The sequence below is a fragment of the Chenopodium album genome, chromosome 12, assembly GCF_948465745.1.
Source record: "Chenopodium album chromosome 12, dcCheAlbu1.1, whole genome shotgun sequence".
NCBI lineage: Eukaryota > Viridiplantae > Streptophyta > Magnoliopsida > Caryophyllales > Amaranthaceae > Chenopodium > Chenopodium album.
The window spans coordinates 12,909,349-13,053,527 of NC_137845.1; the positions used below are offsets into that span (position 1 = coordinate 12,909,349).

General features: G+C 34.4%; 6 protein-coding genes and 1 long non-coding RNA gene across 12 annotated transcripts in view; 3 read left to right on the top strand and 4 right to left on the bottom strand.

Annotated features, from left to right (window-relative positions):
* LOC145572038 (uncharacterized) overlaps nt 1-2,295 on the top strand; it is a 7,529-nt gene extending 5,234 nt beyond the window's left edge. Inside the window, exons 4-6 of one of the 4 annotated variants that reach the window (XR_014096674.1) lie at nt 478-521; nt 1,318-1,350; nt 1,554-2,295. This is a non-coding gene — a long non-coding RNA (uncharacterized LOC145572038). The remainder of the gene's footprint in view (nt 1-477; nt 522-1,317; nt 1,351-1,553) is intronic. The other 3 variants (XR_014096675.1, XR_014096676.1, XR_014096673.1) reach the window with 3 other exon arrangements.
* A 14,660-nt stretch (nt 2,296-16,955) lies between these two features.
* Nucleotides 16,956-18,179, bottom strand: LOC145570893 (putative nucleoredoxin 1-1). Its single transcript, XM_081630016.1, has one exon. It carries the CDS (start codon nt 18,177-18,179, stop codon nt 16,956-16,958), a length of 1,224 nt encoding a protein of 407 aa, XP_081486142.1.
* Nucleotides 18,180-24,252: 6,073 nt separating this feature from the next.
* On the bottom strand, nt 24,253-28,479 carry LOC145570360 (uncharacterized). 2 transcript variants are annotated; one of them, XM_081629411.1, is made up of 4 exons: nt 27,859-27,973; nt 26,224-26,294; nt 25,782-25,868; nt 24,253-25,691 (listed from the first exon to the last, which is right to left on the bottom strand). In XM_081629411.1, exons 2-4 carry the CDS (start codon nt 26,275-26,277, stop codon nt 24,426-24,428), a joined length of 1,407 nt encoding a protein of 468 aa, XP_081485537.1. In that variant the 5' UTR covers nt 26,278-26,294; nt 27,859-27,973; the 3' UTR covers nt 24,253-24,425. The 2 variants fall into 2 exon arrangements, with proteins under 2 accessions (XP_081485537.1, XP_081485536.1); XM_081629410.1 differs by lacking the exon at nt 26,224-26,294 and having other exon boundaries at nt 27,859-28,479.
* Nucleotides 28,480-74,802: 46,323 nt separating this feature from the next.
* LOC145570361 (uncharacterized) lies at nt 74,803-97,811 on the top strand. 2 transcript variants are annotated; one of them, XM_081629412.1, is made up of 19 exons: nt 74,803-74,989; nt 75,338-76,001; nt 79,474-79,674; nt 79,874-79,957; nt 84,662-84,721; nt 86,820-86,864; nt 87,742-87,941; nt 88,073-88,561; nt 88,742-88,829; nt 88,936-89,130; nt 89,213-89,302; nt 89,899-89,961; nt 92,136-92,210; nt 92,963-93,013; nt 94,911-94,988; nt 95,540-95,674; nt 96,884-96,991; nt 97,098-97,163; nt 97,345-97,811. In XM_081629412.1, exons 2-19 carry the CDS (start codon nt 75,675-75,677, stop codon nt 97,417-97,419), a joined length of 2,430 nt encoding a protein of 809 aa, XP_081485538.1. In that variant the 5' UTR covers nt 74,803-74,989; nt 75,338-75,674; the 3' UTR covers nt 97,420-97,811. The 2 variants fall into 2 exon arrangements, with proteins under 2 accessions (XP_081485538.1, XP_081485539.1); XM_081629413.1 differs by having other exon boundaries at nt 75,653-76,001.
* A 623-nt stretch (nt 97,812-98,434) lies between these two features.
* On the bottom strand, nt 98,435-104,373 carry LOC145572039 (uncharacterized). The gene is made up of 8 exons (XM_081631058.1): nt 103,747-104,373; nt 102,746-102,958; nt 102,456-102,656; nt 100,123-100,230; nt 99,833-99,970; nt 99,480-99,731; nt 98,975-99,295; nt 98,435-98,893 (listed from the first exon to the last, which is right to left on the bottom strand). Exons 1-8 carry the CDS (start codon nt 104,251-104,253, stop codon nt 98,729-98,731), a joined length of 1,905 nt encoding a protein of 634 aa, XP_081487184.1. The 5' UTR covers nt 104,254-104,373; the 3' UTR covers nt 98,435-98,728.
* A 9,285-nt stretch (nt 104,374-113,658) lies between these two features.
* On the top strand, nt 113,659-114,108 carry LOC145570895 (uncharacterized). The gene has a single exon (XM_081630017.1). The coding sequence runs from the start codon at nt 113,659-113,661 to the stop codon at nt 114,106-114,108; it is 450 nt and encodes a 149-aa protein (XP_081486143.1).
* A 4,309-nt stretch (nt 114,109-118,417) lies between these two features.
* Nucleotides 118,418-120,114, bottom strand: LOC145570896 (protein ACCELERATED CELL DEATH 6-like). Its single transcript, XM_081630018.1, has 2 exons — nt 119,620-120,114; nt 118,418-119,047 (listed from the first exon to the last, which is right to left on the bottom strand). Exons 1-2 carry the CDS (start codon nt 120,112-120,114, stop codon nt 118,418-118,420), a joined length of 1,125 nt encoding a protein of 374 aa, XP_081486144.1.
* Between the last annotated feature and the right edge of the window lie 24,065 nt (nt 120,115-144,179).

Genomic DNA, 144,179 nt, shown 5'->3' on the forward strand with positions numbered 1-144,179 from the left:
AGTTCTAGATGCAACCTCAACTGAGATTGCCTTAGAATAGATAAATGTCAGTCCTGCATGCTTTGGTGCAAACTAGCTCCATACAGGCATACAGTGTTAATGACCACAAAACCTTTTAAAAAAAATCATTAGTCTATTCTATCATTAATCTCTAAGTCATTAGTTAAAAAAGTGGGGATAGTGCTAGAAACGTAAAGCAATTTAAATTTCAAGCAGGATGTTACTATGAGATATAGCCAATTTTAGCAGCAATGATAATGATGGCAAAGCTGAGGGTAAGACCTTTACCTTTTAAAAATGGCCTTGGACTTTAATTCTTATTTTATGCCCTTTTCATTCCAAGCAGTAATACTAAGATAATGAGATGTTACAATATATATGCGGAGATTAGGTTTTTAATAATATGGTGAAACTTGTAAGTTTAAGCCAATTATAAAGGGACATAATTTCTGAAATGTTGTTTGGTGATCTGAACAGTGCATAAAGGCTAGAAAAGGAAATACAAAGAGGAAAAAGAACAGGTATACGTATTTCCTGTTTTGGTGACTTGGTCTAATTACATGAATTTAAACAAAGATGGAAGGATTGTTTGTGATTTTTAAAATTTCTTTTTATTGGAATTCCACCAATATGGTGAAACATGTGATTGGACTTCTTTCGGAGAGAATTTTTTTCTTTTTGATTGTTTTGCGTAAGGGTATAATCTAATTAATAGCAAGTCTGGGATTTTTTTTCCGTGTCAAATCTTTGGCTGTTTACTTTATAGAAGTTTTTTCTTATCATCCAAACTCCAAAGTGTACATCCTAGGGGAGGTAAAGAGCTTTACTTTTGGAGATAGTAATAAGTAATGCGTGACAGAAGAAATGCCATGAAGCTGCTGTCTCAGAAATCATTCAATAATAGGAAGAGGAATTGTGGTAGCCCCCCACATTCTTAAAGGAGCAAATAGTAAGCTGATTGCATAGGTTGCTTCTGTGCAAATCTGACAGAATTAAATTGCAATTTACTATGCTTTGTAGTTTGTACAAACGTTATTTCTACTCCATCTCTCTTGGCCCTAGAACTTTTTAGAACACTTAGTTCAGGATATGTGTTTCATGAATTTACTTATTCCATCTTATAGTAGTAGAGACTGCCTTGGGTACTTGGTTACATGTGTATTAAGATGGGTTGTAACTTGTAAGATATGCAATGTTAACCATTTACATAATACAAAGGTTTAATGGTAATGATTGATTGATGGGTTTAAGATGACTACACTACAAGCCTGCTTATTAATGTATGGATTGGTGGATCATATATTTTTTCTCTTACAGGTTGATGTGTGTGCATGGGTGTGTGTAGAGATGGTAAGTCTAAATGATTTAGTCTTTCACATATTTTTTGTATCATCGTGGTGGTCTTATAAAGTCATTGTTTACTCCATCTAGAGAAAATGAGAGTGAGAAAATTGAGAGGTGCAAATTCATCCTGGTGAATCATGTTTACATAGCTACAGTATCAACAATGAATGTTTATCTTGCTAATTTGTCTGTTGATATTTTGTTCATAGGGTATGCGCTATGCAGCTGGCCGGCCACTCTGTTCCCTTCCTATTAGGCCGAGGAGTTCTAGAATTGTATTGTTTGAAGGAAAATTTGCGAGAAAAGACTTTTTAAAATGACTTGTTTGGGACAATGGACTTTATATAAAGAAAAGTGGCATATTGGGATCTTCCTTCAAGAAAAAGTTGTGAGATGGGACCTTATTTGAAAAAGGGGGTTTGTGTAGGATTTCGGCGAGGTGGAGGTGGTTTTCGAGGGTCGGGGTGAGATTTCGGCCTTGTGGAGATGGTTTTTGGGGGGTTCGGTGTGGGATTTGAGTGAGGTGGAGGTGATTTTCGGGGGTCGGTGTGGGATTTAGGCAAGGTGGAGGCGGTTTTCGAGGGTCTGGGGTGAGGTGGTGGTGGTTTTCAAGGATCAATGGCCGGAGTTTGTCAAAAGGTCGCATCTCACAATTTTTTTTTTTGAAATAAGGTCCCAAGCTACCACCCCTTTTTTTATTTTTGTGTGTATAAGGTCCTTTCTTCCAAACAACTCGCTATAAATGGTCCTTTAATTATTTCTGCAGTGTCCTTTACACATTTAAAAGCTTTGTAAAGTTGAATTCTGCCAAAAGAATGCATGTATATTCTAACGCAAAGTTATCAGAATCGGGATTCTACTTTGAATCGGTGAGTGGGGTAGAATCAAATCGTACCAAAATGTAAAATTTGGCTTCAAAATGTAACGAATGACTACATACATAATTTTATAGCAATGAGAATGATAATAATATATATTGTTAATAACATAATATTGACATACAAACATAAAATAGTTTTTCAAGTAATTTCGCAAGCACATAACTCAAACAATACACTATAAATCATAAAGTCGGATTATTGGTACACATTCTTAACCATGAGAAAACCAAGTGTCAAGTTATTCATTTAACGAGATAGCTAAAGAATGACAACTACAACAAACTCATGTTATAAAAGTGTTTTTTATATGCCCAAAGTTGAGTGCATGAGACTCATGAATACATTCTTATGCCCACAAAATTTAAATGGTTGTATAAAATATTAAAAGTTTTTTAAATTGATGTTTCATAAGCTTTATTATGATTTAGATTGACTAATATGTAAGTCATTGGCTAAAGTTAGGTTCAACTATGACACCCTTACACTCTTTAGTTTATAACATAAAATATATAAATGATATAGGTACAAAACCAATTCTATTAGAAAGTAGACTTCAAGAGCTTTCCAATGACATATTATAAGCCTAATTCCGACTTTGGAATAAAAAGTTATGGGTTTTGAAAAATTAGGTTTCTTGCAGGAGTAGAATCTGTATAGAATCATTGAATCGGTACCGATTCCACCGATTCTATGAGCGATTCTACAGCATAACGATTCTACCAGCGATTTACATCGTTTAGGTGGATTAGTACGATTCTACGATACGAATCGCGATTTTAATAACATCGTTGTAACGTGAGCCATGACACTGAACAAATGTGGAGTAGGAATATTAATGTAACAGGTTCAGATTAAACTTGCCCGAGAGATTTACACACTTTCTATCTTTGTGTTAAACCAATTAGGTTACACGTTATTGGTTAGTTTGTACATAACTAAAGATAGGCTTAAGCCCTTTGATATAAAATGTTGGATTTTCATTTGAAGGCTCATTCTATATAGTATTGAATAGTTAAAGGTTTTTGTGGTGAAAGCCATGTACATTTAAACTGGTCTGACAAATTAGATTACTGTTGTCATTTAATTTGCTAAACAATTGATTATGAGAGTGATTTATTTGTAGTAATAGTTTTGCTATGATTTGGGAAAACAAAAAAAGATTTGCGATGAAAGGGGAGAAATTAAAGGTGAGGAAGAATTAAAGAACGAGGAAAAGAAACTAGAAGTAGGCAAGTAGCAATCTCTAAGTATGGAGTATTCTAAGAACATTCCCTCATATTTTCCTTTAATGGTTTGTTTGGTTTGATGAAAACATTTGTTCAATAAAAATTGGCTCTTTTAAGAAAATGTAAGGGGGAAAAATGTGGGAGTGAAAGGGTGAAGACGAGTGGGAGAAAGAAAGGGGTGTAACCGTGTAAGGGAAGAGAGAGGAAAATATGGCTTCCATTTCTTACAAAAGAAACATGTTTTTCACGGTTGAGAGAGCTATTTCCATCTTTGTAAAATTTGTTAACAGAAATACAAGCTAAAAGAAATTGTGGTAATTGTATTCACGGAAAACATTTTATTCCCAACCAAATGCTCCATTAATATCGTTGCTAATTTTCTTCTCTCAATTTCTATCAAATCTATATCAAAATATTCAAATTTCTTCAATATATATGAGATCAGGTTACAAGTAATTAAACAGCTTTCACTTTGACAATATTGCTAGTAAAGAAGCATTGTTATTGATAGGTTGTAGTCACATACTTTCGGCATATCATCTTCATGCAATGTGCAGGGGCCTTTTGATTTGCTGAAAATACATAAAAACAAATTCAGTTCAATACATAAAAACACTAACAACATTAATGAAGATTTATTCTTTGCACATAATTATGGAACGCATTTATATACTACTTTCGTTTAAACACAATTACACCATCTTAACAAAAAAATCACATCTAATTAAAAACATAACATTGAGAGTTTGAGACCCATTCCGATAACTTTTTACCAACTTTTTAATGGAAATAAAACGTTTTGGATAAGGTTACTTGATAAATACATAGCTAGTGTAAAATGTCTACATGCTGTATGCAACTAATTTGACACTGAAGTAGTATAAAGGAAAGAAACGCAATTCAGATCACAAGATATACCTGTTGTGGCTGGCAGATGAATCAAGTACAGCTTCCGCATATGTCTTATGATTATGTAACTGACCTGCAATGTGTTAAACAAAGTGGCATATTGCGATTTAGCTAATAGAAATAGGTTGATTTAGATGAAAAACGAGTAGAAGTAGCAAGTGATGGAGGCAAATGATTATGTTGTTGATCAAGGATGTTCCACCTAATTTTATTCATTTTAAAGCCTTCCCTACCTCTTTCCTCTTGTTGTAGTGTTCCTTGGCAAGGATTCTTCTCTGTGGCATACGACTTGACATCTAACAAGGGAGTCTCAAAACTCTGCTCAACTGGGAGTGTCTCCAATGGTGAACTACGTGGTAATTTATTGAGTTTACTGCCTTCAAAGCTGTAAATAAGGAATTTAATTGAACCATTAACAGTTATCATTGATTGATTGGGATCCTCTTACCATAAGTTGCATAAATTACATTGGTCTAACAATGTAATAGAAGAAACATGGGTATAATGGAAGTAGAGTACAAAGGAAATAATGCAATTTAAATCACAAGATATACCTGCTTCGGCTGGCAGATGAATCAAGTAGAACTTCCTTATATGTCCTACAAGTATATAACTGACCTGCAATGTGTTAAACAAAGTGGCATATTGCGATTTAGCTAATAGAAATAGGTTGATTTAGATGAAAAACAAGTTAATGTAGGAAGTGATCAAGGCAAATGATAGTGTTGTTGATCAAGGATGTTACACCTAGTTTTATTATTGATTTTAAAGCCTTCCCTACCTCTTTCCTTTTGTTGTAGCGTTCCTTGGAAAGAATTCTTCGCTGTGGCATTCGACTTGACATCTAACAAGGGAGTCTCAAAACTCTGCTGATCAACTGGGAGTGTCTCCAAAGGTGAAGTGCATGATAGGGATCCTCTTACCACATGTGATCCTTCCAACCTGTAAATTAGGAACTTAATTAAACCATTAGAAATTTCAATTGTGGAACCGGTTATCATTGATTGATTGGGATCCTCTTACCATAAGTTGCATAAATTACATTGGTTTAACAATGTAATAGAAGAAACATGGGTATGATGGAAGTAGAGTACAAAGGAAAGAAATGCAATTTAAATAAAGATATACCTGCGGCTGGCAGATGAATCAAGTAGAACTTCCTTATATGTCCTACAAGTATGTAATTGACCTGAAATGTGTTAAACAAAGTGGCATATTGCAATTTAGCTAATAGAAATAGGTTGATTTTGATGGAAAAACAAGTAAAAGTAGCAAGTGATCGAGGCAAATGATAGCTAGTGTTGTTGATCAAGGATGTTCCACCTAGCCTTCCCTACCTCTTTCCTTTTGTTGTAGTGTTCCTTGGCAAGGATTCTTTTCTGTGGCATTCGACTTGACATCTAACAATGGAGTCTCAAAACTCTGCTTTGCTGGCAGTGTCTCCAAAGGTGAAGTGCATGATAGGGATCCTCTTACCATATGTGATCCTTCCAACCTGTAAATAAGGAACTCAATTAAACCATTAGAAATGTCAAGTGTGGAAACTGTTATCGTTGTTTGATAGGGATCCTCTTACCATATGTTTGTGTAAATTACATTAGTCTAACAATGTGACAGTAGAAATATGGGTAAATATTGCAGCTAATAAATTATCAAATCCTCTTACCATAAGCTTGCATAATAGTACAATGTATTTGATAAAAAAAAATTCTTATTAAATCAATAGGAGGCCAATTGCAACAATTTCACAATCGATTCTATGTGAGCTAATAATATTATCTGCAGCTCTGCAATGAGAATTAAGAGAAGAGTGCATCCTTTTATTACAATAGAGATTTGTCTTGTGCAACTATTTAGAATCAAAAATACTATAAACGGAAGAAGGACCACATTTCATATATATCACAAGATAGTAAATTCATTCCCAGGGTAGTGCAATTTGGAGGTCCAAGGTTAGAGGCACGAAAGTGTGCAAGTGTAATGTGAATCTTATCATGTATATATGTTGCTAGGCTATCAACAAAATACAGTGTATACCTGCTGCTGGTGGCGGAAACATGTGGAACTTCTTCATCTCTTACAGACGAACACTGGCCTGGTATGAGTTAAACAAAGAGAAAATGCAATTTAGAGGATAGCAACAATAAATAGGTATACACGAACATAATAATCTGTTGAAGTAGTTGAGCTAGAGGGAAAACAAGAAAAAAAAAATTGCAACTATAGTAAATGATGGAGTTGATCAAGTATGTTCGACTTTCACCTTGTTCGACTTGGTCGAGATTATTGCCTTCAATCCTGGTAAATTAAGAAATTGTCAAATAGTATGTGATGTGAAGTAGATAATTGTTCAATAGGGATGACTCTTATCATAAATTTGCACAAGTATGAAAATGTACTAGAAGAAACATGGGTATCATATAGTAATTTATCACAAATGGAGTACAAATTTGTTAGATTTTATTTGTTAGATCGATAACAGGCCAAATGCAACAAGTTCACCATCAATATCATATACCATATGATCTAATGCATTCTTATATATATTTTCGAGTTTTGGCTTATGAACAAGAAGAGCCTTCTCACAAGCTAATCAAGCTATGTTTTTTTCGTTGTAGTGAATGAGGGAGATAAACATTTGTACATAATTCTTAACATTTGTAGTGGAAGAGAAAACTTTCGACTCATTTACAAAAATAAAAATAAATAAATAAAAATAAAGAAGAAAACTTGAGACTCAAGTAGACTTACTTCCGAGGTTCTTGCTTCTCTTGGGCATCCTTCTTGTCTTCTTCAGCTTTATATAGCACTTAGGGAAATTCAATTCACACCAAATTAATGACATTATAACATTTACATTCTAAAAATAGCAACTGGAGTACATCAATTTGCTTCATATCTTCAAACGACATGACAAGATAAGTTTGTCAAACAAAACTACTATATATATCTTCAATAGATAATCAGAAGTGCATGTTAAGATCATAATCTAACACAAAAAAACAAACATAAGAAATAGAATTATGAGCTTTTTTTTTTTTTACTAATCACACAGTACAATGAACTCATTTTCATCATATAAAAATGTAGAGAAAGAGAGAACACCATTGGAAGAGTTCATTTTTCTTGGGTTGCTGCAAACAGTCTTGGGTTTGCCACGAGAATGAATCACGATACCGCCGCAAATGATAAGAATAAGCTTAGTAGAAGCCTTGATGGAGGTTGGACAATGCAATCTATGGTGTCTTTATAAGAGAAACAAAACCTAATCTTATATTTTATTATTATAGACTTATAGGTTATAGTACCAAAACATATAAACTCTTTAAAACTCATTTTGGTTCGAGGTACAGGTTCAAATCCCCCTATCAACTCTAGTTATACCTTTTATTTGTTTACTAAAGAAAATTAGATGGTAGAGGACCCTTAATTAATGGGTTATAATTTAAGAAGTATCCAAATAATGCAATTATAGAAGAGGAGATTTCACTTACAAGAGAAATCGGGCAATAGAGTCCACTAACAAGCCCATATAGAAGTTTTGATCTGAAAACAAGTTAATGATAAAGTAGTCATTTATCTCCCCTTCCTTAATCCTTAATATGGGACAACTCACGCGTGGATAATAACATGGTTTCACCCCTCCTCCATCGAACCTCCCCAAATTCATTTATAAGTCAATGAATTGTAGGAGTTGGAGCCACTGCTGACTCTGCCGGAACAGATCAGACCATATCCGCCTATCTGGCGACCTCACATCTTCTTCCAGCGCAGTGTAGGCGGTGGTGGATGATGTCAACGGCCGAGCTGGCTTCATCGATAAAAGCTGCAGCAAAGCGATGAGCTTCCCGTTGAGTAAGGTATCATGATCAGCAAGGAACTTTAACTCCATATTTTATCTGAAATACTGACTGCACTTCGATTTTTGCTCTGAAACCATATGATCGCCTATGTTTAATTTTGTAACTAGTATGTGCACTTTTGATCTTATTCTACCTTAATTTTCTTGTGTCTTCTTTCTTGCTCTCATCTCAAAATGTAATGAATGTTAAATTTCAACGACTTTTGTTCAAAGTTATAAGCTATTCCATAATATATGATTTTTAAAGGTTGGACGTTAGTTAGGACTTGTTAAAATCATATTTTAGCTCTTGATTACGATGCTATACAAATTTTCATAATTCATTTGCTCTCTAACTACTTGTTGAGTTGTTGGTGAATTGGTCAATTGGATGTTGATAGAAATACAAATTACAAATACAAACAAAATATTACAAAAAATAAAAAATAAAAAAAAAATTGTTAGGCTGATTTTTTTTTTTTTTTTTTTTTTGATAATTATGATCAACTGTCAAGTATAGAAACTTAAGGTCTAATTAAGGTAGGGTGTGCTAAATCAGTACCATTAGAACTGAATAATAACTGATATAGCAGAGCACAAAACCCCTGTTAGATTTTTTCAATAAATTCGCCTAGTTTATCAAGCAGCAATATTCTGAATTTGCAAACATTGTTTCTATTAAACTGTAAATTTGACAATGTCCATTTAATCACTGTTGTAGAAATTGAACTGTTTCTTAATTGATCAGCACCATTTGAAATATTACACATCTCTTGGAACAAAAAAAAATACAGAACCAGATTACTTTTAACTTGCTAGAATGGCTGGAAATGTGACTGATGGTTCAGGCATCCTTTGATCGAGATGGGATTGAGTTCGTGTTTTTATAATAATGTGGAAAAATCAGATAGTTGAAGCAGCAACAAACATCTACAGATTAAATTCTGGTGATTTTGCTGCATCTCCCGTTTGCAATGCTTGGATAGTTGATGCAGGAACTGTTAGTAGATAAGCAAATTAAACGAAAGTACTTATCTCAATGTTGTGTAGACCAATTGACAATTGTCGCGTCGTGGTAAACCACTGACCTAAAAGACGATTCCGTGCTACCCCGGTGCAGTAGACATCAAGCGGTCGCCCTCCAGGATAAGCACGGCGCCGGAATTTGTGTGCACTCACAAACCCGACTGGAATTCAGAATACTTGCCCAAAAACCGAAGGGATATATTTTAAGAGAAGGTAAGAAGTTAAAGATGGATGGTTTTATTGTCATATCTTTCGGAGGTGAATAATGTTGATTTATAAGGCAATTGAGGGAGTAAAAACAACCAGCAATTAAGGGGAAATGGTCATCAATCAAGTGGTGTAACATCCACCCATTAATCCCCAATAAGAGCTAGCTTTAATCAACATTAAAAGGGTAACGGCTAGTCTTTAAGTAACAACATTAATCAGCAATAATGCCCATTAAATTAGCAATAAGAGGAAGCTAAAATTAAGGGATTCCAATAGCCATTAAATCCCAACAGTCAAAAGAATAAACACCGTAACTTTCTTGGTTTTACTTCAAGAACTTCCAACAGGAACTACTTATCATACGGCATCTGATATTGCTTTATTTGCACATTCAATTAGAATTGGATAACCTATGAAACTTATACATTAAAACTGGTACAACACATTTAACCCCACAAATAACCTTAAAATTTCTTGTTGACATCAAAATAAAAAAATAAAAAACAGCCCTTTTATCAGTAGGAAGGTTTACTAGATCAAAATAAATTGATTGCGAAATTTGAGAGGGATCACATTCTTTTTCAAGACCTGATGAATTGATCTATTTTCTCAACAAAAACTGAAACGAATAAATACAATATAATGGTACAAGGCTACAAGCAGGTGAAGATTATAACATTCTCAAGAAAACGGAACTAAACAGAACAAGACTTGTAACTAGCTACTTACTCCATAAAATACATACAGTCATACAAGTATACAACCCAATATGTATGAAATCAGTAAAGACTTCCCAGCTTAGATAACCAGATAGATCACCAAAAGGAAATTTACTAGGCCCTCGATCTGTTAAAGCAATTCAGCTTCAGTTGAACAAATCCGCCCATCTTCTACAAACAGAATAAGGGTATCGTGTGTGTATTTTCTTTCGTGAATATTTTCTTAGCCAGTCACAAAATATTGTGGTTTATTCAGATACTGATGTTTATACAAATAATCCATACTTCCATAGTATAATGCTGTACTTAAAATCAGCGATCAGGACCATGGTAAAATTATTGTCTACTTTGGCGGTCCAAATCCTGTCAATCGTTAGTGTGATATACTTTGTAATAGCATAAATAAAATCGATTTACTAAGTTGTTGCTAAGACTCTTAAGAGGTCACTCTCTCTCAAACCTCGGCTTCTGTTGGTGTTTTTGTAGAAACTTTCATCAGTTGCTCATAGTAAATCCCATTATTTGATCATATTTTCGTCAGAATTGCTTTAACTTACCACGAGTGTAGTGAAGGTGTGCTAAATCAGTAACATGAATACGAAATAGCAGCACAAAACTCAGTTTAGCAAACAGATGCTTAACAGCGGGTATTAGAAGCTTAGGAAAAATCTTAAACGACAAACATACACCAAAATATGCAGCAACTTTATGAGCGTGTTAGGACAATATTAAGGTAAGCTTGTGCTAGTGCAGATTTATAATAAGGTCAGTAAGACAGACTTTTTTTTATCAGTAATGTATTTTCTAATAAAAAAAATAGATGAATAACTTAAAAGCAATTATACAGAAGCATAGTATATATGATAAAAGATCAACTCTAACAAAGGATAGGCTCATTAAAAGGACTACACATCTTGTGGAACAAAATTAAAAAAACACTGAAACTATTAAAAATAAATGTTCATATCATAACTACAAGCAGGGGAAGATTATTACATCCTCAAGAACATGGAACTAAAGAGAAGAAGACTAACTAGCTACATCATATCGATAAATGTGTAGATAAAACTCTTAAGCTCACAAATGACATCCTGGCGTAGATTATCACCAAAAGGAAAATCATCAGGTCCTTGATTTCTCAGAAGGTCTTGAACTCGAGTTGAGCAAATCCTCCCATCTTCTCCAAACTGAATGAGGGTACCGCGAGTATGTTCTTTAAAGAATATTTTCTTCGCCAGGGAAGTTGAATGATCAGGGTCAAAGGGGCATATTAACCAAGGCATTACTGCAGATAGTTCAGATTCATCTTCCACTTCAATTGTACTAGTATGCATACTCTGAAGGCGAACAAAGACCACTTCGAATGTAGGATGCTTTGCCTTAATCTCATTATACCAAATCAATAATTCATGATAAAGTGTAAGGTTATCCACAAGGTAATAATCAACGTACAGAAGTATGTTTCTGCCTTCGAGTTCAGACACATCAATCTTATTATTTCCTCGAATAACATAATTTCGTGAACCATAAACCAACAAAGAGTCCAAGGTGAGTTCCCTAAGCCTCATCAATCCACTTTCGACAAGGCCTTCTCTAGTGAATGGAAATCCTTCTATCCCGAACTGGTTTATGATCTCCGCGCCATACAGTTCCACATATCTATCATGTGGTCCTACTATGATTAGCTGATTTTTTTGCCATGGTCCATCGGTGAGCCTCTTGAGCCTGTGGCTTACTGAGTTATTGAAGGGCAATCTCCACCAAGATATGTTCTGCTTTTGCAACACACTATCCACTTTTGCGTTGTATACCTCAGGATCAAGACAGTCATCAAAGGGCATGTAAACAATCACAATCTCAAATGCCAGATTCTGAGCCCTGCAATGCTCATAGACCTTGTGCAGAGTTGGGATGAATGTATCAAAACCGGTCAAGTATAAGGCCACTACCTTCTCACTGAGTTCCGAAATAGTCACCTGCTCAAGAACACCAGCTGAATTATTCTTATAAACAAAATCAGAAGGACTGCAACCTAGTAGCCCCTTGAGTGTGGATGTAGAGGGAGTTTCCCATATTGGCCAGTCATTCGCTCTAAGTTCTTGCAGCTTCTCAAAAGTAAAAGGAAAGGCATCGGCTCCATGATCCCACAAGAAGATAGGATATCCACACATTAAGTTTCTCCTAAAATCTACTTCATCCTTATCCAAAATGAGACATCGAATAGTCATACAGACATCCGGGCCAAGGCCAAGGTCAGGGCCGCCTATGCCAATGCCAAGGTACTTACATATAAAGTCACGACGCTTTGAGTCCTTGAACGGTACTACAAGGCACGAAGAGGGAAAACCCGTCAAAAAGTGATTGAAAACCAACTCATGATTCGCCAATTCATTCATCTTCACAACCACTACCATCTCAAAATCGTTTCTTGTGGAATACAAATCGTAACATGTAGTCGCTAGACTTTGTATATACATCGAACCCTCGTCTTCACGAAAGGCAGGCACATAAAAACAACAAACCATAACGTATTTTCCACTAAACACCTTCCCTTCAACCTCAACTCGCTCACCATCATTTCGTACAAGGTAATTCAAATCACCCACATCAACCAACAACGATACAACGTTAATAAACTTTACTAACTCAATAGGACATAAACTTCGTAATTCTAAACCCATTTGATTAATATCATCAGGAAATTCCGGTACCTCAACTTTTAATTTCCTTGCTATAGGACATACATTCCTCACACGGGGTATATTCTGCTCTTCGTTTATCACAGGCCACATCGATTTTACTAGCCTTCCATAACACCGTGGCAAATCAAATGAACTCTCTCGATACAGTTCCTCCAGATACTCAATAAAATCCGGCATGGAATCATGCTGTCCTTGACACACAATCTGTTTCTCATTATTCACTAGGACACATTTTAAACCAAGATCACCCAAATCAAGGTACTTACATATAAAGTCACGACGCTTTGATTCCTCGAATGGTACTACAAGACACAAAGCGGGTAGATGTCTCCAGAACCCATTAAAATTAGATATGTGAAAAGCATCTGTTTCATTCGGTTTTATCACCACTACCATCTCAAAATCGTCTCGTACGAAAAACAAATCGTGACAAGCAGCTATCAAATCTTGTGGACAGATTGTATTAAATTCGTCATCGTATAAGTTGTAATAGTCTTTAACAGGCAAGTTAAAACAACACAAAAGAACGTATTTGCCACTAAGCATCTTCTCATCAACTTCAACTTGTTCATTGTGGTGTACGAAATCAAATAATTGATACTTTCGTCGAAGGTTATTCATCTCACTAATGCAAGAAAACAAGGGCATAACATTGAAGTTCTCCCTACTTTCGAACCGTGTTTTATCATCCATACCTAAATTAAACAAAGTTGCTTTATCGTTAAACACGATTTAAAGTACAATTTAAAGATGTCTAATGTATTATAATCAAGTCAAAAAAATATATTGAATTCAAACGAAATTACTTAAATAGTAAATATTACTCCCTCCGTCTCTTTTTTATTTTCATTACTTGTCTTTGATAATTCAAAACAGGAAGAACAAATAGAAACGAAGGAGTGATAACAACAACAACAACAACAATAAAACTGGATTGAAGAAAATCCTAACCTTTTCTCCAAAGATACGATCAGAGTATCGGATTATTCAACCATCGTAATTTCGAGGTAATTAACCCCTAATTGAGCTCTAATTAAACTTTTATTTTTTTTTTTTGAAAGAAATAAAAAATTGAGCTTATAAACCTCTAATTTTCAGAACAAAAGTGAGAAAAGAGAGAGTTAAAAAGTTTTTAATTTTTTTTATTTATTTAAAGTTTACCTTCCTAGGAATCCTAAAAATCAAATTCATATTGTGATATAATTTCCTATAGATATTTTAAGATAGAATTTGTTAAGTATTTTTTTTTGAAAGAAAGAATTTGTTAAGTATTGATTTTAGAATATTATTTTAATTTGTTTTTTAGAAGTTAATGTCAAAAAATAAGGCTATGAATTTTCATTCCCAAACAAATAACCTCATCCGGCTCAATTTGTGTTTTTTCACATTTGATTTTCTAATACATAATTATGTTGACAGTTGAGTATTAATATTTATTAGAGAGTCAAATGTAAATAAATAATGAAATAAATAAATAAAAAAGATAATAAATTTTCATTCGCAAATATCCTCACATAGCTCAATCTGTTTGGAGGATTTTAATGTGTTTTACTCCGTATATTTTTCTAGAAACTTCTATATTTTAGTAGTCAACAATTTAAAAAACTGAGCATGGTTCGGAAATACTTCCTTCGTTCTTTTATTATTGCACCATAAGAGTTTGACACAATATTTTTGGTAGTGGAAAAAAGGAGAGAGAAAGGTAGGAATACAAAGTTGCCCATGTGATTGTACACAAAATAAAATGTAAGTGTTGAAAAGTAAGGGTATATTAGGTAATTATAGTGTGAACACAACTATTTCTTTTCCTAAAATGGATATGGTGCAGTATTTGTGAAAATTCCTTAAAAAGCAAGTGGGGTAATATCAAAAAAACGGAGGAAGTAATCAAGTTTGATACAAGCAAATTTAGGCAAAAATTTGTAGCCTAGAATTTCTGCTAAACTATGGGCACATAAGCAAATTAATTATCTAAGTACTTAATAATGTATTAAGGATTTTATTCAGATAACCTACAAATGAAAAGAGGTTTTTAAATTATACCAAAAGATTCAAAATCGCAATTAATTCCCAATAAAATCAAATATTACAATTTTCAATCAAATTTATAAAAAACAAACACTCAAACTCAAATAAACAAGTATGAAGGTCAAATAAACAAGTATGAATGTCGAATTTGGCCTTACCTTTCGTTTTTATTTGTCATCTTGAACAATTTTGGACTCAAAATTTCGAATTTCTTGAAATTTTGCTTGAGGTTTGAGGAATTTAAATGGGTTTGAAGTTTTGTTTGGAGAGAGAAAGTGAACTTTTGGTAAAAAAAATTGAAATGATTTGTAATTAATGTATGGTAAAAAAAATAATTATAGCACTACTTATTTATTTCATTATACAAAAAAAATAATTATATTATTATACAAAAATAATATACAAAATTGTTGCACAAAAATCTGATGTACATTATAAATGAACACTATGTTCTTTTATGTATATGTCCATGTACATTATAAATGAACATTATGTTCTTTTATATGCCCATGTACATTAGTATATACCTGCATGTTCACTCCGCCTTTTTGTACTTTGAAGCGGATGCACCATGCGGATCGTGCATCCGCCTCCACGAACCAAGCTTTGTCAAAAGATAAATACAAGTATTATCCTTAATTATTAAGGCAAAAGCTAATGAGCGCCTCACGGTATTAGATAAGAGAATTAAAAGTGGAAATATTAGAGTAAAACTAACATTAATTACACCGAACGACGCGTGATTTTATCATGCATTCCGAACTTAATACAACTTCAACCAATATAATTATTGTTTATCTAACGCCCTGGGGCGCTCGTTAGCAAGATCCTATTATTAATGGCAATTTTATCAAAACATTCCACGACTTTTTATCCGATCCGAAGCTAATGAATGCTTGATCAAATAATTAAAAACCTTAGAATCTAAGAAAAAAAATTCTCTTTTCCTGATAAATATTATTATAAAAAAAAAAAAAATTGTTGCTGATTAAGAGTGAGGCCACTTTTTTCAAACCTCAGCTTCAATTGGTGTTTTCTTAGAAACTTTCATCAGTTGCTAATGGTAAGTCCCATTATTTGAGCATATATTCATTGAAAATTTGGAATTGCATTAACTTAATTAATTACGTACCATGGGTCTAATTAAGGTACGCCGTGCTAATTCAGAAGCATTATTGCCTAGTTAATCAGTCAGATTTTATCAGTAGAATCGCGCGCCTATTAATCAAGCAGCATATTCTGAATTTGTATACATTGCCTCTAGTAAACTGTATTGGTTGAGCATTGTTTCAATATTGAACTGTCTCTTAATTAATAACCATCATTAGAAAGAAATATTTCTTGTAACAAAAAATAAATAGAATAGTCTGATTTTAATGAGTTATCTAAGTTCTGAGTTGTACATATGATCATATCTCTTCTATATCTGATTCTGCATTTTTTTTTTGTCCATTTGATGATTGGAGGCGGCAAATATCATACCAAATTTTCGACTTCAATTTCACTTTGATACTTATTCCTGTTTTTCTAAAAGTTCAATTTGGCCTAAAATGGGTGAGAATGAAAAGGGATAATATATAAAGATCCATAATTTCTCTGTTTTGGTGATAATCCCATACAACATCAGTTGGGAACTATGCTTGGTCTGCATACTAGTCTAACTACGACAGAACAAGAAACAGAACCAGATTACTTTTAAACTGCTAGAATGGCTGCAAATGTGACTCATGGTTCAGGCATTCTTCGAGATGGGATCGAGTTCGATACAGGAACTAGTGATCATATGGCAATTGATAATGCTTTACATTTAACCCCACAAAACACAGCTCTTTTATCAGTAGGAAGGTATAGTAGATTAAACTAAATTGATTGCAAAATTTGAAACGGATCAGTAAATTGACAAAGCAGCTAATGCAGAACAACACAAATTGTGAAATTGATCGATTTCCCGAAAAATAAAGTACTGAAACTATTACAGTAAATAAAATTCTACAAAGCTACAAGAAGCTCAAGATTATTATATATGTTCTCAGGAAAACGGAAGTAAAAAGACCAAGAATTGTAACTAGCTACACCATAAGATGCATATTGTCGTCGAAATACTCGTAACTATTATTTAGTTTATCAATGACTTCCTTGCGTAGATTATCACCGAAAGGAAAATCACCAGGTCCTTGCTCTCTTAGAAGGTGTTGAGCTTCAGTTGACAAAATCCGGCCTTCTTCTCCAAACTGAATAAGGGTATCCATATAGTATGTATCTTCTACGGCGAATATTTTCTTTGCCACAAAAGCTGAATGATCAGGGTCAAATGGGCATATGAACCAAGGCATTATTGCAGATAGTACAGATTCATCTTCCATTTCAATACTACTGATAATACTACTCTCAACAGAGTCAAGACGAACAAAGACCACTTCAAAACTAGGATGCTTTGCCTTAATCTCATCATACCAATTTAATAATCCATCGTAAAGGCTAAGGTCTTCCCCAAGGTAATCAAGGTACAGAATTATGTTCCTGCCTTGGAATTCAGACACAGCAATCCTATCATCTCCTCGAATTACATAATCCCGTGAACCATACACCAACAATGACTCTAAGGTGAGTTCCCTAAGCTTCTTCATTCTACTTTGAACAAAGCCTTCTCTAGTGAATGGATATCCATCCATCCGAAACCTGTACATTATCTCCCTTCCATACGGATCCACATATTCATCATGGGGTCCTACAATGATGAGTTGTGCAGTGTTAAATCTATTATAGGTGAGTTTTTGAAGCCTCCGGCTTACTGAATTATTAAAGGGCAATCGCCACCAATCAGATATGCCCTGCTTCTGCAACATACTATCTACATTCGCCTTGTAGGCCTCAGGGTCAAGACAGTCATCAAAGGGCATGTAAACGAGCACAATCTCAAATGCCAGATTTTGAGTCCTGCATTGCTCATACACCTCATGGAGTCTCGGAGTAAATTCTTCCCAACCGTTCAATAAGTATAAGCCAACTACCTTCTCCCTGAGTTCCGAGACAGTAATCTCCTGCTCACGGACACCTGCTGAATTAATCTTATACACAACATCAGAGGGACTGCACCCTAAGAGCCCTTCAAGTGTTGACATAGAGGGAGTTTCCCATCTTGGCAAATCGTTTGCACTAATTTCCTGCAGTTTCTTATCAGTAAACGGAAAGGCATCGGCTCCATAATTGCACCACTCTTCAAGAAATCCACACAGTATAATGTTTCTCTTAATATTTACATCATTATCCAAAATGAGACATCGACCTCTCATACAATACCAACTGTAGGGGTTAAAACCAAGGCCAAGGCCAAGGTACTTACATATAAACTCACGACGCTTTGAGTCTTTGAACGGTACTACAAGACTGTTAGTGTGTGATTCAAAAAATTAATTAATTATCTCAGGGTTCATTTGGCATCACTGTGGTTTTCTGTTTTTTGGTTTTTTGTTTTTTAAAAGTATATTATATATGTCCCATAATGAACCAAAAATTATTTAAGCTTATTAAACTCATAATAATTTTGAAAACTGACAACAGAAAAGTGGAAACACCTTTTCCTTGTTTCCAATTTTTGGTTTTTAGTTTTCAAAAAAACAGAAAACTCAAAACCAAAAATGATGCCAAACAAGCCCTTAGTTGCTATTTTCTAGCTTAATGATGTTAGTGGGTTAATAGGGTCATAGTTTATTATCATGTTTTCATGTAAGTAGGAGTTTGTTAAGTTGTGGGTTATTGATCAAAGTCACGTTGTTAGTGGCATATTTAGTGGGGCCTAGTTGTCCTTGAAGATAGGAATTATGGTTAAATTCCTTAGCCTATTTAAGAAGTCTTTGTATTTTCAAGTTATGATTAAGTGAGTAATATTATCAGATTATTTTGCTTTTATGTTCTTTTATCTCTTTCTTAATACTTCAACTGACAAGAAGAGGGAAAACCCGTCAAAAAGTGATTGAAAACCATTGAAAACCAACTCATGATTCGCCAATTTGTTCATCTTCACAACCACTTCCATCTCAACATCAGTTCTTGTGGAATACAACTCGTAACACACATTTGCTAGACTTTGTGAATCCAGTGAAGATTCTTCTTCATGAAAGACAGGCACATAAAAACAACAAACCATAACGTATTTTCCATTAAACACATTCCCTTCAACTTTAACTCGCTCACCATTATTTCGAACAAGGTAATTCAAATCTCCCTCACCAGACAACAACGATACAACATCAATAAACTTACCAATCTCAATAGCACACGACTTCTGTGATTCCAACACCATGCTATTAATTTCATCAGTATATTCTGGTCCCTGAACTTTAAATTTCCTAGCAATAGGACATACGTTCCTCTTACGAGGTCTATTATGCTCTTTGCTTACCATAGGCCACATGGACTTCACAAGCCTTCCATAACACCGCGGCAAATCAAAAGAGCATTCTTGATAGAGTTCCTGCAGACACTCAATCAAATTCGGCATGGAATCAAATTGTCCTTGGCATACAATTTTTTTTCTCAACATCCAACAAGACACATTTTAAACCAGGATCATCTATATCCACATTAAGGCACTCACATATAAAGTCGCGACTCTTTGAGTCCTTAAATGGTACTATAAGACTCAAAGCGGGTAGATGCCCCGAGAAATCACTAAAATAAAAATTATCTCGGTGATAGTCTTGTTCATTTGGTTTGATCATGACTACCATCTCGAAATCTTCTCGTACGAAGAACAAATCAATACATGCAGTTAACAGATCTTGTGGACAGAGTGTAACAAAGTCGTCGTCAGTTACGTGGGGGTCGTGGGCGTGAGTAGCAGGCAAGTGAAAATAACAGAAAAGTATGTATTTGCCAGTAAGAGTATTCTCATCAACTAGTTCGATTTCATTGCCATGGAGTTGGTACCTTCGTCGAAGGCAATTCGACTCACCAATGTGAGACAACAAGGGCATAACATCCATATCCTCAAACCCTGTTTTTGAAATATTTAATCAACATATTATGATCAAGTCAAAATTAAAAATAACCAAAAGATAGTAATAAACTATTAGCAAATTAATTAAAAAGAAAAAAACAAAAGATGAAATTAAAAATGAAATAAAAACTCTAACCTTTGCTCCAAAGCTATGATCAGAGAAATAGAGGATTATTCAGCCAAGACCTCCAAAGCTCTGACTTTTGTTACAGAACAGAAACTGAGAAAGGAAGAGAGAGTCAATTTATTTTTATTTTATTTTTTTTTTAGGGTTTTTATAAAAGAAAAAAAAAAATTGTTTAAAAAAAAAAAAGGGGGGGAAACTTAGGGCTAACCTCTCACAAGTGAAGGTAGAAAAATAGAATTGGGAAAAATTCTGAGCTCCAAACCGCTGCTGTGGTGGTCGTACTAACGTCGCCGCGCCACTGCTGTGGTGGCCGTCGCTGGTGGTCGCTGCTATGGAGTATGGTGTTCGCTACTTTGGTTTTGGGTGATCATCAATTGCTGCCCTTTCCTTCCTTTCTTTTATTTTACAAAAAAAGAATAATATTAGTGTGAGTGTGTGACATTATTTATATATTAAAATCGCAAATGCCATTTACGATTCGTGTCTAAAAACCGCTACTGCCATTCGTAGAACCGCTACTGCTGAACCAGAAAAAAAAAAAAAAAAAAAAAAAAAAAAAAAAAAAAAACCCTAACCTTGTACCAATCTCACGTGCAAAGTATCGTGAGAATAAGCTTTTAAACCGACATAATTAGGAAATTAATTTAGAATTAAGCAAATTTTACAAAAATCGTTCCCGAAATATCTTAAGGAAGTATAAATCAAGGGTTGTGAGACAAATGGAAGTGTCTCACAACTATTATAATAACATAAAAGTATAAGGAAGAGAGAGAAAGGGGGAGAGAGATAGGAAGAGTGAAAAAGGTAGTGTGGGCCCCACTAAAATTTTTCAAACATGTATCACGTGTAATAACGGACAAAAAATTTTAGGGACCACTACCACTAAGTTTATATTTTGTTCCACTAAAACTCCAGTGGAGCCTTTTGAAGTACCACTGAGACTATATTTTGTACTACTGAGAGTGTATTTTGTACCACTGAAACTCCAGTGATATTATTTGATAATTCAATAAGACAACTTTAAACTATAGCGTGAAATGCCTATATTCCCTATATCTTCACTCGAATCTAAATTAATCATGAACCAGGAAAAAAAAGAAAAAAAAACCATTAAAAATGACCCGGCTGGCCGGCTCAATTTGATGTAAACAGATCTGGACTTAAAATTCCAGCCTAGAACTTCGGTCCAATCACTTGGCCCAAAATAGGTCATTTCTTTGGGCAAAACCTGAGAACAGCCCGACCATTAAACTTAACATTTTAAATTAATAAAATAATAATAATAATAATACTTCCTCCGTTTTTTTTATTATTGCATCATAGGGGTTGGGTTCAAATATTTTGGTAGTGGAAAAAAGTAAGAGAGAGAAAGGTAAAAATACAAAATTGCCCATGTGACATATTGATAAACTAAAAAGTAAGTGTAAAAAAGTAAGGGTATGTTGGGTATTTGTTTTGTAGTGTGAACACAAATAATTTTTTTCCTAAAGAAGAAATGATGCAATATTTGTGAAACTTTCTAAAAAAACAGAGTTAAGTATACAACAAGGGACTCAATTCTTGCAAAATGTGGGGAAAGGGGACTCTATTTATTTTACAGAGGAAAAAGGGACTGGGCTAGAATGGGTTTGGGTTTTCGGTGGGTTTTAATTAAATAAGGGAAAGAATTGAGTCCCCTTGGTTAAACAATTGAGTCCCTTTGGTTTAATTGTGTTTTTTTATTAAGAAAAAAAATATTTTAAATTAAGACCAATAAAAAATAGAGTCCCTTCCTCTTTTTGAAACAAAAATAAGGCATAGAATTACAAAACTTTCTGAATGTTTGTTTTCTTCACATCTTCATTACATCTTCATTACATCCTCGACCTTCCAACTCCACATTTCTCTTTAAAATCACAACCATCTCATAAGATAATCTTGACTCACGTGGATTGTCAACCACCTACCACCTAGAGGTGATCAATATCAGTCTGATCCGAGTTTGGATCGATCCGGCTCGAAAATAGGGCGCGTTTGGGCAAGCCTTAAAACATATTTTTGGTTACAAACCCGATCCCAGCCGGAAAAACTCGATAAGTCTGCTACTTTTTTGCGGGTTTGGCCTGGGCACGAGAAATTTTGTCAAGATCCGGTCCGATTTTGACCACCTCTACTACCAACTTTATAATCACGCAATCAAACAAATGCAAGACAAATAAGCTACAATAAACCAGAGATGAAGAGCATGCTTTGGCTTTTTTTTTTTGTTCTTATTATTATTATTATTATTATTATTATTATTATTATTATTATTATTGAAAGAATTATTTTTTTTTTTTGGACAACAAACATTAAAAAAAATTCAAGAACAAAACTTTTGCATTGCTATTGCACTTTCTTAATTTCGAACAATTTTATTTTTAAACCAATCAGCAGTAATGATTAATGAAGGAATTGAATTTGTCTGGTTTAATCAAGGTAATAATGAGGGGACTCAATTCTTTACAAGGGAATTAATTCTTCTTGGGTTAAAAGTGAGTTAAGTCACCTGAAAATACCCCCTACCACCAAAGATTTAACCCCAATCCCCTTTTCCTCTGTAAAATAAATAGAGTCCCCTTTCTCTACATTTTGCAAGAGTTGAGTCCCCTGTTTTATACTTAACTCAAAAAAACAAGTGGTGCAATAATAAAAGAACGAAGGAAGTAATAACTAATATTAGTGACTGAACCTCCTTCCTTAGTCCTTCCTTAAGACCTTAAACCTGATAGTCAAACGAAGTCTTCCTTAAAACTTTGAACTTTCAACGTTTTCAAATTATTAATGAGATTTTTTTTTTTTTTTAAAAAAAAAAAAAATATATAGCTTCTGGACCAAAGAATCATCAGTTGCAGAAATAGTTGGTATATCATGCATTCAATCATTCATGCTGCTGGCCTTAAGCACGCAAGATCAAGTTAGTTCAGCTTCAACGTCTAGTTTGGTACAAACTCTTAAATAGACCTGGTTCACGCAAATTTATTAGGGACTATGTCCACGCAAGTTTTTTCCCTAACTTAATTGTTGATGATTTTGCCGGATTAGAACCCGACAATAAAGAAGAGAGCTGCTACCTAAGAGAGGTAAATTTAAGGGTATTTCGACCATTATAAACTGCCGGCTAAATTCTACTACTCAAAATTCTGAAAATATTTCAGATAATGAGACAGTGAATTTACCATGCTATTTTAATCAATACGAATAGTATCAATATATATACCATATTGAACTATTTCTTGAAAAAAAAAATAATAATAAATAAAATAAAAATAAAATAAAAATAAAAACTATCTTGATCCTAACTTTATATGAAAAAAAGAAACTCAGTAATTAAACTTAAGACGTAAACTTTTTTTTTTTTTTTTTTGGTGTTTAGAGAGCCACAAGGACGGGGGTGAGAATCAATCTCAGGATCTCCAGGAATCGGGAGGAAAGCTCTAACCACTTGACCTATCCCTCACTCTCACTAAGATGTAAACAAAATAAGAATTAAGAAATATAATCTTGCCTCTGAGTTATGCGCTTCAACCACATGAACCTTCTGGTTGCGTATATAAACATAAAACAAGAGACCCATAAATAAAAGACTCTAAAGTGACTTTCTCAATCTTGTTCTCCCTTTGGACAAGGCCCTCTCTAGTAGTGAACAAATATGCATCAATTCCGTAATTGCATAGGACCTATACTCCATGAGGCTCAACATATGCCGCATAGGCTCCCAAAATAATATCATAAATGGGTTAAATGAGCCTGCGGCTTACAGAGAAGGTAACATGCCACCAAGAGATATTATGATTCTGCAAAAAACTAATAATAACTCTCACACAAGCCTTGGGTCAAGAAAGACAATAACGGGTAAGTAGACAGTCAATTTGTAATCTGTTGCACAAACGACCAATAGGTAAATTTTAGCCCTTGATGATCTTAGAAAGAGTTTTTATGCACATATCTTGATGACCAAACACCAAGGTAGCCTCAAACATCAAAAAAGAGATCACTCGTTCCGTGATCAACACAAAATTACTATGGATCATGTAACCACAACGGTTCTTCAATTGTTTTCTACTTATATAACATTTCAATTGGGTGAAATTGAACAATGCCACTTGGCCAGACCCTTGAGCCTCTTACAATAGCTCATGAACTCAGCCTTCAAAAGATAGATATCAAGATAAAAGCAGAGGTAACAACTAACACACACATATGGCAGGTTAATCCACCATTTTAAACTTCTGTACAGTGGTTTAAAAGGCTTCAGGAGACGAGTTCATCACCTCTGTGTTCAACTATACAAAAACAGCTGCAGTTGACTTCTAATAATCCCTAGATACAAACTAGGTATATTTTTTCAGCTCTACTTATATAAAGTAATGTTGCGGACATGGAAGCTTACAGTCATGAATGAGCCAACCCTTTCCATGATGTCTCAAAATCAAAATAGAGCATACCTGCATCAACTGGAGTAGGCACTGAAGCTTGGTTGTTCATATCCAACAAGAAAGAGTCCTGTGAACCAAGAATGTCACTGCCATCATGGTCCCAGTTCTCAAAATCAAATTCTGGAAATTCTGTATTATCCAGTACATTCCGCTCTATTGTTGGTAAATATTCATGCACAGGCACTCCACCTTGAACTACGAAATTCTCTGCTGCAGGCAGTTGGCAGCTCTTTGAAACAGTGTTCAGTGCATTAGAAGCACTACATGATAACATTGGCCCAGAATAACTTTGTTCTGCAGAAGGATGGCTCCTCTGAGTTATACTGCTTAAAACGTCAGGGGTACTGCAGGACAAGTTTGGGCCAGAAATAGTCTGAGTAACTGCTGATTGTATTTCACTGCATAGTGTAATGTTGCTTTGTGCATCAGTATTACAAGGAAGAACCAGACCAGAAACATTTTGGGTTTGGTTCATGGATGTATAAGCAAAGGGGCCATTACTTGCAATAGCAACAGAATGACCTCCATGGAAATGTGAAGTCGGTGTATGAGGACTAGGCTGACTATATCCTTGCAAATGCAAAGGTGATGTACCAGGAGATATACTGCGTGGCAGGCAAAAACTGGGATTTACATCCAACTGAAGTGATGACACCGTTGAGTTAGTGGAATTGTTTTCACCAAGGTTTTCAGTTAACTGCTGATTTGGCAGATGCTGTAGGTACGCTACACTAACATTTTTTGGTGCACGATAAGCAGACCGATTAGTAACCACAGGTCTTGTTAATCCAGACCTCTTGAACATAGCACGGGAAGCAACCACTCTATTGCCCTGGACTTGGGTATTACTGTTACAGTTCCGGAGAAGTGTCCCAGAAATCAGATGTGGCTGGAATCTATTTGATGCTACAGCGATACTAGATCGCTGACTCCTAATAATATTAGGGAGGCCAAATGTTGAAGGCACCCCACAGGCAGATGTCGGATTCACAAGTGAATTAGTTCCTGATGGAATTTGTTGCAATTGCGGAAGCTGGTTCAAAGAACCAAAACCAGGCTTGGTAATTGGAATGGGAGGTGAAGGGTTCTTCAATTGCCTGAATTTCTTCCTTGCAAGCTTCCAGAATTCTTCCTTATCAGTAGCATGACAATGATCACTACTTGAAGCTCCACAGCCCCAAAGGGAACATGGAGCAAGTGAGTCACAAACATAGCAATGGCACTGCATTCCATCAAGGCGAAATCAATCTCCGCAAAATTACAATGAAGAGCATACAAATGTAAAAGAAACAAAGCATAAGGGTAATCTAACCATTTCGCAACGGCTTTCATGTGAAGAAGAACTGAAAGGAAATTTGGCACAGAGATGTCGTGGATGAGGATAATCTCTGCATGCAACCTGCAATAGAGTGCAAGCATGAGAATTCTATTCATTGGGAATGAGATCGGAAGACGCTTATGCTTCATGGAGAACGCCACAAAAAGATTGTCATTCATTTAGATCCTTCCCTACAACCACACTTTTGTGTCTATTCACTAGAATACATTTCATGGCCCAGCTTCAATAAAAGCAATGTTTTGTGAATGATTCGTTAAAAGTTTACAACACCAAAGCACATACTACGGAGAATAATAGTTGCCAAACATCATAAGCATTGGGAGCTGCGAGTGTAAAAGCAATAACAATACTGCCAATTAAACCCCACAAAAGACAATGCTTTACATATAATCAGATGGAACTGCGCAAGGCATACCAATGCACTATTATGTGGTACCCAAATGCAACAACTCTCCGAAAAGAACTGCATGAGCCTGAAAACTGGATCTGCAAGAGCCAGCACACCATAAAGCATTGGTAGTCTGGCAAAAATTTACGACTAGCAACTGGACTGAGAAATTCTGTCAGCAATATAAGCAGAAAAAACAATCAAAGGGAGGGAGGGACAAAGCGGTACGCTATCTCCAAAAAAGCACAATATTTACCACATGAACTATTAAAAAATATATATATATATACTCCAAAAAACAAATCGAGTATAACCACATAGAATTCATGAATGTTTAGAGCTTCATGATTCTCACTCAAAAGGGCCCACCAAATTCTCAAAAATGCCAACAAAATAACAGCAAAGGCTAGTGTTGGTAACTAGTCTATGAAAATTCTTCATATACAGTCAGCCGAAAGCTGAGGAAGATATGGGCCACTATGCATATGCAAACAGCATAACATGGTAATACTTACATAACACCCAATACAGCACAGAAAAACCATATGACATTTATCAATTGAGACATAGCTACAAAAACAAACTCCCAAGAACCCAGTTTCATAACACCCTGTACCTAACATTACAATAACATCAGCAACTTGACCAAATAATTCATAAGACCACTAAAATCACATAGGGAAAACAATTTATCAACATAAGATAAGCAAGCTGATTACACTTCACAAACACTGTCAGAACAGTTATAAAATAATCTTTCCAAAATCTAAAAAAATCACATCAAAAATACCTTAGCTTATAAAAAAGGATACAACTAATAGAAACCACCAAATAAACACAATTCCCTCAAATTACATCATAAACCTATCTCTAATAAAAGAATTTAGAGTAAGTGAAGGACACCAAAATTCAATCAGAGTAATTCTTGTCAGTAATTTAAGCAAATAATATCAACATGGGAAAATGCACACCAATAACAATATCAACGCTGAAATTTATACCAGTTATCAGATCAACAAATTCCATCAACTAAACCTCCAAAATAAATGTAATGCTCATTCAATATATTCACAAGTCCAGTGCCAAAAGAATGCATAATTCTAGCTCAAACCCAACAAATTCTAAAGAAAACGCCAATAAATTGAAAGCGGAAGCTAGTGTCAAAGACCTCTACGTTTAATCCATGAAAAATCGTCAAAATATAAGGAACAAAAGGGCATGATATAAACCCCAACTATGCCTATGCAAGTAATGCAGCAATCATGACATCTTCAGACAATCATAAGATTCATAACAGCATCGAAATAAAGCACACTCGGATAGCAAATGGGTAACATGACACTTGAAACTCAGTCAAGTAGCACCCACTACCAAAAGTTTGATATCCTCGATCAGCTAATTTGCCTGAATATTCATAACATTCGAAATCAACAACCGAGATACAATTATTTAATAAAATGTCAGATAAACAAACTGATTATAACCTACAACACCATATTAAACAGTCATCAAATTCCTTTTACAAAATCCTAAAGGCTGAATTCCCACCAAAAACATAATTCCCTCGCATAAATCCCATGAAACAGCCTCTAATTCAATAATTCAACGCCAACATCAAAATTCAACCAACAAAAAGGTTAAAAAATCATAAAACTAATATACCTGACCCGTTTCGCCAACGATAAGCAAATCATCCGAGTCTTCTTCGGACTCCTTAACCTCGTCTTTCGGTTTATCGGGATCACCTTCCAACACCACACAATCATCATCATCATCATCAATTCTAGGCATCAAAGTTTTGGCCTTTTTAGGCTTCTGTACTATAACTTCACCCACCACAACAACATCATCATCGTCATCAACAACAACCTTATCACCACCGCCGCCGCCGCCATCGCCGTCGATGCCGTCACCTAAGTTGAAAATACCACCAACAGAAACAGGATCATCATCTTCAAGAAGCTTCGTAATCCAATCAAAATTGTCGGCGGTGGATGAATTGTCAAACCCCACTTCTTCATCAGAACTCAATTCAAGAATTAGGTTTCGGTCCATTGAAAATTTAATCGAAAGAGGGGGAATTTGGGGGAGAAATTTCGTGGGATTTTGTGGGATTTATAAGAATTGAAAAACCCATGAATAAATTAGGTGAAGGGGAAAGAGAGAGTGAGAATTAAGGGGTTCAATTGTGAAGAAACCCTAGAAAACTGAAAGTGTACCAAAAATGGCATTTGGGAGGAGAGAGAAATCACGAGGTTTTTTTCAGTGTTGACTCATTACAACCCGGTGAAATCGAACGCATGAATGAAAAAAAAAATTGACAAGAAAAATAGTTAGCGTGATCAGCACGTGATCTAAGGTACTTTTTGGGCTAAGTTTTTATAAATGTTTATTTGATTTGATTGATTGGGCTTTTTAATATTGTTAATTACAAGTATCATTTTGTGTTGTATCATTCGTTGGACTGGATTCAATGGTAATGTGTTTATGTGACTATATGGTTTGGTGGTTGATCCAAGTGAAAATGATGTTCTAAAATATCTAAGGTTAGCATAATTTAGGACTTTAGATTTGTACAATTCATTCTACTTCCTTCGTTCAATATTAATTGCAACAAAAGAATATTTTATGTTTCACAAATAATACCCCTTTATTGCAATTAATAGTTAACGGAGGAAGTAATATGGATTCCGCCCTATGAATATGAGTATGCATGCAAAATTGAATCGATTCAAACAGACGCGTGTTGAATGATTAGGTACAACTTGAATCATACCAGATTCTGGATAATCGAACTGAAAGTATATTGAAAATGACCTTGACTTGACCTAAGCTAAATAAATACAACTAGGATAGATTTCTTTCTCATAATAAGAATTTTAAATAGACATAGAATTGATCTAATTTGGAAAGACACAACGGATCCATGTCTGAACCAAAATTCTTCTTATTTAAATATGATCTGTACTCACTTTGTACCGGAATCGATAATCACTTCACCTAAATAGAACTCAACCGAATTTGAATTGAACAATCATTTACCAGCTCTAACTACAAGCATATCCTCATGAACTTACAAAGACGGAAGATGTCAGTTTGTATGTTTGGCTTAGCCTGATCAAGTTGAAAACGAGTCATATAAGGCTAGTTGTTAAACTAGTCAAAATCAACCTAAATTGAGGTTTGAAGTAAATAAATAATTGATCTATTTTAGATGGATAAATATGTTTAAATCAAACCCCTATCAATCTATCAATCTCAACTTTGTTAAGAATAGTGTTGAGATTTTAAGCTGCAAGCTTAGCTTGATTAAAGACAATTCAATTACTCTAAAGCAAATGTATATTTCTTCTTTTTAGGGAAAAAAAACAAATGTGTATTTTTAAAATAGGAGCAATGGGTGGAGATTGTATGTTACTCTTCATATATAAAGTCTTGGAAAAGCCTAAGTCATTCATATGATTATCATCATGAAATTTTTTCTGTGGAGGCGGATGCATCATGCTTGGTGCATCCGGTTTTCTTTAAAAAAGGAGGAATGAACATTTAGTTGTTCAATAAAGAACATATAATTATTTTGTAAAGAACATATAGCTATTTATAAAAAATAACATCCAGTTTTATATGTTTTTTTTGTAAATCTAATGAACATTTGTAATATTAGTAAAGAACATGATAATATTAAAGAACATTATTCATACATTTGGTATAAATGATCAGGTATGTATATGAAAAAGTACATTTTACTGTATTTTAATGTACGTTGTATTATTTGCATCATGTAAGTATATCAAAAAAGAACATTTTACTATATTTCAATGTACATTGTATTATTTGGATCTACAACCTTTTCTAAATTTGTCTATTTGCTTGCTTTCTTCTTCCAAAATGCATTAATCGGTCGATCTTCTTCAAGAACTTCATTTTATTTCTCACTGCAACAACAAAATTACATCAAAATCGCAATTAATTCCCAATAAAATCAAATATTACAATTTTCAATCGAATTTATAAAAAAACAAACACTCAAACTCAAAATAAATAAGTATGAATGTCAAATAAACAAGTATGAATGTCGAATTTGGTCTTACCTTTCGTTTTTATATGTCATCTTGAACAATTTTGGACTCAAAATTTCGAATTTCTTGAAATTTTGCTTGAGGTTTGAGGAATTTTAATGGGTTTGAAGTTTTATTTGGAGAGAGAAAGTGAACTTTTGGTAAAAAAAAATTAAAATGATTTGTAATTAATGTATGGTAAAAAAAAATAATTATAGTACTATTTATCTATTTCATTATACAAAATTTCTTTCAAAAAAAAATATATACAAAATTGTTGCACAAAAATCTCATGTACATTATAAATGAACACTATGTTCTTTTATGTATATGTCCATGTACATTATAAATGAATACTGTGTTTTTTTATATGCCCATGTACATTAGTATATACATGCATGTTCATTCCGCCTTTTTGTATTTTGGAGCGGATGTACCATGTGAATCGTGCATCCGCCTCCACGAACCAAACTTTGTTGTCATCATCCTTTTACAAAAGCTAAAGATTAATCTTCAAACAATACCTCATTTTTGCAAATTTGGTCAGTCTAAAACAAAATGCATGACTCTGAAAGTCACAACAATGCAATTTTGCAAATTGCAACCACCCACTACTAGAGACATTAGCTGTGTTATTGACTAGTTTTTCATGTTGAACCAATCTTCGCAAATGGAGTCAATCATACTCTCATATTACTTAATGGAAGTGGAAAATGAGGGTTAGGGGATAGTATAGCAATATTGAGTGCGATTTCTATTTATATATATATATATATATATATATATATATATATATATATATATATATATATATATATATATATATATATATAGTGCTGTCAAATTTCAAACCGAAACCGTTTAACTGTCCGAAACCGACCGACCCAAATGAGAACCGAACTGATTAAAAACCGATTTTGTAAAACCGAAAACCAACCCGAACCGTATTTAAGTAAATCCGAAACCGAACCGATCCGAATAATGTCAAACCGTATAAGAACCGAACCCGTTAACAAACCGAACCAGTTCTAAACCGAACTGTAATCAAACCGAACCGAAAAGGAACCGAACCGTTTCTAACCCGAAACTGTTTCCAACCCGAAACCGTTTGAACCGAGGTAAAAACCGTTTACACCGAACCGTTAACAAACTACAACCCGTTTGCACCGAACCGTTTATAAACCGAACCACTTACAAACCGAACCGTCTATAAATCAAAGTGTAATTTCGACGTCACAATAACTCATCAAATCATGATTATGACACATCAATTAGTTGATTGAGTAAGAAGCAGCTAATAATGTGATAGTAAAACAATAATAATTCATTACTACACTAAACTTTTATAATCTACGTTACTTCGTAATAAACTAGTAAGATCAGTATGACTAAACTTGAAATAACATGATATGTATTTTTGTAATCGATGAGAATTTGTATATAATATAATGCTTAATGCCTAAATATGAAGTGATGAAGTCTCGGCTTGATATAAAACTTGTTAACCAGCAAAAGGTTAGCAAGTACTATGAAACTTCAAACCAAAATCGTTTAACTGCCCGAATCCAAACGACCCGATTAAAAACCGACTTTTTGAAATAAAAAATCTTCCAAACCATAATTTAGTGAACGTGAAATGGAACTGATCCGAATAACGTTAAATTGTATAAAAGGCAAACCCGTTAACAAACCGAACCAAAATAAAACTGAACCGAAAAGAACCGAACCGTTTCTAACTCGAAACCGTTTCCAACCCGAAACTGTTTGAACCGGTATAAAAACCGCTTACACCGAACCGTTAACAAACTGCAACCCGGCTGCACCGAACCGTTTACTTTCCGAACCATTTACAACCCGAACCGAATTAAAACCGCTCAAGAATAAACCGAAACCGAATCGAACCGATAACTATTTAAACCGAACCGAAACCGACCCGCGAGACATTTAAACCGATTTCAAACCGACCCGATTTAATACCGAACCGATTTCAAACCGAACCGAACCCGAACTGTCAAACCGTTTTGACAGTGCTATATATATATATATATTTTATTTTTTTATTTTATTTTTATTTTTTTTAATCATATAGCTACACACGTGGTGACAATTAGCAGGTAGTTGTAGCTTTTAATATTAGTTGACTTAACTAATCAGTAAAATTATTATTTTTTTTTTAAAAAAAAGCCCATTTCTATAACTGACAAAAGCACCAAAGATAATGAATTCAAGGATTCTAAGTAGTAACTGACAAAAGACCACTACTAATCCTAATTTTAAGCAAAGTCAAACAACAACTTTAAAGCACTACTTCCACTAAATTATCCAACACAGCTAGCATCGATTCTTTGAATATAAGATGAATAGATCGGCAAACACTAAAACAATCAAAATTCAAAACATGTAAATTCACCAAAAACATAAGCTCCATCACAACTTTCAAAGCAAACCCAGATATTCCACATAAAATGAAATTCAAAACCTGAAAAATAGAAAATCTACATTGCCTCAGATGGAACTGATTGTAACCAGAATTCACCAAATCAAACTCCAAACCCCCAATTAAAACCCCTAAAACCAGAAAGTTTGGATTCAGGTCTGGTTACTATTGGTTTGCAGGGTTTAACGGCGGTATATTCCTCTTCCACCTATTATCACAAGTACTTGTAGCAGGATGATCCACTGAATTCGACTTATTTGAAGAAGGACCCGTTGTCGTAAGAAAGAGAAGCAGGATCTTCATCTACTTCGTCAGAAAAGCTAAGGCAAGTATGAATTGCCTTTGATAGCAGAGAAGATAGGAGGAGAGAGAAATTCTGAATTTTCAGTTTTCAGTTTTCAGTTTTCAGTTGTTGGGGTTTCCATAAGGTAATGAAATTTAACGTCATAACATAACAAAGTGTAGACTTTCTGTCTATTAATAAACGTCGTTTGCTAGCTGTTAATTTACTATGAAATTACAAATATACTCCTTGATAAATTGTACTCCCACGGTATAAAATTATCAAGGTTAGGTTAGGATTTAGATTTATCTAAATTTTAATAATAATTGACATTAAATCTAAATTTTACCTTCAAAATTTAGATTTAATGTCAATTATTATTGAAATATTTGGACGTTAATATTACATTTTTTTGAATTTAAAACTCTTTATTTATGAACGAACATTGACTACAGTTTTTTACTTACTGTATAAAATTTTAATAATATGGAGTAATATGTACTGTAAAATTTTGTTGGATTGTAGTTTGGTACATTCTATATTTTCAAAAATATTAATTGTTAAAAGTTAAAAGGTTCCACCTATTCACTTTAAATTATATTAGTGGTATATATGTAGAGATTTTATATTTGTTTTATTAAAAATATCAAACATTTAAGATTATGTTGCAAAATTTTAAAAACATAATGGAATTGTTGATTTGTATGTTGATGTTAGGATGTGTTTTGCAATATTTTAGCATGGTTTCTAATACTTGGTATTATATATCGGCTCATTACTCTTGTTATGTATGCAAGTCCTTCTTGGAGCTTATTCTTTGCACAATTGAGGTGATATACCTAATACTGTATGATCTTAGTACCTGCCACCTCCTTTGTACAAGATGTTTGTTTATTTTTTGTTCTTTGATTTTATTGTTGGAGCAGGGATTTTCGGAACAGAGTATTGTTCAGGTAATTTAAACACTTTTCTTTCTCCAATTCTATAAACATCATGTAACAATAAATTGAATTTTGAAATATTTAAGATGTTAAATCTTTACATGGAAATTTGAGTCGATTGAATTATTTGTTTGATCAGAACACAATGACGTGCTAAATAGAATTGCTATATCACAGGGACTTCGTGACACGGATGAACTCTTAGAGGTTTTAGGAAGGCAAGAAACGGGAATATCTATAATAGAGGCTTATGATTTATTGGGAAAAGAGATTGGTGTTTATGAAGCTTATGAGGTACAGCTCTCCCACGAGTATTCTGGAGGTATGCGTAGTAAGGAATGCAAGGATCTCCTGCGGTGTTATCATGAAGTAAGTCTATTTGTTCAATTATCATGTCAATTAGATGCATTTACATTTAAACATACTCTCTCCATAACTAAATTAAAGTTTTTCTTTCCTGCAGGCTGTCGAGAGGGAGGCTAATGAACCAAACAAGTATCACTATAAGTCAAAAGCTTTTATGAAACAATTGAAAAAATATTGTGGCTACAAGGGTGACAAGGTAATGGATTCTTTATAAGCGTTGATTTAGAATGCACAAGATATTTGCTCCGGGAAATAGAGTGCACATTTAGTATAAACTTATTAATCTAGGTCCTAGTTTTGAATTAATATTTAATTATCTCTTTTAGGACTCCTGAATGTTGATTTTTTTTAATTTATTTGGGGATTGACTTGGTTATTATTTTCTATTTGGTTTGGTGTATGTGTTGTCACTGATGTTGCGCTGATACGGACATATATGGGTACCAAGATCGGCAAATTTGCAGGAATAGTATCTATAGATACGGTTTGGGTATAACATTTTTCAATATATAAATTAATACGGGATAATATTTTATAAATTGCAGTCATTTTATATAAAAAAAAATGCAATTTGCATTCTAAAAGTACTAATAACTTGTTAATCATCACCCAATTTTATGTTTCTCGATTTGTGCGCCAAAAAAGTTTCGTTAAGGTTTTAGTGGTCATTGTAGTCCTTAAAAATCCAAATAAAGCTCGAAATGGACAAAAAAATTAACATAAATATTTCGTTTTGCGTATTAAAAGTTGTATTGATTTGTGTAATTATTTTTTTGTCGTGGAAACAAGACACATTTTTTACAAATCGAGGAAAAAATTGGATTTAGTGACAATTAACAAGCTATTAATAATGAAATTTTTAAGGTGGAGGAGGATGTACCTTGGTACATCCATCCTTTCAATCTTTTAAAAAAAAGGGATAGAACATAAATAACATCAAGATTTTCAATCTTTAAATGAATTATTTATTCCGTAATTGAAGAATTTTGGTAATTATTTTTCATATTAATAAAATCTAATTTAATATTTCTCCATATTTTCAATTTTTTGAATTCTCTAAAGAGATGAATAAAAAAACTTAAAGGGGGGGGGGGGGGGGGAGAGAGAGAGAGAGATTCTTCCGATAGAAGACAATGGTTGCGCATTTAGATCAAGTTCCGTCATGCTTTTGATCATTGTGTTTGTTAATGGAGTGATTGAGAATGAAGGTGAATATGTGGATTTGTTAATTAAAGATTGAAGGGAATTTTGAATGAAATTTTGTATTTATCTACTAACTATTACTAAAACAAAGTATGCTGACATCACCATTGTCCACGTGTAGCTCTCTTGATAATTATTTTCCCGTCTAAATGCAATGATGATGTTATCCATTTTTTTCTTTTTTTTTTGTTTTTTTTTTAATTTTTTTTTAATTTTTTTTTTTTTTTTTTTTTTTTTTTGTGAATCTATCATATTTAACAATTTTGAAATTTAAATATTAGAAACTTCTACATTACTAATAAAACCTATCAAATTATCTTACAAAGTTGACATAATTTTAAATAGTACATTAATAAATGACCTCCTATATTGAACTATGTATTAAACGACATTGAACAAGTACTATATTATATCATAATTTTGATGAAAAACTAAAATTTTAAAATAACAAATATTTTTTGTATGTATTTTTTTATTTATTTTCATGTATAATAGCCATTTTTCAAATGTAAAAATTACAAATAGGTTTTATATAAACCGTACATCGCACGGGTTCTAACCTAGTTTTTCATAAATTATGTTATTTTAGATTTGAATTAGAATATTTTGCATTATTATCATAAAATTCATTGTTTATTTTCATATTTGATATTTGATGAATTTGGATGTAGAATTTGAGACCAATGTGACAAAGGTTGAAAATGATGTTCTTTTATAAAATAGTGTTATGTTTGTTGTTATTAATAGCTCTGAAATCAAAGTTGAATATTAATCTAATTCATATGTTTTGTTTAGATATAACGTATGTTCTTTTCAGGCTCGGCTTTGGATCGATTTTTTCTCAACCAAAGAACAAGGCCCCCAAAAATCAGGGGCCCATAATTTTTTAAAAAATACGATGACTAATAAAAAAAATATTACCTATTCACCTTCTTCCCCTTAAAAGACCACCATTTTCAAACTAAAACCCAAAAATTCATCCTATCCAAAACTAAATCTTTGACTTTTGCCTTTTAATTTCCAAAAGAAAATTAAATTTGTAGGGAATTATCTCTCCTAAACGGCTAATTTGTCTAATTATCTCCAATTCATTTAATTCTTCCACTCTTTTTTATGCAAAATTTTGAAGGAGCAATTTATTCTCTATCAGAATCAATTTTGATGTCGATTCAATTGATATCAACGGCCAAATTTTTATTTATTTATACCAATTTCAAGATCAATCAATACCCACAAAATATTACAATCTTTAGTCACTCAAAATTTCGGCGAATTGTTCTTGTTCAGTGGATCTATGGTGTCTAAAGTGCAGAGGTTAATTAAATAACAGATCGTATTTATCTTTTTTTTTTGGTATTTTTAGAGGTTAATTTAAGGGCCCAATTTTTATGGTTAGAACATGGCCACTGAATTGCCGGAGATGGCCCTGTTTCTTTTTTAATATCTGTTATGTTCTTTTGTTATATTCTTTATATTCTTTTAAAATAGATGCTCTGAAATTATCACGTTCATTACATTTTTATATAAGTTCTTTTCACTTTATCTACATGTTTTTTTACAATTTTGTAACATGTTCTTTTAAAAAAAGTTTTTTTCGCTTAGGCTATATGTTGTTTACATTTCCACACTACGTTCTTTTCGCTTTTTTGGGGCGGATGTACCATGCGCATGGTAAATCCACCTCCAGAACCACTAATTATATTAATACTTTTATGCCGCAGTTTGCAATTTTTAAAAAAATGGTTGCAATTTGCAAAATATAAACTTTAAATGACTCTGATTGGCAAATTTCCCAAAAGTACCAAAGGAATTAAGTACTTGGCACACTTGTCAATACACAATTTTGACTAATGATATCTTTAGTTATTCATAAGTATGGAGTATAAATTATGAAAAGGCGATATTTGAAAATTATGCTTTGAAACAATTCTAATAAATACTCGTTGATTATATTTTTATTTACGTATAAAGCACAAATAATTGTCAAAGAAGTGCATGTAGACATTTAAGACATGTTAATCGAGTCGGTCAGATTGGGTCGGGTCACGGATTATTTTGGGTTGAATCACTTCAGATAACATGTCATGAAAGTTCAACCCAAACCTAGATTTTCGGGTTTGGGTAAGCCCAATGTGTTAAGAACATTTTCTTATTTAATTTTTTTTTTGGGTAAATTTTTAGAAATATCTGGTTATTTAAGCTTTTTTGCTATTTATTTTTCAAATTTTTTACTCGTACATTTGCACCATTATTAAATTTAACCATACCATATACAATACATAAATTAAATTGTCATTAAAGCACATCAATTTCTAACTACTTAAAAAAAATTATTAATTTAATAAAACTTTTAAAAATTACAAAAGTAAAGGAAGAAGACAACATTGTTATTACGTGTGTGGAGTATAATATCTCTTGGCATAATTTTAATACTGTTTAATTAATTATCTCTTCAAATCTTATATTTGACATTGTTAATAATTAGGTGTATATATAATCACTTTCATTCTCATAGTGTTGACTATTATCTCTCTTATCTAAATTAGAAAATATGTTCAAATTTGGGGTGGATGCAATTGATGTGAGTTAATGGTTGGGGTGAATTGAGAGAGTTACATATGAGAGATAAATGAATGCAAGATGAAAGAAAAATGATATATCACATTAAACTCAATCAAAGAACTAGGGGCTAGTTTGGCATTATTTTTTGTTTTCAGTTTTCAGTTTTCAGTTTTTTTTTGAAAACTAAAAACCAAAAACAAGAAACAAGAAAAAGTTGTTTTCACTTTTCTGTTGTCAGTTTTCAAAATTATCATGATTTTAATAAGTTTGACTAATTTTTGATTCATTATATGATATATATCATATGATTTAAAAAAAAAACCAAAAAACAGAAAACCACAGTGATGCCAAACGAACCCTAGGTTTTTTTTTTTTTTTTAAAAAAAAAAGGCTTAAGAACGGATTGGCGGGTCGGGTTGGATTTGACCCGCAAATTTACGAGTTAAACGAGTTTGGATAAAATTGGGTTTCGGGGTCAAAAATTTGTGTTCATGACCCATAAAACGAGTCAGGTTCGGATCAGGTTTGCGGGTTGGGTAAAAAATTGATATATCCAAGCGCATGTGAATAGTGTCAAAGTCAAAACATAGGGAGTATTGCACAAAAAAAAAAATAGAAATCAAATTGAAAAAAATAGAAGTTTGAATGATATACACTTCTCCAATAGTACTCCCTCCGTTTTTAAATACTTGCTTAATTTTTTCATACGTAGAGTTTTAGGAGAAATTGGAGAATGTAATAAAATATGGAGGATGGAGGTAGTGAGGTAGGTGGAAAAATAATTCATGGAGAATCTAATAATGCCACTTCTAGTTGACAATAATTCATGAAGAATCAAAGTATAACAACCTTGAACAATTTTTTTTTAGGTAAGGAGAAGGACTTTGACCGTACTTTAATTGGTGTGATATTTGCGGATCAGACACTTTTGAAAGTGAAGAAAGGGTAAGGGATCCCCATCTCAAATTGTATGTAATGGGGTTATGGGGATTAAACCTCCATGTTGGAAGGTTTCTTACCACACTTGACCAAGCTTAGGCCCTGTTCTCCTCACCTTAAAAAAATAATATTCAGTAAAATTAATTTCAGTTCAATAAAAATAATTTCAGTTCAATAAAAATAAGTTCAGTTCAGCAAAAATAATTTCAGTTCAGTAAAAATAATTTCAATTCAGTAAAAATCAGTAAACTTAAAGAAGATTTATAATATAAAATCAGTAAAAATAATTTCAGTTCAGTAAAAATAATTTAAGTTCAGCAAAAATAATTTCAGTTCAGTAAAAATAATTTAAGTTCAGCAAAAATAAGGTGAAGAGAACGGGACCTTAGTTTGGTTAAATAACCTTGATTTACATATTTCAACTAAAATACGTGCTAAACGTATGTAAAAGATACCCCTATTTCATACAAAATAAATGAAGCATCTGCTACTGTTTCATGCAAATATAGATTTGGTTCAAAAAAAAGAAATGCAAATGTAACAAAAGTACTAATTTACACAAATTAAAATTTTGGGCGTTTCTTATAAATTGAATCAAACCATTACTTATTAACTACTCCCCCTGTCCCCCTCTCTCTCTCTCTCTCTCTCTCTCTTTTATTGCCCTAATTTAACTTTTTTACGGTTTTCAAGAGGTGCCTGATAACATATACTCTCTCCATTTTTTATTATTTGCAACGATTTAATATAAAGTAGAGAGAAAAAATACCTAATCGTTGCAAATAATATAAAATGGATGTAATACTATATATTTGCATTTTCATACACATAAATATAAAAACATTATATATATATAAATATTTAATGAGACAAATCTAACAAGATCTCACATGACTATAGACCTATAATACCTCTTATAAATTAATGGTAGTTTATAATTAAAGATTTCAATTCCAAAAAATAGAAATGGAGCAAAAAAAAGGAACAAATAGACCTTATTTGGTTGGAGTTTATTTTCCTAAAAAAATACAAATTCCTAGTCGTAGGAAATAGGCATAAGGGGTTATGTTTAGTTGGAGGAAAATAAAAAAAATGTAGGATGTAGAAATGTAAATTCTCACAAGACATGGGAAATTTCTCACCAAGCCACCCCTTGGTAGGTGATTGAAATTTTTTAGGAAATACAATTTCTTATAGTGCCAACCAAATAAGTTAGCTCAAATCCCAAGAATTGGTAAGGGAAAAAAATTTTCTAGGGAAAATTACTTTTCAAATGAACCACACAATACTTATAGAGGAGTCCAACTAGTCGCATAGTCCCTATATGCAAAAATGCGTAAAGGAGGGCAAAAGTAGAAAAACGTTGAGGTTTGACAACCAACAGGGCCGTTTCTGAGATTTTGGAGGCCTAAGGGCGAACTAATATATAGGGCCCTATAAATTTAATTATATGTATCTAATATTTACATAAATAATAATTTTAGAGTTACCTTCAATTAGGTTGCTCTAAAATTTGAAATCCTCAAATTTTATTAATTTATATTTTTTAAAAAGTAACCACTTCAATAATTATCCATTTCCACTTACTTTCTCCGATATTATATAGGGAAACTAGAATGAGAAATAAGAAAATCACATATAAGCTGTGAAGGGGTATGCATATACATCCCCATATTCTCCTACTTTTGTCAGGGTTGTAAACAATGTTAAAAAAAAAAAAAAAAAAAATGTGGTTGATATTTGGAAAATATATACTTATCTAGTAGTTTTGATTGGCTGGCTTTTCTTATTCCTTATTTCTCAATCTAGGTTTTTAGCCATATAATAATGTAGGAGTTATTACTTTGAATAAATAATATACTTTTAGTACACATAATACTAAAAACAATAAGTATATAAAATACATAAAATCATCAACAAATATGTGTAGATACTCGTATGATATTGTAGACACCTGATTGTGTCTCCCCAAAAACCAAACCCAGTGATGAGTACCTTTCATGTCAATTGATTATCGCACGAGGTGAAATGTGAAAGAGTCTCGTGAATCTTCGTTTTTAATAAAAATGCTTCTTTCTGTTTTTGAAAATATTTCTTTTCATACCCTATTTATGGAAAATGTCCAGTCCAGTTTAGTTTGGTCCATGATGAGGGTCCAATAATAGTGTAGTTGGATGGGGTTTGAAAAGAGTTTTCCAATGATATATTATAAGCCCAATTCCAATGAGTAATGACGAAGTTACGGCCAAAATACTAAACTGGGCCCAAACCGGTTTTTATATGCGGCTCAATGATCAAGTGGAGGGCCCATTAATTATTATTCCTAAAGTCATTAGGATTTACTTTAATCTTTTAGAATAATCTAGAGGGTTATTTTAAGTTCTAAGGTGATTAGGATTAATAATTATATTTTTATATAATTTTGAAAAGATAAAGGATTTTATTAGTTTAAAACAAGTGTAAAATCTGATTTTAAATGATAAGTACGGAATCTAATTACCCAATGATATTGGAAAAAGGATTCCGTACAACAATTTTTATCGTCTCGCGCCATTGCGTGACAACAAACCTCTCGCGATGCGACAGAGCCATCACGCCGCGAGAGCTCTGTCGCGCCACGATAGGAGCAGTTTTACTCCGAGTGGAATTCGATCTTTTCTGATCGTTTTCGGACAATTTTCTCTATAAATAGGGTCGTTATTCTCCATTTTCAAAGGACCAACTACCAACAATCATCTTTCATCTTCTTTCTCTCTCTAAGCTAAAAGCTTTTCTTCTCTCTCTTAATTCTTTTTCAAAACCTACAAATCCTTTTCCCACAAATATTTTCACACAAATACAATACCTCATTCAGGAGACTTAGACAAACCTAGCCAAGCTCGAAGTTGCCTTCGCCCTAGACGTGAGAGGTTGATAATTTATGAGAGTTTGGTCCCAAATCCCTATTTTACTTATTTAATTTAATTGTTTGATTTAATCTTTCATTGAAGTTACTAACGTGTGTATTCTTTTGATAGAAAGAGGTACGAGGCTTCAAAGTAAGTAATTAAATTACTTGCTTATTCCTTTGATGTAGAAATCATGTTTAGATTATATTAATTTCTAGTATTATGTTTAGGTTATTAACTAATGTTTTTAATATCATGTTTGTCCCTAGAATCATGTTAGGATACTTTTTAATGATTTTTAGTATCATGTTTAGGTTGCTTCCTACTTCTTTTATCATGATAGTATCATGTTAGGGCTAAAGATTTAATCTTTATTGTTTAGTGACATGGTAGGATTTGTTATTAATCATGTTATTATCATGCCTATGATCTTGCTAATATTATGTTTTGATGACATTATGATGACGATGATTTGTTGTGTCAATAATAATTATTGTTGCTTGATATATATTATTGTTATTGCTTGATCACGCCCTCTCTGCAGGTTTAAACGGAATTTGTATTTGAAATCACACTTAAATAAGATAATTAATAATTTAATTTAGGCTAATATGATTTTAATTCAAATTATCACCAATAATAAATTTATTTGTGCATTAATAATCAACCAACATAAATTAAACAGGTTTAGGGCTAACCTAATGGATGTATGTTAGTCAGAAAGCGCACATGAATATTATAAGAATAAAGTAGAGGCTTGTTTAGGGCGGGTTCAATTTCTTTTAGATTGGATTCGTACCATCATCCCCGAACATCCAGTCATGGTTCCAGACCACTATGGAGTTAGCGATCTCATGGATCGTGAATGGGTGTAACCTTCACCTCGTGAACGGTTTACAAGTTCCTAAAACTTGTTGGAGACTCTTTTAATCTAGTTTCCTTCCCTTTGGATGCCACTATAAGTGCATGATCACAGTGGAATTCAAGTTTGGGATGCTTGAAATATTCCCTACAGATATGTATTTTCTCCATCAAATTAAATTGATTACTAACATTACTCGGGGTCTTTTGTAAAAATATAGTTTTCTAATAGGATAATGTAGAGATAAATATATATTTTTGACTTTTAGTGAAGAAAGTGAAAAAGGTAAAATAAAAATGTAATCTTTATATAATTTAAGAGTTGTTTTTGCAACACTTTATCACAGCACTCCAAACCCCTAACTCTCAATTCTCATGCATTCTTTATATATATATATATATATATATATATATATATATATATATATATATATATATTTAAGAAAGTAACTTTCAAATAACTACCACAACTAACCCTACATAATTAACTTTAAAAAAAAAAAACTTCCTTAAAAAAAAAAAAAAAAAAAAAAAAACTTAACTTTCACTTATGTAACTTCCACTTATACTAATTTTTTTTCCTAAACATACATATGAAGGAGTTATGTATTCAATAAGTGCAATTACTAGATATATCAAGGATCACTATTATGGAGATAATAAGTTCATTCTTTTGGGTCGTCATTGTTTGGTGCTAGATATGACAAATGATCTTTGGGCTAGTTAAATAGTTCAAAGCCCAATAGAATGGATCCTATGAGGTCACACAACAAGGGTATTGGGTTAAACAAGTAAGAGGCCCATTAATGGGCCTCATAAGATTATGACATACCATGTAGAGTATTGGGCTAGAGTAGTGTGTTTAGGATAAGGTGTTTGGGGTTGACATGGACTCTTATTTAGAGATATGATCTATAAATAAGATCCATGCCTAGGGTTGAATATAACAATCAACACACAGTAGATTGTGAAACAAGCAACCAAGTCCCAAAACCCTAAACACTCTCCTCATCTCACGGCCCTCCCTTCTCCCCTCACGTCCGTACGTGCGGCACCCCCTCGTGGTGGCTCGTGGTGTTCGTCGTGGTGGTTCGTGGTTAGCTCGTGTCTCTCTTCTCCGTTGAAGGTTGATTGAAGCGTTCAATCACGACTAACTAGCATTAGTGGAGGTTTAACTTGTGCCCGTGGACCAAGTAGAGGAATCACGCTTGGGGTTCTTTATCTCCCATTGTTCTTGCTCGATCGCACATGGAATCACGCTTCAAAGGTACACTTATATGTTCTTTTTGTGTTATGCATTAGATCTTGGGATTAGGTACTGTATGAATATGATTCATGTTTTTCCACAATTAGTACCTATAAACTCCTACAACATATACTTGTAGAAATTTAGGAGCTACCTTCTAAATATATTCTGACATTTTAAAGCGTCGGTAATTTGGTCGATGCTTTCAAGCGTCGCAATTATCGACACTTATAAGTGTCGATAATTCTCGACACCGGAAATCCCGACGCTTTACCTAAGCGTCGGTAGTAACTTTTTTGACACTTTAAAGCGTCGATTAAGCACGGAAAAAGTGTTGAGAAAGATAGGTAATTTTAGTAATGCATGCATTAGCATGGGTACATTATAGTATCTATAATATAATTGTAGAGTCAATTCACCACAATCTCCCAAATCCACAATCCTCAAGTTCTATTGATTATTTTTTTTTATTTTTATTTTTTTTTATTTTTAACACCAATAACTACTCTACCTGTAAGGAATATTTCAAGCCATCCCAAACTTGAACCCCACTGTGATCATACACTTAAGCATGGTGGCGTCCAAAGGGAAGGAAGCTAGAGCAAAAGAGTCGCCAACAAGTTTTAGGAACTTATAAACCGTTCACAGGGTGAAGGTTACACCCCTTAACGATCCATGAGATCGTCAACTCCAATAGGTCAGGAACTATGACGGGTGTTCGGGGATGAGGGTACGAATCCAATCTAAAAGAGAAAGAACTCGCCCTATAAAATAGGCCTCTACTTTATTCTTCTCGTATTCATGTGCGCTTTCTGACTAACATGCAATCATTAGGTTAACCCTAAACCTGTTTATCTATATTGGTTGAATATTAATGCACAAATAAATCTATTATTGGCGATCACTTGAATTATAATCATATTAGCCCTAAACAAGATTATTAATTATCTTATTAAGCGTGATTACAAGTACAAATTCCCTTTAAACATGCATAAAAGGCGTGATCAAGCAACAACGATAATAAAATATATCAAGCAACATGATAACAATCAAAATAATTATAAAAACAATAATTATAACAATAATAATCATGTTAAAGCATAATATTAGCAAGATCCTAGGCATGATACTAACAAGATTAATAACAAACCCTAGCATGTCACTAAACATCAAAGATCAAAGCTTTAGCCATAACATGATACTAAACATGCTATTAGGAAAGAAAATAGGAAGCATCCTAGAAATCATAATTGATATAAGCAAATCACCCTAAATATCATACTAAGGAAAGTATCCTAACATGATACTAGGAATCAAAATAACAATCTTAACATGATTTCTATATCATAAGATCAATTAAACAATTAAAGCACTTACTTGGATGCCTCGTACCTCTTTCTAATAACAAAATACACACGTTAGTAACTTCAAGGAAAATATAAAATCAAACAATTAAATTAAATAATTGAAATAGAGATTAGGGACCAAACCCTCAGAAATTATAACCTTTCACGTCTAGGGCGAAAGCAACTTCAAACTTGGCTAGGTGTATCTAGAACTAATGAATGTGGAATTTTGTTTGAGAAGGTTTAGAAAAATAATAGAGAATATCAAGAATTTCTTTATGAGAGTTGATTGATTTTTTTGATTGTAGATGATAATTGATGATTAAAAACGGAGGTTTAAGAACCCTATTTATAACAAAAATCAGTCCGGATATGATAAAAAAGAATCATAGTTCGAAAAGGAATAAAACACGACGCTATCGCCGCAATAGCCCCTGTCGCCGCGCGACAGGCCTGTCGCCAGGCGACAGCCTGTGGTGCGGCGCTGCAGGCAGTTTTTCCACACGTTTTCCTATTTCTGATAAAATTTAGCGTACCAGGGGTAAAACTGTAATTTTATTTAAAACGCTTCTTTTATTCTAAATAAAACTCATTTATCAATGCTAATCACATTAGGATTCAAAAGAACCTTCTAGAAGATTCTAAAAGACTATAATCAATCCTTATTGCATTAGGAATTATAAATCATAATGGGTCCTCCTCTAAATCATTGGGCCGCATATAAAAGTCAAACCTGGCCCAGTTTAGTATTTTGGCCATAACTTCCTCATTATTCATCGGAATTGGGCTTATAATATATCGTTGGAAAACTCTTTTCGAGCCCAATCCAACTACACTATTATCGGAGCTTGCCATGGACCAAACTAAACTGGATTGGCTATTTTCATAAAATAGGTTTTCGAAAACAGAGAGAAAAGAAATATTTTCAAAAACAGAAAGAAGAGATATTTTAATAAAAACATCCTCATCACTAGACTTTTCACACTTTCACCTCGTTCGATAATTAAATGATGTGAAAGGTATTCATCACTGGGTTTGGTTTCTGAGGAGCCACATTTGGGTGTCTACACTACCCATCATACTATTTTTTAATTTTTTTTTTTTTGTATTTTTTTCAAGGGACATCAATAACCACCAACATCTCACTTTAGGTAATTTTCTTTCTTGTATAATGTATCTCTTGCAAAGCACGGGTACGCTCTAGTATAAATAGAAATGTCACTTTTAATGAGAGGGCTTCAAAACTTCAATTGAGGAATTCTAGAATTTCTATTTTTTTTAAAAAAAATAAATCTATTATTGGAGATCACTTGAATTAAAATTATATTAGCCTAAATCAAATTATTAATTATATTATAAGGCGTGATTTCAAGTACAAATTCCCTTTAAACCTGCAGAAAAGGCGTGATCAAGCAATAACAATAATATCAAGCAACAATAATAATATTATGCAAAAATCATCATAATTATCCTATCAAAGCATAATAATAATAGCAAGATCTTAGGCATGATACTAACATGATTAATAACAAATCCTAGCATGTTACTAAACATTAAAGATCAAAGCTTTATCCCTAACATGATACTAACATGATAGAAGAAATAGAAAGCAACCTAGACATGATACTAGAAAGCAATAAAAAACATCCTAACATGATACTAGAGACATACATGATATTAGAAATATTAAATTATACCCTAAACATGATACTAGGAATATGAAAACAATCTAAACATGCTTTCGAAAGAATAATTCTAATTACTTACTTTGATGCAGCGTACTTCTTTCTAAAAAAAGAATACACAAGTTAGTAACTTCAATAAAAGTAATAAGATTAAAGAATTAAATCAAAGAGATAAGTTTAGAAATTGGACTTGGGTCCAAACCCTCAGAAATTATCAACCTTTCACGTCTAGGGCGAAGGCAATTTCGAGCTTGGCTAGGTGTGTCAAAGTCTTGTAAATGCGGTATTGTGTTTGTAAAAAGTAATTAAGCTAGAAAAGCATGAAAGAGAGAGGAATGAGAGTAGATGAGATGATTAAGAATATGGATGAATGTGAGTTGAGAGTTGTTGGTGATTTTCAAAAACGGGGAAAAACGACCCTATTTATAGAGATAATAGTCCCGAAATCGATCAGAAAAGATTGAATTTCAGTTGGAGTAAAACTGGTCACCATCGTGATGCGACAGTGTCCATCGCGAGGCGATGGACCCCATCTCGACGCGATGGAGCTGTCGTTCAGCGATGGTCGACGCGTTTTCTAATTATTGTACGAAGTCCTTAATTAGATTAAATTTGACTAATCACGGTCCGTACTTTTCTTTTAAAACCGATTTCAATATTTTGAAAACACTTGTTTTATTCTAAAGTAAATTCTTTATTTTCTGAAAATATAATTATTAATCCTAACTCCACTAGAATTTAAAAGAACCTTCTAGAGTACTCTATATAAATTAAAGTAAATCCTAATAACTTTAGGAATGATAATTAATAAGCCCTCCACTAAATCATCGGGCCGCATATAAAAATCATTTCGGGCCCAGTTTAATATTTTAGCCATAACTTCCTCATTATTCATTGGAATTGGGCTTATAATATATTGTTGGAAAACTCCTTTCGAGCCCAATCCAACCACACTATTACTGGACCCTTATCATGGACCAAGCTAAACTGGACTGGATATTTTCATAAACAGGATACAAAAAGAAATATTTTCGAAAACAGAAAGAAGTATTTTTTATTAAAACAGCCGCATTCACGAGCCTCTTTCACATTTCACCTCGTTTGATAATCATTGACGTGAAAGGGACTCATCACTGGGTTTGGTTTTTAGGGAGACACAATCATGTGTCTACAATATCCATTTTCGATCTGGATGGTGTCATTTGAAATATTAAATAAATAATTGATACTAAATCTAATGTATGTACCAAACAGACCATGAATGTATCTTATAAATTCATATATGTTATTATTCATGTGCAAGGATTACATAAAATAATAAAATAATTACTATCTCCCCCTAATCCTTGCATATGGTGTTATGGAATTAATCCAACAACCTTTAAAATTACTTACACTTTTAAAGTCATAAATTCTTATGGCAATAACATGTATCAAGCAAAGTAAAATTATTCTTTTATAAAACTCTTATCGTTCCTCTAGCCCATTTATATTAATCTTTATATCACAAATTCTTAAAACTATGGGCATAAGTAATACATTTTTCAAGTAAATTTCCCACAATATCATCTATCTCTTGTTCAAATAAATATTGTGCAATCATGTTTAATTTGCAGATCGTATAATTTTTGCATAAATTATATTCATCACGGAAATATTCATGTATCATCTCAATCCTATAATTATTTCTCATTCATTTTTGGGAGTAGCAAGAATCTTGTAATCTATGAATCATTAATATTCACCCAAAGTGTGGTATGTATAATAACCACCTAATTAAAAGACATTATGTCAACTTTTCTAAAGTTGTGAAATTCTGGCCCATAATTTTAAGGAACTTCAGATCTATGTATACAAGAATTCCCTGTTCGACTTACACATTATTCAAAAATATTCCATCTTCATGTAGGCGTATAGTCGTATAATATCGCATATAACTGAGTGAACGAAATAATCACACAATCTATATTTAATATAGAAATCAAGAAATTATATATGTTTGTAATAATATGAACTTAACTAATAATATGACCATGGTATCAAGTTCATGTCAATTATAATGCGTGTATATGAATAAAATCAACAAATTGTAATAAGCGTTGTAATTACTAGGAAATTTTCACTTTTGCTACCAGCAAAACACATGCATTTCACTTTTGCTATCGGAGAAATTTTTTATTTTATTTTGATACCATACAAAAGCAAGTTTGTTAAAAATTGTTACCACTTAACACTTTCAGTTTGTAATTCCGTTAGTGAGATCCAGCCACCATCACTATCACCTTCCGGCCACTACTCCCTCCTTAGCCACCCTAACTGCCTCCCCGTCCACAAAAAAAAATTAAAAAATTAAAAATAGGCTCCACCGACATTTCTTGTTGCCCCGACTCCAGCCACTACACCGATCTCTCTCTCCTCATGCGCGCTCTCCGATCAGCCGCCGCAATCTCCTTCGCCGTTGATCAACTCCAAATCAAGCTTGTCAAGAAATTACCCCCAAATTCCACCAACCCAATGCCATTTCTAACATTTGAAACAAAAGGTATGCTTCTGCTGTGATTCAGGACATTTTGATATCTAAAACCCCTTTTGAAGGCTCATATTTTGGAGCTCCAAACTGCTTTGGATGATGCTCAAGATCTACCAAGAACCCTAGTTGGGGTTAGTGAATTGGATAGTTTGCTCAAATTTGTTGAGAGGATGAAGCAATTGGGGGATGTGATGGGGGTTGAGATTGGTAAAAATGGGAATTTAGGTTTGAAGGTTTCAAGCAGTTTGGTTAATTTAGGGGTAGAATTTACGAGATTGATGGTTATTGGAGAGGATAGTGAGAAGATTAATGGTGATGATGGGATGAATGTGTTGGTGAGTATGAAGTACTTTGTTAAGTGTTTGCAGTGTCATTTAGCTAAACTTGATTATGCTTTCTATGGAGTTGGGTCTCAAGGTGGTTCTTCGGTGTGGTGGTTGGGGTCGGGGCAGCAAGAAGAGGAAAAGGGAAGGGGCTGGGCTGCGTTTGTGGGGGAAAAGGAATGGAATGGGATCGCTGGCGCCGGCCGCAGCTTTGGGTGTTGGCCGCCAGCAGGGGGGAGGGGGGAAGGTGGCTAACAGGAGGGGCTGGGCTAAATTTAAGGGTGACTTGGTTTTTTTAATTTTTATTTTATTATTTATTTTTTAAAAAAATAAACTTAACGGAACTCTATCGGATTCCGTTAAGTGGTAGCAATTTTTAACAAACTTGCTTTTGTATGGTAATAAATTAAAATAAAAATTTTCTCCGGTAGCAAAAGTGAAAATTTGCTAATTACTAACTACAATTCATAAATTCCTTTCACGTCTAATAAACAAAACAAATGATTTTTTTCTCAAATTCATCTTTAAATAAATACCAGCATGATTTGAAATCATCAAGAATAATCATTCATGTGGCCAATAAGGTTATGACATCATCTACTTACGAGTAATCTCACAGATTATATAAGCAATATAACATTATTCAACAAATTAATTCTTTCTTACCTTGTTAAAATTAGTCCACAAACTTTAGTTCCTTAGTACATATACTCATCATATATAGTAATAATTGTAATCTCATACTCTGTATGAAATATTTTGGGGTTAATTTTGACAATGTCAAGATGCTCAAATTAAATCATTCTTTACATTGCATGCTTACTAGTAGACTAGAGAGAAAAATCAACTATATAACACTTCAAGATCAACATTAACTAACTCTCAAGGATAAGGAATTAAAATACATTAACAAGATCAAGATTATGTCTTGAGTATCAACATGCAATGCAAGTACAAAGTACAATATATAACAATATAAACATAATAAACCAAAAAAAAATTGAGATATATCAAGACTATGTATGTTGGTCAAAGAGCGATATTAATTATATTTTCTTAATAATTGAAATGACTAGAATATTCGACATGATGATTGTCTATATTTGTCATCCTCCAGAAAAAAATATCCACACACTTAAACCAAAAAATCATGTATCTTCAATTCATGCCACATATATTGATTTGAAAAAACACAAATATGATACTACGTATGTTGGTCAAAGAGCGTTATTAATAAGATTTTTTTTTTTTTTTTTTTTTTTTTGAGGAAAATAAAAAAAAAGGAATTTGATTAAATCTATAGGTGAGAAAAGGCTTCTTAGGTGATAAATTTGCTTTTTCCCAAAATACCCTTCTCAATTTGCAAAATTACCTTATTTACAATATAATTAAAAATTAAGTTTTTTTTTTTTTTTTTTTTTTTTTTTTAAAAAAAATTTAATTACCTATCCTAGCTATCCTATGATAACTTCTCCATTTCTTCCACATAAACTCCTTCTAAATTTGCTCATTTATGGTTTTTTGCTCTTCTTTCTCACGCTTTTAGTAAATATTTTATTAGTATTATTAATTTCACAACTCCTAATACACATGTTTTTTTATTTTTATTTTTAAGATATTTTAAATTGATGGCAGGCGTTGGTTAATTTCTTATTTTTATTTTAATTTCCTTCTAATTTCTTATATGGTACATAGCGTGTAGCTCTTAGGCCCTGTTCTTTTGAGCTTCTGGGCAGAGCAGAGCAGGGGTCAGCAGAGCAGAGCAGATTTCAGGATAGCAGAGCATAGCAGAGCCGAGCAGAGCAGAGCAGAGCAGATTTCAACATTATTATTAATACTATTATTATTATTGTTATTATTATTATTATTATTATTACTATTATTATTATTAATATTATTATTATTAATGTTATTATTATTAGTGTTGTTATTATTATTATTATTACTATTATTAATACTATTATTAATGTTATTATTATTAATGTTGTTGTTATTATTATTACTATTACTATTACTGTTACTAAGTGCATATACCATTGATTTAGGTGAGTGAAAACATAAATATATGTATACCATATTTAACATATGTTTTTAGTAGAAAGATAAAAGACAACGGTTTACTTATATTTATTTCACAAAAATTTTAAAATAAAATGATTTAATGAGTAATAATGATTTTACTTATAAATTTGTCTTAATCATATATTTTATACCCTAAATATAATAATGATATACAAAGTACTTCTTGAAAACAATTTTTTTTTTTTTTAATTCTTAAATTGTATGGAAAGATTTGAAAAATAATTCAACTCAATGAACTAACAATCAATACCCACATACATATAATGTTTCTACACATTGTGATTCTAATATCAAATGTTTATAAAAGAAATTGTTATTAATTGTTATTATTATTATTTATTTATTTGAAAGAATTGTTATAATTATTAGAAATTATTAATTAATAATATTATTAAATATTAATTCTTAATAGTTTGAATTATTAAATATTAATAATGATAACTATTATTATTAATTATTATTATGATTAATCAATATTAATTATCATTAATATTAATAATTATTAAAATTATTTTATTAATAATTATTATAATTATTCAAAATAATAAATTATTATCATCAATACAATATTAATTATTATTATTATTGAATATTAATTATTATTTGAAAATAGAGCAGAGTAGATTTGATTTGAGCAGAGCAGAGCAACTCTAAAGAACGGGGCCTTAGTTTGTGATAAATAAATAAAAAAAAACACCAAGTGGAAGAGTACATTCCCTCCAAATTAAAATAAAACTAGTAAGAATAAGTAATAATATCTAGGATTCTTCAAAAAAAAAAATATTAATATCTAGGAACTAGAAGAATGTAATAAGATATTTACAATTATCTAGAAATTACTCTCATGCATATTTTTTGCATGGAAAAAAATCCGGCCTCATGAACTGATCTAGCCATGTGTGATATTATACATCCATGATTAGCTTATAAATGTATCCTTAACTTAATTACTCAGCATTCAAGTGTTTTGACTTCATATAATAAATTACATATTGCTTAGGTTTTTGTGAGTTAATTAATTGAGTAAAAAAATAAGATGGCAAAATTCCTGAAAAAATGAAAAATATGAAGGTGGATTTTAACCCAACTCCATCGGTGCGTAGAGGAACGTTGGAGTGTCACATGAATTCCACTGACATTGATGAGATTGGGAATGTGGAGTCTGACGATGAGATTCGAGGGGAGGTTATAGACAAAGGTAGCAAGATTGCCACTGTTGCCTCGAGTGTGGAGGTTGCTTTCAAATCAGCCGCTATTGTTGACTCCTACATCAATGAAGGGCCAAAAGCTACTGGAATTAAGGTGAAGGATAAGTTAGGAGTCTCTGCTAGTGGTACCTCAATTGAGGACGTTGATCGTACTTTGAAGGACTTACATGTTACCCTTGATGACCAAAGAAAGGAGATTGAGAGGTATGGCTTTGGAGGTGGAGGTAGAGATGGAAATGATAGTGAGGAGGATGGAGATGACAAGGAGGATAGTGATGAGGAAAGTGAGGAGGATGATGGAGGAGATAGTGAAGAGGATGATTCCGATTAGCTCTCATATTTGAGACTTGATTAGTAGATTATAATTAATGATGTGTATTAGCACTTGTTTTTATTTACTAGCTAGTCCTAATCTATATGTGTTAGTAGTAAATAAAACCCTTAGGGTCATCTTAATGTACTCCTAAGTAGTAGGCCTAGCTAAGTAGTGATGTAGTAGTGTTTCTCTATGTTATGTTTTCTTTGTGTTTAGTTTGTATGCTTTATATCTGTGTTTAGTTGTATGCTTTATATATTTATAGTTTATTTTCTTTTCTGTTATTTTGGTTCATTATATTTATTATTGTTATTTTGTCAAAGCCAAGTATGAAGAACTTTTCTCCATCCAAGTCAGATTGACCCGAAACTTGTCAACCTTAGTGTATTTCACCATGGTTTTGCCTGACTGAAACACGACTGAGATAGACAGATTGTTTGCTCCGCAATCAATAATAGTAACAGGATCGTTGAGAAAAATGACAACATCTTTCAAGCCCTACCCAATGGAACACATTAAAGGCAAATATAGTCACTAACATCAATGTCATAGACTAATTGAATCAGCAATTAGCTTGTTCTTCACCACTTTCTGCTGTGTTAGTCAGAATCATTATTGCCATGCCTTCAGCTTGTTTTTACTGCCTCATGCTTGGCAACTCGTCCACCTGATCCTCTCCTTCTCGATCACATATCACCATTTTCCCTCTTACTTTTGATGAATTAAGTTCGCTGCCTGTGACAAAATAAGGCCTCAGTGTTGGAGAATATACTTGAATTCACCAACACTTCCATCCCTTTAATTATGGGTATACAATTATCACTATATATGAGACCAAATTTTTTTGATCTTTGCTAAGTAATTCGGAGCACTATGCATGATGTATTGGATTGCTACCCACAATTCATAAGTTCGGTGATTTTCTTATTTTCGAAAGGTAATCACACTATCGATTTTTTGGAGTTGCTTGATTATAATGTGATTGTATTAAATTATTAGAATTGTTTGGTTATAATTTGTTTATTGATTGTACTCTGTATTATTATTATTATGTGTAAATTTTATAATTATTATTCGTATGATCAAGTTTGTATATGTATATGATTAATTATTGGTATTATATGATTTGATTGGATTTGAGTATCGTATTACTTTTGTTGTTTATAATTGTTATTTTAGGGTTTTAATATTACTCCCTACTAAAATTTGGCTAAATTGTAACCGCCTCAAACGGTCGCTGAAAATAGCAAAAACGATCGCTAAAAATAATTGCGTCCGTCAGCGGTCGTAACATGGTGGTCGTTATCCTCTTGCTCGCAAAAAAACATTATTATGACCGATTGACGGTTGCAGATTTTTTTGCAACCGTTTTTACTATTTTCAACGACCGTTAGGAAAACAGTCGCAAATATTAATAATTGCGACCAGTTTAAGAAGCGGTTGCAAATCTGGAAATTAGCGACCGTCATAAGCAGCCGCTAAAAGTTTTTTAAAAAAAGAAAAACACACAACCATTTCCCGTACTTCACAGCAAGCCCCAAACCAGATCCCACCCAAACCACCTTTACCCACCACCACTGCCCACCCTAAAACACCACTAGCCGCCGCCCTCTACCCACCATCACCATCGCCCACCTTCATTCACCAATACCCACCACCACCCACCCACCCTTAACCCAAAAAAACATAAATTTATCGAAAAAAATTTAACCCACAAAAATCAAACAAACAAAAACAACCCACAAAGATTAAACCAACAAAAACAACCCACAAAATTTCGAACAAAAATACAAAAATCAAACCAAAAATCGAACAAAAAACAACATATATTTATCAAAACAATTTAACCCACAAATAAAACGCACAAAAATTAAACCAACAAAAACAACCCACAAATTAAACCAACAAAAACTACCCTCAAAATTTCGAATAAAAATCAAACCAAAAAACGAATAAAAATTAAATAAAAAATCAACAAAAATTTCGAACAAAAATCAACTCACAAAAATTAAGAAAAATTTGAACACAAATTTAACTCACCAAAATAAAACCTACAAAAAACCCACAAAAATTCGAACAACAATCACACAATTTCGACAAAAATCGAACCACTATTCGAACAAAATCAACAAAAATTCGAACAAAAAACGAAAGTGAATCACAAAAATCGAAAATAAAGAAAAACAAACAACATTTTCTGAAAATCAACATACCTTTCCCGATATTTCTTCATCTTAGGGTTTATATGGTCAAATTCGATTGTGAACACCAAAATTTGTTTGTTCGTTGCTCGGACCCTTGAACCAAAATCCGAAAATGAACAAAGAAAGAGTGAGGGAGAGAAGAGGAATGAAGTAGACGCCGGTAAATAAGATAAGCCGAGCGCCAGTGAAGAAGGCGAGCATGGCTGGAGTGGCGTTCAGAGAGTAAAGAGGGGAGGAAAGAGAAAAGAGAGAAAGGTGATAGAAGAGCTCTGTAGTCAGTTGAGACTTCAAGTATACGAAGGCCTGCATCATTAGCACAGCTTCAGGACACATAACAGCTATGTGCCTATGTGCATAATAGTTTCTCTGTTAGTTCCACATCTAGTACATATTTTATCTAAGCTCATACTCCTGCTAACAAGGTTGGGACGGGTCGGGAGTCCATTTCTCACAATATAACTAAGTATATCAAATATAACAAAGACTGAAAAATTTAAGTATATCAAAATATAACAAAGACTTAAAAATAAAACTAAGTATCTTCTTACTTCAAAATTTATGCACCTGATGAGGGTGACAGGCTGGGTTATGTGAATAAGGTTTCTTGGAAGCACTTCTAGCTGCTGCTATAACATCAAGCATCAAGGCTCAGAGAAAGATGAAAAAGGCAGTGTACAAGTTCATACCCTTACTCACAAGGTTGGTTTGCATACAACTTCATATAAAATTTGCAAGATGCATGTGTACATCAACCACTCAAAATATATTCAAACTTGATAGATATTATAAGTTTATTATAATATTCGTCGCAGAGTAGGATATATTTGTATATTTTTGTGATATAGTTTGTGTTCTTATCGTACTAGGTTTCCTAACAAGATTAGGACTAGTATTGTAACTCTCTATATATTATTCAATGGTACACACTCCAACCCAAGGAGTTTTCCCGAAATCTAACATGGTATCACAGCTTAGGTTTTTTTAGGGTTCCACAAATTTTTTTCCTAAAAGATCCGACCTTCTCTTCCGCTCTTTTCTCGTGGTAATTACATTACCAACATTTGCCAGATTCTTTGACCATATTGCTGCACGTCAATTTGTTTGCAATTTCTGACTTTTTAGTTCTCCACCAATGGCCAAAGATGATGACATTCCAACCCCACCTCCTCCTCCTCCCCCTCCATCCAATGATTATCACCCTGCTAATGCAATTAGCAACATCAAGAATGAGGTGCCCGAAATTCTTGACCGTGAAAAAGGGAATTATGGTAGTTGGGTTGAACTCTTCGAGATTCATTGTCATTCCTGCAATGTTATCGATCACATAGATCCTAAATCTCCCCGTCCTACAGACCTCACAACGGCGCAGTGGAACCGCCTTGACTCGATTGTGAAAAAGTGGATCTATAATACAATTTCTGCAGATTTACGAAGCACGGTGTTGTACAAGAACGCTACGGCACAGGAAACTTGGGATAGGCTCGCTAATATTTTTCAAGATAATGGTGAAATTCGTGCTATTTACCTTGAAAACCAATTTAACAATCTTTTTGTTGAGAATTTTCCAGATGTGTCTTCTTATTGTCAGAAATTGAAGGAACTCAAAGATCAACTAGCCAACGTTGGTCAGCCCGTGTCCGAGAGAACTTTGGTGTTACGTCTTTGTGCAGGATTAATTGACTCAGATTTTGATGGCGTGGCTCAGTCCATCACTCAAATTCGCCCTCTTCCCGGATTTGATGAAGCAAGATCAAGAATTTTGTTAGAAGAGTCCCGTAAATCGGCAAAAGATAACTCCGGACAAGTTTTTCTTACGCAAACAAACAACACCACCACCACCACCACCGCGGCAGCCGCCCAGCAGCAGCAGCAGCCACCGCATCAGCACGGCAGGGGTGGTGGCGGCAGTGGACATGGCAGCAGCAGCAAAGGGCGGGGTGGCAAACCCAAAGGCAAGGGCAGAGGCCGTGGTCAGCAACAGCAGAACCAAACGGCCCAGGCCCAGACCACCCCACCCAACCAAACAGGCCCAACACAGCAGCAACTCTGGGCCAGTTTTCAGCAATGGGCTCAGCATCAAACTTGGGCCAGACCGCCACCTCCTTTCCCGGTCCAGCAGCACCAGCAGTCCATCCTTGGACAGCCCAGACCACAGCAGGCCTATTCAGCCCAATATGGACAACCCATGACTCCGACAGACTTGGCTTCTTCATTCTCTACAATGACACTTCCAAATCCCGACAATCAGTGGTACGTGGATTCGGGTGCCACATCTCACATGACGAACAATGCTGGTAATCTCTTACCCCTGTTTAATTTAAGCACTAAAAATCATATTTTAGTTGGTAATGGTCATCGTATTCCAGTAACCGGTTATGGTCATGGCTCCCTTCCCCACCCTAAAACACCTCTCATCCTTCGTGATGTCCTCCTTGCACCTCAACTCATTAAGAACCTTATTTCAGTTCGTAAATTTACCACTGATAATTCCGTGTCTATTGAGTTTGATCCTTTTGGTTTTTCTGTGAAGGATCTTCGTACGGGGAGACTAATAACGAGATGTGATAGTTCGGGAGATCTATATCCAGTCAAAACCACCAAGTCCACTCCGTCAACCTGTCTTGCTACTACCCTCACTACTGTTTCCCCTTCTACTTGGCATAGTCGTCTAGGACATCCTGGAGCTCAAGTTTTTAGCTTTCTTAAGTCTAAAAATTATATTTATTGTAATAAGGAGCATGACTCCCAGTTTTGCAATTCATGTCAATTAGGAAAACACACTCGACTTCCCTTTGATAATTCTAATAACACTACTATTTGTGCTTTTGATATTATACATGCCGATTTATGGACATCCCCTATTCGTAGTGCTCAAGGTCACAAATATTATCTAGTCTTATTAGATGATCATACTCCTTTGTGTGGACCATTCCTTTAAAATACAAGTCTCAAGCTTTCCAATCTTTTATCAATTTCCGAAAATATGTTGAAACCCAATTTGAGCGTCAAATTAAAAGTTTTCAATGTGATCATGGTAGGGAATTTGATAATGACCCTTTTAAGCAAAAATGTATTGACCATGGAATGCTTTTCCGATTTTCTTGTCCACACACATCTTCACAAAATGGCAAAGCTGAACGTATGATTCGTACTCTTAATAATATTAAGCGTACTATTCTTTTTCATGCGTCTCTCCCCCCCTCGTATTGGTTTTATGCTCTTGAAACAGCCACTTATCTTCTAAATATTTTGCCCACAAAAGCACTTAAAAACAATACACCTGCTTTAGCCTTGTTTGGAAAAACTCCTTCGTATGATCACATCCGTGTCTTTGGGTGCCTCTGTTTTCCTAATTTACCTGCTACAGCTCCACATAAATTAGCTCCTAGATCTACGCCATGTGTGTTCTTGGGTTATCCTATTGACCATAGAGGGTATAGATGTCTTGATCTCACCACACATAAAATAATCATATCGCGTCATGTCACCTTTGATGAAGCAACTTTCCCGTTCCGAAACTTAGCTCATTTCCGAAAGCATGATTATGATTTTTTAGGTGATGATACACCCTCACCCTATTTGTTGCATCCCATTTGCTCTCCGCAACAAACTAACCCAAACACTCCTCACTCACAAACCGGCCCAGCACTTTCTCTCACCCCACAAACCGGCCCAACAGCAACTAGCAGCCCACGAAATGCTCCAGCAAGCCCAGTCAGCCCACAAACGCACCCTGCCCAGCCTCTATCTCCTGCCCAACAACCCGTCCAGCAGGCTACTCCGCAGGCAGGCTGCGGCAGCCCAGCGTCAGCCGCGGGAAGCCCGCGGACCCCACTGCCTACACCACCCACGGCCAGCAGCGCCACCACGCCCACCCATGCTTACTCCCCGCCACCTATGCGTGGCATTCCGCCCATACAACCCACCCGGCCACCACCTCCTTCACCCCGAGTCACCCGTAGTCAACGGGGCATTTTTAAGCCTAACCCGAAATATTGCAACCTTACCGTTCAACCTTCGGGTCCCCACCATCATAAATCACCCCTTCCAAAATCCTATAAACAAGCTTTAAATGACCATAATTGGAATGCGGCGATGAATGATGAATATAGTGCTTTAATTAAGACAGGGACATGGGAATTGGTGTCTAGGCCTGCGGGGGTGAATATTGTTAATTGTATGTGGCTATTTAAGCATAAATACAAGTCTAATGGTGACCTTGAAAGGCACAAAGCTCGTCTTGTATGTGATGGCAGGTCGCAGGAAATTGGTGTGGATTGTAATGAGACTTTCAGTCCGGTAGTTAAACCGGCCACTATTCGCACTGTTCTCAGTTTAGCTTTGGCTAAAAAGTGGTCAATACATCAATTAGATGTCAAAAATGAAGGAATTATGTCTTCGATAAGTGCAATTACTAGATATATCAAGGATCACTATTATGAAGATAATAAGTTCATTCTATTGGGGCGTCATCCTCTATTGCTAGACTATGAGAGATGATCTTTGGGCTAGTCAAATAGCCCAAAGCCCTTTAGAATGGATCCTATATTGGTCACACAACAAGGGTATTGGGTTAAGCAAGTAAGAGGCCCATTAATGGGCCTCATGAGCAATTAACTAATCATGAATTGGATTGGGCTAGCATAGTTAGATTGGAATTAGGTTTTGGGCTTTTGACATGGGCTCTTATTTAGAGATGAGATCTATAAATAAGATCCATGCCTAGGGCTTGCAAGAAGTAGTCATAATTCACACACTGTGAATTTTGACATCAATGCAACCAATCCCAAAACCCTAATCCTCTCTCCAACTCACGGCCCTCTTCCTCCCCTCACGTCCGTACGGCCGGCCACCCCTTGGTGGCGCGTGTGGTGGTTATCGTGGTGGTTCTTGGTTAGTATGTCTCTCCTCTCCGTTGAAGGTTGATTGAAGTGTTCGGTCACGACTAACTAGCATTAGTGGAGGTCTTAATCTGTGCCCGTGGACCAAGTAGAGGAATCACGCTTGGGGTTCTTTATCTCCCTTTGTTCTTGCTCGATCGCACGTGGAATCACGCTTCAAAGGTACGATTATTTGTGCTTTATGTGTTATGCATTAGATCCTTGGATTAGGTACTATATGAATATGATTCATGTTTATTTCCGCTGCGTAGTACCTATAAACTCCTACAGTGGTATCAGTTAGCCTATTGCATTTACGCATATTGTCAATAATTCTTTGATAATCCACAATTTTAATTCAATTAGGAGGGAGAATATTTAATTATGGTTCGATTATTATATTTAATATGATTAAACTTTTGGAATCGATTAAATGAGATTTAATTATGCTCAAATAGCCATGAAGAGATCCGAATTTTGCCCTAGTTTATTCGAATTTATTCGAAAACCCTAACCCTAGATTCAAAAATTTCGAAACCCTAAACCCTAAAATTTTGATTTTGTGTTTTGGTTTTGAATAATTTTGATAGTCTCATGCTTCATGATTTTAATCTATTTGATTTCATGATAAATTATGAATTTTTCATGATCAAATTATTTAATTTAAGAGTTAAATTGAATTGGGGATTAAAATTCATGAAGAACCCTAGTTTTAAAATTAGATTGTGAATTTAATTTTAATTGGATGAATTATCATAAAAGTTATGTTTTAATTTATCATGGACCACATGATTTTTATTTAACAAAAGTTGTTGATTAAAATTGAAATTAATAAAAAAATAAAATAAAATAAATATAAAAGGGTTTTAGCAGCGGCAACCGCGGCTGGGTGGCGCAGCCACGGCGGCTGCCGCTGCAGGTGGTCCGGAGGGAGGGGTGGGATGGGGCAGCAGGTCGGGTCAGCGAAGTGCAGCAACAACAGCACCGTGCAGCAGTTGCGCGGCGCTGCTGCTACTGCTGTGTGCCGCTGGCAGCAGCGTACACCCTGCGGTGTACGGCCACCGTGGCTGGCTTCGGCTGGCCACACCACGGTGGTTGGCGCACGTTTTTCAAAAAAAAAAAAAAAAAAAAAATTTATTTCAAGATAATTATGAATTATTTTGGGATAAAATCAGTTTTATTTTGGATAAGTTAAAATATTTTGAAAATATGATCTTTTATAAAATTGGTTTTATTTAGATAAAATCTTTTATTTTAGGATAAAATCAAATATTCAAAAGTTGTTATATTTGATATTATCCATATTTAAGTTGTTAAATTGGTAATTATCCTAAATTAAAGTGGTTAATTATGGATAAGATTTGTTAGGATATTCTGAGCATATTCCAAAAGGATAATAATTGATTTAAATAATGTGATTATCTCATAATTATTTATGGATAATAATTGATTTAAAATATGTGATTGGCTAGTAATTAGGATAGAATTTCCCAACTTTGTTAGGATAATCTTTGAGGATAAATATGATTTATCTTTTGAGATTAAAATAAGATTTGATTCTATCTCATACCTAAATTAAAATATATGATATTTTATAATTGGTTATGATTAATATATGATATTATCTAATTACAGTAATTATTTAAAATATGAGATATTTATAGCCATGTTTCCTTCATTATGATCATCAGATGTTGTAGTTTAGGAAAGCATGATGAGTAATTTATTATGTGGCAATTTTATAATATATGATGTTGTTTATTGCTATATAATGACTAGTATGGCCCAGTAGATTGCTAAATACGATCTGCGCATCGTGATGTATTTTTGTAATCTTAGTACGATCTACGTACCGATAAAGTATTTTGTAATTTTATTTTATTTTATTTAATTAGTAGATAGAATAGAATAGAATTACAGGTTGCAGTTAATCCAAGAAGCCCATGAAGTGAAGGCCCAAAGGAGCAAGGTGGATGCGATCCATGATGATTCAAGTGGGAGCATTTTCTTTATTAGTTTTCTTAGGATTAGGGGCCATGCTATGTCTTATTTATGCATTCAGTATTTTATGCATGTTTGGGTTTATTTATGTTGCTTGATGATGCGCTAGAGTTCACTATACAATCACAACATAATAAATCTAGATCCCAGAAATATTGATACAGCTTTCCCAATTAAAAACCCGACGAAAACCTTGATCGTTTGTGATGGGTCGGCCTCAGCAGAGCATCATAATATATCTTGGGGAAGTGGGGGTAGGACCGCATATCTACACTTTTAATTGGTTATATTCAACAAGGTTACCTAAAGATCAGTTTAGAACCTTGAAGCTAAGGGTAATAATTAAACATGTGATGGTTAATTATTCAACCAAGAGTTACAAGAGTTGTAATCAGTAAAGAGTTTACTCACCTTGAAAATGTAATGGTTGATGGCAGGGCCTCAGTCCGGTTAATTATTGCACGAATAAAGGATCTTGGAATCACTTAATTCAAGTTGGGATCACTTAAATTGAATAGAGTGTTTTAAAGTTACCAATTTAATTCGCTTTTGGTACTTTAAATTTAATAAACATAATTGAATTTTGCGCTTACTTATTAGTAACATGTCGTTCTAATTTTATTATTATATATAATCTCCTCGATTGAAAATAAAGTTGAGAAACGTTCTCAAAAAGTTTGAAAGATAATCCATAAACCTATATCCCAATTTTGCTAAGATTGTTCTAAAAGGCAAGTTTTAGAAATTCATGTCACATGTCTAAGGTTGGTTTTATTCAAAATGTTTGAACAAAATGCCAACACATCTTCATTTTGAAAAATGTTTCAAGGGATATAATGAGATGGGAGGTACAAATCCTCCAAAATACAAGTATAGAAGTCCAATAAAATCTCTTATCTTCAATATGATTGAATATGAGAAAGTGATTGGAAATATCTATGATCAAAAGTTGATCAAATAACAATATTCTTCATCTATTTTATATAGAGTTTAATACTTGGTTAAACTCAAATATAAATAATGATAGAATAGACTTAGCAAAATCATGAAAATTGCTTAAAGTAGTTGAGCAAGATATCATTTTGAACCTAAGAGAAATGTTCTAAGTGGCTCAAAGGGAAAGGTTTAGGAATATATGAGGATTGCATTAAGAAGTTATAGGCCAAGAAATGCAAACAAGTTGCTACTTCTCAAACCTAGAACTACTTACATGCTAAAAGTTGTTATGAACAACAAATGTTTCTAATTAAATGGATCTATTCCAATTGATTAGATACTACCTCATATAGTTGGAAGGTAAAGAATGGAAATGTTCCAATTTAAGAATTATATCATAGAAATTGATTTAGCATATTGCTACTTCTTGGACATATGATGTCTTGTTTAGATCACTCATTGCACAATTTGGTTGATCTAAAGGAAGAAGTCATAGCTAAAGGAGGAATAAATCTACAACTTTAGAAGCAAATGTTGCTACTTCACAAGTAAAATCTACAATTTTGGTAGCAAAAGTTGCAACTTTACAAGTAGAAACTAGTATTTCACCACTAATAATTGGCTAGAATTAAATAAATGTTATTCATTCTTGCCATTATCAAAACACCATTCAATGATTAGTAATGACTAAACATCGAAGATTCAAAACGTGGAATAAATGTTATTCTATGCTTCTTTGAGTCATAATGTGTTTTGAATTGCTAAATAGGTTTAAAATTCTATATGATAGACATAATTAAACAATTTCTATATATATAAACTGTCTCTAATATGTCAATTAATTCGAATGAAAATGAAAATTGCATGCGGAAGATCCAAAGGGATGGACTTTCAATATCATTAGATTATGAATCTATTGATATATGTAATTTACATTCTAATTTGAAATTATGACTAAGTCACCATTTAGAGAAATGATGATGTGAACTCGAGGTCGAATACATATCGATGTAAGAAAACCAAAGGTTCAAAGGCTAGAGACGGACAACGAAACTTCATTTGTGATACGATCACTACTTATGCTTAGTTGAAGCATGGAAGTGAAGATTTTGAAAAGTTCAAAATGTTCAGTATGAAGTTCAGTATCAACTTGACAAGATAATGATTATACTACAATATGATTGTAATTGTGGAAATTTTAAGTCGAGACATGATTGGCAACACATTCAAAGTATTGCGATATGATCGTAATAATGAGAATTTAAGCCAAGACCTTGATAAACATCCAAGAGTTGTGAAAACGTTTTACAACAAAATCCGAAAGAAAACCTTGTGAAGTGTTTATGAAGGGAGCTATCAATCTATATGAGATATATTTTGATAACGGATGAAAATACCCTATCTTCCAACCATTGTTCAAGGGATATACTTTTAAGATAAGCTCAAAACTAAACAAAACTACATACGTCAAATCAAAAGTAGCAAAGACTTCATATGTGATATGGATGAGAAAAGTTCTTATAAAGTCTTTCTACAAAATAAGGAATAAAAGTTGTATTAAAACGTTTAATGCACGTTCTATTCCTATATAAAGCACGGGGTACTACTACACAACCATACTTAGCACAAAATGTTTGTTGCTCAAGTAGGTGCCCTTATGGAAATTGTTCCAAAAGGTCAAGTGGGAGTAGTGTAAATCTCGAAAGAGTTCGAGAAAAGCAACAAACAAACATGGTTCAAAACCATGGTTGGTTCACCCTATGCTAAATATGCCTCCCTAAAAGGCAAGTGGGAATCTCGAAAAGTTCGAGAGCCTTGAAAGAGTTCAAGAAAAGTGATTTCGAAAATCTCGAAGAAATTTGAGAAGTTATCGAATAACAGCAACAATATGAGCATGATTCACCTCATGTTACAAATGACAACGCGTGGTCTCATTATGTGTAATGGGATTAATAACCATGTGTCGAAGGTAGTACATTCCAAGTGCACATCCTCTATTGTCGTTTCTCATTGAAAACTAAACAAAGTTGTTGTATGAGTTTCAATTGTTGCATCAAACCCACAATGATGACTAGCATATGTAAAACTTAGCCAAAGAAATATGATTTCATAATGACTAAAAGTTCTAAAATATTCATTTTGGAACATCATGATTATGCAAGTAATAAAGATGATTTGACAAGTTATGACTCCAAGTGGTTTAAAACCATGAAATCTGAAATAGATTCTAAGTCTGTAAGCAAGTGTATGACACTTGAATAATTTGCCTAAATTGGGTGAAACCCATTGTAAGCAAAGCAGACAAGAAAGGAAAATGTTTTCTAACTAAAGCAAAGACTTGTTGAAGGATTCAACTAATTCATAGTATGACTATGACTACGATGAAACCTTTACATTAGTCATGTTGCAAAGATCTATTAAAGATATTTAGTGATTTCTACCTTATAAGATTTGGTAGATGGATTTCAAAACACTTTCTTGAAATTGTTCATGAAATAAGATTTGTATATGATACAATTAAAAGTTTGGAGATCCAATAATCCTAGGGATGCATAGAAGATCCATAATGGATTGTAGTTAGCATCAGGGAGTTAATGTTCTTAATTTTGCGAGTTAATCAAATCGTTTGATGTTCTTGTAAAATGAAGAAAAGGTCTTGTGTGTACAAGATGTTTAGTGGGAGCTATGAAGTCTTCTTGGTCTAGTACAAAGAACGATTATTTATTGCTTGAATAGTCAAGTAATGGTTAATGCATTTTGTATGAAAATCTTGAAGAAGTAGATGAGTACATTTGGGATTCAAGATCTATATAGATAGGTCTCGAAGGATGTTTGAGTTTTGATTAAGAAACTTATATTGATAAGATTCTTATAAGGTTCAACATTATATTGAAAAGAGTTTCAATCCCATGTGACATGGCACGTTGATTAACGATTCAATACCTTGAGAAAGGTTGATGAAATTTAGATTTTGAGTGATGATACTTATGCAATTTGCAAAGGATGCATCATGCATGCCATGGACTATACTCGTCTATTTGATTCACGTGTTTTAAAGAACAAGTGAAGATAGATTTCAATCGAAATCCAATGTGATGTTGGAATACAAATTAGAAATTCCAAAGTTCCTTGCGAAAGGGCGAAGGAAAATTATTAGTGTATGGAGATGAAAATGATTATAAGATTTAGAAATTGCAAAGTTCATGTTTATGAGAATGTCTCATGAACTCTACTTACAAAACCCCTTCCATGACCAAGGTATGAAAGTCATACTAAGGTTTTTGGATTGAAGCAAGTTATGTAATTTTAGTTGTGTATGTTTTGAGAAAGCATATTACAAAAGTAAATACATTAGCTTGCAGAATTATGTTTATCAATTGAAACAAAGTTTCAATCTTATTTGATCGTGGTTTCAAGATTAAATAAAATGTCCAAAATAATTATGGATTGATGGGCTCATCAGGTTATCTATCAGATAGAGACCTGGTGTATGAAACCCCACAGGTGAACAAAATCCACATATTATTTAAGTTCCTAGTTCGGAATCATTAAACTGGACATAAATGATTTCTAATAATGGACTAGCATGTTAAGATTGATTGGATAGCGCAGTTTCATGGGCTATAGGAGCGTAGTGATGCTCGGTCAATCACATGGATATGCATGAATGATGCATGATCGAACTATAGACCTACTTTGAAGTTCAAGTATAGAGCTTCCGAATATATTAGTGGATTCCTTTGACATGAGTGGAACATTGGTTTCATTCAATGGATGATATAACTGTGGTACATTCAAACGTCTTCCCGTAACTGGAGATTATAAAGGGTGTTTCCCGGTTATTTCAGAAGTTGAGTGGGAGCTTTGGTTGCCATAAGATTGGATTGAGTCTACCTATTTAATTAGGAATGTGTCTTGGCCTCTTGAAGAGGGAGAATTCAGAAAATGCATGGCCGTGCTCAAATGGATTACATAGTAACCATTTGTTTTGTAATTCTAACTCAGATTTCAAGAAAGATTTGTAGATTAATGTGATCACGACATAAGATGCAATCATATTATCAAATCGACACACATTGACTTAAGGAATTTGAATATTGCGCACTTGTCTCAGACAAGTGGGAGATTGAAGGAATTATGTCTTCGATAAGTGCAATTACTAGATATATCAAGGATCACTATTATGGAGATAATAAGTTCATTCTATTGGGGCGTCATCCTCTATTTCTAGACTATGAGAGATGATCTTTGGGCTAGTCAAATAGCCCAAAGCCCTTTAGAATGGATCCTATATTGGTCACACAACAAGGGTATTGGGTTAAGCAAGTAAGAGGCCCATTAATGGGCCTCATGAGCAATTAACTAATCATGAATTGGATTGGGCTAGCATAGTTAGATTGGAATTAGGTTTTGGGCTTTTGACATGGGCTCTTATTTAGAGATGAGATCTATAAATAAGATCCATGCCTAGGGCTTGCAAGAAGTAGTCATAATTCACACACTGTGAATTTTGACATCAATGCAACCAATCCCAAAACCCTAATCCTCTCTCCAACTCACGGCCCTCTTCCTCCCCTCACGTCCGTACGGCCGGCCACCCCTTGGTGGCGCGTGTGGTGGTTATCGTGGTGGTTCTTGGTTAGTATGTCTCTCCTCTCCGTTGAAGGTTGATTGAAGTGTTCGGTCACGACTAACTAGCATTAGTGGAGGTCTTAATCTGTGCCCGTGGACCAAGTAGAGGAATCACGCTTGGGGTTCTTTATCTCCCTTTGTTCTTGCTCGATCGCACGTGGAATCACGCTTCAAAGGTACGATTATTTGTGCTTTATGTGTTATGCATTAGATCCTTGGATTAGGTACTATATGAATATGATTCATGTTTATTTCCGCTGCGTAGTACCTATAAACTCCTACAAAAAATGCCTTTTTACATGGTGACTTGCAGGAAACTGTCTATATGCACCAACCTCCGGGTTTTATTGATCAGAAAGCACCCACTCATGTTTGTCGACTCCGCAGGGCTCTCTATGGTTTGAAACAAGCTCCCAGAGCTTGGTATCAACGCTTTGCAAATTTTCTCATTAAATTGGGTTTTGTCATTTCCCAGAGTGACAACTCTCTGTTTACTTTTTGACAGGGTGATGATATGGCATATTTGCTTCTATATGTTGATGATATTATATTAACTACCTCTTCTGACAAGTTGCGTACAGGGATCATCTCTCAGTTACAAACTGAGTTCCCTATGACTGATTTGGGTCCGTTGAGTTATTTTTTAGGGATAGCGGTAACCCGTACTCCCTCTTATCTGCTACTTTCACAGGAAAAGTATGCCCAGGAGATTTTAGAGCGTGCAGGTATGGGCTCATGTAAACCTGCAGCCACTCCAGTTGACACTAAGTCTAAACTTAGTGCAGATGCAGGACCACCAGTTCGGGATCCGACTTTGTATCGCAGTTTAGCAGGTGCTCTTCAGTACCTCACTTTCACTAGGCCAGATATTGCCTATGCGGTACAACAGGTGTGTCTTTTTATGCATGATCCTCGGGAACCTCACTTTGAGGCATTGAAACGCATTATGCGTTATATTCAGGGTACCATTGATCACGGCTTACATTTATATCCGACTGTTTCTCATCGACGTATTACTTACACTGACGCTGACTGGGGAGGTTGTCCCGATACCCGACGTTCCACATCGGGCTATTGTTGTTTCCTTGGGGACAACCTCGTGTCTTGGTCATCTAAGCGTCAGCATACTTTGTCTAAGTCGAGTGCAGAAGCGGAATATCGAGGCGTTGCAAATGTTGTCTCAGAGGCATGTTGGCTTCGTAATCTTTTACTAGAGTTGCATTGTCCTCTACGGCAGGCTACTATTGTTTATTGTGATAATGTTAGTGCTATCTACCTTTCTGGCAACCCGGTACAACACCAACGCACCAAACATGTGGAGATGGATATTCATTTTGTTCGAGAAAAGGTTGCTTTGGGGCAGGTTCGGGTTCTGCATGTTCCTACTAGATATCAGTTTGCAGACATTTTCACCAAAGGCCTACCACGAGATTTATTTCTGGAATTTAGGTCCAGTCTTAGCGTACGCCCTCCTCCCGCTACGACTGCGGGGGTGTGATAGATATTATAAGTTTATTATAATATTCGTCGCAGAGTAGGATATATTTGTATATTTTTGTGATATAGTTTGTGTTCTTATCGTACTAGGTTTCCTAACAAGATTAGGACTAGTATTGTAACTCTCTATATATTATTCAATGGTACACACTCCAACCCAAGGAGTTTTCCCGAAATCTAACAAAACTAAATGTCGTACCTTGTCGGGGATGATCATTTGCCTTGATTTAATAATTGTCTCGATCATGTAGCCACATACGTAATTATCACTATCACTAGAGCCATTAGCTTCACGAGGACACTAATACAAATAAAAAAGAAAAAAGGGTTAAATCAAACACCTAGTTATATATTGTATTAACAAAGTATGTACTTAATATTGCAAAATCAAATTTAAGATAAAATACCTCTACGCTTATCCATTTAATGTAAGGTTTTTATTTTTATGGTATCATTTCGATGTTCCACGCTAAAATTGATCATTACCCTAAGTAATTATCAAAATATTAGAGTAATAGTATTGAAATACTTTCGTAAAAAGAAGTTAACATGTAACAAAATAAGTAATCTAGCACATACTTGTTGGTTATTGTTTGAGAAAATTTGTGTTTGAGGAGGGTAAGAGTTATTATTATTATCTTAGGTTTTAGAAAAATAATAAATGTGGAAAATCCATTACCCTTAGGTAAAGGTAATTGTTACCAAATCTTCTAACCAAACATTCGGTAACAGTAGTGATTATTGTTTAACCGAATCCGTTTCCAACCCAAAATATACACTAACCAAACATACTCTCATGTTGATATGAAATAGGGGAAGACATATTGAACACTTAAGAAAATTTTACTAGAGAGGGTAATAGATGAAGGGGCTTACTAAGATATTCACACTATAATAATAATAATAATAATAATAATAATAATAATAATAATAATAATAATAATAATAATAATAATAATAATAATAATAAGCGGGATAAGTATGGCACGCGTTGCAGGGCGATTGGCTATGGGTTTCTTCCTTTCTCCTTTTCTTCATTGGTGGAGTTAGAGAAAGATATTGTTGCGTTGCTGAAGAGGGTTCAGGTGTTCGCAAAGACTCAAGATATTGGTGCTCGTGCAGCTGCTCACATCTTCAACAGGATCGGCTTTGCTATAGCTAGAGGGGTGGGGGCCCAGATTGTATCTCGGCTCCCCACCAATTTCTTGTAATTTGATTGGTTCTGTAGGTTTTGTTTATAATAATAATAATAATAATAATAATAATAAGTGGGAGGTAGGATAAAGTACAAGGTGGGAGAAAGGGACAAGATATTAAGGGAAAATGAGATAAAAGAAAGAAAAATATGAGAGAGTGGATACACGCCATAAGGGGGAAGAAGAGGTGGGGGGAGTAAGGGCCTATTCTCATGCGATTAGTTTCAGTTCAGTTCAGTTCAGTTCAGTTCAGCTCAGCTCAGTTCAGTTCAGTTCAGTTTAGTTCTTATCTTAATTTCCCTCTCACATAAAATATTCAGTTCAGTTCAGTTTGGTTCAGTTCAATTCAGTTCAGTTCACTTCAGCTCAATGCAGTCAATGAGAACATACCCTAAGTTGAAACTGACTTTATTATAGTAGCAAAACCCTAAAATTTAGGGAACACAAAGATTACAAAAGAAACACTTTTTAGATCATTTATAAAGTAATTTGAAAGGGATCTATTGAGTCTTCTTTTAGAAATTTTATTAGAATATGTTTTATTTTATGGGCATCCAAAGACACAAATAATTAGACAATCTATGATTTAATGAAATATGCAAAACCATAAAAGGCAAGTGAAAGACTGAAGGATGGGTAAGGAGGAAGGGAAGCAATCAACTTAAATAATCTTTTTTTAGTATCACCATTTGCAGAATACACATAAAATATTAGGGGAGAAGGAAGGCCAGAAAGACAATGAAACATCGAATATTTTATAGAGCAAGCAATTAGTTTGTAGAGAAAGAGACTTCATAAAATATGTAAAACCATTTAAGATGAGTGAGAGGGGAAGAGAGCACATGAGAAGGGTTTAAGCATGAAATGATAGACTTTTTAAAATTTTGAAAATGATTACACGTTGTGTAGAGTTAGCAAGGGGGGAGGACAAGGAAGACAGAAAAGAATATACTATCTCCGTTTTTTTTAGTAGACACGTTTTGACTTTAGCATTATTAACACACTCTCCTTTGACCATGTTTTGTGGTTTATACATAATGAAAAATATAATCACGTGAGATCTTGTTAAATTCTTCATGATACATACTTTCAAAATATCAAATTTTCATAATTTTTGCTTATCAATAATTAAAGATATAAATGATTAAAGTTGTGCATTGGCAAACGTAACTAAAGAAACGGAGGAAGTATTATTTTAATGTAGAAGATAAATATATAAACCATGCTTATTTTTAAATTGAGTAGAATAGCTATACTGGCTACAAAAAGTCAAAAATGGTATTTTCATGTTATCACGCATTAAAGAAAAGTGAGTAAAAAGGATGGGGAAGAGGAAGGGGCCAGGGAGAGCAAGTTAGACATACTTAGAGTCTGTTGTCATCAGATTATATTCAGTTCAATTCACTTCAGTTCCTAATATCCTCCTCTTATAAAATATTCAGTTTAGTTCAGTTCAGTTCAGTTTAGTTCAATTCAGTCAATCAAAACAGGCTCTTATTATAAATCTTAGATCTATTGATTACGAGGGACCTATATGAAGCTAAATCAAAGAGGAGGGTGAAAAAATTCATACGGAGAGAATATTAGAATTAGGAGTTGAAGAATATAAAGAAAATTGAGGGTAGGACTGAGAGTACTTGGTATGTAATTTAAGGAGAACAATACAAGTAACTTTTACATTTAATGATAAATTGATAAGTATTCCGAAACATTATTAATACTCCAATGCGTATTAAATATATTTTTTTGAGTAAATTAACCATTTTTTAAATTGAAATTATTTTTATTAAATTTAAATTATTTTTTATTAATATTTTATTATATTTATTCATTGAGTTATTAATGATACAAGTAAAGTCGTAAAATATAAAAAACAAAAAAAAAAAAAGAAAAAAAAAGTCGATATGATTCAAGTATCGCATCATTCTCATGTCCACATACGAGATAAGTGTGATCGCAAAACGTTTTACAGAGTAGCAGTTTTAAAACTTCTTAAAAAATCGGGCGTTTTAACAAAAAATAACGTGAAAGATCAAAAAGCACAAACGGCAGCGTAGTTTAATGGAGAGGCAAATAAGAATTAAACAGTTTCCAATAAATTCCCATTAAACCGGGTAACTGCCATGTGCCAGTTAATTTCCCCGCACGAAATGCTCCTTTTAAACTCCCACTCGCCATTTTAGCGCGTCACATATAACTGCTTTCTTTTTCATAATCCTACGGCTGTGATTCAATATTACAGTTAGGTCCAACGCCTCAGATTAAAAAGAATAGTTGTAGCATATAAAGTGGGACCCACAGGTTAATTTAGACAGTTGTCGGTTACTGTTTAGAGACCTTACTGCTAAGCATGTTTTAAGGGAGGTTCTATCACGTGCTTAGCTGCTGCTCCCTAATCATTTTTATTTTTTTATTTACTAATTTTAGATTTAAATAAATTATTAATACTCGTATTAATTTATTTTGGCTGCGTTTGGTCAAAGCATTTAGAACAACTTTTATGAATATGCTTAAATTTTTTAAATAATTGAAATTGGTATTAGGTCTTTATTAGTATGAATTTTTATAATAGGATAGATTATGTGGTCAAATTATCACCAAACTTTTATGTTTATTAATAGAAATTTCATCAAATTTATAATATTAGATTTAAGTGTTTGGTGTCTAGTTAGGAGTGATGGGTCTAAATCTCTAATGCATGGTTGATTAACTGGTTTCTTCAAGGAGACAGTTGGGATTATGTTATGCAAATCTATGTTTTGATTTTAATTAACAAATCTGATCTTGCCGTTTTTGTTTACATAACATGTTAAAACAAATATGTTTAGGAGCTATACATTCATTGGCTTCCATATATTTTTCATAGGAAAGTCTCCTACTAATCTACGATGGTGGAACATCATCCTAAACTATATTCTGATGTAATTTCATCCCCAATCATTAATAGTCAATATCACGTATAAAGAATGATCGGAGCTAACTAATTTTATCAGTACGATATGAACGATTGAAAAGACATGATTTTGGGCTAAATTAGCATTGACATCATGACATGGACATTAGGCTCGTTTCAAAAATTAAATTATGAATATACTCGTATATATTACCATCATACATCATCATTATTGAGAGTAAGGGATTAGCTCAAGTGGTTAGAGCTTCTCTTTTAATTCCAAGAGATCATGGAATCGATTATCATCATTCGCCCGCGTGATTCTCCAAACACCAAAAAAGAAAAAAAAAACAAAACAAATTAAAACACATCACCACCATTACTAATCATATAGATTGCATAACTATCACGCGGTATGTTACATTATACTCTGTATAAGCATATTTATTTGTTTTTCGTTTCATTCCTTAAAAATAAGTTGTCTTTTTTTGAAATATTTGTTTGAGTTTTGCCTAATTTCCTTTTCCTTTAGTTAAAATTGTGTATGTCATAATTTTCATGTATACACTATAACTTAAAGGAACAACAATAGTAAAAACCTAAGATTAGAAAATCAAAGGTGTCAATATTTGAACCAAAAGGCAACCCCCTTTTAGACATAGAAAATCACTTTCATATTCTAACACCTAAATCCAACTTTTTAGTACCAAAAATTAACCAATTTTAGCAACTAGTACAACAATACCATCTACCAATTACCATCATCAATAACAAATTTTTTTATCCAAAATATCCTAATATCTAAAATAATTACGCGTATATTTTCCAACGTGGCCATCCATATTCCAAGTGACCAAGTTCAACATTGGTTCTTGTGGGTCCCATTTAATCACCATATTCACAAAACAACATTCTCTCAATTTCAAAGGGTCTACCAACAACAAACTATTATCATTATCTTATTGTTCCTAAATGATAGTAATTAAAAGCTTTAATATGGTATTGTCTTAAACAATTACATCATTATTTTGGTGACTCTTGTTTATTGTGGAAATAAAAACGGAGTACACTAATAATAATAATAATAAAAAAAAGGTCTCAATTGCTGAAGTTGAAGTCTTGACCTTTCTATGCTTATTACATCCTTCCATTTTTGGCGACCTTTCCATTACCTCCTTCCCTCTTTCTTTTTTTTCTCTCCCTACTTTTTTCCTAGTTTTTCTTCCTATCTGAACTGAATCTCTGTTCAATAATCCTTAACCCTAGTAAACTTCAAAAAGGTATGTCAATTTAAACTTTCCATTTTTGTTAATTTTTTTCCTGGGCAGTTTTTTTTTTTTTTTTTTGTTTCCTCATTTGGCGGGTGTTGTAAATGCTGTAATATTTGTTGATTTGTGATTTTAGTGATTAATTTCAAAATATAATTTGTACCCTTTGCAATTTTTGTTCATGTTATTTAAATTTATTGATTTGAAAAGTTAAATGTCTTGATTTCCTCATATAGGTATGTAGAAAATGACTAGATAGATGGATGTTTGATTGGATTTTTATTAGTTTTTGTATATAGTTAATTTTTAATTTTCTGGGTTATGTTGATTTCAATGTTATTTTTAATCTTTGACATACAGGAAATTTGATCGTGCAAGTTACAAAAGGAAGTACAAACTTTTTTGTATTCAATTTTTTTTGTAAAAGTTTGTGTCTAGTTTCTGTTTGAGCAGTGTTTGGGTTGGAGGATCATTGGAGATACTCGAAAGCGAATCGGCTTTTTTAATTTGGTGGGTCTGTTTATTGCATAATTGGGCTGCTATAAATCATAGAATTGTTGATTTTGGTTTGGTATAATCTGAAGAGGGGGAATTTTCGATTTGCTGATTTTAATGGTATTGGGTTTTGCCAACTGATATGGTAGTGATGAAGAATTTGGTACATGAATGACGTAGGATGAGCTAAGATTTTAGTGAAATGGAGTTAAAGGATGTTGATGTACCTGAAGAACGACCATCTTCGCCGCTGTGGGTTTTGCACCAGATATCTGAGGAGGCAGTTAGGGTGGCAAATGAATACCTGAGTAGTGCAAACACATCACCAGTTTGGATGGGGCACAAACGAAGTCAGAGTGAAGTTGTAAACCATACACACCGGCGAAGTAATAGTTTCCAAAACTTAAAGTCTCAGATATCAAAAGCTTGGCGGTGGGGTGGGAATGCACAGTACGAAAATGGAAAGTTTAGTTTCAATCCTGAGGTGCTGGCAAACCAGAAACGCCAGTGGTATCAACTTCATACCCAAGTATGTTTATACTGTATAATAATTTTTATTATATGAAAAGTCTTTCTGTATGTATATGATAATTATTTGCTTTATAAAATAGATATGGTTGCTATGTGATGCAAAATATGAGGCTTTTCTTTGAAGAGGGAACTAAATAGGTCTAGACTCTAAAGATTTTGCTCCAAATGGGAGGGTAAGGGTCAAAGACCGGAAACCGAGGTCTAAAGAATGAAACCACTCTATATTTCCATACCAGCTGTCAATTTGAGGTTGAAGAAAATTGAACCACAGGTGGGGGCTCAATCAATGGGGTTACCACACTTGATTTTTAATTCGCAGGTATATATGACTAACATGACTATATGAGTGCGCACTTGCCCATTTTTATTCACGCTGCATTTCAATAAGCCCGTGACCACTTAGGATCTAAGAGCATTTATGGTGGACTAGTTGCTATAAGTAGCTTATTCTGAAAGCAAGAATACCCATTTAGTTTAGGCTAGTATCTGTAAATTATGGTATGAGCCGTATGACAGATTATTATTGGTGCAGATGATTATGCTAGAAATTAATTTAGTTTTAGTGACTTATGGAAAAGTTTTTGTGTTGTGCATTTTCAATTGAATTTGATTTCAGGTTGATGTTTTATGAATTTCGACAGGGAAATTTAAGGTCTATATTATTAGTATTTACTAGGTTAGTTCCCGTGCCTTGCACGGATTTTTTCAATAATCGTTCTTGAACTATTATTATAATTAGTTTTTTATAAACAAAAAAAATATAAAATATAGTTAACAAATTTTTGATCAAAATAAAGGATTACGAAAGATTTGTTAGGTATAAAATGATGTAAAAAATTATTTAACTTATGTTAAGAATGTTTTTTTTATAGCTATATAATTATTTGTGTTAAAATATGTCAAATCTTTTTTTATTTTAAGTAATTATATTATATAAGTTTAGGGAATTATTTTTGTATAAGATCTGTCTCTGTAATAGAATTTTTTATTCAAAAAAAAAAAAAAAAAAAAAAATAAGGACACACCAGGAAATGACACTTGTCATTGCTGGTGTGTCTTTTAGTATATAGTTATTGATAAGTTTATATTGTCATATTACACGTTTGCTTTGGAGTCCTTTTTCTTGAGGATGGTCCTTGTAAATTGTAATTGGGTGTCCATTTCCATATTTGAAGTATTGTAATTGCTGCTAACTAGCATTAGCTTTTAAAAACATGAAATTCTGGCTTCCTTGTGTCTGCATTGTTGGTTTTTTGAAGACTCAAAATCCCTTAAAGGTTGCTGTATGCTATATCTCATGAAAGTTCTATCTTGTAGCACGTCTTCTAAAAGAATTTCAATGTATCTGTCATCTGAATATAATGCTGTCCCCTCTGTCTTTCTTCAACTTAGAAGCCTTGCTTTGTTTCTCTTCATCTTGAAGTTGCATCTTTATATCTTTCCAAATTCAACTTTCACATCTGCTGAAATAAGAATTAGTACCACTTGTGACAGTCTTGCACGGTTTCAATTAATCTTTCTTCTAGGCCAGAAAAAAGAAGCATCATCTTTTCAGTTTTGATGAGCTTTCTTGGATTTAAAGCTCACAATTTGTCCTTGCTTACTTCAGCCACATATTGTGGTGTGTAACATTTGTGTTGAGCTTGAATGGAATAGCTTAGATTCAAATTATTATCTGATAGCTTTTCTTGTTTAACATTACTGGTATGTCCACAGACCTTGAAATCGCAAGATGAGAATAACCCTTTTGGGCTAAATTGGAAGGCAGATATTGTTGACTTAGGTATATGAGATTACACGTATTGGAGTCCGACAAAGTTTTGTGCAAGTTGTTGGCCTTTTCTTATCCTCAAGAACCTGTATTAGTATAGTCTGTAACCATGTTGCCCATGTTTTTTTTTTCTTTTCTCTCCCATGCAAAGTTGATTCCTTTGGATTTGCTTCAAACTTTGAGTCGTGTATTGAGCAATGAGCAGAGCTGACTGGTAGATTTGTCACTCCCTAGAGTCCCTACCGCAAAACCGCACTTTTTCACGGGGACTGTTTAGTCTTTAGTGTTTACCACATTAGCCCCCACCCCCCCTCCTCCTCTTCCTGCAATTACCACTGGATTCATTCTGTCATCTGTGTCATGAGGCTGTTCCTGGCTTAGACTGACTACAAGATGTTGACATGAATTATGATTTAGTTAGTTTTGTGCTTATCTTTTGCTATGTTATACTTCCCCCATTCGTAGATAATTGCACCATTAAAAACAAAAGTATCAAAAAAGTAGCACCATTTCCCTAGTTGGTACATATATTATGGAAAAATATCATAGTGCCCCTCATAATTCCATTTTATTACCAACTCCCATGCCCCATCTTTATTTCCCTTCTCTCTCTTCAGTCTTTACCGGTCCTCTCCATTCTCTCTAGACAACAGTTACAACCACAACCTCCACCTTTGTACCACCATCACCAAGTATATCCTCGATCATAGTCAACTATCAGCTGTAAATTCATCCTTTCCCACAGCTCCAATGACCCAAATCCACCACGAAAACCACTCTAAGCTTTTTTGTTTATGTTGCTGGCGTGAGTAATTCAGCAAAATTAGAGTGCTTGGTGTTCGGGTTTGACCTGAGGTCTTATATTTACCTCAACTGCACCACCAAGTACTTAATTTAGATGGTTTCGGTGTAATTCATCAGTCATCACTAATTTAGGTGGTATTAGGGCATGAAATTTTGATGAGTGTGTTGGAATGGGGGGTGGTGCGTGGTGCGTGGTGGTGTGATATTGTGGTTATTAACTGTTTATAACAACTTGTTCATTTACATCTCAATTATCATTTGTGATCAACCTGATGACATTTGAGGCGAAGTTTTATAGGTATGAGCTTCATAGAAGGAGATCAGGAGATAAATTTGCAATCAATATTATATCTGAGATTTGTTGCATGTGTCTGAATCTGAGTCTGCTTATGTCTAATTTTCTCTATCTTTAAACATGTGAGTTTACATGAGCTGTGTTGGTGCAAGTAGCATAGGTGAGTACTGGACTCGTCGGAGATGTATCTGGTGAAAGGGATGGCTCTTTGTATTATTATTGGTTTTCAATATACCTCTTGAATTTTTTACTTTTCTATATGAAATAATATGAATTGGCCATAGTAAAGGCAAAGTTTTTCTGGGCATATAGTTTATGACGGGAATGCTGCTTTCTTGTATTGATTGAAAGTTGTTAAAGATAAAATGATTTGCTCGTAGGGTCAGCAAGGTTGAAAAATTAAGTATGCTGCTAGCTTGATGTTTTTGTCGTTAGCTCTAGGTTGTTCCTTCCACTTTCACGGTGTGAAGTGGGAAGGTCAGGGTGGTAGTCAACTGTGTTTTCACTTTTCAGTATTTCTCTTATGCTGTTCATCGACGTATTTTTTAATCGTACTTTCTCATTTGATCTTAAATAACTTGCACCATGTGGCTTCCTCAGGATCGTACCCAATATCAGGAGCCCACTTCATTATTTGAACACTTCATAGTTACAGGTCTACATCCTGATGCTAATCTTGAAGCTGTCGAGGATGCCTTTGCTAGAAAGAAAAGGTGGGAGGCAGGAGTGGCTAAATCAGAAGAATTGGATGGAAGATCCTTGAATTATCGTGGTCCCTCATCTCCCGTGCTGGATCCTCAGGTTTGATCCTGAATAATTATATGTATCATTTCTTATTCTTGTAGAGTATTCAAGGTCTATATATATATCCGTAAAAATGAATTAGGGATAATATTGGGATAATGCTAGTCCAAGACTCCAAGCTACATTTTTTGAATTTGCATGGACTTGTTTAACTCATGGTTGTGATTGTATGTAATGATGTACTTTTTGCGTGCAGATAATTTTTAAATATCCACATGGGAAGAGACTGCCTATGCGCGTTAAGGATTTATGTGCATTTACTTTCCCTGGAGGTGTCAAGGTTTTCTTGCAACTCATGATTAATATTTTGATTTTGCATTTGAGTTATTTGTGTCTGAATTAGTGCAAGTTGTTTGGTTTCATGAATCGTAACCTTTAGTTTTGCTTAGAATATTGTATCTGACTTGCAGTATGCTTCTCTATGAAAGTAGTTTCCTTTTATCGATTTTTATACAGTATTTTAGTTAAAAACTTTGCTATAATTAGTCATCTAATGATTTTGATACTTGTTTATGAACCAGTTATCTTTGACCTCTGAACTAAAGTCTTAAAACAAGTTGAATATAGCACACTCTTGACCTATGATCTTATCAACATTGCCCTTAAAGGACGCCCTGTTATAGTTTTATTTGATATTGCCTAAATTTTTTGTACTTCAAATGCTTTCTCAGACAGAAAATTTTATGGTAAGTTTCTGAAAGATCTAAAAGCTTAATGTCTATTGATATTATAATTCAAGTGCTTCTAGAATTTCAATATGAAGTAGAGTTTTGGGTAGTTTGCTGAGGGATATAAATGATTAGAAGATGGATACCTGGTCTTAGAGGTTAGTGTGGTTTCCATTTCACTAGGCATATGAGAATGTCATTGTAGGAAGGCAACAAGGCCAACACTATTCTTCTTGCTAGATTGAATTGTTGGCGCTGTGATTTGGAGCTGAATATCACCTTCATCTGTAGTTCTGTTGAGCATTAAATTTTCTTTAGCGACCTTAGATTTGTTTTCTTCATGATGTTGTATGGTAATTCTTTTTATTAATTTTTTCTTTTGCTATCATCATCATCATCATCAATTCATCATTGTGTCACGATTGGAAAGTCACTATGATTTCTAATTCTAAGCTTTTCTGGTGTATCTTGTACTGATATGGGAATTTCCTTTGCTTTTTATTTAGTACTAGATTAAACCCCGTGCAAAGCACAATTGTCAAATAATTGTAAGGACTGTAGATTTTAACAAAAAAAAAAGTATGAAATAGACTCGGTATTAAAAAGTACGAAATATAATGTTTCAAAATAAAAAAAAAGTATGAAATATATGTGAAAGAAAATAATTCAATCAATCAATCAATCAATCAAAGCCTTAATCCCAAAAGTGGGGTCGGCTAACATGAACCAAATTTGATTATTCCGTGTAGTCATCAACATAAATCTTTCTCCTCCATCCCTTACGATCCAAAACTTCATCCTCACGTAAATCCATGCGCTTCATATCCTTCCTCACTCCTTCCAACCAAGTCATCTTTGGTCTCCCTCTTCCTCGTTTAATCCCTCCATGGTCCCACTCTTCCACTCTTCGCACCGGTGCACCCTCGGGTCTCCGTCTTACATGTCCAAACCAACGCAGACGATTTTCCCTTAATTTATCTACAATGCCCGCCACACCTACTTTCTTGCGAATAACCTCATTTCTGATTCTATCTCTTAAAGTGTTTCCACACATCCACCTTAACATGCGCATTTCCGTAACCTCCATCTTTTTAATATGCTCTTTCTTAGAAGCCCAACATTCTGTACCATAGAGCAACACTGGTCTTATGGCAGTCCTGTAGAATTTTCCCTTCAACTTTAAGGGAATGCTGCGGTCGCATAGCACTCCCGTGGCCGCTCTCCATTTAAGCCACCCTGACTTAATCCTGTGGGTCACGTCTTGATCAATGTCACCATTCTTCTGGATGATCGACCCTAGGTACTTAAAACATTCACTCATGGTCAAATCCTTTCCATCCAAACTCACCACTTCATTGCTTGTCCCCCTCTGAGTGCCAAAACGACATACCAAATATTCAGTCTTACTCCGACTTAGCTTAAACCCTCTAGATTCCAACCTTTGCCTCCATTGCTCCAACTTGACATTAACCCCATCCTTAGTCTCATCCACCAAAACGATATCATCTGCGAACAGCATACACCATGGAACCTCATCTTGAATTGGTCTAGTTAATTCGTCTAGAACCGTTGCAAAAAGAAAAGGGCTTAATGCAGACCCTTGATGCAATCCGATTGTAATAGGGAAATCTTTTGTCAACCCTCCGCATGTCCTCACATTTGTTGACACATCCCGATACATATCCTTAACTAGGTCTACATACCTTCGTGGGATACCTTTCTTCAACATTGCCCACCAAAGTATCTCTCTTGGCACCTTGTCATATGCCTTCTCTAAATCAATAAAGACCATATGAAGATCTTTCTTCTTTACCCTATAAAACTCCATCATTTGTCTTATCAAATGGATTGCCTCCATAGTAGATCTCCCAGGCATAAAACCAAATTGGTTATCTGAAATGCTTGTGCATGCCCTCAACCTTTGTTCAATCACCCTTTCCCACAACTTCATAGTATGGCTCATAAGCTTAATTCCTCGATAGTTAGAACAATCTTGAGCGTCTCCTTTGTTTTTATAAACCGGGACCAAGGTGCTCTTCCTCCAATCTTGTGGGATCCTTGTAGCCGTCCATATCTTGTTGAAAAGGTTTGTTAACCAATCAATACCAATCTTACCCAAACACCTCCACACCTCTATCGGTACCCCATCAGGGCCAACCGCCTTCTTAGGTTTCATCTTCCTCAGTGCAATCTCCACCTCTACTCTCCTAATCCTTCGCACATACTCCATGTTGATTTCTTCATCACTCATAGAGGTATCTCCTATCACAACTCCATTACTTCCATTAAATAATTCATCGAAGTACCCCTTCCACCTGTCCTTGATGCCCTCCTCTTGCACTAGGACCATTTGGTTCTTATCTTTGACACACTTCACCATGCCAATATCCTTCCTTGCCTCTTGTCTTCTCTTTGCCATCTTATAAATGATCCTTTCTCCCTCCTTGGAATCAAGCTTTTCATAAACCTCCTGATATGCCTTTTCTTTTGCTTGGCGAACAGCTGCCTTTGCCTTACTCTTAGCCTCCTTATACGCTGCAAAGGTTTCATCACTCCTACATTTTCCTAAGGCTTGATAGCATTCCCTTTTTTGCTTAATTACTGCTTTCACCTCTTCATTCCACCACGAAGTATCTCTCTGTACCGAAGTTCTTCCCCTTACTTCCCCTAAGACCTCTTTGGCCACTCTTAGGAAACAGTTCTTCATTCGTAACCAGGTCATGTCCGGATCCACCTCTCCATCCCAATCCGCTTCTTCAATTACCTTTTCTGTAAAAACCTTAGCTTTTGCATCCCTTAGGGTCCACCATCTTATCCTTGGTTCTTCTTGTCTAACTTTTTTCTTCGCCTTCTCTTTCAGACGAATAGTCATTACCAATAGCCGGTGTTGGGTGACCACACTCTCCCCTGGGATAACCTTACAGTTTATGCAACTTTGTCTATCTATGCTCCTTGTGAGCAGGAAGTCTATTTGAGTTGCATTTGCTCCATTCCGAAAAGTTATCAAGTGTGAATCCCTCTTCTTAAACCAAGTATTAGCCAAAATTAAATCATATGATTGGGCAAAATCCATAATAGCTTCACCACCGGCGTCCCTCTGCCCATACCCAAAGCCTCCATGGACACTCTCATAGCCATCTCGGCTCGCCCCAACGTGCCCATTTAGATCCCCTCCAATATATAACTTCTCTGAGTGGTGGACACCCTGCACCACCTCGTCTAGGTCCTCCCAAAATTGTCGTTTCTCTTCTGCATCTAAACCCACTTGGGGAGCATAAGCACTGATAACATTCACAATCTCCTTGCCACATAGCAACTTCAGCCTTATCAACCTATCGTTCTTCCGATAGACCTCGATCACCTCTTTTGCCAACCTCTCATCGAGAACCACACCAACTCCGTTCCTAGCTCCACCATTCCTTGTTCTGTGGCTCGTTTCTTGCCCAACATACCATACCTTATACCCCAAAACCAAGCCTCGAGCTCCTTCTCCTGTCCATCTTGTCTCTTGGAGGCACATGATGTTCACGCGTCGTCTTTTCATTACTTCTACCAATTCTGCTGATTTTCCCGTAAGAGACCCCACATTCCAAGAACCAATCCGCAAACTAAATTCTTTTCTCCCACGCTCCCTCCTGATCCCAACTCCAAGTCCTTGATTATTTGACACCACAATTGGGCAATATGGCGCGTCGCTTCTGGGCGACGACCTAGCAACCCTTACATACTTATCACTGCACCCGGGTCTGGGAAGTGCAGCGCGTCGCTCAGTAGGGAACGCCCCAATGGCACGCCCTTGCTCATTTGACACCACACTCGGGCAATGTGGCGCGTCGCTTCTGGGCGACGACCTAGCAACCCTTGCATACTTATCACTACACCCGGGTCTAGGAAGTGCAGCGCGTCGCTGAGTAGGGAACGCCCCCACGAAAATATCTGTTTGGCTCATGTCATGGGATGTGACGAAGTTTTATACTGGCTGTCACTGGCCTACCGTAACCCTCCTCCTTTATCCAGGCTTGGGACTGGCAGCGGGAAACCCACTGGCGGAGTTGTGAAAGAAAATAATTAAGTATGTAATACTTATAATGAGCAATTTGATATTTAAAGAAGTTTATTTTAGATTTTGTACAAATCAAAAGTCATAATTTAGATACAAACCTTATTTTTATATAAAGATAAGTTTTTTTAGTAAATTATTTTGGAGAAAAAACTTTTTATTTTATGTTGTCAAGTGTCCTTCTAAGTTTCGCCTTTAGTATAATGTAGTTGATTGGTGTGCCTTTTGTAATATATGTTTGTTTGTTAAACTACAGGCTCGGCTAATGGAGAGAAGTCCATCCCTGAGCGATTTGAATTCACTTGTTTATGGGCAGGTAGATACTGTATTCTTGCTATGTTGTTACTGAAAATTGGTATCTCATGCACTCATTTATACTCCAAGCCTCCAAGGGCTAATGGTTATTGCTGAATTTATATTATTTCTTGTAGTTTTTACATTTTATAAGTTACACAATCTTTCATTCTTTATTTTGTGAAATGAAGTTTAACCAATGTCACCTGTAAAATCCCCATTAGCCTTGCTATTTGAGGACCCATTCTTATGCGTGGAACTTAGGTTAAATTAGCCTTCTGTTTGTTTTCTCATTTCTAACCTCAAATAACCAAAATTTTGAAGTATAACATAGCTGGCCTTTAAATACAGTAGAATTATTGTAAAAAAGGTGAATAAATGCACTCAGCACCTGTGATTGCAGTTAGTCTCTTCCTGAGGACTTTAACCACTTTGATATGCAAAAAGAGGCGACCCCCAGGCTCATAGCCGTGTAAGCACAGGAGACAGACGTCTGGGGAAGTGCATCTGAGGGTTGTTGATTCTGCATTTTATCACTAGTGTACCCTGTACGAATATTTTGTTCATGCAAAGGTCTCCTCTTTGACAGTTTCTATTCCAATTGTAAGTGACCAAAGGGAAAGGGTGTTGCATGTTTGAGATTGTTGTAAATGATTGGAGATGTTACCAATGAATAAATGCCATACAAATTGCCCAATATGCTATTACTAGGAAAACAAAGTCCACCACCATATCAACGAGTCCATCTCTCTTCTACTCTTATTTCTCATGAAAAGATTGATTAAGTATGATCCTTCTTTTTGTTGGGCTATGAAGGGGGCTTTATGAAAATTCAAAGATGGTGAAGATGAAGGACAAATGTGAAAAGAGAATACTCTTTTGTCCACAGAGACTTCTATTATGACCTAATTTAACCTGCTAACTCATTTAAAATCTAGCCATTGGGAAAAATATAGAATATGCTTGGGTTACCAACATCCATGGGCTTGAGTAGGAAGATTCAATATCTGCCATTTTGTTACACCATTTCATGGGTTCTTGTTATTCTTTGTCACTCAATTCATGAGTAATCTAAAGGGGATATTGCCAGTATGCCACAATCATTGTGCAATAAAAAATAGCCTATCTCTTCATAAAATTGGTAGTTCTGCAGACTATCACTTTATTTAGATATCTAGAAGGCAAAAGAAAATGAGGGAAAGAGAAGGATGGGGAGGGGAAAAGTAAGGTAGGGGGAGGTGGAACTTTATTATTCCTTTAAATTTTTCCAATTTCGGAGGGATTGTGTTTATTTAGGAGGAAGGGAAAATGGATCCCTCCCTATCCCTCTCCTTTCTACCCAAGACCTCTTATCCAAACAAGGGAACGTGTATCCCTCTTCCCTTGTTTCCTCCCCTCTCTTTCTCTCCATTCCCTCTTATCCTAGCAAAGTGTATTTCTTCATTGGAATATTCATATATTCTTTTTAAATGGAGAGAGTATTTATTAATTTTGACATTTTAATGGAATGAAAATATTCAGATGGGTGATGACAGTCATGACACAGTATCTTATCTTTACCTTTAGTCACCAATCCATCACGTTTCTCATTTTAGCCCTTATAACCTCCTTGGCCAGTATGGCCACTACTAAGATTTATAGTAAAATCTAAATCCTTCATCCACTTACTCTGACTATAATGAAAACCAATTGCCTTATATGAATGACCACCTAACCCTTTAGTTTACTTTGATACAAAATAAATTACACATCCATACCTCAATGCTTAGCATTACCAACCATCTCATTAGCTTGCAATGAGAATTGCATGAAAATAAAACTGTGCCTTTTGATAGATTACTTTTTTCCCACCATTGGAAGTTACCATTTAAGCCTTAGGATTATCACCATGTTAAAGATCGCAAAATAATTGGCTACATTATTAAGTACCAAAATTTAATGCTTGCACATTTTGCTTTATTATGGCCACAAAGGCTTACTGTGGTAATTGGTGTGATGGCTGATAGAATTGCAACTTGATTTATGCTTGTTTAACGTTAATTTATATTGTATTTGCAACTGTTTATGTTATACACCATAGAAAATCTATCCTAGCTAATTTTAATATTTTTATTTTTCAGGAGCATATGGGTAGGGATGATTTGGCATTTGTTTTCTCATTGAAGGTAAACCATTACAGTCTGAAGTAAGACGTGTTTGCAGAGTTGTTTCTAGTTAAAGTACAATGCAATTTACAAATTGGAAATTGAATATATCATTATCTTAACCCCCCCTCCCCTCCCACCAAATATTTTAAAACGTCATCGTATGTATGCTTGATGAATAATAATATTACTTGTGAAGAAATGATCTGAAAAATGGCGATTATAGTAATTTAACAGGATACCATCGTGTCATGCCTTGTTTATTAATATTACTTCACAAATGGGGCCTGAATCTGTTAATGGGAAGCTGCAAAATATGGTGACAGTTTTTTTTTTTTTTTTTTTTTTTTTTTTTTTTTTTTTTTTTTTTTTTTTTTTTAATAGAGAAATACAACTAACATTCATAAATAGGATTTCCAATAAGGTTTCACAACTTTCAACTGTATAACGACACAGCTTAATTGAAATTATTAGCTGACAAGCTATAGCATTGGTTTGTCTTCGCCACAAATGAACTCAAAATTCTGTTGGTTTTCTTATACTTGCTTGCCTGATGAACCAAGTATGAGGTTGAAAAATGTTAGTATTATGGTAAAGCTGTACGAATTGAAATATTTCTTTGTTATATTGTGTTTAAGATCTCGTATGCAGTTACCATTTCATTAAATTTGAATGTGAGCATCTCCAGTATTATTATTCCATACTGAGCTTTTATTATATATTGCTTATTCTTCTGAACCTTGTGTGTGTGTGTGTGTGTGTGTGTGTGTGTGTGTGTGTGTGTGTGTGTGTAGCATCTTCTTTGGTTTATTGTCAGTTATAAGAGAAAGGGTGTTTGGGGGGGGGGGGGGGGGGGGGGGTTTGACATTCGATACTGAGTTATCTTATCTGGAATTAGGCTGCAGATAATGGAACACTCTATGGTGTTTGCCTGCATGTACCAGAAATTGTTCAGAGGCTACCTGCCATCCTGGGTTCTTCATCACCCCTGTGTAATCCATCTGTTGGAGGCAGCCGGTTTCTGGTCTCCGCACCCCGCTGCTACTGTTTTCTTACTAGAGTTCCTTTCTTTGAGCTGCACTACGAGATGCTCAACAGGTTAGGATATATCTACTGGATTCTGTTGGTTTCTGAATGTGAAAATTGAGAACAATTTCACCTCCCATGTTCTTTTTTATGCATTCTGCTTGTCCAGTTTATGCAATTGAATTCTTTGTTTTTTATGGCAGTATCATTTCACAGGAGCGTTTGAATCGTATAACGCAGTTTATTAATGAAATGAGTCTTTGTGGCTACTCTCCTTCCCCCTCCCCTTCAAGGGGACTGTATGGAAATCTTGACTCGCCTAGTAAGGAAACAGAGTGGATGTCATCAGCAATTCCTGTTGATAGTGCAATAGCCCTCACTGCTGCTGCTGCTGGTATTATAACTGAAGATGAGATCTCATCCGCATCTTTGAAAATTGGGGAAACTCTATCTCCATCAAATGCAAGCGAGGCCTCAGATTTTGGTCCTTCTAAAGAGATATACCAGGAGGGGAAAAGAAATCTACAAGATTCTGATGATCTTGCTTCTGATGCATCTGAATGCTGTGCTAATGGTTTTACTAGACCATTAGAGAATTACGAAAATGGTACTTGCTCACCTGAGGCTATCTTGTCATCCCAGGCTGACAATCTGAAGCTGGAGAGAAGCAATAGCTCTCTGTCTTTGTACAGGTATACCAGCTTACACTGTAATATTGAGTTAGATACTATAAGCCTGGTTGTCCTGATAACGTTCATGCACCTCCCAAGGTCTCTCTTGCATCATGTTTTTAGTCCTTGCATGCATACCCGCTGTGGTAAAATTGCCATAAATTCAGCACAATCTATAATCATACTGGTCTGTTTTGACAGTTCAGTGAGAAGCATGGATGAAGATGATTGTTTTTCAAACCAGGATAGTGATTACTCAGGCGATTTCATGAGTATGGAATGGGCTAAGGTTTGTTTACCTTGTTCATTCTCAAAATGAAGACCTTTACTTGAATCTGTGGCAGTTGTCCTTTGTGGTTTAAAAGAAGTTTGATCTGTTGTATGCTCCCTTACAGGAGAATAAGAATGATTTGCTAAAGATAGTTTGCACTTATGGCTCTCTTCCAATTCCTTCACGGGCGAACGAATTAGTTTTTCAGCCACTTGAGCACCTGCAGGCCATCCAGTACAGACGCTGTTCAGATTCTGATCTTGGTATAGATGAAGTTTTGTTAGACATAGAGTTGTGTGATCCAGTTAAATCTGCTGAGGTATGCTTTTTCATGGCTCTACTTTATAGTCAGGAGTAGCTTATATCAAGGATTGTTTGTCTTAGTGTTGTTGTGACTTCAGGCCAATGCAAGATTAGCAGCTGCAGAGGAAGCTGTTGCATTATCTGTTTGGACCACTGCAACCATTTGTCGAGTGCTTTCTCTTGATAGTGTATGTATATGCTGACTTATCCTCGCTTGGAGGGCTTTGGTTGATAAATTAAAGTGATAAGTTCTGTATAACTATCCCATGCTTCATTCATTATATTATTTGTCCGTATTACAGCGATCTAGAAGATTCCATTTATAATGAGAGACCAAATAAACTCTCATGTAGAGATTTATGTATAAATGAGTAATAGTTACATAAAAGATTTTGTTCTAATTTATACACTATTTAACATGTGATAAAGCAAGTGACAAGGAAATTTCAAATTTCTTTATTATGAAAATTTTGGATAGAATTAGCATCTCCCTCCTTGCTCTCATTTTGTTTATATTTTAACCTGGCAATTTTTAATCTGCCTGGATTTTAATTTTTGATGTTTATATTGATTATTATATAAAAACTAAAATTTTGTTGCTTTTTTTTTTAAAAAAAATTTTATGGACTTCTTTTTCTGTCGCGCATTGTATTTCTCTGGCTGTATATTGGTATTTTTTATTTTTATCTTATTTTTCTTTTATAATGCCTATATTTTTTTTTGACATACTGATACCTTTTATTGCTTTACTCATAAATCTCACCATCTACAATCTGTCTTTCAGATCTTGGCTTTGCTTACTGGAGTATTGTTGGAAAAACAAGTGGTTGTATATGGATCTAATCTGGTAAACTATATTTGTAAATTCTATTTTATAGTTTTCATTTGTTTGAGAATAAAACCTTTCTGATTTTCCTACATTGTCCCCTTTATTTTGGGGTCCATTGAAGTGCCTTTAATGAGTGATGTCCAATTATTAACCTGATTTTGCAAAAGTCTAGCTCTACTGGTTTGTATCTTGATTCTTGGCTCACTTGGTCTTGAAACTTTGAATGCTATCGTGCACCTTAGGAAACTGTAAGCAACCTTACTGATTAGGATTATGTTGTGAAAGGAGAATATATTGTTTTTAGAAAAGAAAAAAAGAGTACTGCATATTAAGGCCATGTTCTCTTCACCTTAGTTTTATTGAATTGAAATTTTAGTTATTGAATATTTTTTTTAAAGAGAACAGGGCCTTGTAAGGAATAGTGAAAAAAGAAGCAACCAGAAAGATAAGATGGCATCACAACAAACACCTAATGAATTAGTGATAGAATAATGATGTCGGATCTATAAGTAATATATTTCTTAAGACTGTTTTCTTCTCAATTAAACCATCTTCAAGTTTTCTAATTTTCCATTCTGATGTCCATCTAAAAGAGAACTCATAACGTATAGTTACTCAAATGACTCTTTTATGTTATTGATGCACTATCTCCGTATTTAACTAATTACTCCACTTCTTCGGGCACGGATTTTAAGGAGGAACTATAGAAAGTATTATTTTTTGATTGAAGTGGGGTTGGTTAAAGAATAAAAAATTTGATAAAGCAAAAGTGGGTGTAAGTGGGAGGAGAAAGAATATGAAAAATATTAAAATATGATATGAGGGGACCACTAGTGTTGAGGAAAAGAGTAAAATGTTGTTCAAAGTTTCCACAAAAGGAAATGGAGCAATTATTTAACTATGGCCGCAAAAGGAAAGTGGATCATTTAATTAATTATGGAGGAAGTATAATACATAGTTTCAGGATTTCTAGAATAGCTTTTGTAGTGAAAGGAGAATCTATCCAGGCTTTGTACTGGAAGGGTTAAATGAAGGGGAAGATTAGACTTCCTTTTTCTGAAAACTTGAAAAGAGACAAGTTCAGTGCCTAGAGCGATCTACATCATTTCTCCACACTGAGGCTAGAGAACTATAATCACTGTTCTACCATTACACTTCCTCCGTTTTTTTTTTTTTTTTAATAGCACCATTTTGTATGGGCACAAGATTTAAGGAAAAGTGAAAAAATGGAGAATGTCATATGCGCCCATGTGAAAAAAACAAATAAGTGAGAAAAAGTTGGGTAATAATTGTTGTTATAACATGTGAACAAGGGTAATTGCGGTATTTTGTGTGTGAACACAAGCAAAAAGTGAATAAAACATACCAAATAAAGAAATGGTGCAATTAATATGCAATTTCCCAGAGAGGAAAATGGTGCAATTAAAAAAAACGGAGGAAGTATATTTGTAGCAATAAGGTTTTTTGGAGTATTGATTGCAAACTATAGTCTCATTTCCTGTTTTGGATCCACCGTTCAGGGTTTTATGGATTTGGTCAATTCCTGGGTGGCTGTGTGGGGCAATCTGGGAAGAGACCTCCAGTGAGGTGCTTGTAAGATAGAGTGTGGGCAACAACTTGTTAACTTGAATGGGTTTCCCTAAAAGTGTATCCCTCTCTCTTTTAAGGGCAGGCCTTTACTGAACCTTTCTATTATATATGTGACTGTAAACATTGCGGGTATTTGATGGAAACATCATATAAGGTGATAAATAACAAGTAGGATTTAGGCAGGAGTACAATTTTTGATTCTTAGATGGGTACTTGGCTAGTGTGGTTTATCCTGAGATGTTAAGTGTCTTCTTGAGTTTTGAAGCGTGTTTCCTAGCACTGTACAAAGTGTGTCCTATGTCTCAAGTGCTTTTATCGCTTAGCATTGGCTCAGAGTTTATTACCATTCTGTTATTTGTGGGATATGAAAAATTGACAGTGGTATCTTAATTTCGTTTATGAATGATAATGGGAGCATATAAAAACTAATCTGCCCTGTTACTCATTTACTCTGGACCTGTTATGCAACATTTTGTATCATACAAACTTTAAGACATCACGTTAACGCAAAGAAGTTAGCTCTTTGATATTCTTGTGTTTTTTGTTAATTATGAGCTGTTTATCTGTTACTGCTTCCTCACCGCTATATTTGACTTTTACAGGGTGTTCTGTCAGCTGTAGTGCTGTCCATCATCCCTTTGATTCGTCCATTTGAATGGCAAAGTCTATTTCTATCAGTAAGTGGATGATCTTTGGAAATCACCAGTCCATTTCACTTCATTTTGTGATTTACCGTGGAATTACTCGTTTTCGTAACATCTTCCTGCATCTATCCCTGTTCACATATATTTGATCACAATGTTTGTCCAAGGGTAAAAGAGTTGGGCAGGGGAAACATCTGTTGTGCATATGTTTCATGATAGATATCTTGACAAGTATCTCATAGCAATGGAACTCAAGATGATTTAATTTCAAACTAATTAAATATTTATATAATAGAAGTTGCATGGTATCAGATATTAGAATACTTGGCCCAAGAACCTCTCAAACTCTATGGCAAATCTCTCTCTTCAAATTTATATTTCCTGTGTCTTTGCGTTTAGTTATGTTTTTTTGAAAATTATGAATAATGGCACACAAACTGAGATTTTATCATATTTATTGTGGAGTCATAAATATATGGGATTGAAGTTGGTGAACTTTGAACAAAAAAACAATTTGGGAAATCTGTGTCCGTATGTAGATGAGGGCTAAGGCAGATAATCTCATGCCCTTAGCTGTCATGTAACTATGTTGTCTACAAATGAAGCAAAGTCAAGTGCTGTTCAGATCCTGACATTTTATAGCTAACCATTGTTGATTGCTAATAAGTAATAATATCAAGGGCATCTTAATGTAGGTCATGAGATTGTGATTTAATGATTTTATTTTGCTAAGCATTGTGGGTCACATCTAATTGTTGTTTTTTCTGATATTATCATTGCTGCAGATTCTCCCTGTGAAGATGCTTGATTTTCTTGATGCTCCTGTACCTTACATTGTAAGTCAATTGCATTTAGCCTTCACATTCTAGTTTTTAAATTAGTCTTGATGCATCTTTTTCTGGATTTTCATTAGAGTGCACAAGTTACAAAAAAAGGTGCTTGTTTGTTGATATTGACTATTGCATTGTCTTGCTTTTATCATTAGATGTATTTACTCATGTGTCTGTTTCACATTAAATTTCCTGCTTTCTGACGCTATTGCATATTAAATGTCTTGCTTTAATATTGAGATGGTATTGTTCATCATGACTCAATTTTGAGTTTCTAATAGTGCAGGGGTAATATATATATATATATATATATATATATATATATATATATATATATATATATATATATATATATATATATATATATATATATATATATATATATATATATATATATATATATGTATATTGGAAGTTTGGCTGACGAGAAACCCTCAAGAGTAGCATTAGGGTGTGTTAAATATTTTGTTCCTCTCAGAGTTTCTGAGATGATTTAGGAGGTTGTGTGTAGGTCACTTTTCCTGTATTTTGATCTGTGCATCTTTCGATTCTCATTTCCAAAAGTCTTCACCTGCTTCTCGTTCTGTAGCTTACTTTGCGGAAAGCCATCGTCCTTAGGAAGATAAAGCTATTGTGAGTACATGTTTAGGTAGGGTTACAACAATCTGTGGACAAATACATGCACACAATGTGTACAGTGCTGTATATGAAACCATCTTTTTCAACAGTGTAAGGTGGCTGTGTGTGGTGCATTGTGATCTGGTCTGGTTTCTTCATCACCCATTTTGGTGCATTGGAGGTCACTGAAGTCTTAGTGGGAATAAGGGGAAGTTGATTTTAAAAAATCAGGATGTCTAGCTGTAATTTAAGTTCTGTGGCTAGAGCAAAATGGTATGATGTTCAGCTATAATTTATAGGCAATGATATTTGTGGTGCACTTAACTTCAGTTTGGTGCCTTTCCGTGGGGGTTTCCTTAGCTCTCTCCTGAGATAATTTCAAGCATGGTTGGCAGCGGCACACTATTCTTGTATAATATTTTGTGTATTGTCTAGAGTTTTTACTTTATTTTATTTCTATATTTTAAATATTTTTATTGGATTGGAGAATGGTTAGGGTCTTTACCTGTAAATGGCTCGACTCAGCCCCCTCAATTTCCAGTGTTTTAGGTAGCAAACTTTATATAGAAGGTGAGGGTTAAAGAGAGTGATTTTGTGTGGTCTTTGGCAGTGGGTTGGATTAATGCTACTGACATGCTTAGGTTTTTTCATCAGAAATTTGTATGCTTTGATGGACTTCCAGTGAGTCATGTTCACATGTATTTCTACACTGTGACATGGCAAGTCACCTCTAGAGGAGGTTGTTTGCTTTGCTTGCAAAATCTTGGGTTTTTTTCTTTAGAGGTTGTGGATTGGCTGCTGATCAGATTTTGAGGGTTTTGTAAGGTTGTGGCTTGTGGAGAAGTTGTGACACAATGCTTTTATGGCAGTCATGTGGCGTGTGTAGCTATAGCAAAGCTCAGGGGTATTTTCAGAACCTTTCAATTATTATGGGACAAAGCCACTTATTTAGCTTCTTTATGAGCTAAGGTGACCGAGGATTCTGAGAGTTACTAAATGGGGACAACTTTTCCTCTTTGTTTTGCACTCCTTACAAAACTAAACATTTAATGCCTTGGTATGGGTTGCTAATCTTGCTATCCTTAGGAAGCCAGAACAGAATGCCATCCTATTTCTTTGGAAGCCTCCTCCGTCAATACTCTCCATATTTATTTTGGGTTTGTTTAAGAATTTGATGTATTGACTTGTAAGTGAGAGTGTTAGTTTCGTGTGTGGATATTGATTTTCTGGATCGATGCATTGCAAATCGCATCCTGATGAAGCTCTATTTAATTTTTGTTTGCAGGTTGGTCTAAAGAATAAACCAGCAGACTTGAAGATTAAGACTTCTAATCTTGTCCTTGTTAATGTGGCAAAGGACCAGGTTTGCACTCTTTTTTAGATGTTAACATAATTACATTTGTGTTAAGCTTGTCATGGTGTCTGAATGAAAATATATATGTTGGTAAGCCATGAAAATCTTTATGTTGTTGTTAGGGCTGTTTGTTTATAACATATACTCGTGGCAACAATGATCTATGGGTTTATATATGTTGGGTGAAAAGCTGCAGGTGGAAGTAAAATATTTGATAAAAAGAAAAGAGCTCCTGTGTAGTTTGGCTGACAAATGTATTAACTAAAACTCAAATCGGAGTAAATTATAATTTTTAGTAATGCCAAACATTGTAGGAAATTAATAACGAAAGGTGGGGCGATGAAATGAAAGGACCTCAATCTCAATTGGATTGATTCTGAAAAGGACCTTTTGAAATTGAACTCTTCTACAAAATTTTCCCTGCACACTCCTATCCTCTATCCCAAATTCCAGCTTCTGATCCCCAATTCCATGATGCTTGTCAATTCTACTGATGTTAGTGTTGTCAGTTTTTCACTGATATGGGGAGTCCTTTTTCACATTTAAATATGTTGATGCAGGTAAAAATGTGTTCCTTGCCCTTGCTTCCTCGACGAAAGGAGCTCTATTCTGAACTTCGCCCAATTCATACTGCATTGGCTGGTCATTATATGATGGCTGAAAAGCACCCTGTATATAAGTGCAGTGAGGAGCAGGTACTTTCACTTTTTTTCTAAAATAGCAAGTGTGAATTTGATATATAATACTTTGTATCTTTTATTTTATTTTTTTTTATTTATTATTTTACGAGAGATATGATTCTTGCTTTTGACTTATGCAAGGTCCGTAATAATAGAAAACACACACATGCCGGGGATCTTTTATCTTGTCTTGTGTTCTATCTTATGTCTTTGTACCTTACACCTTGCCACATTATCTTTTTAAATAGAATCATATACTATTTAGTTTAAAACAATCTCTCCTAAGTTGCTGATGTGTCAATAATGAGAAGCGATGAGCTAGCAAAGGGAGACTAAAAGAAGCTTTTTAAGAGCACTCTGAATGCTATTCGTTCTGCATTGTTTGATTTGTACCGGTTAATTGAGCTGGTGGAGCTTTATTTATCATGATTTAAACTTTTCAAGTTATTTTAATTAATTAGGTTAACATTAACCTGAAACAACATTAGTTGGGCTAAGTTTAGGCCAGGAACCTAATGATAGCTTTTCAAATTTAATGTTCTTTAGCTTGAGGATTTTCTTATTTGATACTAGGGAGAAGTTCATGGGAAGCATCGTCCAGCTGTTAACTCCAGCTAATACTTGATTTCTTTTCTGGCTCAAAGTAAGACTTGGACTTGTCTCAAATTTGCAAAAAGAATAATTAAAAAAAAAAAAAAAAAAAAAAAAATCCTGTATTATGGAAATTTTCCGTTTTTATTGTTCATTATGAACTCATTTCCCCCAATTAGATGGAAAATAATTCTCATAAATTGCTTCCTTTATTTTTTTTTTTAAAAAAAAATTAAAGATAAAAATCTCTTAAATGGGCAACATAGGCCGTGTTGGAGTGTTCCCAGTTCTTTTTTCATATCATAGATTCATAGTCCTTGGCCTATTAATTGGGATGAGTAAAAGATTGGAGGGGTAATATGAACCTAACCTATGCATCATGTTTTCTAGCTTCATATTTTGCATGTATTCAGTGTTCTGCATGTCTGTAGGCACAGAAGATTAGATTTATGCCCTACACATATGTAATTGCCCAGAGCTTTCCGCTCTAAAGCCCTTTCTTGTAAACACATCGACTTAGCATGCTACTCCATATCAAGTACATGACCTTTGTCCATAAGGTTCCGAGAATGAAAACCTCTCTACTGGTGTCTTGCTCTTCAGGCTATTTTAAATTTCTAGATGAATTTGCAGGCTGAAGCTGCCGCACGATTTGTAGACGTCATGAAGAGATACATGGAGTCCTTGTGTGCAGATTTAAGGTCCAATACGATCACCAGTGTACAATCAAACAACGATCGAGTGAGTGAAACTCTATTAAATTAATGCAGTTAGGCAGGTGAACAATAGGGTTGAATTATAATATGAAATAGCAACAAGGATCTTAATTCTCGTGTTGTACTTGCAGGTCTCACTACTTCTAAAGGATAGTTTTATTGATTCCTTTTCTAGCAGAGACAGGCCATTCATTAAGGTTTGTCCTTTTGAGCCCCTTGTATCAATTCAGTTTGCATCTTATACACTTCGGTTTCTTAGTTCTGTCATAACCGTCATTGTTTAGCCTCTCTTCTTCAGGCATTATAAAGGTCAAATTAAATTTAATGTTGACAATTAATTACATCCTTTGCTTATGCTCTTTGGTTTTGGCTTTGCAGCTGTTTGTAGACACACAAATGTTTTCAGTATTATCAGACTCTCGTTTGGCAACCTTTGAGCATGAGACGTCATAATTTAGACGCAGAAAAGCAGGCAAGATAGAAAAATATGCTGAATGCTCCCTTGTCAAGCTATCAGGCAGTTACTTGCAGTTAGAAAGGTCTCTTGGTGTTTTTAGGTAGTACATGGTTAGGTTTACTCTTTTATTCTTACTTTTTCTTTTTTGATGGGGCGGGGGGTTGGCAAACAGCTAGATCTGCATAGTTTCTAGCTGCTGTTATTTGGAAAGAAAGGAAAGAAAATCTGTAACATAGTCTCATAGCCCAAGTATACATATATGCTATTCAGGGAAAGTTAAATCCCTATATTCATTTGGAAAATTGTCTGAGCCGCAATCAAGCGCCTGTGGTTCTACCTAATGTAAATGTTATTTATCCATCCAATAAAATTGGTTTGATCTTTCTCATATTGGTGTGTTGTCTTACTGATTGAACAATACTTTTGGGCATCTTAGTGATTGAATGTGGTGTAATTTGCAATCTTGAGGTTTTTTTTCTTACACCTGGTTACCAGTTTGACAGAATATGAATACACAGTAACTGCTTGTTCGGTTGCTGCCAATGCCTAGATAATGTTAATCCAACTCGATTTATTTATTTATTTTTTTAAAAAAATAAAGTTTCTATCATAATATTTTATTACCATCCATTACCACTCGAGGGGATGGTAATAGAAATAGATGAAGCACATATTTGGAGTTGGAGTTTCATTACCATGGTCTTGATCATTAACATGATACTCCATTACATTGAAATTAATCACTACTGGTCTTCAATACTATAACGACTACCACATGAACTGTAAAAGTATAATTAATAACATGTCTTCATTAGAATAATCAAGGCATTACTCTTTCCGTATTTAATTAAGTGCATCACTTTGATATTGGAATTTTAATTATAAAGAAAAGGAACTTGGTAGAGTTAGTAACAGCATTTCAATATTTTTTAAATTATACGACATTTAAGATCATAGCACTTTGAAGAGAGATTCACTTCATCTAAATGTATCAGGAAAACACAAGTTAAACTATAATAGGCAGCTCAAATTTATATGCTTTTATTATGCGCTCCGCTTTTCTTCATCACTTTTACAACAAATACAACATTAACTACAAGGCAGAAAAGTGCAGAAAGACCAACATGTACAATTCACTATGCTAAGCTTCAGAATGTGAAAATATGTAATTTGTTAATGTGGGAAGTACACGAGCCCTTTTTCACCCCTGTTGTTATGAGCGCCTTGTATTTGCCTTTAAAATTTGGCGATTAACAAAGGTACTCTTTCACGTTCATGTGATGATATAAAACAATACTTAGTTCATCACTCTTCATCTTCCTTATCAGAATCTGCAAATACAGTCTTGGGCTGGGTCTCAGCGTAAGCCGGAGCAATAAACTTTGGATCTTTTTCTGCAGCATCTGCATACTTCAGTATAGCTTCTCTAGGGTCTTCATCCATCCATGTTTCTTTCAACATACCTCCTTGCTGCAAAGGGAATTCAAGTCAGATTCTCAAACAGAAATGCCAAGGGCTGAAATAATTCAAACTCATAGAAGCCATCCTTACCTTGAGGAGATATTGCGTCAATAAGCTACCCGAAGATGTACCAGTCCTCCCTCCATGGCCAGGTCCTGTCATAGGGAGCTCTGGTTTGTGGGATTTTACTGGGTCCTTCAGTATCTTCTGTCTCTGACGTTTGCGGCTTGGTTGATCTCTGAACATGGGAAGTGCATGAGGGTTGTGTATAGCTGGCTGCACTTCAAAGTCATCCACTGATTTCATCCTTGGGGCACGAGCAACACACACAAGAGCACCTCTCTCACTCATGTTTGGATCATACAGAACGTGTGTCCCTCCTTGGTTTTTATTTCCAGCAGTGGCGAAAACCTAAAGCACAAATATTTGAGGTTTAAAAATTACAGTTTTGCTTTTTATAGTTTTTTTCCCTCCCAAATAAGCTACTCTCTCTGCATTATTGTAACAAGTGTCAAACTTGATTCTCATAATGCAAACACCCTTGGTAATTCCTTCGTAATTAATTAAAGTAACAAGTGTGGGAAAGTGAGCATACCTGATTTAGCTTCGGGTGCCAAGCACACTGTACAACACTGCACGACGGAGAAATGCCAACCTTTGATACTAATTCAAGTTTATCCCTATCATAAAAGCACAACAACCCTCCAGTAGGGCTATCTCTCTCTACAGATGTACCAGTCAAGATAAGCTGCTCATCCGGACTTAAAGTGATGTTCGTTTGAGCATAGTGGTTTGGCAATTCCTCAAACACCTTCAGAGATTGCTTCATTTGACGCAAGTCCCAAACCTGTAGTTTACGATTTGTCAAAGTATGAGGATAAGACGAATTACATATGTAGGCTTGAAAAAGCAGGTGAGCATTCATAAAAACAAGTAAACTTAAATAACCTTTAGTGTGCCATCAAAACTTCTAGAAAACAGATGACGACCATCACTTGAAAATCTCAACCCAGTAATATCATCTGAATGAGCGTTCTCAACACGAATATCTGGTCTGCTTCCCCATCCAGGCTTGAGGTTCCATATCTATAGGTTACAGAAGCATTAACAATGCTGAAAGAGGAATGTAATTTTTTTTATAAAAAAAAATATACTAGTCATATTTATTATTTTTATTAAATGCAGCAGAAACATAGAGCACAACTATGGACTTAAGAAAATGAACAAGCGACATGTACCTGAATAGATCCATCTCCTATTCCACCAGCAATGCTATTTCCATCACGTCCCCATGCACATGTAGTAACTGGGACTCTCCCAGGCCTTGCGAGCTTTGGCTTAATTACCTATACAACAAGAGGGTAAAGAAACTGAAATTAGAAGTTTTGCAGCCAGAACAAGCGGTATTTAAAACAGCAAAGATAACACTGTCATCAGGCAACTCAAGGTGATATATATTACTTAACCCAAAAAAAAAGATTTTGATATCGATACACAAGGTTCTGTATTATTTATTTAATTTGCAAATTATATGATATATTATAGTTGAAATACTAATAATGGTTCAATTAATTTTAGAAAGGACAGCCCTCAGAGGAAATTCTATTACAGTCAAAAACCAAAATTCTAGACTCCAGCACTTCCACCCACCCCCACCCCACCCAAAAAAGGTTCCGACACTGCCTATCTGCTTTCAGTCATAACACAGAAGGGTATGACTTGTTTCAAATGAAAGCTGTAGAACCACAGTCAACATATGCTTCAGAAATAATGCATCAGAAAAAAGCCCTTTACTCCTATTTCAGTGTCATTGAAGGAGAACGAATCATTTGTATACTGCTGTTTTTCTTATTCAGATAAAACAATTCATGGGACCAAAAAAAATGTACAAAGGAAGCAAAATTTCCATCTTAAAACACGTTACTTTTGTATATTGAGGTAAAATTACACAATAATATCTTTCAAAAGGAATAAGCCAAAATCAAATAAAATAGATAGGGGGAATTCTCACCGGTAACCCTTTTCTTTTGACTTTTTTCATTGAAAGTCAATTACTATTCAATTATATTTGATAGCCCTGAACTGATAAAAATTTACAACCGTGGATTGAGATGGTTTTCTTGGTCAAAGTTCTGTTAATTTATTATTTACTTAACCATGGTTGACTTTTCAAGCTTTTCTCTTCTTCCTGCTCTTTCTCTTTCATCTCCTTAATTTGATACCCAGGCTTCAACATCACTGAATTCAACCATTTTACTCTCATCTCCACCCCTCTGCGATAAACAACAGAACCCTTGCTGCAAGTTGGAAACCACCATCGTCACTAGCCAATTAGCTAGTCAGACCACCCAACAAAAGCCAGATTAATTGCAGACTAATGCGTGCATCATATCCATATCTTCCTCTCCTTCACAATATCATCACTTTCATCTCTCACAAAAGAGAAAGAAAAAAAAGAAAAAAAAAAACTCCGACAAAAAACCCATATTGAATGATTCTACTAGTAAAGTACGTACCTAGAAGACTGATAAAAAAGGAGATCGTTTCTTTCCATTTTTTGTCACTTTTGTTGAGAATGTTCTTGCAATCTTGTCTTCTTGAATGACAGTGATCATTCAAATTCACCCTTCTTATTGATTTTGCATTTGGTTTTCGTATAATAGATTCAGAGCTTTTGATTTGACCCAATATATATAAAAACAATTGACAAGTTCAGACTCAAAAGCCGATGCCAAAATCTAAGGCAACGCCTCCGACTTCTAGGGCTAGATAGAGGAAATAGAGATGGGTGTGAGAGTTTGAAGATTGAGGTTTTGAGGAGTGAGAACTGATTTTGGGGTGGTGGTGGATATAGTGGTTGGGAGGGTATCAAAGGAAGAAAGGAGGTGAAAATGGTGAGTCAGGTGATGGAACAGGAAAGAGATGATGGTGGACGAGAAAATAATGTATTTCTGCTGGAGTAGAGCAAATGTGAAGGTTTGTTAATGGTAGAAAAGTTGGGCTTTGAGGGAAGAGAGAGGGTAGGGATGAGGATGAGTTAACTATAATTAGTTACAGTTCAGTTTTAACAGACTTTTAACCAAGAAGCCACCATTAATGCTACGATTGAGAAGTTTATTAAGTTCAAGGCTACTGACTAATATTAAAATAATGAAAAAATGGCTACCATCCTACTGATGTAAAAGGTCAAAAGTAATGAGCTACCAATGAGATTTTTTTTTTAAAAAAAACATAAAAAAGTTACAGTATAATTTATCAATGTAAATCATGATCAAAACACTTGATAAAAATTTAGGCACACAAAGCAATGTGATAGATAAGTGGAAAAGTGCGAATAAAAGGCAACTAGGATATTCATATCATCAAAATGACCAAAAAGTTGGAAACCATTAATATTCTATCATGGTTTCTAAACATAGGAAAATAGTACTTGTACCTTTAGCCCCGCCTCCCCCCCCCCCCCCCCCCCCCCCCCAACCCAAAAAAAAAAACCCTAAAACTCTAGCAAGCATTCAAGTAAAACACGTGAATTCACACACAAAAACACAGGAATTCAAGTAAATATTAGCACCTGCTTTTGGGATTTGAAGTCATTTACATCCCATATACGAAGTGAACCATCTTCAGATGATGTTAGGACTGTCTCCTTTTTATTTGGGTGCCACTCTCCACAAGTTATACCAGATATGTGACCCTTAGTATTCTTAAGATCACGTATATACATATCACCCTTTACAAACTCGCCAATAGTAAGCCCATCACGGTCATAAATCTGACATAAGAGAATGTATTCTCATTAGAGTTATCAGCATATAAGAAACAATGACCATATAATTAAGAGTAAGCAGAGCAAAGTAAAACCTTAGCTTGAGCAGAGCCGGTAACACACAAAAAGAATCCAGCTGTAGGACTCCAACTCAGTGATCGTACTTGGTGACCTTCGGATGGTTCCAATTGTCTAAATGAAGCTAAATCTCGTTTCATGCCTTGAAAATCGTACATACGTACTATATAATCATAACTACCAGAAAGAACTCTTGATCCAGAATGATCAACTGCTAAAGCAGAAACAACCTGCCAACAATTTAAAAAAAATTCCAATTTCATCAATATATGATCTAATCTAAACCATATCAATTCTTACTCTGCCAATGGAGAATGAAAAAATCTAAAATTGAAGTTGAGCAAAGCCAGCAATAGTTTCAGGCTAAATAGATCCAACTCTAATGACCAGATAGCGGCTCAAAGCTCATTAAAGTAACCTTCTGCCTTCACCTCTACCTAACAGGCCACCCACACTTATAACTCTTACAATTTCATGCAGCTACATAAATCAGGCGAACGCATAAATATTAATTTTCAGATACAAAATTGGAAATAAAACCTCTCTAAGTACAATTAAAACTTGATGGAACTCTCACCATAAAACAACCTTTTTTCCTTGACAATTTTCAGCAGTAAACTAACCATAAGGCATGGTCTTGAAATCATATTCAAAGGAAACCCCCAAAAACACAACTCAAAATTATAACAGTATGATTACTCAATATCAATAATTCATGGACTAACTAAAACAGCATTTATCGAAACCCCCTCGGAACACTTAGGCTAAGAGGCGACTACACAATAAACCATTTCTAGCTACATTTTCAGCTACAATTATAATCCTCAATCTCTGCCAAAAATACCAAACAAGCTTAATTTCACATATAACACAAAAAAGTAATCAAAATACAAACCTGCTCATTAATCATCATACTCCTATAACAATTAGCCAAAATTATAAAAACTAAAATCAATCAAAATAAAAAAAATTAAACAAACTAAACTTTAAAGAACATAAAAATTTGTTATTCAATTACCTTAGTATGTCCCTTCAAAACAATCTCATTACTCAAAGGAATTCGATGTCGAGTACCCTCTTCCTCATCATCATCCTCATCTTCAGTATCCTCATCAAAAGTCCTCCCTTTGGACTCAGCGGGCCGCGGCGGCCCAATCAAATCCCCATCATCATCATCAACTGAGCCCACCGAAGGCGGAGGCGGCGGCCCAATCAAATCCCCATCATCATCATCCTCCTCAATAGTCGGCGGACGAGGTGGGCCCACTAATTTCTCATCAGACTCAGAATCATGGGGTTTAGGGTTAGGGTTTGGGCGGACAGAATCAATCCAATCTTTGGAAGAGGAGGAGAGAGAAGGGAAGGAATCAGCGGCGGGTTTAGCTGCCGGAGATTGTTGGTCGGAAGTTGATCGACGAGTAGTGTTGTGAATGGCTTCAAGTGGGGTTTGGGGCTTTGATTTTTTGCCGAATGAAAGGGGAAATTGTGCCCTAATTCCGTCGTATATCTCTGATTCATCCTCCATTGATAAGAGCTTGATTTCTTTGAATTGGAGGAGATGGTTTGTTATGGAGTAGAAAATTGTAATATGGTTGTGGTTTATTTTGCCGCCATTAGAGAAGCTTGAAGAAGGAAAGCCAAAATACTTGTGTTTAGAAAAAACGAAAGAATGAAATGTTGGGCTTCTCCGAGTTGGGCCATAATTTTTTTGAGCTGAACTATGGGCACTGAAGTCATGGCTAATCGAGTTAAGCAGCTTGCGAGTAATTTGAAATTAGGTCGATCTAAACTAGATTAAAACTTGACATGAGTTGGCTAAGTATCAAACTTGGCTTGACTTGACAATTTGACAAGCACATGTTGAGTAAGGTCTGACTTGACTCAATAAACTCGTGTGCAACTCGATACTGTTTTTTTTTATATATACTGCATTTTGTAAAACAAAGGTGTAATCATTTTTCCAATATAAACTTGATATTTTCGATAGCCCGCCATCGATATTGGATGTCGCAACAACGATCATCAATAATTCCACAGTTATCGATTGTTTTGTCCATCCGAAGCTAATTGGTTTAGTCGTTGTATAAGCTTGTTAAATTTCGAAACAATATGAAATGGGCCTGGGCAACCCGAATAAGGAGGAGGAGACTTTGGGCCACAAACAAGGCTTTGAAGCTTCCATACTAAAACCAATTGGCAATAGTAGGAGTTACTCCTCTACCTTATAAAGTGGAACCACCTCTCCTCTTTCTCCAATGTGGGACACTCACAAGTGATACACATTGGGTTCCAACACTCCCCCTCACTTGTGAGTGTCCTTAGAATTAGAGCACATCATAAGGTACAATATAAATCCTCTTTGGGAATGAACATCCAATAGAGGCCCCTTAACCAGTGGCTTGACAAATACCCAGTTATAAACGGCCCAACAAACCTGGGCTCTGATACCATGTTAAATTTCGAAACAATATGAAATGGGCCTGGGCAACCCGAATAAGGAGGAGGAGACTTTGGGCCACAAACAAGGCTTTGAAGCTTCCATACTAAAACCAATTGGCAATAGTAGGAGTTACTCCTTTACCTTATAAAGTGGAACCACCTCTCCTCTTTCTCCAATGTGGGACACTTATAAGTGGGCTACAATGGGATTCAACACTCCCCCTCACTTATGAGTGTCCTTAGAACTTCAGAGCTAACTGGATAAGGCCAGATCAATAATCCTCTTAGGGGCTGGACATCTTGTCGAGGTAAATCCTTATCCAGTAGCGATTAAATACCCTGTTTAGAATAGACCCGAAACCCGAATATACTCATATAAAGGTGATTTTCCAAATAACATGTCAATTGGGGTTTTATAGTCAAGCAATCGAGAAGGTGTTCTATTTATCAAATGACAAGCCGCTTGTACACACTCCCCCCAAAATTTCAAAGGTAAATTTGCTTGGAACCTCAAAGCTCTAGCCACATTCAAGATATGTTGATGTTTTCTCTCAACACGCCCATTTTGTTGAGGCGTGCCCACACACGAAGTCTCAAAATATATCCCATTTTCAAAGAAATAGTTCTTTAAGGAATTAAATTCCGTACCATTATCACTACGAACCACTTTAATCTCTTGAGAAAATTGACGTTTCACAATAGCCACAAAATTATAAAACATGTACTCAACTTCCGTCTTATTCTTTATTAAATAAGTCCACACACCCCTAGAATAATCATCGACAATGGTCAAAAAATAATGAGCACCATCCATTTCACAATACATGCACTCTTGACCATTAAATTTTATATACGTAGTACATTAAGTGATGCAAACAATTCAATACTCCCTCCATTTTTAAATACTTGCTCCACTTTCCTTTTTCGGCCGTTTTTAAATACTTGCTTCATTTCCTTAGTTGGAAAACTTTAATAATATTGAATTAATTTAGGGGGGTGTTAAATACCACCAACAATATTTATCAAAACCGCCAACATTTAATGTAAAGAGACAATAGTACCCTTACTCTTTCTTTCTTTTTTTTTCTTCCCTTTGACCATCCACAACCAACATTACTGTCACCAGCTACCCATACAACCACATTGGGCGGAGGTGAAGGGCAGCGGAAGCACAACAATGTAGGGAAGCAGCGGCGGCGCAACAATGTAGGATAGTGGTGGTTAAAGCTTTGTGACAGTAAAGGGGTCGGCGAGTAAAAGACAGTGGCGACCGGCAAGTACAATGGTAAAGGTATTGACGGGATGGTGGGAAAGGGGATACTTTTTTTTATAATTATTCTGGCGTCATCAATCGACAGTCAAAACTGGTGGACGTCGCCGGTAACCGACGTCCAAAAACCGGTTACCGTGCAGGTTAACCGGTTTTGGCCTTCGGTTGACCACGGTTACCGGCGTCCAAAACTAGTCAACCGATACGGTAACCGGTTTTGAACGCCGATTACCATGCCGGTTGATCGGTTTTGTGCACTGATTGTGCCGGTCGCCGGATTTTTAAAAGCACCACCTTCCTGCCGACGAAGAAAGGTGGTGGGTCGTCGTTTTTTTGACGGATGTTGACTACCTCTATTGGGAAACATAAAAAAAAGCCGGTACCTCTTTGTGGCTGTGGGCATTGATGGTGGGTGGTGGTCGTGGACTTGTGGTAGTGTGGGAGGTGGCGGTGGTGAGGGGTTGTGGCAGTGGTGGTTGCTCTAATTTTGTGGTCGTTGATGGTTGAATTTGAGTCATGAATCTTGATGGACTTAGGAGAAAGAAAGCCAAATGGGGATAAATAAGGGTAATCTTGTCCTTTCATCACTTTTGTTGGCTGTTTGATAAAAAACGTTGGCGGTATTTAGCAATTCACTTAATTTATCTTACCTAGTGGACTCACCATGGTCATAGTTAATTATTGCCATATTATCTCTCATCCAATTCTCTCCACTACTTTTGTTTTTTACAATTTTTTATTCTTCCACTTATCCTACTATCTCCATATTTTATTACTTTAACCAATTTCTCCTAAAACTCCGCACATGAAGAAATGAAACAAGTATTTAAAAATGGAGTGAGTAATTAATATTCTGATAATATACATTGAGATCAACCTAACAATATTTTACATATAAATATTTGATTTAGTTTTAAATGTTAAAAGTATAGTCAAAGTTAGCAAGTGAATACATAATGCTGCATGTATTGTGAAACGAAGTCTACGAAGATGTAGTTCTCCATATGTATTTCGGTGGATACTTGGGCTCTTAAGGCTTTTTTATCCCTATTATTGCTTTAAAATTATTTCTACAACTTTCTATTTCATTACAAAGTAGTAAATGAGAAATGGAAGGCTACCCACCAATTTCTAATTAGCCAGCTAATTTACTAATCAATGTATAAATAGGGTGCTTATATAATATGTATGACAGGTCATAAGAGACATCAACCCTAATTTTTTTTCCCTAAAAATGAAAGACCAACAAATAGTAGATATTTTTCTATGCGTTAATTCATCTTTAAAGACTAGATGATGCACATAAATTTGATAAATCAAATGGCAAAAACATCAAAAATTCTTCAAAGCTCAAAACTTTTTGTAACATTTTTATTCTTATTCATATCCAAACAACCATTATTTGTAAAAGGATGGGCTATTGGTCCTGCAAAATATGTATTCAGCATTGAAAATGCAATGGACAATGGCATTATGAATGTCCATTGTAATTCAGAGAATGATGATCTTGGTCTGGTTCGCCTTCCAGTAAATAGCAATTATACACACGGATTCACGACTCAAATGTTCAAGACGATATCTTTCTTTTGTGAGCTTATGATCCCTAGTCGCGCTTTCAAGGTTTTTGACACATTTAGAGATGTGGTAGAATTTGTGGATAGACAATGTGGAGGAAGACATTGTTTTTGGAAAGCAACCGAGAAAGGTATATACTTGTATCATATCCAAAAACATAAATACTACAAGAAGTTTGAATGGAGTAAGTATCCACCTAATAAGGAGGATCTTAAGAAGCTTGATGAATTTGATGATAATCATATAGATTTTGTTTCATCTTGATTAATGCATGATTTGCATGACATGAGACTCTATGCATCTTCAAGCTAATTAACATGATGTACTTAGTATATATGTTAATTGTTAATTATGTCATATTTGTATTCATACAAGCATCAAACCAACAACTGTAAAACCTTGAAAGTTTAGAGGAATAATGCTTAGTTTTGTGATCCAAAATAAAATCAAGATGAATAATTTATGAGAGACTATTTCATTTGAGGCATTTTATATAAATAGTTTAGAGGAATAAAGCTTAGTTTTTTTTTAATATATAAATCTACATATAGCCTTTTTTTGTTGATATATGTAATACGATTTATTATTTTTTGTTTAAAAAATTGAAATTATATAAATCCATTTATGATTAATCAAAATACGTGGCAATATATTCATGAAAAAGAGGAATTTTAAATTTTGAATGCAAAATGCAATTCTATAAACTTTTCATTATGTCTTGATAAATATTACTCGTATAACAATGTCTTATATTTATGATTTTAACTTATTAAGATTTAAATATTGATGGTTAAAATTATTCGTTGGCAAACATAATAAATGAAATAGGTCAAGTAAAAAAAGTATAATTTCTCAAAAAAAAAAAAAAAAAAAAAAAAAGAAAAAGAAAAAAAGAAGAAGAGTAAAATTAATTCCACTTTAAAGGAGGGGTGGATGAGATTCGAACCCGTTACCTCTATGTTACGTTGGCTCTGATACCATGTTAGTGGACCAACTCAACCAAAAGCGCAGCTTAAGCTGATGGTTGAGGCCCAAGAATATGTTTTATACTCTATCACTATATTGATTAAAATTTTCAACAAGAATGCCGAAGTGTGAAATAGAAATAGTTAATCAACCTTCTTGTGGGGAAAGGACGAAAATTGATGGGGAATCGATGAGTTCGTGTTAGCGTTTCACAATAGATCAATGAAAAATTGAAAAGTAGGCGTATCAAGAAAAAGAGATACATTATTTCCGGTGCAAATGAAAAATGATGCTACTATTATTTAAGTAGTACTCCCTCCGTCCTTTAATTAAACTCCTACTTCTAACATTTATTTCTCACATAATAGATAGAAGTAGGAATCTAATTAAGGGACGGAGGGAATAGTATTTTTTCCTCAAAAAAACAAAAAAAAGTAGTAGTATTTATTTTTTAATAGGGAGGGGTGATTTCACTATAATCATTTTTTAATAGATCTAAAAATTCCCAATATAAGTATTAAATATTCTAAAATTAATGACATCACTACTACTCCTAAATAATTTTAGATGTTTTTGCATCATTCTTGACAGAGCTTTATAGGTGTATAAATGTGACCAAATTTGATCAGGCCATTAAGATTGACAAACGTGCAAAACGAATCTTTTAAATTTGTATCCTTACATACACAAAAAACAATCAAATAGTGAAAAATCTTCTTGCTTAGAGAATGGGAGTTGTGAAAATTCTATGGTACTATATACTAATTTTTTATTGGTTGATTCTTTATTTATTTTTTATGTCAAAATTAATTATAAATATTTGTTCATATTTTAAAATTAATTTTTTTTTATTTTTATAATTTATAATTTATTTATGAATTATTTTTTTATTAAAATAATAATAAAAAGTAAAAGATGAAAATTAATTAGGAAAATTATTTTAAAAATTCAAAATTATTTCTAAATTAATAATTAAATTTTAAAAATTAGATAAATGATTTATAATTATTTTGACATTAAAAATTAGTATAATGGTACTCATTTTAAGGTTGACTACCATAGAATCATCTTGAAACTGTTGGGCTAAGTATAGGATTGTCTTCATCTGATCTAGCCATGCACTTGGACACCTAATAGTTAGAGATATAACCAATGAGCTTTGATGGCGGGTGTAGAGGACTCGAACAATCTTCCTGGTTGGATTATATTGCCAAAAGGGGCAAACTCGTTTCAGTGGCAGATCTAGGAATTTAGGTATGAGGGTACGGAATTAAGCTTGTTAAAAAAATTTATAAAACACACAATTTGCCATACTAGACTTTCAATTAATTATTAATTCCACACTTATTTGTCATTGCGTGTATTCCGCCCCTAAATTTGTCTATAATTTACAAAACAAATAATCCAATTATACAAATTAAAGGTTACACTTAAATAAAGATTTTAGCCATGCGATTTATAATTTTAAGCTAAATACTACACATATACACTAAAATATACTTGTAATGTAATTGAATTAAGTATAACTAATACACTTACTTTGATACATTTTCATTATATAACACACGAGCACAATATGTAGTACAAGAAAATAGACAGTGAAAAATACCAAAGTTTTTTATTTGTAAAGAATTGATACAAATTTGTGTGAAAAATACAAAGTGCAAAGAAAATTATTATCACGTCAATAAGCATATAGGATTTCTTTAGAAGAAAAAAAAATTCAAAAAAAAAAAAAAAAAACAAAGAAGTTGCTTTGAAATCTAAAGATACAACCTAAGAGACCAGTTATCCATAAAAAGAGGTCTCATTTATAATTCAATCACAGCCACCAATGGCGTATCCAGGATTTCAAAAGTGTGGGTTCGAAATCATTAACAAGATATAAGTTCTTCGTTTTTTTAACTGCAATGTTGGTGATTTCACGCTATTTAATGTAGATTCTACAACTTAAATATTTTAGGTTATATTTTTGTAAAATTTATAAAAACTCGATATCATAAAAGTATTTTTTGAGAAAATTCTAACAAGATCCCACTTGATTATATAAAATTTTTCCAACATATGAACCATAAAAACGATCAAAGAAGTGTGTGTAAATAATGTAAAATTACAAACGTTGCAATTAAAAAAGAAAGCAGGAAGTATAGATTATAAATTATAAATTTGGTGCATATGTTCGAATTTTAGATTACAACGGATAACATGAGTTAATATAATTAAATAACCTTAGAAAAAAGGGATTTACAAACAAAATTAAGATTTTCATATATTTTAGAGAAAAAAAAAATTAGGAAGAGAAAGTAGTTAAGGTAGAGGGATTTATATTTTGAGTGGTGGGGTTTAATAAAGCAAATGAAGCAAAAGGGGGGAAAAAAATTAAAAAAAGGATAATGAGGTTTAGTAAATTAATTGAAGCAAAATGGAAAAAGAAATTAGAGTATTAGGGTTAAAAAAGGATATTGGGGTAGTGGAGTAATTGAAGCAACCTTTTTTCTTTTATTTTTTATTTTTTTTATTATTATAAAAAAGGGGGTAATTGAGCCAAAAGGAAAAAAAAAAAATAATAAAAAGGCTAAAAAATTGGGTTACCTAGGATCGAACAACTGACCATAGGCCCAAGTGAATAATGAAGTAGGAATGTAATTTAGGGACGGAGGGATCGAGTACCTTAGAGCATCTCCAATGGTATACAAATAAGGACTTGCTTGCAAATTAATTAAAATTACAAGCATGTAGTTTACCATTGGAGTGAAAAATTGATGTAGCTAGATTAAGCAATGTTGCTCAAACAAGCTACGTTGCTTGATTTTTCAATGATAATATCACCCATTAAACATATGACATGTGTATAATAAAAATTATTTTAATTATTTATATTTCTTCCAAACTACAATATGCTACAATTAACCATTGGAGCACCTTGTAGCTACAAAATATATTAGCTCCAATATTTGATGTGGCAAGGTAAGCTACAAAGTATTGTAGCTTACCATTGGAGATGCTCTATTTGCACACAAATTGAATTTAATCCTTTTGTTTCGATTTTTTTTTTTAATTTTTAATTTTTTTTTCTTCAAAAAATCAGTGAGTTCCATGAACCCACTTGAACCCAACGTGGATCCGCCGCTGCCTCAACCCCTAACAATTTCTTCCATATAAACTGCGATCCTTGTTACTCCATAATGTATCACTATGAGTCTATGATCATAAATTTCTTTAGTATAGTAGTATATTAGTACAAAATTTTTATTTGACTATTAATAAATTATTTATTGAAAAGAATCATAAGACCCAACATGACTATGCTATACATATACGAAATATATGTTTAATATATTGAGAATTCTCTAATTTTATAAATAGTGTCAAGATTCAAATCAGAAGAACAAATATGCACGGAGAGAATATCATTTTAGAATCCGATCTATTGAAATCATCTTCATTTTAATTTGTTTGAACGTAGTAGAAATTATTTTACAGGAATTAACTTATTTTGATATATTTTGATTAAAATTTATTTTTACGGAAGACTATTCAATGGCTACAATAAAATTGTAGCTATTGTAATTAGTTTTAATCTTGGCCCTATATTTTTAGTGTTCAATCTTGTCCATTCATTCAATTGACTTTCAATTTTAATTAAAAAAAAATTTAAAAAAAAACAGTTTTCTTGATCACGAGTAAAGAACTGTTTTACAGTTGCTAATGCAAAAATTTTGAACTTTGCCATTGATGCATATTCTAGCAATTTCTAAGTTCTAATAATTCTCCCATCTCCATTAAAATCAATATTTGATTACAGTTTATTAACAATAATTATTTACCGCATTATATATTACAAGCCCATATTTTTTGCATCAAATTTATAAAAAAAAAAAAAAAATGAATCATCCTCCATTGTTAAAGAAAACCAGAAAAAGGGAGGTAAAAAGATGATTAAAAAAAAATTGCGAAATTTGTCTCTAATTTTCAAGAAACCAATCAATTGACATTAAAGATGAAAAAATTTGGAAACATCAAGTAAGGTAAATTAGAAATATCATCCTTCAACCAAATTTTCTGGTATTTAATAAGTGTTTTTTTATTTTTTTTTTATTTTTTAAACCGTATTTTAAAGTCAACTAAATGGATGGATATGATGAATTTTATTAATCGAGGGTTGTGATTCACTCAGTTACAATGGCCACAATTTTATTGTAGCTATTTGAAAACTGTCCTTATTTTTACCTACAGACTCTAATTTTTATCGTTTAACTTATTTTGTCCTAGCTATTTCTTTTATTTTCCGTCTTTGAAGCTTTTGATTTTAATTGATTCTAAATGATTTTTATTTGACGTAATCAAGCTATATATTTACAGTACTAATTAATTAAAACTTTTTTTTTTTTTTTTTGCTTGTGTTAACTTATAATAACTTCGTAAAATTAATTCTATTTAATATGTTACGGAGTATTATGCTTTAGTTGAAAAAAACAGTCTTGCATGATATATTGATATGTATGCCATGTGTGAACAGTAGTACAACACGTCACCATACCCTGGTTTCCCATTTAAAGTCCTTGCTTAAATCAAAGCCTTAACCACTATAAATACGTCTACGTATTCTCAAGCTGTTATATCATTAACTATCAAATAAATCCACAACCAAAACCAAAAAAAAAAAAAAAATCATCAACAATGTCAGTATTAAAACTAATAATCGCTATGATACTAACTTTAGGAGTCACAAATCAACCATTTGTGAATTCTTGGGGTTTTTTCCTTCCAGTAGATTATTGGGTGGTAATACAAAATGAATTAAGTTCCGATGTTATGGATGTACAATGCGCTGGAGGTGGTAAGAAATTTCAAGATTTAGGGCTTCAACATGTTCCAGTAAAGGGTAATTTCACGTTTACATTCAAAAGTGAAACGTGGAAAGTGGTTACCTATACATGTAACATGACAAGCCCTAGAAAGGGTGGGATAAGTATCGTAGCGTTTGAAGATGATCAATCTTTTGTCGATAAATATTGTGGTGGGCGTCATTGTATCTGGAAAGGGGCCGAGGATGGAATATCCTTGTATCATGATAAGAAGAAGAGATACAGGTTTATGTGGCCATGGCAAAACCATACTATTGTTTAAAATCGTCTTGTCTATTTGATGGGTACGTAATTTACATGCCCAAAATCAGTAGACATGCAGCAATAATAAGTGGTAACCAACTCAACAACTTTATTTCTATTTTGCCAAAAAAATATTCTAATAAATAAAAATCGATAATGTAAGCAACTAATCGAATTTATTTCGAAGTAATAACTCTGGAGTAGTCATATCCTTCTCCTTGAGTTTAATTTAGTATTTTGCTATGGTTTCTAGTGGTCTTTTACTCGATCTAATATTAATAAACTGAAGTATTTTCTAATTAAGGTGTAGATCATGATGTGGTTCGATTTTACTATGATTCCAATAATGTAAACGCTAATGAAGATTTTCTTAATTAGAAATTCTGATCCTTTTGTAGTACTACCTTTTTCTTTTCTACTAACTCATTATGTTAATGGCCGTCTCACAAAAAAAAAAAAAAAAAAAAAAAACTCATTATGTTAATGAGGATTTTCTTAATTAGAAATTCTGATCCTTTTGTAGTATTACCTTTTTCTTTTTTGACAACAACGAACTTTACAGTATCTCCATATATAAACACCTTATATGAACTCAGGGGTATTTGGTCAACAAATTAAGTAGCATTTAATTGCAAGCGTTTAGTACTTTCTCTATTATTTTTAGTGTTATAATTTAATCAATATATAGTTTTAGGCAAATCTATATCTATATGTGCCACGTGGCACCCTTTGTAATACCCGAATATTTTATGAGTTTATATAATATTTTATGAGTTTGTAATAACTTTACTATCTCATATTTTTTTAATTTAGAGTCTGGAGAGTTTTAAAACCCTATTTTAATTTAAATATGACTCTTTATTTTTAAGTGTGTATAAACTATTTTAACCCTAATAAGATTTTGATATATAATATTGTGCAGCGGTTTGGATATCAAATCTCTCTCTCTTATCCCCATATTTTTTTTCGTGGGTTTATGGCAGCGACTATATTGTTTGCCATTAATCATTATTCAAATAATTATCTCCATAATAAATTTGTACAAACCTATTACTTTTTCCAAAATTACAAAGTCATGTGCCTGACTTGTTAATCGTGAGGGTGGAGTATATATTACTCGTCATGTTCGTGAATCAGTGGAGTACCTTACTCTAATATTTGCTTAATTGTTTCCGAAAGGGAATCACACTTTATCAATTTGGAGATGTTTGATTAATTTGATTGTATTATTTATTATGTGTAATCACACGTATCTTAATCTTTAATTGTTTAATTATATTTTATTGCTTGTATTGATTGTACATCGTACTATTGTGTGTAAGTTCTATGCTTTGTTATTTGTATGATCGATTTATATATATGTGTGATTAGTGTGTTGTATTATATGATTTAATTGTCATATTGATTGATTATGTTTTTATTCTAGGGTTTTAATGTTGTTGTCATAGGGAGTATTATTTTATCGAGATTTAGGGTTATTAATGCATAGTATTATTTTTGGGTTGTGAGTTAATTAATTTTGGGTACTAGTATTTGTCTTATAAGAGTTGAGATATTTATGAATCGAATATGTCGTCATATATAATTTGGGAACATGTGCCATTATTGAGATATTGTTTATTATCATGTGAAAGATTATTTGATCAATTTATGAGATCAAAAGGTTGAGAATTATTATTTTGTTCTTTGTTTGAGGCTCGACGTTATATAACTTAGTCCTTGGCATGTTGGTAAGGGAATGATAATCATGAGTTAAGAATGAGGTACAATCTTTATTTATATTTTTTATGGTCCCCTATAGTGGGAATTGACCCGTATGTGGTCTGGTTTAAGGTGTTTTCTGGTTATTGAGAGTATTCAAGTTTTTATACTTGTTGGTTTATTTATTCGAATTACTCATGTCCAAGGTTAGGTATAAAACAAAGAGCATGACACACTTATTGGTTACGAGTTAATTGAGTGAAGGATTGTATTATTCGAGGTTGGGTTTGACAAAGGTTACTTCCAGAGTACAATGTGTCATGTAGTTTTAAACTACATTGTTTAATTGAGCTAGTATTGTCAATTATTCTATTATTTTATATATTCTGATATGTGATGATTACTCAGCTTTTTGCTGACGTGTGTGTGTTTATTTGTTGTGCTACTTGTGTTTGCGGCCATATCTTTTTCTTATGGTGGCCCTGCGACGATCTATTTTGGAATGTTGTCCTTAATGGTGAGCAGTCAAGTTGTCTAAGCAGGTTAATCAAGTGATCCTAGCTCACTTAGATATATTGGGTTGTAATTATTGGGGTTTTGTAAGCCTTAACATTTGACAAGTTGTCTAGTATGGCGGTAATACCTCCGATTTAAGTGTATGCTTCCGTAATTTTGTTTAAAGGTTGTTTATTTTTTCTTTAATTCTTATTTATTATTGGTTAGTAAATCGAGGGTGTTACACCCTTGCCATGTCATTTTTCAACTATGAGCATATTCTAATAAAAATTTCTATCATGAGATTTGAACTCACAACTACAAAAATATGCATTAGATGTCTTACCATCTCATCCATTTATTAATCATGTTTTTATACTCGACTCATAAATATATAAGTATATGGATTGGATGGAGATTTGAACATTTAGTAACTACAATTCTTAAAAAAAAAAAAAAAAATTGATCCTTTTGTTTGCTAATTATGATCATTGAGATAATACATATAAGCAAGAAAAATTAACTATTGTTATAAATTTTTAGTTATTTAATTATTTTGATAATAATTTTGTCTTTATTTTCATTACATTATAAATTATATACAAAGGATATGTCCATACAATTTTTTTTTTACAAGAACATGTTTTTATAATTAGTCAATAGTTGTTCCATAAATAATGTATTCAAAGGTTTAATGAGAAACTATTATAAATTATAAACAAATAATGAATAAATAAATAATAAAGAATGAACTTATCTATTCAATTACAAATGTCAAAAAAAATAACCCGGAGCATCGTTCGGGCCACACACTAATTAATTGACTTACATATAAAAAGATGTTGGGGGGTATTAGGAGAGGTTGCTATATACACCCGGGTGTACAGTACACCTATGAGTATTTGTTCTCATTTTGATGATTGTTTTATTTTCATTTTATCATCAAACGAAGAAAAAAAAACTAACCTTAGGTTAGTTGGGTGTACGATACACCCGGGTGTATATAACAAATTCTAGCATAATAGGGGTATAAAAAAGTTATAAAAAATAGATAGTGAGTTAACATTTTATTAAAGACTACTTACGTAATGTGAGATGAAATAGAATAATAAAAACTACTACTTGGAAATTTTGCATATAACCACCTTTTAAATCTTATTTTTTTGCAAAAAATCACATTTTAAAAAAAAAATGTTGTTAAAGACCACCAATTTTGTAAAAATTGTTGCAACTTACCACCAATTGCTGGAAAAGTGGATATTGACCACTTTTTCCGGCGTTGACCTAGACTGCACATGTAGTCCAAGTGGCAAGGCATTAGTTTTTGGAGTGGAACAAGTGTACATACCTTTAATCCGTTTTACAATAAATAAACGTACACCCGTTGTATACAAGCCTTTGTCAAATTTGCATGCCAATTTATAAATAATAATAATTTTTGATATAAAAGAAGGGCCGGGTAATACTATATATTTCTTTTTGTTTGTCTCGTATTATTATTCTTATTTGGGCTTTCTTTTTTTTTTTTTTAAGATTTAGCTTGTTCATTAAAATTTTCAACTTATAGCCCACTTGTGCTCTCCCTCTACTTTCTCATCAACTCCAAAAGGCACTCCATAATTAATATGCCGGTTATTAAAATTAAAAAAATAAAAAATCAATATCAAGTCTTTCAAGGTGAAGTATTTGCCGGAAGTTGTATTGAGGTGGGTGAAAAAAGGGGATCAGATCATGAGGAGATAATTAAGAGTAAATTGCTGAACAACAACGAAAAAGAGTAAGCGGAAGAAGGCAATGTAATCGTAATATCAAGCCATCTAACATTTTGATTACAACCAGCAATTCAATAATGTTGTATAAGTAACATAACTACAATACCTTTACAAACAACAAACTTATTATATGCTAAAAAGTAGTGTCGAGCAATACAAACTTATACAATCCCAAATAAAAACAAGTGTTATGTATGTACATACTACCTCCGTTACAGGTTATGTACAATGATTAGACATTTTCCCTCTCTGCTTTATGTCAAATCGTTGCATATAACCTGTAACGGAGGTACAAGTTACATATATATAGGACCGAATTGTCTGACTGGTCAATCACGATGAGGGGTTGGCATAGAGGTGTTAAGAGGCATGACAAACCATATCTTTCACTTTCTTACACAATTTAAGATCACGAAGATATCGAAAATACTTACGAGCGGCAGATGTCACAATTGGACCAACAGGTCCAAGAAACTTGACGACAAGATATTTTTGCATGAGCAGCATCAACGATAAGCACATTACCAAAGTGTAGATAGCAATCCAGGGCTTAACATGGATAGTTGTAGCATACACTCCTGCCATGAAAGACACAAGAGTTGTGTAGAATGAAATTAAGAGAAGTAAGATGCTAAAATCCATTAATATCACCGACTTGCGTTTACTTCCTGTAGCGAAGATCCAAAGAAGACAAAATAAGACCATTGTTGAAAGGCACATAGTCAATATGTCAAAGAACATAAAAGCTTGGAATGCTATCGATTTTACAAGAAGTGGAGTCCCTACAGCATGTTTGTCTTTGACATCTTTATCATCTTGGACTGCTCCACCTGGAACGGTGAATGCTGCTGTGAATGTTATTGTTGTCAAAAGTGCTGCTATCACACCCATTGTGTTCACATAGTCTTTCATCTCTTCCGTAGAAATACCATACACACTTCGGTAACCCATCATTTCTACAGGATTCTCATTCATCAAGAGATTTTCCAACTGCATCAAACGAAATTGATCCAAGTAATTTTATTTTATCAGGGGAACGAAATTTATTTCTTATGATGGAATTTTCGTGAATAAATCAACAACTTTTTCATTATCGTGGGCTCCACAATTGAGTATAGTTGTTGATTTATTTACGAAAATGCCATGTGAGAAATTGGGGCATCCCCCTAAATCAAAGACGGATCCAGGGGGTGGCCAGCCTAGGCCATGGTCCCCCCCCCCCCCCCCATCTAAAAAACATATAACAAGATTAAGCTGCATAATAGTAAAAGGGAATGTAATTTAGTTGACTTGGTTATTGCTCACATCTCATAGAATGTGTGTTACGGGTTCGAAACCCAGATAGCCCATTTTTTTTCTTTTATTTTTTTACTAATTCTTTTAATCTTTCTTATACTTTGTCATAAAAATCAAACATTAAATACATTTAAGTTAATTTATACTTAAGCTTTACAAAAATTGGCCCAATCTACATAAAATTCCTAGATCCGTCCTTGCCCTAGATATATAGTTGATCAAACCAATATATAGGATAAAAAACAACATAGTATAGATTTACTTACATCTTGCGGAAGATCTGGAATAGATGCTAATCGATCGCCGGAAGTGATACCATCACCGTCTTTAATATTTATAAGTTCCTTTGTCCAATTCAATTTTTCTGCAGGTAACCATTTATCATATGAACACTTGAGGATAAAAAATGCATGGGTAAAGCGTCGAGATTCAAGCGCCAGATGCAATGAGGTTTTCCCCTCCTTGTTTTGGATTTTTAACAGATCTATCAAATGCTGTTTATTTCCAATGTAATTCACAAATTCCTCCATCTTGGATGATGGTTGATTCACCAACATGTGCCAGAGTGTTTGGCCATTATTGTCGATAATTTTCGACGCTTCATTGTTAAGATCATCCATTATCTTAACAGTTTGTATGTGACCAACTTGAGCAGCTCTCAGGATTGGGGTAAGACCATCTTGGTCTTGGATTATCGCCGCCTCTACATTATTATCATGTACTTCCTTTAACAAATAATGCGGCCAATCCTCTAAATCCATCGTGTTTGATAGGCCCCAAATGCAAAATAATAAACAAACTCTAATTAATAAAATTTGTATATAAATTAGCAATATAAATGGAGGGGAGCTTGATTTGTGTAAAACATTGATTCCTGTATAAATCTAGAACTATCAATTTTCGACCCGACCCGAACCCGATCCGTTTTCCTGGGTCTTGAACAAAGTTTTTTGATCCGTAATAATCCGATATAACTCGAACCCGTAATTTTTTGGGTCAAACCCGACCCGACGACCCAATTTTATGGTTTTTTAATAAATACATTTATTTGAAAATTAATATTAATTTATTGATTAAGTTTGATTGTTTGTCTACCATCGGACATTTATTTTATCCCTTTCTCATTTATCTATTTCATATAACTCTTGTTCAAATTCACACCAATCACCTACACCAATTATCGACCCACACTAATTGCATCCGTATAACCCACATCACCGTCATACATAGCACCGATCGACAGGTCTTGTCAAGAGATATTATACTCCACAGTCCACACATATAATTATGTTGGTCTCTTCCTTAAATTTTGGGATGTAATTAAAAGTTTTACTTGTAAGTTTATTATCATTTTTTATTAGTTAGGAATTGATACGCTTTGGTGAAATGATGACGACTAAAAGTAATATGGTGAAAATGTTCGATTAAAAAATTGGGATAAAAATAGCTAAGTAATCTTGAAAAATCAGGAATTTTTAAAAATAAGGCCAAAAAAGTTGGGTTGACCCGAACCCGAAACTTGGGGTTAGGGTTGAGCATTTCTGGACCCGTTCTCCAAAGCGACCCGACCCAAAATGACCCGTGACCCAGAGCGACCCGATCCGAGCGACCCGTTTGACGACAGGACTATATGAATCCCTTGTTCCATCATTAATTGCCTATATTCCTAATCGGGTTTTCAAGTTAAGTGCTTATTTAAAAGTTACACATAATATGTAATGGAGGTAGTAATAGTTCTACTTTACCTCTTTCATATTGGGTACCCTAACATTCCTACAGATTTTCTTGTAGTTAATTAAATTTTAACATATTTCATATAAAATAAAACAACCGAATTTTTAAACCTTCATTGAACAAAATCCCATCAACAAGTTTCTCCGTGTGGGATTATGGATGATTTACTAACATAAGCTAGATTATCTGGCCATTGTTGCCAACATTATTCGACACTGCATAGTTAAACTCATCCATAATCTATCTAAGTTGTATCATATGACCAACTTGAACGGCTCTCATGATCGGGGTTAGATCATCCTAGTCTTGGCTGATCGCCGCCCTTAGATATTGATGATTGAAGGAGGAGAAGGCACAATGGCATCATACAAGAGGGTTTGGAGAGTTTCATTGGTAGGAAATTTTGATATTTTCAAAAAAAAAAAAAAAACTGCTAGTGAAATAATAAATTTTTTTTTTAAAAAAACATTGCAAGTGGTAATTTCTAAGACGACAACAATAATAGGTGTTGATTTAAGGTTAAGCAAACATCACAAACATAAACAAGTTTCCCAAGCATGCGCGAGTGATCAAGACTATTAATAACCCAATTAGATTGGATATTAAACTATATCAATAATCGTTATAATGATAAATAAAAGGGAAATTCAACATGGTGGCCCAATGATGGAATATTCTATGTTGAGGAAAAATTATTAAGGCATAGTTTCTAGCGACCTTAAAGATTTACCAAACTCTATTTAATGCACTAATGTCACTTAAAACGGGTTAACCACTAGTTTAGGGTTAAATTATTAACTCTAATGTAGTACTTTACTAACCTACCTCCTTTTTAACCCTTTTGTTTCTTCCCCTTCATTATTGCAGGCCAGCCTCCAGGAGGGATAAAACCTTAGGGTGCTATAATGGAGGATAGAAAGCTCACATTAACCGACCTCCCCACCATTGTATCTCCGTTCTCCACATAACCCGTTGGTGTAACCCCTTCTCCCTTCCCCCCAAACCCTTTTTATCTCAACCACCGCAACATGTCTCCCCACCATTGTAGCCCCTTATCCGCCATTCTTGCAACGCCATCTCTCCCAACCTCCACAACCATGTCTCACTCAGGCTACGGTGGTTTGGAGAACTCTACTCTAAAACAAAATCCCACAGACTTTGTTATTCCTTGTAAGAGGACCAACTCAATAAAAAGTTTAAGCTGATGGTTGAAGCCTAAGACTGCTTCATATACTCTATAACGCCCCCTCCCATGAGAGCCCATTGGGCTTAAAATGTGGATGCAACTTGGGCTTGGCCTCCTCTTACCCGGTGCAAAATTAATTCTATTTGAAATGAAGGGTGGATGAAATTTGAACCCGTGACCTATCTGTCACGTTGGATCTTGATACCATGTTAAAGAACCAATTCCTAAACCATTAGATTACACTTTTGTTTGGTTCTTTGACATGGTATTTGAGTTAGCATGACATAATGGTCACGGTTCACATCTCATCATCTCTTCCCCATACTATTAGGTGGAATATCAAACACTAGGTATGAGGAGGGCCCATGCCGCATCAACACTTCGAGCCCAACAGGCTCTCGTTTAAGGGAGTGTGATAGAGTATAAAACATATTCCTCAGCTTCAACCATCATCTTACGCTTTTGGTTGAGTTAGTACGTTGACAATCCCAACAAGTTTATAAGACAAAGAAACATATATATCACTTTGAATATAAAGTTTCTCGTTAGGAAAAGAAGAAGCATTTGAGTATTTTTTGACTAGTGAAATAGTGTTGTTTACAGCGGTGGAAAAGGAGGAGAGGACAGAGATGGAGAGGGATTTAGAGGAGAAAGAGTGGGAAAAAGCGGATTTGGAGAATTCAACGGGGTGGTATTGAAGAGAGTGGAGTTTATTTTTGATGAGAAACCGTCTACATTTGAAATGGTGAATGTGAGGGAGGTGGTTGGAGAGGAGAGTGGTGAGAAGGTGGGTTGAGAGGAGGAGAAGGTCATCAAGTTCTAGGAAAGCATCTTTCATATCTTATAATGGTAGTTGTAGAGAGAGAATGAAAGTAGTTTAGTGGTTGTTGGTTTTGGGTTTGCATTGGGTGGAAGGTGGTAATGTAGGTTACTATGTAGAGTTTCCCAAAATCTATATTTGCCCTATCTTCTTTTCCAACCCGACGTGCCAAATGTTGTCTTATATTTTTATATTTTTTAATTACACTATCTTTCTTAATTCTTTCATTAAACACTTCATCATCTCTCTTAGGTTCTTCAATCCAACCTTTTTCTTTTCTCTTTAATTTTACTCTCTCTACTTTTCATTTTTTAAGCCTCCTTTTGACTTAAAGTTCCAAAAATTTAATTTCTATAATCATGTTTATGGTTACACATTATACCCGTAATGATTTATTTGTATTTCCTCACTCTTCTATCAATGCAATTTTCTATGAACAACACATGCATTGCACGGCCAGAAAGCTAGTAAAATATGATATAGAATAATTTTGATCTGAGAAAAAGGAAAAACAATTAGCTACGGAGTATAAATGATGAAGAATATTAATGTGTGAAAGATTGTTGCTTACCTTTGGAACTTCCAACTAAAAGATGGAGAAGTGTTTCATTACGTTTGTTTGTTAATCCATAAGCGCTTTTGCCGAGTCTCACCAATATTACTAGTAGTATTATTGGAAATTTGGTATTTTCTTTGAGTGCTTCATGAATGGGTGTATTCCCTTCTACATTTTGTACCAACCATGGGTCATCATACCTAAATTGACGATCCCCTTCTTTTGTTTTTCCAATATACGCACTGACATCGACACTAACATTGGCCATGGCTCCATCTAGATCTTTAGCCAAATTAAAATAATAGCAACATTGTTCTAGTATCATATATGAAAGAGATGATTTAGCCAATATTGTGTAGGTAACATGGTCTTTATCATCATTTAAGGATTCTGAAGTGCGACAATGAATCTTTGTATCATAAGAATTTTGCATGAGAATATGAATCGGAGTATCCCCATTAATGACTGTTTGACCAAGAAGTATTGGATAGCTATCAATAACTCTCCAGATGAAATCCACACATTCATCATACGCTACAGGAGTTCTCCGTTTTAAGCGCATTAAGTTATGAAGCACATTTCTTTTATTGGAATCTCTAGAGGACAAAAAATTTATACCAAATTTGGATATTTTCCTCCTTAAAAAGTGGATATTTACTCCATCGATGACTCCATGTTCTTCCAATGTCCTCTTCTCTTTCTTTGTCATCTGCATCGTATTAGTCATCATGCCGTGCAATTTCAATTTAGACTAATAATTCACCAATAGATAATAACTTTTGTAATAAAAAAAAACCTAAAAATATAAGATTCAATAGTTTATTCAAAACAATTATAGCAATTTTGGAGAAAAAAAAGGAGCTTTTGCAAAGTTGAAACGCTAATACTCAAAAAAGCAAGCTAACTTGATCATAATAAGTTAGTTGTTGAATGTGAGATGTTGAATCCAGTAGTAGTCGCGCCATTTTGAAGTTGAATTTGCAAGCTAAATCTAACGGTGTGTTTCCTTGATTATCCTTGACATCCTTAAGTTGATAAATATCTGGAATTTGCAGCAGATCTTTACCTTGTTGGTAGGTAGATACCCTATCAATCAAAAAATGTAAGATAGTTTTGCCAAAATTTATATCAACCTCTTTTGCAGACTCGGGGCAGTACTCAAGTATCAATTTGATGGCTTTTACGTAATTAAGTATGTTGAGGGAAATTGCTCTATGCAGCGGGGTTAAACCTCCTTTGTCATGCCAACATGCGACACTACTATCTTATATTACCAGCATTTCTATCAAATTCACATCTTCATACCTCTTTTTGATACTATATTCATGTAGTATATTACACATGCCCAAGTGTCCATGGAAAAGTGCAACCATATAGGGCAAGTTGCCATCTGAATTTTTGTCATCACACATCCCGTATTTATCAAATTCAAGGAGCAACTCCAAAATGCGGTACTTGCCCACCTCTCCTGCAATATGATAAAGGGTGTCACCATTGTTGTTCTTCTGGTCTATCAACTTATCAATTATTGACGTTGGCAACAACCACTTTGTAACTTGTTCTATGATCTCATATCGCTCAAATCGAAAAGCAATTTGAAGGATATTGTCTCCACGAGAGTTTTGCCCCAAAAAATAGTTGCCATTTTCTATTTCTCTGTTTCGTATTTCCTTAACGGAGCGTACATCTCCATTCTTTGCTGCATTCTCAAGATCCGGCTCCAGAAATATCCGTGATGACCCTGAATTTTTGTTGTCCTTTGTATTTTGTAGCCCTTGAAAAGGAGAAGAAAAAAAAAACAAAAGAACTATCAACCCTCTCTCATATGATAATTCACAACTAGCTAATCTAACAACATTATCACCCTTTGATTTTTAACTAGCTTTTTGGCTTCTTCAATGTACCGGTATATATATATGTCGTTCGAAACAAGTTTCTCACTCACAAGTCGTAGCTTCGCTCTCCGCTGTGGCTGTGCTCCCCCCGTGGGTTAGGGGTCGCGTCCTTCGAAAATCCGAATTCGAGGTTGGGGCGAATTCAATTTTCTCAGTTGCCTTGTCGTGCGAGAAATTGTATCGAACTATCCCTTTTTTCCTGTTTTTTAAGGAAAATAAGGGATTGGCAGTTGCTATATTTGGTTACCCCGTCACGTCGTCCGCTTTCATGCGTGTGAAAGTAAGGTCTCCCCTTCTTTATCCGAAGTATCTCCCCGGTGTAATAGTTCTTAGAAGAATAAACCTAGCTTTTCAAAACATACTTTTAATTGGAACATGATACTTAGATTTTTTTACCTTGAACTCAAAAAACAAATTTGAACATATGCAATATTTTTAAGAATATATGGAGCATATTTTAGAACTTATGTAACATGTTTTACAACATACATACAATTCGTTAATATAGAACGCGAATAGAAATTTAATTTTTACAACGAATTGATTCGAAATCAGTTTATTCTTGATTTCCAATGTAACATAAAACAGTTTAATTGTTGTTTTGTTTTTTAAATTCAAAAAAATTTCCTTAAAATTTCAATTTGTTATATATGTGCCTCGAATGCTCCATGTTGATATATGTTTTGGTATTATGGTATTTGGAGCTTTAAGCAAAGAAGCATGGCAAGGGCTGACTTCAAATGAGCATATCTAAAATCTACAAGTGATGTTGAGATGATTCAAGTTGGAGGTGATGGCTTGTTTCAAGAGCTTTCCAACGACTGGTCATAAGCTCGATTTGGTCTAGAATCGAGGAAGTTATTGCCATTTTACGAAGACCTGTCTGCAGTGCGGGAGTTCGACCGAACTACCTCAAGGTTTGGTCGAACCTGTTGTGGAAAATCGTTTGCAGCAGCTACTGGCTTTTTTGGAGTTCGACCGAACCCAAGTGGAGGTTTAGCCGAACCTACCCTAGTGTGGCCGAACTCTAGGTAGGTTCGATTGAACTCTCGAGGCTCTGTTTTATTGCGCTTTAATTTAGCCTCGTTTTTACGGTCTTGATTCCTTATTTGTTAGTAACTTGTATTCTTAGCCCTTGGATTGTTTTCCTTGTAATTAGTCTATATATACCCATGTATGTCATTAATTAGAGTGAGAGAGAAACACAAGTGAGACATAGATCTAAATTAGCTCACCAAGAACACCATCTTTCTCCATTGTAATTCTTCCTCCATTGAAGAGTAATACAAGTTCCAACTCCCCAAAAGTGGATGTAGCTCATTTTGAGTGAACCACTATAAATCTTGTGTGTTTTTATTTTGTTCATTTTTAATTGCTTTCTCATTTATCTTTGTATTATTCCTCAATCAAATTCAAAGTCCTAAAAAGGTCCTATTCCATAACAATTGGTATCAGAGCTTAGGTTGTTTTTGGGGTTGATTGTTTGATTTCTTGTTTTGAGTATTGAGTACTCATGTCAACAATGAAGCTAGACATTGAGAAGTTTGATAGGTCAATTAATTTTTGCCTTTGGAAATTAAAGATGAAAGCTATTTTGATACAAAATGGTGTGCACAAGGCCCTTGACGGGAAAGAAGAAAAACTGTTAACCATGACGGAAGAGAAGTAGGAAGAGATTGACTTGAAGGCTTTGTCGGCTATACAACTTTGCCTCTCGAACGAAGTATTGAGGGAAGTTGCCAATGAAACTACCGTGGAGGATCTATGGACGAAGTTGGAGTCTCTTTACATGGCAAAGAGTGTCACCAACCGTCTACTACATACTCAAGAGTAGACTCTACGATCTCCGCCTTGAGGAAGGTAATTCACTTAAGTCTCATTTAGATGAATTTTTCTCGATTGTCATGGATCTTCAAAATATTGATATGACATTGGATGATGAAGATCTTGCAATTTACTTGTTATGTCCATTACCACCTTCTTACAAGCATTTTCGTGAAACTATCTTGTATGGTAGAGATGACTTGGGTATAGATGATGTTAGAGATGCTTTGACCCAAAGGGACTTAATTGATAATCAATTAATTTCTAAATCATCTAATAATTCCAATAATGGTTTGTTTGTGAGAGGTAGAAACTTTGAGAAGGGTTCTACTAGTAATGGTAATGGGGGGAAGAACAAGGGTCGGTCTAAGTCAAAGAAACCGAATCCTAACCGTAACAAGACTTGCAATTATTGTCGCATTAAGGGCCACATTAAAACGGAATGTTGGAAGTGGCAAAAGAAACAATTGGGAAATGGTGATGCTAAGAACACAAAGGGCAAAGACTCTCAAACTACTGCCGAGGCTAGTTATGTTGACACCGATAGTGATGTGGTGCATTGGTTGTCACTCATGGGAAATTCAAGGGAAAGGATGAATGGATTTTAAATTTGGGTTGCTCTTTTCATGACCCCAACGAGGATCTCTTTAGTTCTTATGATGAGTATAATGAAGGTAATGTCAAAATGGGAAACAATGCTATTTGCAAAGTGATTGGAATTGGGACGGTCGCCATCAAAATACTTGACGGTGGTGTGAGAACCTTAACTAAAGTTCGTCATGTTCCGGAGCTCAAGAAGAATTTGATATCTCTTGGCACCCTTGACACTAATGGGTGCAAGTACGTAGCGGAAGATGAAGTTTTGAAGATTGTTAAAGGTGCTCTTGTGTTGATGAAAGGTTCAAAAGTGGGTAGCTTGTATACATTACAAGGATCCACCATGGTTGGCTCGGCAAATGTTTCAACGGGTACTATGAGTGATAGTGAGACCAAGTTATGGCATTCGAGACTTGGCCATATGGGGGAACATGGTATGTCGAAGCTTTGTAAGAAAGATCGTTTTGGAAGCTTGAAGCTTGGGAACCTTGGCTTTTGTGAGCATTGTGTGTATGGTAAACATAAGCGGGTTAGCTTCAAACCCGGAATTCACAACACCAAAGGGATTCTTAACTACATCCATTCGGATTTGTGGGGTCCTTCTAAAGTCCCTTCTATTGGTGGTTGTAATTATTTGCTCACTATGGTTGATGATTTTTCTAGGAAAGTTTGGTCGTTCTTCATCAAGCATAAAGATGATGTCTTTGATGTTTTCCTTAATTGGGATACCATGATTGAGAAGAAGACCGAGAAAAGAATCAAGACCTTGAGGACCGATAATGGTCTAGAGTTTTTTGAAAAGAAGTTCATAAAGTGTTGTTCCAAGAATGACACTGTGCGGCATCGAACTTGTGTGGGTAGACCTCAACAAAATGGGGTTGCAGAGAGAATGAATAAAACTCTCCTAGAGAGAGCAAGGAGTATGCTCTCACAAGCAAATATGGGAAAATCTTTTTGGGCAGAAGCCGTAACAACGGCTTGTTACTTGGTGAATCGCTTTCCTCACTCGGCCCTTAACTTCAAGTCACCACAAGAGGTTTGGTACAGAAAAGCCGTTGATTATTCTACTTTGAAAGTATTTGGTTGTCCGGCTTATATTCATGTAAATGATGGTAAACTTGAACCTAGAGCTAAAAAATGTATTTTTGTAGGCTATGGTTTAGGTGTTAAGGGTTATGGAGTATGGTGTACCCAATCTAAAAGAGTTATAACTTCTAGAGAAGTAGTCTTTGATGAAACATGTATGATTGCTCCCGAAAAGGAGATTTCTATATGTAATGATGATGTAGGTACACACCATGATACCGAGGAGGAGGTGGAGCTCGATGAGGAGAATCCACATCATGAAGATGGTCCCTCTCCAAGGAGACTTCGTGAAGCAACACCACAAACCCAAAAGAAGTCCATTGCCAAAGAGAGAGCAAAAAGATAAATTAAGCCTCCAAGTAGATACGCTGTGGAATGTGATTATGTCCAATATGCTCTCACCGTTGCAAGTCAAGTTGAGACCAACAATGATAATTTATGATCCTTTAAAGAAGCAATGTCTCAATCCGTTGCCGGCAAGTGGTTAATAGCCATGAAGCAAGAGATGAAATATTTGAGTAAGAATAATACTTGGGAGCTATGTTGTGCACCAAAAGGCAAGAGAATTGTTAGGTGCAAGTGGGTGTACAAGAATAAAGAAGGTACACTGGAATCGGGCGGTCCTATCTACAAGGCAAGAGTTGTTGCAAAGGGTTTCAAGCAAATTAAAGGCATTGACTTTCATGAAGTTTTCTCACCGGTTATGAAACACTCATCTATAAGGGTGTTGCTTGCCTTAGTAGCTATTTAAAACTTGGAGCTACACCAACTTGATGTGAGGAAGAGATCTACATGAGACAACCGGAAGGGTTTGAGGTAGTTGGAAATTAAGGAAGATCATGTATGTCTTCTTGTGAAGTACTTGTATGGTTTGAAGCAATCTCCAATGAAATGGTACAAACGATTTGATTCGTTCATATTGGCACATGAGTTCACAAGGAGTTCGTTTGATAGTTGTGTTTACTTCAAAGAATTTGAAGGTGGTTCCTTTATCTACTTACTCTTATATGTAGATGATATGTTGGTGGCTTGCAAGGATATGATTGAGGTTAACAACTTGAAAAGGTTGTTGAGTAGTGAGTTTGATATGAAAGATCTTGGTGAAGCCAAGAAGATTTTTGGTATGGAGATCATCCATGATAGGAGTGCGGGTGTGTTGTATATTAGTCAAAGAAGATACATAGAGAAGGTGCTTGAGCATTTCTCCATGATGCATGCAAAACCCGTGTCCACTCCATTAGGTTCTTAGTTTAAGCTCTCAAAAGAGCTTTGTCCTCAATCCAAAGAAGAAGAAAAAGATATGGCTTACATTCCTTACACAAGTGCGGTTGGAAGTGTCATGCGGTGAACATGGTGAGCCGGTATATGTCAAAACCGGAAAAGGTCCATTGGGAAGCCGTGAAGTGGTTGTTGAGGTACTTGAAAGGAACCTCAAACTTTTGCCTTGAGTTTGGAAGAGATGCAAACGGACTTGTTGGCTATTGTGATTCGGATTATGGAGGAGACTTGGATGATCGGAAATCTACATCCGGTTATGTTTTTATTTTGGGTGTTACGGTCGTGAGTTGGCAATCTTCACTACAAGTTGTTGTAGCTCTTTTAACTATGGAAGCCGAGTTCATGGCCATTACCGAGGAATTCAAGGAAGCAAAGCGGCTCAAGGGTCTAGTGGGTGAGTTTAGTTCATATTCAAGCTTGGTGTCCGTTTTTGGTGATAACCAAAGTGCAATTCACTTAGCCAAGAACCAAAACACATTTTACAAACGAACCAAGCACATTGATGTTAAGTACAACTTCGTTCGAGATGTGATTGCAAAGAAAGAGTTACTCTTGAAGAAGATTGGTACCGAGGATAATCCCACGGAAATGTTGACAAAATCTTTGCCTACAACTAAGTTCACTTTGTGCGTGGACTTAGTTGGTCTCTCTTTATATTCGATGTAAGCCCTTAAAGAGCTTGATTGGGGATGGAGCTTCATTATTGATGATTACTAAGTTAAGAGGAAGTGTGGAGGATTGCGTGTCAAGGTGGAGAATTATTATATGTGTGCCTCGAATGCTCCATGTTGATATATGTTTTGGTATTATTGTATGTGGAGCTTTAATTTAAGCAAAGAAGCATGGCAAGGGCTGACTTCAAATGAGCATATCTCAAGATCTAGAAGTGATATTGATATGATTCAAGTTGGAGGTAATAGCGTCTCAAGAGGTTTTCAACGACTGGTCATAAGCTCGATTTGGTCTAGAATAGAGGAAGTTATGGCCATTTTACGAAGACCTGTCTGCAGTGCGGGAGTTTGACCAAACTACCTCAAGGTTCGGTCTAACCTGTTGTGGAAAATCATTTGCAGCAGCTACTGCCTTTTTTGGAGGTTCGACCAAACCCAAGTGGAGGTTTGGCCAAACCTACCCTAGTGTGGCCGAACTCTAGGTAGGTTCGATCGAACTCTCGGGGCTCTGTTTTATTGCGCTTTAGCCTCGTTTTTACGGTCTTGATTTCTTCTTTGTTAGTAACTTGTATTCTTAGCCCTTGGATTGTTTACCTTGTAAGTAGACTATATATACTCATGTATGTTATTAATTAGAGAGAGAGAGAGAGAAATGCAAGTGAGACATAGATCTAAAATTAGCTCACCAAGAACACTATCTTTCTCCATTGTAATTCTTCCTCCATTAAAGAGTAATACAAGTTCCAATCTCCCCAAAAATGGATGTAGCTCATTTTGAGTGAACCACTATAAATCTTGTGTGTTTTTATTTTGTTCATTTTTAATTGCTTTCTCATTTAGCTTTGCATTATTCCTCAATCAAATTCAAAGTCCTAAAAAGGTCCTATTTCATAACACAATCTCTATATAATTCCATAAAATTGATTTGGATGAAAAAAAAAAAATTGATTTCACATATTAAATTGTCAATTAAGCTTGGTTCACCTTACCTTAGATTAATCTATTCACAACTTGAATTTTTTATTATAATTGTACAAAAGTTGATACAAAATACACGAAATTCTTGAGCTTGCGGTGGTGGTGGCTGTGGTTGGAGAGGAGAGAGAGTGGTGGCTATGATGGCGGGGAGAAGAGAAAGAGTGCTTCTGGTGGAGGTGGCGGCAGAAAGGCTTTGGAACATGCAGTGGTGGTGATGGAGGATAGATTGGATAGTGGTAGTGGGGAGAGGAGAGAGAATGTTGAAGTTGAAGATGCATGGTAGGTTGGGTTTAATTTTGAAACCTCAACTTTAACATTTTTTATCACAAATGTGAGGAGAGGACAAAGAGTCGTGGCGACACGGTGGTAGCGAAGCTTGAGACATGCGACAGAGACAGTGGTGGTATTGGGGAGAGGAGAGAGAATGTTGAGGTTGAAGATGATGGGTTGAGTTTAATTTCAGAACATCTACCTTAACATTTTATTTTTTGTCTAGGTTCTTTATACATATGCGTAATGTTCGAGTGTAGCATGTGGGTGTACCATAAAAATTTCAAATTAAGTGTGGGAATAACTACATATTTACATATATGAGTATATGACAAAATCAATTAACCTATACTAAAAGCGAACCTAAAATGACACTTGTCACGATGTCATTAATAATTTTCCCTCCTTTTTTTTTTTTTTTTTTTTTTTTGCCAAATTTTAATGACTTTCATTTTATAAGCTACAATAATACTTATTTCCATTTTGACAACATATCTGATCCAATCATACTCAATTAATTTTTTTTAACATATATTCTATATACTATTAATCTTTTAGTTACAAATATACTAACATAGATTAAAAATAAGGTATTGAAATATATCATTGTTCAAGATTATTATAATATTAATAAGGAGTATTAATTTTTTCCTCCAACATTAATCATTTGACAATAAAATTTATTTTAATTAAAAATAGAAAAATCATTTTGGTAGCATAATTTGTATGAATCTTAAAATTATACATAATGTTTATACAAAAAATTGAACAAAATTATTTTATTATATTATACTCCCTCCGTTTTTTATAGGCTAGAGTTGGATTTGCACATTTGCCGAGACACAACTTTAATTATCAACATCTTTAATTAGAGATTATTAAAAATTATGATTTTTTTTATATATAAAAGCAGACAATATGAAAAATCCAACAACATAATATATGATCATATTTATATTGTATATTGGTAAAATAAATTAAGTAAATGATGACACATGAATAATGTAAAATATTTTAACTTAACATATATTGAAAACTTCAATCTAATTACTCTACACATTTTATGCAATGTGATTATTAAAATTAAAATAAAAACCGCTACTACTCACCATAAATATATTTTAAAAAAGTTGATTACAGAATACTAATTATCCTAAAGTAATATAAAATCAACTAAATTTTCATTTAATGCCGATCAAAGTGTGTCAACAAAAATATAAGGACAAATGTATGTATATGAGTTCGTATACGGGTACTAACCTTTTTTTTTTTTCTTTTTTTGAAGACATATACGGATACTAACCTAAGCTTATATTTTCATTTTCTTATATAAAACCTAATAGCTTCTAAATTTCTATTACTAAATTATTTTTTTATAAAATTCAAAATAATAACCTTTACGCATTTGGTATAAATTAAAATTCAAGTTATTTTGTCACAAATAATTTTTTTTTTGGATAAATTATTGTTAAATTAACAACCATTCTTTATTCCCCTCAAAAAAAAAAAAAAAAAAAAACCATTCTTTATAATTTTTGTTGTAAAGTTTAATTATAATCGTGCATGACATGGGACTTAACCTAATTATAGTACTGTAGTAGTATTACGTCAAAAAATTATTAGTATTAGAGAGATTAAGTAGTTACCACAAGTTGATAGTTTGATGATTGCGAGATGAAGAGGCGTCTCCATGGAATTGTTGATAACGCGAGCAAGCTCAGAATCCTGGTCCAGCAGCAATTTAGGAATCTCATTCCAATTGTAATTGATAATTGCAACATGTAACGGCGTGTTGCCTTCTTTATTCTGCACCCTCCATATGGGCTTCCATTGTACAATTTCATAAAGGAGCACCTTGAAAAAGCTCGCAGCGTCCACCTCTGCTGCAACATGAAGAGGGGTGTTCCCATCATTGTTGGTTACACCAGCCACCTCAGGTTGCTGCTTCACCAACCATACAGCAACCTCAAACTTGCATTTGAGAAGTGCAACATGCAAGGGCGTGTTGCCATTTTCATTCCTGACACTCCAATCCAACGGCTGCGCCTTCTTGTTGGCCTCCGGCTGCCCCTTTCCATATTCAAGAAGCTTCTCGAATGCCTCGATGTGGCCTTCCTCTGCCGCAGCATGAAGAGGGGTATTCCCGTCATTATCCCGCTGATTAATCAGCTTATCAGTTACTGCTCTTGGCAATAGCCCCTCTACAAATACTTTCTTAATAAACTCATATTGCCGATATTTGATTGCAATGTGAAGGATATTGTACTTATCTGAAGAGGTTTTTTGCCTTAAAAAGTAGTCTTCATCACAATTTTCTATCTCTTTATTTCGTGCTTCCAGGAAGAAGCCTATGTCGCCTTCCATAGCGGCTACGAAAAGCTTCCGCCTATCAATCACCTCCGAGTCTTCCATGGATGATATGATAAATTATCCGGCAATTTCCTGTTAATCTCTTTGATTGCTTTAAAACGTTAATCTAGGGGTACTCTAGGTATTTCCATCATTAAAATTGGGGATTTGTTGGTCATTTTGCCTATGTGCATAAGCACGCGTTCACGATGACGCAACTGAACACGTAAGACAACTGAGTTAACCCCAATTCTTTATGTTAACTCACTTTACCTTCTTCATCCTCTCTCCTCAAGCTTTCTACCTTCATTCATCTATGGCAGCTACATAGAAACACCACCTCCACCTTTCTCTCTCCACCAGTCTCCACCATCCGTTCACCAACACCATGTTCTTGGTCACCCCTACCCTTTGGGGTTAACCAAGCCCTTAATTTCACCTTTTATTTATAGGGTTTTTGTTTAATTTGGCGGCGAAGCTGCCGGAGGTGGTGGTGTCGGTGGACAGTTTAACGGAGGAAGATAGTGTGTCGGTGGTAGCTTCAATGGGGGAAATAAGTGTCGGTGGTAGCTTCAATGGAGGAAATAAGCGGCGTTTACAAATCGCTTGCCTACGTGTCTATAAGCCCAGCTGACTCATCACGATCTAACTCCAAAAGCTGAGTTGGCGAATTAGATTGACAAACTAAAGCAATCAAAAAGATTAACTGGGCATCCCCCTAAATTATCAGTTTATAATTGTTTGTTTGTTTATTTGGTTTTTTTAAGGGGAAAAAAAGCAATTAAATTGGTTAATTAGTAAATTGATTTCACCTTCGCATGTTTATATATACTATTAGCTTAGCTTACTGGGGATCTTAACTTGCTCATATTCTTTACGTAACGATCCAGTAAGATAGGTTTCTTTTTTAAGGAAGATTGTAGGAATTCCTTTTAACAAATTAGTTTGTAACTATAATTTACTTTTCATTTTTTTTTTTTTTTGTTTCACCCATTTCACCCTTTAAGCTAATCCGAATTCGGGGATCAGTTCTGGATAGTTAGGATCAGTTATGTTGTTTATAACTCTACATATTAATTCAATATCATCATTATATGATGTTGATTAAGTTTACTTTTATATATTAATATATTTTCTTCTTTCCCCATCAATCTTCCAATTTACCGTGCCAAACAAAACCTGGATAATGCAAGCGTAAGACATTAAAAAAAAAGGGTTATTATTATAATACTCCCTTTTTTTTTTATTAAATAATTGCATGTGTTGTACAATTTTAATCGATTTCAATTCTATTTTAAATTTTCATTCATCTAAAGTAATTCTAACAATTATAGTTAGGTACTTTCTTGCAAAATTAAATAGTCCCTAACTAGTAACTACTAGCTAGACTATTAGAGCTAATTAAAAATAAAATTTTTTGCTTGCTCATCAAACTAATTTACTTGAGAAAAATAAAGTTTCCAAAATATAGGTGATTGATATATACTATTCGTAATAAATTAAATTTTAAAAAGTAAGCTAATTGAGAAAACCAATCTCATTTTAATAGCAAGCTATTTTTTTTTTTTTTAATAAGTGATACACTTTGACCGTCATATAATTTTGGGCAATTTATTAATTGTCTTAATAAATACCCTTTTTTGTTTCAAAATCAATGCCCTAGTCAAATCAGACACATATGCTAGTGTAAAGCTTTGACTAGTGATATCTTTACTTAAGCAATTAATATAAATTATAAAAAGTTGATATATACGTTGAGATGATTTTAACAAGTACACGCATACTTCATTTTATTATTTCTTATTTATAAATTATTAACGTTGGTTAAAGTGGCTGATGTGATCGAATAGTATAAAAAGTTAGATGAATTAATTTTTTGATTTCTAGGAAAATTTTGATTTAATTTGTTCGAATTATTTGGATCCAAACCCATTCATTCTGATATTCAATTTCGAAAAAGTATATCCAGTCTGAATTATTAATTCAATTTGGATTGAATTTTGGATCTTAATTATCCGAAAAATGAACACTCTGATAAAGTATATAACATATTCTTAGGCCTCAACTATAAGTTTAAGCTTTTGGTTGAGTTGGTCCACTAACAAGGTATCGGAGCCAGTGTGACAAAATGATCACGGGCTCAAATCTCTTCTCAACCATAAACTTAATGGTTGAAGTCCAAAAATATGCTTTATACTCTGTCACACCCCCTCACATAAGAGCCTTTTGGGTTTGAAATGTTGATTCATCATGGGCCCTCTGCATACCTGCGCGAAATATTCCACTCGAAACTTTTTTTATTATATACTCTATCACACTCTAAGACAAATGAACATTTTTTTGTTAATATAAGTAGTTGTGGTCTTAAGACATTAGTATTATTACACAATGTAACACTATTAATTGTGTGGCTTATGAGACTGAGCGATAGCTCAAGTGGTTAGAGCTTCCCTCCCGATTCTAGGAGGTCCTAGAACAATTCTCACCCCCGCCCTTGTGGCTCTCTAAACACCAAAAAAAAAAAAAATTATGTGGCTTATCAAAAAAAATAAAAATAAAATAAAAATTGAAAAAATAAAAAATCAAATCAAATTTAAAAGATTAATAAGATTAATTTATGGTATTTTAAGATCATTAACAAGCATGTGAAAGGGAGTGGTAGTATATGAAGCCGGCTATACATTCATTATTATATTCATTCTTTGAAATATGCTTTTCACTTTTTGATGCCAAACTTACCAAGGTGAAAAGCTATAGAGAGCCTCATTTTAAGTTTTGGCTTTTGATTGAAAGCTTCTAGCATGCCTTGCCATTCTTTTAGCCCTTTTAATAATATTCTTTGCCGCATTAACAATTATTGAATATTACTTCACGATGCTCACGTTTCTTTATTTTACTTTTCTTAGTCCATTTTATTCCATGTCATGTGATACACATTTACTTTAGTCTTGTCAAGGAAGAAAGGAAATATTATTATTGGACTTTGATTGCATGATTGGGTGAAATTGATGAAAGGGAAAAATAGTACTCCGTAGTATGTGTGAGAGATCGAGTAAATTTGTAGCATGAAACAATCTTTGAATGCTGCTGAAAATAGAGGGAGGGGGGGGGGGGGGGGGGTGGGGAGAGATCAAACAAATCAGGTCACAGGGATATGAAACTATCTCTTCTTTATTTTTTTACACTAAAGAGAAATTAAATGCAAAAGACAAAACAAAATCAAATTTAACCGTTTATTATTAAAAATTATGATTATCATGTTTCAAACAATAATAATATAATCATATCTTAACTAATATATAACGGTGGTTGTAATATATTTAGCTCTACACGACATCACCTATTCACCTTACCGGGTCTACTATTGTGCGAAATCGAGGACAAAAAAGAAATAACTATGTTTATCAATATCAATATATTGCAAATGCACATTTTTCAGAACTAACAACTCTTAGGGGGTGTTCATTATTGTCATGTGAAAAAGGGAATTCATGCATTAGAAGATGGCCTGGAATGATGAGTTAGAATGTTAACGAGTGTAAAGTTGGTATAACAATAATGCTTTTTCTGTTTGATAAGTATTTGTGATTGATATTTTCTACGAGTATGTTTCTTTTTATTTGTCTCTTATTCTTATTTAGGGTTCTTTAGATATTATTCTTGGTTCATCATTAAAATTTTCCGAAGTTTCCAATATTAATTCTCTTTCAAGGTGACGTTGTTTACCGGAAGTTAATTGCAATAAGGTGGGTGAAAAAAGGGGCTCGTGAGGAGATAAATTATTAAGAGTAGAGAGCTGAGCAACAACAACGAAAAGAGTAAGTGGAAGAAGGCAATGTAATCGTAGTATCAAGCCATCTAACATTTAGATTACAACCATCAATTCAATAATGTTGTACAAGTATTATAAGTACAATACCATTACAAGTTACAAACTTATTATATGCTAAAATATAGGGTCAAGCAATACAAACTTATACAACCCTGAATAAAAACAAGTTTAAGTAGCATAAGTATGTACATACTATAAAGTTACAAGCATATAGGACCGAAGGTCTGATGGTCATTCACGATGAGGGGTGCGTGACGCAGAGTCAATGCCATAACGAACCATTTCTTTCACTTTCTTACACAATTCAAGTTTACCAAGGGGTCGAATATACTTACGAGCAGTAGAAGTCGCAATTGGAGCAATAGGTCCGAGAAACTTCTTGCCAAGATAATATTGCATGAGTAGCATCAACGAAAAGCACATTACCAAAGTGTAGATAGCGATCCAGGGCTTAACATGGATGGTTGTAGCATACACTCCTGCCATGAAAGACAAAAGAGTTGTGTAGAATGATATTAAGAGCAGTAATATGCTAAAATAATCCATCAATAGCACCGATTTGTGTTTACTTCCAGTAGCCAAGATCCAAAGAAGAAAAAATAAGACCACTGTTGAGAGGCACATTGTCAATATGTCAAAGAACATAAAAGCCTGAAAAGCTACCACATTTATAAGAAGGGGAGTTCCAACAGCGTGTTTATCTTTGACATCTTTATCATCTTGGAATGCTCCACCGAGAACGGTGAATATGCTGCTGTGAAAGTTTATCGTTTCAAAAGTGCTGCTATTACACCCATCATATTCACATAGTCTTTCATCTCTACTGTAGAAATACCATACACACTTCGGTAACCCATCAATGCTAAATGATTATTCTCACTACTGAAAATATTTTCCATCTGCATCAAAAGGAATTGATCCAAGTCATTCTTTTAGGTAGATAGATGATCAAAGTACTAATAATTATGTAATAAATAAATTAATAAAGCTATGTATAAGGCAATCATTATGCATAATAATTCCATATACAATTATACAAATACAATATTGATAACTCATAACGCACACGGCCGTTGTCTCCTATAATACGAGGAATATGAAGTAAATTGTTTTTTTTTTTTAAAGGGTCATAGAGTAGTAATTTAGATTTTAGATTGATAACCTTGTAAACAAAACCTACAACTTAGGGCTTGTTTGGCATCATTTTTTGTTTTCTGTTTTTCTCAAAACAAAAAACCAAAATTAAGAAACAAGAAAAAAGTATTTCCACTTTTCTGTTGTCAGTTTTCAAAATTATCATGATTTTAATAAGTTTGACTATTTTTTGATTCATTATATGATATGCACTATATGATTTTGAAAACAAAAAGCCAAAAAACAAAAAACCATAATGATTTCAAACGAACCCTTACATTTTACAAAAGATATGATTAAAAACCTTAAAAAACATACACTCCATTCCTATATAATTGACATGTTTGAGTTTTTTTTTTAAACCATATATCCCCTTAGTTTTATTGTTTATTCACCATGTATCTCTGAACTTTTTAAAATTCATCGTACCCCGAGTTTTACAAAAATACACCATATACCCTTGATGACTAATGATTGTTATTTTCATTAGTCATTAAGGTTAATTATGATCCGAAGTCACCATAAATACATTCCCCTTAATTCAAAACCGGCCACATTTCTTTTTCCCACCCTAAATTTCCTTTTCTCATCCTCAAAATCAATAATACGAATATGGTTATGGAAGTTTGGAAGGGTTTGGGGGTTAGAGAAAGGAGAGGCCAGGAGTGGTTTCGGGGATGGAGGAGAGAGATCTAAGGTGGTTTCGATGCATAATTAACCAAATTTCACTCATCTTGTTGTCAATAAAGGGTATATAGTGAATTTAAAAATTTTCAGGGGCACATAGTGAATAAACAAAAAAATCAAGGACATGGTGAAAAAACCATTTTTTTTAAATAACTTTAAAAAAAAACAATTTTGATTAAAAAATATTTTGTTAAATAAATTATAGATATGTTACGTTCATTAATATTTAACAATCATGTAAATTTATCGCACCAAAAAAAAAAAATTAATCATATAAATTTAAGATCAAACTTATGGGGAACGAATAGAGTATATTATATTTGTCACAGCAATAGGTTGAAACAACATATAGTAGTATAAATGTACTTACATCTTGCGGAAGATCGGGAATAGATGCTAAATGATCGCCAGTAGTAATACCACCTCCGTCTTTTATTTCTAGAAGTTCCTTCATCCATTGAAATTTTTCAGCAGATGACCATTCATCATATGAACACTTGAGAAAAAGACATGCATGGGTAAAGCGTCGAGATTCAAGCGCTAGATGTAATGCCGTTTTCCCCTCCTTGTCTTGGATTTTCAGCAGATCTATCAAATGATGTTTATTTTCAATACCCTTAACAAGTACCCCCATCTTGGATGATGGTTGATTCACTAACATGTGCCAGAGTGTCTGGCCATTATTGTCAGCAATTTTCGACGCTTCTATGTTAAGATCATCCAACGTCTTAACTGTATCTATGTGACCAACTTGAACCGCTCTCATGATCGGGGTTAGACCATCCTGGTCTTGGCTGATCGCCGCCTCTTCATTTCTATTTTGCATTTCCTTTATCACATCACTCGACCACTCCACTGAATCGATTGTGTTTGATTAGGCCCCAAATGCAAAATAATTAACATATTCTCTAATTAATGAATACAAAGTATATAAATTTTAATGCTTATATAATTTAGACATTTTCAAGATAATTTAGAGCATCACATAGAAAACCATCAACTTTTAGTCAATGAAAAAAATGAGGTTGTGTTTTTTTTATTTTATTTTATATTTACATAATTCAATAGTCACACAATTAAAATTTATAAATGATTTATGCCTGTTAAAATTAATGTGCAAAAAAACGTAAAAAAAAAAAAAAAGAAGACAATAATCCAAGAGTTTAAATTAAAATGACACAATTATTACAATCTAATATATATAAATAAAGTAGACACTTTTGGAGAGCATTCGGCGCGCCACATAAGTAAAAGTATATTTTTGACCAATTAAAAATTAGATTTCTATATTATTTTAGAATTAAAAAATTCACTTGCCACCTAAATAAAAGCGACGAATGAGATTTAAGAAATTTGTGTTAAATACGGATCTGGGCCGCACCCGTCACGGGAGAGTGCAAGTCCACCACTTTACAAGACCAAGGAGGCTCCGACCACAAAACCATATGGCAATGAGGGGAGTAATCCCTTAGCCTTATATAGTGGTGGTGACTTTTGAATTCTTTCAATGTGCGATTCCATTACCAATACACTCCCCTTTTAGTCTTTTAGTGTGGGACAAGAGAATGCTCACATATGGGCTGTTCATGGGCTCAACACCCCCCTCACATGTGAGCTGTCCATAATTTTTGGCCCTGTATACTTTAGCCATTAAGGCCCCAATCGTGAGACCGTGGGCCTGGCTCTGATACCATGTCAAATACGGGTCTGGGCCGCACCCGTCATGGGACAGTGCAAGTCCACCACTTTACAAGACCAAAGAGGCTACACCTTAAAACCATATGGCAATGAGGGGAGTAGTGGTAATGGAATCCCACATTGAAAGAATTCAAGAATTACCACCACTATATAAGGCTAAGGGGCTACTCTCCTCATTGTCATATGGTTTTGAGGTGGAGCCTCCTTGGTCTTGTAAAGTGATGGACTTGCACTCTCCCATGACGGGTGTTGCCCAGAACCGAATTTGACATGGTATCGGAGCCAATCAAATTCTAATCCTTAAAATTCTAAATTCTAAATCCTAAATTTCTAAATTCTAATCCCTAAATTCTAAATTCTAATCCCTAAATTTCTGAATTTTTATCCCTAAAATTCTGATTTTTTTTCTTCTCTGCTATTCTACTACTTCTTCTACTTGATCAATAATGGTGAGTGACAACAACATGATGTCTTCTTCTATTCCTTCCGCATACGCTGATGATTTGCCCACTGATAATTTTCTACATAAGCAACGACGCAAGTCAAATTTATATTGCACTATTGTAATCGTACGAGTCACGATTATGGTGGTTGTTTTCTTGTTCACGGTCTCCCCGTGTAATTCCCCTCATGATTGCTTTAAAGGAGTTTGATATACTACTCATATCAACAAGATGCATCTTCCTTTTAGGGAGCTCATATGCTAAGAATACTCCATAGTTAAGCGTGCTTGGCTGAGAGTAGTCTTGGGATGGGCTTCTACTGCTACTGCTGCTTCTTTGTCGCCTGCTCTGTCATTACTTTTGCCAGGCCGCGGGAGCTGCACCAGACCCGCCGATTCTGCCAGGCCGCGAGGATATCCCGCGACCCTACCCCGCGGCTGCTGCCTCCTCTACGTTGCCTCTACTTCCTATTTCCGCCACTACTCCTATTTTGGGTGGTGTGTTCAATCCTCATATGGATTATATTAATGATCATTATCTATCATCGTCGTGGATTATTGACACTGGTGCATCCCATCATGTTACTGGCAATGAGAAATTTCTACAAGATGCTTAAATTATTTCTTGTCTTGTTGGTCTTCTCGGTGGTGCTAAGGCCATGGCTACTAAGAAGGGTCGTGTTGTCTAGGCGGATGACATTATTCTTGAACATGTTCTATTTGTTCCACAATTGAATTGCAATTTGATTTTGGTGTCTAAGTTGATTGATGATTCTAATTGTTTTGTCCGATTCACTAATTCTCTTTGTGCTATACAGGATCAACCCTCGGGGAGCTTAATTGGAGGCGGTGAACGAATAGATGGACTATATTATTTCCGGCGTATCCCTAAAGTATGTGCAATCACAAGTCCGGAGGTGTCTACATTTGAGTTGTGGCATCGTCGTTTGGGGCATCGTCGGAGAAAATTGTCAAACTACTTCCTGCTATTCGAGGTAGTACTGCTACTAAATGTTTACATAAACTTGTGAAATTTTTCTTCTAGCTAAACAAACTCAAGACAGTTTTCCTGATAGTGATAGTCATGCTAGTTGTATTCTTGAACTGATACATTGTTATTTCTGGGGACCGTACAAGACAGCTTCTATTTGTGGTGCTCATTAGTTTTTAACTATAGTGGATGATTTTTCAAGAGGTGTTTGGGTTTATTTGTTGAATAATAAAACTGAAGTTTATTCTTCTTTTCGTTCTTTCTTTGATATGGTTAAAAATCAATTTGATGTTACTGTTAAGTGTGTACGGAGTGATAATGGAACCGAATTCAAACACATGCTTCCCTATTTTGATGAACATGGAATTCTCTTTCAAACCTCTTGTGTCGACACCCTCAACAAAATGGTCGGGTAGAGCATAAACACCAAAATATATTAAATGTCGGTAGAGCATTGATGTTTCAAGGAAATTTGCCATTTGATTTGTGGGGAGAGTGTGTTCTTGGGGTAGTTTATGTTATTAATCGCACTCCTTCTCTTTTAATTGATAAGAAAACTCCATATGAAATGCTTTTTGGTACACAATCTGATTTTGATGCATTGCGTGTATTTGGGTGTCTTTGCTTTGCTCATAATAAAAAAGCTAAGGGTGACAAATTTGCTCCTAGGAGTAGGAAATGTGTGTTTGTGGGTTATCCTCATGGCAAGAAGGGTTGGAAGTTATATGATTTTGAAACCGGTGAAATTTTTGTCTTACGTGATGTCAAGTTCTCTGAGAATGAATTCCCTTTTATGCC

Coding starts and splice junctions, on each gene's coding strand:
- LOC145570895 (XM_081630017.1), top strand. CDS start 113,659: ATGTCAGTATTAAAACTAATAATCGCTATGATACTAACTTTAGGAGTC.
- LOC145570360 (XM_081629410.1), bottom strand. CDS start 28,251: ATGGACCGAAACCTAATTCTTGAATTGAGTTCTGATGAAGAAGTGGGG. Junction 25,869..27,858: donor TCGTTGGCGAAACGGGTCAG/GTATATTAGTTT, acceptor ACTCTATTGCAG/GTTGCATGCAGAGATTATCC. Junction 25,692..25,781: donor ATGAAAGCCGTTGCGAAATG/GTTAGATTACCC, acceptor GATGGAATGCAG/TGCCATTGCTATGTTTGTGA.
- LOC145572039 (XM_081631058.1), bottom strand. CDS start 104,253: ATGGAGGATGAATCAGAGATATACGACGGAATTAGGGCACAATTTCCC. Junction 100,231..102,455: donor ACTTCAAATCCCAAAAGCAG/GTGCTAATATTT, acceptor CTTGTTGTATAG/GTAATTAAGCCAAAGCTCGC. Junction 99,971..100,122: donor TAGGAGATGGATCTATTCAG/GTACATGTCGCT, acceptor TGTAACCTATAG/ATATGGAACCTCAAGCCTGG.
- LOC145570893 (XM_081630016.1), bottom strand. CDS start 18,179: ATGAGAGGTCGATGTCTCATTTTGGATAATGATGTAAATATTAAGAGA.
- LOC145570896 (XM_081630018.1), bottom strand. CDS start 120,114: ATGGATTTAGAGGATTGGCCGCATTATTTGTTAAAGGAAGTACATGAT. Junction 119,048..119,619: donor TTCCAGATCTTCCGCAAGAT/GTAAGTAAATCT, acceptor CGTTTGATGCAG/TTGGAAAATCTCTTGATGAA.
- LOC145570361 (XM_081629412.1), top strand. CDS start 75,675: ATGGAGTTAAAGGATGTTGATGTACCTGAAGAACGACCATCTTCGCCG. Junction 76,002..79,473: donor GGTATCAACTTCATACCCAA/GTATGTTTATAC, acceptor TGGCTTCCTCAG/GATCGTACCCAATATCAGGA. Junction 92,211..92,962: donor GGCAAAGTCTATTTCTATCA/GTAAGTGGATGA, acceptor TCATTGCTGCAG/ATTCTCCCTGTGAAGATGCT.